General features: G+C 37.1%; 5 protein-coding genes across 6 annotated transcripts; 1 reads left to right on the forward strand and 4 right to left on the reverse strand.

The window, feature by feature from the left end:
* Positions 1 to 11,149: 11,149 nt before the first annotated feature.
* LOC145772058 (palmitoyltransferase ZDHHC17-like) lies at positions 11,150 to 24,223 on the reverse strand. Its single transcript, XM_082583868.1, has 13 exons — positions 24,043 to 24,223; positions 23,216 to 23,365; positions 22,462 to 22,581; positions 21,868 to 22,035; positions 21,304 to 21,466; positions 20,929 to 21,063; positions 20,021 to 20,160; positions 19,187 to 19,415; positions 18,613 to 18,675; positions 14,656 to 14,833; positions 14,176 to 14,330; positions 12,915 to 13,015; positions 11,150 to 12,392 (listed from the first exon to the last, which is right to left on the reverse strand). Exons 1-13 carry the CDS (start codon positions 24,063 to 24,065, stop codon positions 12,245 to 12,247), a joined length of 1,773 nt encoding a protein of 590 aa, XP_082439994.1. The 5' UTR covers positions 24,066 to 24,223; the 3' UTR covers positions 11,150 to 12,244.
* A 4,523-nt stretch (positions 24,224 to 28,746) lies between these two features.
* On the reverse strand, positions 28,747 to 62,683 carry LOC145772347 (small G protein signaling modulator 2-like). 2 transcript variants are annotated; one of them, XM_082584224.1, is made up of 28 exons: positions 62,572 to 62,680; positions 58,768 to 58,811; positions 55,491 to 55,566; positions 51,101 to 51,257; positions 50,330 to 50,476; positions 48,337 to 48,404; positions 47,510 to 47,612; positions 46,741 to 46,912; positions 46,149 to 46,342; positions 45,433 to 45,483; positions 42,995 to 43,062; positions 42,257 to 42,417; positions 41,833 to 41,950; positions 41,397 to 41,630; positions 40,759 to 40,891; positions 39,882 to 40,092; positions 39,063 to 39,257; positions 38,826 to 38,906; positions 38,354 to 38,425; positions 37,946 to 38,047; positions 36,588 to 36,724; positions 36,326 to 36,408; positions 35,915 to 35,988; positions 35,353 to 35,517; positions 34,833 to 34,976; positions 33,538 to 33,634; positions 32,283 to 32,453; positions 28,747 to 29,822 (listed from the first exon to the last, which is right to left on the reverse strand). In XM_082584224.1, the coding sequence occupies exons 1-28, from the start codon at positions 62,600 to 62,602 to the stop codon at positions 29,737 to 29,739; spliced, it is 3,375 nt and encodes a 1,124-aa protein (XP_082440350.1). In that variant the 5' UTR covers positions 62,603 to 62,680; the 3' UTR covers positions 28,747 to 29,736. The 2 variants fall into 2 exon arrangements, with proteins under 2 accessions (XP_082440350.1, XP_082440351.1); XM_082584225.1 differs by lacking the exon at positions 28,747 to 29,822 and adding an exon at positions 30,570 to 31,072 and having other exon boundaries at positions 62,572 to 62,683.
* A 27,954-nt stretch (positions 62,684 to 90,637) lies between these two features.
* LOC145772542 (uncharacterized) lies at positions 90,638 to 91,483 on the reverse strand. The gene has a single exon (XM_082584405.1). It carries the CDS (start codon positions 91,481 to 91,483, stop codon positions 90,638 to 90,640), a length of 846 nt encoding a protein of 281 aa, XP_082440531.1.
* A 7,823-nt stretch (positions 91,484 to 99,306) lies between these two features.
* Positions 99,307 to 102,727, forward strand: LOC145771731 (uncharacterized). Its single transcript, XM_082583460.1, has 2 exons — positions 99,307 to 100,185; positions 101,164 to 102,727. The coding sequence occupies exons 1-2, from the start codon at positions 100,149 to 100,151 to the stop codon at positions 101,508 to 101,510; spliced, it is 384 nt and encodes a 127-aa protein (XP_082439586.1). The 5' UTR covers positions 99,307 to 100,148; the 3' UTR covers positions 101,511 to 102,727.
* An 18,870-nt stretch (positions 102,728 to 121,597) lies between these two features.
* Positions 121,598 to 124,349, reverse strand: LOC145772658 (radical S-adenosyl methionine domain-containing protein 1, mitochondrial-like). Its single transcript, XM_082584527.1, has one exon. It carries the CDS (start codon positions 124,181 to 124,183, stop codon positions 123,071 to 123,073), a length of 1,113 nt encoding a protein of 370 aa, XP_082440653.1. The 5' UTR covers positions 124,184 to 124,349; the 3' UTR covers positions 121,598 to 123,070.
* Between the last annotated feature and the right edge of the window lie 11,696 nt (positions 124,350 to 136,045).

Here is a 136,045-nt window from a genome sequence, read left to right on the forward strand (position 1 = left end):
TACATTGCTCAAGCGAACAACCCGAGGGCCGAACCAGTGCAGCTTGATCGAAATTAATTACAAAAGCGTCTGGTACGCACAATACCACAAAAAAAATATTCCAAAAATATTCTATCAAAAAATTCCTTTGATTTTAGTTCCTGGGCGAAACTAACTTGGGAGCAATAATCTGCATCTTAGTAAAGAATCAACTGTTGATCTCTCATACAGTTTTTTTTATATGGGGGCTCAGGAGCATAAATTGTTTTAAAAATGCCAAAAGATGGAAAGTAAAATGACAGATCAGACAGAACTGATTGTATGAGTTAAAGAGCAAATTTGACATTCTACAATAATCAAAATTGCTTGACTTGGGTCTAGCTTGTTTTTCCTTATGATCTAACAAGGATAATGTTAAGGTCGGCGGCATAGCCGAGTGGTGAGAGCCTTGGAACGGCAATCGAAAGGTCGCCGGTTCGACACCGCTTAAGAGCATGCGGCTGTGTCTTTGGCAGGACATCTAAAAGACATACCTAAAGGTGGACGTGAAGATTGGCTTCCTTGCCTTCCCGTCCACTTAATCTAAATCTTCAACCACCGGATGTAAACCTGGATACGACAAACAAAAATCTAACAAGAAGAGTGGAATAACAAACCCTAACACCATAAAATCAATTCAGTTTTTTGTTGACGAAAATGGTGGCACGAGTGTTCTATAGTCTCTAGAAAGAGCTGGAAATCATCAAAACTGGAGAACCACCTGAATGAGGTTGTTTGTGTCGAATGGCCACGCAATAAAGTCAACCGGATTATAAACTGTGCGTTACTCTTTAAATTCGCTCAACTGAATAACCGTTTTCAGTAGCTGTCTTAACAAATATTTGCAACAAGGTCTTTGAAACAACTTCATTGTTTATGAAGACGCTATAGCAGATAGAACACCAGCATAGAACTGATAGAACAGCGTTGGCACTCGCAATATTGTTTGAAGATTGCTCTTCTCGCTCTGGCAGCCGAGTGGATAAGCATAAAGAAAATAATAATGGAACTAAGAATCCAATTTTTCAGCGCGTTTGAACTTTATTTTTAGTTTCAAAATTATCTAATACAGATTCTTTTGTTTCTCAACAATCTGCAAACTGTGAACTTTGGCATTAGCCAGGATTACAAGACAAACCGGTTGCGCTTGGTTAAGCAGGGTCATGATTTGTTTTTAAATCTTCTTGTAGGCGCTATGCATTTGTGCAACCCAGATTATAATCATAACTTTTATAAGTACAACAGGCGTTTTTTTGCCAACCTCTTATTTGCTCCAAAAATTGAAATACGACCGAAAAAAATGTGGAAGAAACTTAGTGCGGTTTGTTTACGCAAACACACAAAAAAAATTAGGATTCCACAATACTTCAAAATAGCCTACTTGTTTCTCTTACTTATTCCGAAATCTTTATATCAGCAGCAGCAGCAGCAGCAATAGCAGCAAAAAAGTGGCAGTAGACAATTGCAATTAGTACACAAGTACACAATTAACCACCTGCAAAACATAAAAGTTATTAAACTAGAAAGCGATACTCTATATTTGAATAACTTTGTTGACATGATTTATATTTTACCAATTAGAGCTTTTACACACGGTAGCAGTTTTTTAATTAACTTTAAATGCTGGGAGGGTAGTCGTGGCTGGTGGACTTCTTAAAAGAAATATAACTCGCGTCCAAATATGGAATACATCACGGCCGAATACATTATGCGCATGATTATCTTTTTCACATGTAAAGTATTTTTAACGAGTTACACAAGACAATCTTTTACTTTCTCAAGGCCGCTTTTGTGTCAAATTAGGCAATGACACAACCAGAGCACCTAAAAAATAATAATGTGGTAAACCCTAAAATTGTTTGCTTTCTTACAACTTTGTGGCTTGTTATTGTATAATATCATCAAATGTTATGACAAGGGCCGATTAGTGTGCCCTTGCAAAACGACCTGATATAATTGGATACCTCTCATGCAGAGAATTCATGTCTTTGTAAACTTGAAGTAATTGAAAGTCTACGAAAAGTTATGGCTAGGAAAAGCAACACTCTGGCGTGACGCTTGTGAACCTTTACTACGGTTGCTTTCTCAAAAGTAATGACTCGAGCAAATTTAAAATAAAGCTGCTTTGAGAAGTTGTTTTCAAGCTTCAGGGTAACAGTAGAATCATGCATAGCCAATAAAGAGCACTTCACAACTTATTTGTTGAAGGCCGTTATTGTTTCAATGATCACAGACGAAAAAACATAGACAATCCGTCAACAACGAATCATTATTGACCGGTGCCATGGCACGTAGAAAGACACCACACAAATATTCTTCATTTATTGAAGATTGAGGATTATACCAGACGTGGACAACTAGATAATTCTAGTTGTCTAATTCGATGAATTAGAGCGAATGTCGGTAATTCTAATTAAATTTGGTAAAAACTTTACTCCAGTTGTAGTTCTAATGTAATCTTCGTTTTTGCTAAAAATTCCAAGTCGTCTAGCAGTATTTTTTGGCAAATTAGGCTAAAGGAAATTGCGCTCTTATAAACCTCATACAAAAAAAAGTTCAATAAACGATCAAGTTCAAAGTGTTATATTGTCATTCTATCGCTTAAGCATCGAAGTAATGAAAAACTCAATTAATTAACCAATTTAATTACGGCACAAAGTCTGATGCAAGTGGTTTTGGTGCTTTGATGGTGGAATGACACTTTGATCCAGAGTTGCACAAGGCATTTGTTTTTCAACTAGAAAAAGATAGCTTATGTGACAGCTAGTTTAAAATCTACTTTAATTTATGGAAACTTGGGTAGCTCTAATTCTAATTCTCGTCTAATTTGTGAAAACTTAAATAGCTCTAATTATAATTTTACTATAATTCTCAAAAGCTAAAAAATTCTACTTGTCCAAGTTTGGATTATACTGTATAATAAATGTAAAATCATTCTAATTTCTTTATCGTGCAATTTTTTTTTTTTGCAATATAGCCTAGGCTAAAAAATATTTCTCTGTTTACCAATAGATATTGCTTTCCATATGCGCAGATATTTTTCATTTTGGTTTAAGATTTTTATTGCATATTCAAATAAAGGCATATTCCAATAATTTTAGACAATATCGTCATTGGCTTACACATCTCAACTGACTTTAAGAACCTGGGCAGACTAAGTTTGGATTACACTGATCAACAATTCTTTAGTCATTTGGTGGAAGAAAGCAACGTGTGATCGTTTCTGCTATACGGTTATTAAACTGCTAACCTACAAACTAGAAGTATTTTAAGAAAATTGAGCCAAACGACATTGCTCCATTTCATAACTAAAAAAAAATAAAATCGAGGCGAAACCACCAGAAAAAATAATCCGACAAAAACTAAACTATTTTTTGTTGTTTTTCAAATATTTTGCATAGATTATAGAAGACCTCAAGTCTTTGGTAGTAGGTAAATTTTCACTCCGCACGCTTTACTTTAGACTTCCTTCTGCATCGGAAGATGCTCAGTTGCGTTATTGAATGGTCACAATTCAGTGGCAAATCCAGGGGTGGAGTGGCAATTGAAATTACCACCTCTTCTAAAACACAGAAAAGTAACTTTAGTCATAATATTTGCAAGATCGGATTAATGTAGACAAATCGTGCCACCTAAGGCTGCTTGTTGGATCTCTCCCGTCCCAATTGACAGTAGAAATTGTAGGTAACCCGCAAATTAAGTTTGGCACTAATGAATAACAGTGCGGCTGAGAGTTGTTCGATTAGATTAGACAGGCAAATCTGAACACTATCGAATGCAATTTTGCTTCAATCAACCATGCCATCACTAGAACGACAAATTATAAAAGAGTAGAATAACAGCGGTAATTTATTTACAAATTTTGATACTGGATGATGAATTTATCTTTTATATATCAAGTTCAAGGGGTTGACCTACAGTTCTCAATCTCCACTTTTTCATGTGTTTACCGCTGATCATGTGTTTTTATACTTTAAGTTTTTATACCTTCTGTGCCAATTCAGATTTGATTTTTTTATTTGAGTAAATTCATTTAAAATGTAAATTATGCAGCCAGACAAAAATGTTTGTCCAATCTCTGTCACACTTAACCCATAGACTCAAGAAGGTACTTCACCATTTCCTTCAGTTAAAAATAGTGAGCAAGAGCAATAAAAATATGCGTAATTGCTGAAAATAGCACATCTGCTAAATCATGGAGCTCGGTCGAATGGTTCAACCCTTCAAACGGTAGCAAAGCGTAGTCAACCGTGACGCCATGACGAGACTTTTCCTGACAGACCATGCTAAGTTTGCAAGTTAATCCAATTATAGTTTGGCTCATAATACCATTTAATGTTAAGTCATTGCAAAAGATATTAAAAAACTTTGAAAAATAACTACAAAAAAGATAGGACAGTTGTCTGAAAGCTGACATGGTGGCACAAATTAAAAACTAAAGTTTGTTGTGGCAACTGAAACTTTCACTCATGCGAATTGATCTTGAAGATAGCTTACACTGCGCAAACAATGCGCCGGTCAATAGCCTGTAAACAACATCTTACTTAAGCCGATTACTTAAAAAAAAATCTGAGAAAAACGTAACCTTTCTGTCACCGCGGTTAGGAATAATGTCAAAACACTTTTGTCAAATGACAGAATTTGTCAATCAACGCTGTAAAAGTTAGCTTATTTTTATTATAAGTTGTTTACCATCAGATATTGCTATTTATAAACCGCTTCAAGTGTTCGCAGTTGTCTAATATGGTCGCATTTAGGATCATTACCGTCAATTCATTCTTAATTATTTTTTTTATTATTGCTGACATAGGCAGCAATACTGTTTAAAATGATCTTTTTTTTTGTAAAACAAATTGTATCGAAGCTAAAGCAATGAATTTTGCGTTAAAACGAAACGTGCGGCACCTTTGTTGAATTTTTATCTTTATTCTTGCGCAGGTGTAAGCATAAAATAACATAAAAAGTATCACAAAATAGCACACGAATTGAAAAGTTCGTTACAGATATCAGGAGCGGCTACCGCAGGTTTTTGTTGCTTCATCACATTAGTAGCGCTTGTGAATGCAAAGTTTACAAATGATGGCACCACTCTTCCAGGCGATATCTCCTCCTAAATTTTCAAGTTTGGTAAATTGATTCCATGTGACTGTTGAACTCACCGCGTTTCGTTAAATGCTATAATATTGCATAATTATCACACTGATTAATTTTCTATCTCAAGCCAAAGCCAGAGTAGTTCAGTTCTGAAGCTACTTCATTCACTCGCAAGCTCTACTTTCGCCAACCAGCATCATACGATATTGACGAAGCAAAGTCAAACGAATTTAGTGGGCTAATCGTATAGCGCACTCCAGTGGTTACATAAATTCAAAAATGTTGATGCTTTTCAAATCACGTAAGATAATGCATTAAGCTCTTTCAAAATCTTGAGTGACTTATTGATGCAGTGTCTAACTTGTAGTAATGAGGCATTGATTAAAGAAAGCGAAAAATTGTGGATGCATTAGATGTCTTCTCAACCAAAAGTAATATTATATTTTAAATTTACAAGTCCATGTGTTAAGAATAGCATTTTTTCCAACCGGTTTTCTAAAGAAATAATTCAGCAAAACTCTTCTAAAAGAGTAAAGTAATCCAATCGAATGATTTTGACGATGTTTGAATACTTTGCTAATGATTTAAATCAATTTCCAGACAACAGGATTTTTCTTGCGTTAATATGATGTCATTAAGTATTGCATCATTGTAAAGGTGATAGTAATTTTTAGCAAGGCTGAGATAATGGGTCTTATCAAAACACCAGTGAATGGTCCAAATAGTCTTAAAGTGTGGGTGTCACGCAATTACAGCAAGTGACAAAACAAGTGTAACCCTTGATTTATAACAAGTCATATCATTTACGATGATTAAACGAAGATAAACATCTCATAAACGAAAATAAATGATCTTTCTCCCGTCTGAACGTGGCTACGGCTAAAATTCATAAAGTTTTTGTGTCAAATTACGGGAAACCGACATTGCAGGACGAAAAACTACAAAAAAGGATCGGCAAAACGTGTCAAAGAAACAATCAACCCAAACTACAACTTGCCACCAGCAGTGAAGTATGCTTATAATGTAAATAAACAGTTCTTATCTAATCGAGTAGGAAATTACATTTTGTCCGTAACGACTGAGCATGTGCCAGACGACTTGAACAAAGTCTTCACCATTTTGCTCATAGTTTAAGGTCAACAAAGGGCAACAGTATGCTAGTCACCGAGTTATAAAAACAGTTTACTTTAAGCAATTAAAAAAATGCTTTCGCATACTTTGCAAATTATTTTAGAAATATTAAGTATGAAAAAAAAAAAACATCAAAGTTAGCAGATTTGTGAGTAAATGTTTTAAGCCAAAATTAAGGTGAAAATTAAAGTTGTAGTTAGCACTTCAGCACGCGCCACATCCCTGTTTTCAATCTAGTATTTTTTCCTGGTCAGGCTGTATTTTGAAAGCATTTTTCTGATCATAAGGAGAAAATTAAGCAATCAAAAGTGAGCTTATTAACACAAAATTCAAATATATTTTAGAATAAATTTATCAGTTTTGTTGGGACAAAACTTTTTACTTGCTTACTAATAACTCGCTAATGCACGGCTTGTTTAGTGACCTATATTTTGGGAAGCAATCTCCAAAAATGTCGAAAGCAAGAAAAAGTTTACTGAATTATTGCTTTTACGTTGTTTTAACGTCTGCAGCCTTAACACATCATACTGCGTACATTTGGCTACGTACAAATGTAGTCATTGCCTCGGTATTATGTAATATCCAATCCACAGTAGGCTTGTGAGGAACAATGTGCTTTATTGAGTAGGCTACTGTAACACGTTTTGATAAAAGCAATAGCCTACGATACACCACTTTGCGGTCTACGTATGTTCCTTTCGGTTTCCAATGCTTCCGCTCAATAGATTTATCAGCAAACGCAGAAAGGTAGCTGCCAATATGGTTCTCATAGTCATAGTGGCATTTGAAGCTTAATATGGAGTAGGTGGATAGGATCCTTTGCCAGACTTCCAGAAAATAGCGACTTCTTTTCAACGAAACTCAGGAAGCTTGGCAATGATGGTGTCAACCTATTTCTGGACTCAGGGCTGCGGGGCCGGAGTTCGGAAGCACGGAGTCAAGCGTTATTAATGGAGCTGTAGCCGAAGCCTATAACTCCACTTGCTGTGAATTCGGAACTGAAACCACAAAAATGTAACAGCTCCGGCTCAATTTCGCCTCAGAAATTCATGGGTTAGTGCCTCGTCTCCCCATTCGATTTAACAAAACCATGAGAGGCAACCGGCGATGACACATTTTGAAGCATTTTTTGCTTTAGATCTGTTACTTTAGTTTGACTTACTGATCAACTACTTCGACAAATTTCAGGAGTCACGTCTGACAGCACACAAACTCAACACACGCAATCAACGGTGTATCCAGGAGGGGACATCCCCCCTCCTAAAACACAGAAAAGTAACTTTATTTATTGCGTATTGGCAAGGCCGGATTAATGCAGACCAGCACATCATTGTTTTTTGTTGAAGTTGCCGCCCTAAAGCTACTTGCTGGATCCGCCCTGCACGCAATCATGACAGCAGCCGCAAGCCGAAGTGAAAAACAACACTCTGTCTTCACAAGCTCAGTGGCCAACTGGTTATCGTCTTCGTCTCCAGTGCTGGTAGTTCTGAGATCGATTCCAGGTCGTGTCAAACCGAAGACTTTGTAGCCTACTGATTGTATACTTTCTTGCATAACGCAGTGAGGACAACTCAAATAATAAAGTAAGGACACCCAAAAATATGATACAAAAAATTAAACATGCACCCTGTCGCTAAAAGGTCTTAGCAGTTGTAAAGCGACAATAAATAAAAACATAACAATATTATTATTGTTACTCGTCATTTGCTCATATCAGGGAACTGTGTTCCGAAAAACGAGAAATTACTATTTGTCTATTACCACAGCCAACTCGCAGCAATAGACTTAAAGAGAACGTTCAATCTACGCTGGTGCCTTCATTAACAATCATAATGCTAAAAGCGAAACTCCATTTATTACATTTAATTGAATGTTATCACATCCATTGGTAGCCACTTTAACAAGTCGAAATTCTGCCACTGCGAATGACTGCAATGCAACAGCCAACCAATCAGAACATGTTATAAGAGGCTACCGTCCAATTGTGGCCCTTCTAGCACTCATCCAGAGAGTTAATGCTTGTTTTGAACTTTATTTGATAATTGCAGAAGAAAAAGAGCAATAGCAGTGGTGGGAATCGAACCCGCGTCAATGAAACGACTACTTTCTAGCCCTAACCTTAACCCCTAAGCCAACCAGCTTTACCTTCACGATCAATAGCAAGGGTTGCCCGCGGTTGGATGTTAAGGTTGCAAATTGCGAGGGTTCATTTTTTAGTACATCGTCTTCTGGTGACTTGAGCATTTAGGTAGTTTATGCACACCTTTTCGAATAAAATGATTTTAGCAAGTCCATGCTTGACGTTTCTAGACAAGAAACCTAGTCTACTTAACTGCTGCTTGCTTGAAGATTAGGAACGGTCACTTTACAGTTTTCCGTTGCTGTCAATCCAAGCAAATTTTTATTTGCATTAATGTGCTAGTGTAACTGATATTTTTTGCAATTATGTTGTGCTTTGTTTTATTGTCGTATTCTTCTTTGCAGCAACAACTGTAGGCTATGCTTACCACATAGTGTACAACTGTACATGTTGGAAATTAAAACAATTAAGTTTGGTTGGCGTTCGGTTGAAGACTCAGTCATGGGTGACGTAGCCTTTCACAGGCGGTTTAGTAGTGCATCGCTGCATTCAAACCCGGGCAGTGAATTAAGGAGTTGGTCCAAACTGGTGGCTTGTCATTTATGTGAGGACTATTGAGATGTTGTACAAACTTATATGGGCTATGTAAGCAGTGGTTACAAGCTCAACCCAGTGTAGCATTATTGGAGTTCCTTTCAGGCAAGTTAGATGCCACCAAAATGGGTAGGCTATTAGAGTTGAGTCAATCGCACCATAATTTGGGTGATAATTGAGATTAATGTAGCCTAGTCCGTGCGGAGATACGTTACTGTAGCCCAGTGGTTCTCAAACTTTTTTTTGTTGCGACGCCTCTGGAAAAGTTTTCTGGACTTGCGACGCACCAGCAAATAAAAGTTAATGAGGAAACTTATTATTAAAGTTTTGTTTGTTGATACAACAACAAAAAGCAATGCATATTATTTAATGTGACGTGTGGGCTTGTTTGTTTTTACAAAGTTCATTAAATCTTGGGAGAATTTTTGAAATTGCCACCCGCATTTTTCTTTCAGAGTGTATTGGTGATTGAAATTTGCTTTTTATCACCGCCAAGGCAGAAATTCCTGCTTCACATAAATATGACGTGACATATGGGATAATAATTCATAGTGCTTTCTTCACCAAAGCTGGATAATCGCCATTCATTGAAATCCAGAAATTTGCCGGATTTCCTGAATTAAACATCCTTTTCAGGGAATTGTCACAAGAAATGTCAATGTAGGCTTCTTTTTCTTGTGCAGTAAAAGACAGTGGAGTAGGTTGGACGAAAGGATCACGAATCCATTCATAGTTTGATAAATTTTTCGGGAAGTATTTTGCAAATTTCGACTCGAGCTTGGACAAATGTTGCCCAAATATGCTTCACAAATTTGAAGGCAGCGTCATACTTTTCTTTTCAAGCAAATTGGACAAGAAAGTGAAGTATCGAGAGCTTCCAGACAGGTTTGCTATATCTTCCTTCCACAATAGCAGCTTTTTAACGAATGCTGCAATTTTATCTGAAATGTCATTTTTATTCGGCCCTTGCATAGAAATGTTCAGTTTGGCGAAGATATCACACAAGTAAAGTAAGCCAATTTCAATAAGAAATTGTTCTGAGCTAAACAATCTGCAAGTGGATTATTTTCTTGCTGCAAAAAAGCCTGAAGTTCATCCACCAATTCGTAGAAGCGTTCAAAGAATTTTCCAAGCGAAAGCCACTTGGATGAAAATTAAAAGAGCAAACTCCGATGCGCTGCATTGATTTCTCCACAAAGTTTTTTGAAAACTCTTGACTTCAGTGGGCGTGTTTTAATGAAGTTAACAACTTTGATGACAACTGAAACTGCTAATCAAAGGATTAACCTCATTTTTATAAGATAAACTGAATTCAGCTACGAAATGAAACTCTTCTGCGACGCCCTTGGAAAATTGAAACGACGCACCAGGGCGTCGCGACGCACAGTTTGAGAACTACTGCTGTAGCCGATTGGTTAAAGTCATGGTTGACTTTGTTATGTGCAAGAATGTTATATTTGCGCATCAATATACGAAAATCATCAAGTGCGCAATCCAGTTAACAATGATGCTAATCCTTGGTAAGTCTTTAAGCTGTTCCAGTAAAACATTTTGCAGCCCGTCCACTAAAAATAGCTACGAGCCGTCACTGGAGATCGTCAAAAGTTGGATACTCCAATGCGCTCACCACAGTGGTTGTGGACGATGTGTGAGAAACCTTTTCAATGTTGAGCAAGACATGTGGACTATGGAGGAAACGACAAAGGCTTGTCTTCATAGGTCATTTACGTTTTGTCTCCCAGTTGTGGAAATCAAAAGCTGCCGTTGCAGTTTTGCATCCACTGAGCTCCAGTTTCCATTGATAAGGAAGTTAAGACACGGTGATCAGAAAAGACACGGTGATAATTTCTTGTCTAAGTGTTCAATTTAATTTCTCTACTTAAGCCTATCCGGCATTCTGGTCAAGGTACAAATCCGGGTTTCCCGATTATCAATTTACAGACATAGTACATACGGTACGGTAGCCATTTTTCTCTTTGTTGCAGATTTATTTTACCTGTGGCACCTCCTTTTTTGTCACCGTGTATTGCACCATCGACATGAAATCGATAGTTATAGCATATTGAAATACATATTTTATTACTGGATTCTAAAACGTTTTTTAAAAAGCACAAAAACACCGTGCCATGAAACTCGTGTTGAGAGAATTGAGTTGCATTCTATGCAACTCAATGCGTTTTACATTGACTATTTCAAGACTTCAAAAACCACTCCAGTGAGGTGATTCTTTAATCGCACGACATGGCAAAGAGCTTGTATTGGGTCACATAACGCTCATTTAAAATGACTGACAGTAAGCAATAACAACAAGAGTCAATGTACCGGTGACGCAAAGAAGAAGCAATCGAAAACGGGTATGACAGGCCAGAGTACGTTGCTTTACGGTCACAATGACATCTATTCAATGTCAATCACATAAGTCTGCAAGTGAAGAACCAAATAACTAAGCATCATATACAACACTATTGCTCTCATTAAAAAGGTAAATACGAATTGGCGGTGATCACAAATCATATAACAACAAGATTGCATGTGTGAAGGTGACTGTGCCCATTTTATACATGAATCTTATTCTAATCTCGAGCACATCTTAACGTTATTATTGCGCGTGCCGTGCCTGATTCTAGACCTCGTTTTTGTAATTATATTGTTGTCGCTGTGATGGTCAAAAAAAAAGTGTTCCACCATAGAGAAGCAACATAGCATCAAGTCAATTGAGCTATCAGCATGTCTGTGCAATGCACACAGCCTTCTGGTGTTTGTACACAATGTACAGTTAAGATTACAAAATGCAGGCCTGCCAGGTTATTAAATGTTAAAACACATAATTTTCAAAATCAAAGCATTCATACTGATGCTACGTCTCCAATTCTACGTGATACAAGGACGGTAGAAAATAGTTTACAGGATGAGTCAAAATATTGTATTTTGAAGCTAAAATAACGAAACAGGCATTTCATGAGTTCTTTAAAACTGTGAAAGCTCGTTGCTTTGCGCCCAACCCAAATGTCGCTAATCTACTTTGAATACAAAAAGACTTTTGCATTTGTCCCATTAACGATCGTGCTGAGAAAAATTAACTCACGATACAACATTGCGCTGAATAACATTAGACGACGTTTAACACACAAAAATTGAGGTTCTAAGTAAAATAACCTAATCACTGACAATGTTCCTCAATGTGCAACGTACATATAATGCAGTTTAAACTGTAACAGCACACAAAATCTCACCACTTTTTAGGTGACCACGGGAGATTTGGTCATTGGTGACAAGAACAAGCGCTAGTTTTGAATTTTAAGTCAAGAACTCTTGAAGAAGGTGGTTTCATACGGTCTCATAACTTTTTCGAACATCTCCGCTTTGAAATTCAGGTTCAAACGCTATCTTCGTTTTCCAATCGATTGCAAGAGGTCGGAAGACACCAAAGCATGAACATTGGAAAAAATCAGCCAGGTTATTGAAGATTCCGCGGCTGAAATTGTCAATCGAACGTGGTTACCACCGGAGTCAGAATGTCATTCATTGTTAAAACAATCATCCTACAGTCACCATAACGAGAAAATAACGTTTTTGTCCCGAAAAACATTTCATGATAGAGATCATCAAATATTAATGACGTTTGAACACTTGGTTATGAAACGCATTTCTGACTTCACATTCACGAAGAGAATTACTACAAAATGCTGGTATAATAATTCAACCTGATTTGAAGACGCAACGTTTCAGCTTGAAAAATTTGGTAAAGTTGAAACTACTGTATTTCAAACACTCGCAAGCTTTCAGCACATGTAATATGAAGTTATGAACACATGTTCTGTATGTTGTTTTTATGCAAAAAGGTGTCATTTACATTTATTTAACGTCTGAAAACGTTGCATCAATGTGAACAACGACAAAATAGCTTACAGGAAATAACAACGGAAAAATAAAGATAGATTTGCTGCTATCGGGATTTTGGCGAGACGATTATATTTCCACGCCAGCAACAACTCACTTAAATGGACTGTGTTCCAAACTTCCATGATGTGATGTCACAAAATGGCGATATCTCGTCAGGTTGAGGCGTTCGTTAGTTGTGACTCCAAGCCAAGCAATCTGGAAAAAGAATTAAAACAAATTCCTCGTCAATGCACATTTCCTGCACTGGAGCACTTGCTTGATACGATGAACAGGTTGCCATTGTGGCCGTGTTGCACAAGGGATTCAATCGCCTTCACTGCACAAGTTGGTTGTGTGATAAAGAAAAGACATCTTGTCTTCGTCCGATGAAGTTATTTTTACAAAATAAAGATTATGTCAGAATATTGTAGCGAAAACAAATCAATTGTACGTAGCTGTGCCGAAACTGTTGTTACGTCAAGACGGGGTCCACGTCTTTTAGGCGCAGACAGTTAGGCCTTAGGCGCCGGTCAAATAGGCGCGCACACTGTGGCGTCTGGATATTTAGGTGCGGAGCACTGTGGCACCTGGTCATTTAGGTGCTATTCCTAGTAAAGTCTGCAGATTGTATCAGCTTGGCAGGTAGGGCAATGCTTTTCACACAAAATGTTGTATTCACTCATATGTTCGTTGTGTTTTTTAGGTAAGTTATTTTATTAATATTTGCAGTGTTTAATTGTGCATTTTCCGTATTTATTAATTCTTTAATAAAAATCTTCATCCTTACACATCGTGTACCTTTTCAAACGAAAGAGCTTGCTAAGTGGGTTCTTTGCTGTACTTGTATAAATGTATAGTCACTAGTCAGGCACTGCACACCAAAATTTAACCACCCGCTTGAAAATAGGCTACGGTATGTTTTTTACTGATGTTTAATGTAGTTATTGTTTGACTTAACTAAAAGTGAACTCAGAAATGTTCGGAAACTTGAATAATTTATTGATAAAGCTTTCGCCGACGCAAACCTGGACTAAATAAATGCTAAACACGTGCAATAAAACAACAATATATTTTTCTGTTCAATAATGTATAACATTGTGTGAAAAGCATTGCCCTACCTGCCAAGCTGATACAATCTGCAGACTTTACTAGGCATAGCACCTAAATGACAGGGCGACTAGGTGCTCTGCACCTAAATATCCTGACGCCACAGTGTGCGCGCCTATGTGACTGGCGCCCAACTGTCTGCGCCTAAAAGACCTGCTCCCCAAGACGGCTTGGAGCTTAACACATTAACAGAGCGGTGATGCTATACTAGATAGAAAAACATTTTTTTGCAAAGGACGAAAACAAATTAATTCCATTTTCAAACACACCTGATACAGTTGACAAGTGAGAAGGATGAAGACCCACGAGAGATGGAAAAGGCAATTGATGAAGATCCAAACAACCCACGGTGATTGTTGGAGGATGTGCCAACCGTGCTGTAAGGGAGTTGTGTCTTCTCGAGAAGGATGAATTGTAGACCAAACTGAAAAATACACAAAAAGACTATAACCAGCGATTATGTAAATTCCTACATAAACACAGATAATTCTGTTCTCCTAAGACTTATTCGTTGCTTTATCTGCCATTCTCTACTTTCAGCCACTGTAACAAGAAGATTCAAAGCAGCTACGTCTGCAGATGACAATCGACTGATGTGAAATGGATGTTGAGAATGTATTTCCATGCAATACGTTGCAAAAAGTCACAGCTGTAGCCTGTAGTTTTGATCAGGATGCTGGCAGCTTGCAACCACTAAAGTTACGTTTTAATGTGATTATAAATGATAAAAGAATCTGCAGCAAACTTACACATGAACGCTCCATACACATTCCAGGATAGAATTCCGAGAAGGAAACACAGATAAGCTATGAAGTAGTGATGGTTACCCATTCCAACTGCATTGCAAATCCATGGACAGTAATGGTCGAATTTTGCCACACACTTGTTCGTCATTGCACAATGCTTTGATCTCAACGGTTTTACAATCTGCGTTCAACGTTTTTAGACGTTAAAAAGACACAAATCGACACGAATCTCCAAAGTAAACTCGCGTGACCAGTGAAGGGCAATTAGAGCGATCACCCCTTTAAAACACACGTAGGCTAAATTTATAGGCCATGAAATAGCAAAGACTAAAGTATAATTATCATCAAAACAGTCATCTGGACAATGGACATGCACAACCGACAACCGTACATCAGCCATGCTGTCGCCCATTGTTTCATCACAGTAAGATCCTAATGTAACTTTATGTCTCTTACAGGGGCAACAACGTTTTACTATTCAGTTTAATGTGTCACTGGACGTAAATAATAGCTTAGTTCTACAGTAGGGTGCATCATCTCCCCCTTATTTTGGAAATTGAATTTGTTCCATTGATAAATGGTGTCCATTTAAGGTAAAATGACACCAAAAAAATTTTGGTGGTCAGGGGACCCTCCCTACCACCACCTCCTGACCCCCCTAAATCGGCTTTTCAAAAATCGCCATAACTCAAAAACCAAACAAGATAGACATATGTTGTTTGGTACCAAATTTGTTGTAACTACTTGATTTAATTCAAATCTGCAGAAAAAAACTACATTTTAAAAGTCTCACCCATTAGTTTCTTAGGAGGCTACCAGCACAGATGTGTAAATAATTGTAGTGTACAAGAAAACTCACATGCAACAAGCAGTTGATAACTCGTGCTATTTACTTTGAGGTTTGTGCGAATTTACAGCAGACACAGTGACCATAATTACTGACATAATTTCTCCATAATGCAATTTCCATTGATGTGATTAGCTAAGTGATAGGGCAGTGATATCATTTCAGTCCTCCCACATTTCAGTTGGACTTATTTCTTCACTTTGTATTTTGTTCTCCCAGCAGTAAGCCATGTTGTTAACATAAAGTTAAATTCCAGTCAGTTAGATTTTCATGTTAATCAGTGATGTTTAGGTATAATACCAGTACTAGTTATTTAGAAAGTATTATAACAATACAGTATAGTATTACGTTTTTTCATTAACAGAACTAGTTGCTATAAAGTATCTTATTACCTAATTGCTATAAAGTATCCTATTTCTAGTGATTAGTTCAGTACAGACTTGAGTGTTTGCTTAGTTAAGCTGTGCATCATGGCTTCTATGAGAGCATCAGCTGTTGATATGAATGCACTCGGTGGGACTATTGGGAGCTCTTTATAGTCTTCTCTAGGAATGTCATTGTTATCTTTTTTTTGTAAGCAGCTGAGTAGCAAGATCTGTGGCATCTTTTTTTAATACATTTAGAAAATTTATTCAGTCAGGTGAAATGCAGTCAGGTTCATTTAAGCAAGGAGGAAGGCACAAACTGTTCTTGAGACACATGACTAATTGACTAAAGTAAGTTCGAAAATTTTTAAGCATTGTAATTTCTGGAGACCTGGAGGTTTTGATTCACAATACGTCAAACACACTGCCAACAATCAGCTCTCCAATGTGCTTTCTGCAGGCACACCATAGCAGTGGCTTGTCTAATCTGTTTTGCAGCTCCACACAGCCTCCTGACCACAGACCAGTGTTTGTAGATGTGGTATCGAAAACCATACTTACAGCCCCATCTAAAGAACAGTTCCGGTCACTTAGTAAGTCAAAAGTGAAGTCCCCAACAATACTCCCAACTGACTGCTCATCGTCGGGGCTAAACGTTGGCACACCAAGCCGTTTGGTCTCAAGATCTGTTGATATCAAAACTGGCATTATTTCATCCTTCTTATACTTGTCTTGAAATTGTGGAAGCAGCTTGGAATCCCAATGTATGTTATACAACAACAGTGGTGTCCAGTCTTCTTTGATGATTTCCGACATGCTATAATTCTTTTGTATCTATCACATGCCGTGTATGACAATGCAAATTTTGATAACAACTGTGAATCAGTGAGCTCTTCTGTTCCTGCGTATGTGCATTCCATTTATGAAGCTTTGTAGAAAAGCTGATCCAGCTGCTGGTGAAATCCCGCATCTCGCCATAACTTCAACAACTGAATTTTTTGCCAGGATATTATAAGGCACATCCAGAAGTGCACCAGTTTTCAATGTTCTCCTGTGTGCATCTGATTCTGTGCTACAGCTTTGCACATTATCATCCCCTGATGTTGCACTGTCAGACGTTTATGATGACCAGGAAAAAATGTCTGAAGGCACCTTTTCAAACTGACTTCTCAGTGCATTAACTGCAGCATTCCTTCTTTGATTTAGTTAGTCTTTTTGTGCTGTTTTCGCTTACTTTTTACAAAATTTGATCGGTCATAACTTCCAGTAGTTGCTGACCGATCCCCAAACATCGAAATCAAGAAATTTCTATCAGCATCAAATGGAAATGGCTTGGTTAATGCACCAGCTGTTGTAATAATGAAAGTTTTGTTGAAAAAGTGTTCATGCTGTTTCAAATGGCTTGTAAATTTTACGGTTTTTCAGACTGCTGATTTGGGTTTCTTGTTAAGATATCCTTTTTTACATAATAACGAATTATTTTTTTCTTTGCGGATATGTCTGTTATGAGTTTGTCTGACAAGTTTGCTTTGGCATAGAATACTTTAGCTTGCTTCAGTACACCTTATGCACATGTCCCATTGATTTAAACCTTCAATTGTTGGTGATACCTCATACAGCGAATGACTTGTTTATTGTTGGAAGCTTAGCTCCTTTCAAAACTTTGTCATCAAATCCAATCGTCCCACCGAGTGCATTCATATCAACAGCCGATGCTCTCGTAGAAGCCATGATGCACAGCTTAACTAAGCAAACACTCAAGCCTGTACTGAACTAATCACTAGAAATAGGATACTTTATAGCAATTAGGTAATAAGATACTTTATAGCAACTAGTTCTGTTAATGAAAAAACGTAATACTATACTGTATTGTTATAATACTTTCTAAATAACTAGTACTGGTATTATACCTAAACATCACTGATTAACATGAAAATCTAACTGACTGGAATTTAACTTTATGTTAACAACATGGCTTACTGCTGGGAGAACAAAATACAAAGTGAAGAAATAAGTCCAACTGAAATGTGGGAGGACTGAAATGATATCACTGCCCTATCACTTAGCTAATCACATCAATGGAAATTGCATTATGGAGAAATTATGTCAGTAATTATGGTCACTGTGTCTGCTGTAAATTAGCACAAACCTCAAAGTAAATAGCACGAGTTATCAACTGCTTGTTGCATGTGAGTTTTCTTGTACACTACAATTATTTACACATCTGTGCTGGTAGCCTCCTAAGAAACTAATGGGTGAGACTTTTAAAATGTAGTTTTTTTCTGCAGATTTGAATTAAATCAAGTAGTTACAACAAATTTGGTACCAAACAACATATGTCTATCTTGTTTGGTTTTTGAGTTATGGCGATTTTTGAAAAGCCGATTTAGGGGGGTCAGGAGGTGGTGGTAGGGAGGGTCCCCTGACCACCAAAATTTTTTTGGTGTCATTTTACCTTAAATGGACACCATTTATCAATGGAACAAATTCAATTTCCAAAATAAGGGGGAGATGATGCACCCTATTCTACAGTACTGTAAATATTACTAGAATTGTTCCGCTTACGAAACAACCGGGATCCGCTGCTGCTGAAGACACGCATTAAAAAATTGTAAACTAAAAAAATGGTGTGCCTGAAATATACAATAACAATTTATCATTATGCCATATATACTATAGGCTACCTTGTGTCAACGGTAGTGAATGCATTGAGGGTCAAGAAAAAGTAGCAACAAATTTGAAACTTACCAAGCAAGTACTGCAAAAGCTCTCTGTTTTGAACCCATTTGTTTCGGCGAGTTGAATGATCGTCTGCAAGTATTCGAGAGGATCAAGTATTCTGTTCAAACACTTTTTAGAGCATTTTTTAAAAAGATGAACAGTAATGTTGTGTTTTCCGTATCTTAGCAGAGCTTATAGAGCAGATGCATGACGTCAATAACATGCAAAAATGTTGTTTTGCTGCATTCGTTGCCAGGATGTGATCTAACAAAGGTTTATAGTTATTATAACTTGTGATGTTCACTTGAGTTGTGATCTAGTACGTCATAGCCCAGACAGCAAATTAGTCATTTTTACATTGATTCAATAAAACAATAAAAACACGACTGATTCGTTGTTTGAGAAGATCATATCCTGGTAGAAGTTGATCGTACATAGATAGATCACACACTGTACTTCAGCAAATATTCAACACGTTCCACTTTAGATTCAAACGAAACATTAATTTTGTTTTGGTACTCGTTCTTCTATTTACAAAGTAGTTTTAAAATAAATTCAGAAGCTTGAAGCATCACACATATTTTGCTTATGATTTTCTTACCCGTTTTCTCACTTCCTCAGGAGAAGCTATCACACCCGGGTCTGCTTTGAGGGATTTATAAAAGAAATACCACATCCCTGGAGTGAATGTCACGAAAAAAAGTTTGGCAAGAGGAGAATAGACGACGGGCAAAAAATAAATAAAAGATGTAACGTAAACCCAAAATTTGGTCGCCAACGACACTGCGAGAGGTAGAATCAGAGACACTTCGTTGGCTGTGATAAGCACGCTGAAATAGAAATGGATTAAAAATTACGGAGATTCAACATCACCTCAGCCGAGTCTGTCATCCAGATGTAACATAAAAATCGAATGTTTTTATGGAGTTAAAAAAGAATTATTAACAAGATTAAAAAAAAATTAAAAAATAAGTTTAATAATGCGGCGGTATTTCTGTCGCAATCTCCGCTGTGATTATTGACAAAGAACATCTTGAAATTTCTGCTTGAAAAAAATTTTTTTTACAACAAAATACATATGCTAAGGTATAAATCAAATATAGTTATTACTATCTGAAGCCTTTACAAATTGTTTCACCTAACGGATCATCAGAAGGTCTTATTCAAATAGAATCAAATAGTTTAGAAAATATTCAAATAGAATTCAAATAGATTCTATTTGAATAAGACCTTCTGATGATCCGTTAGGTGAAACAATTTGTAAAGGCTTCAGATAGTAATAACTATATTTGATTTAATTCGCTCTGCTTTGTCTTTTTGCTTGGCATTGAGCACTTTTTGTAGTATTAATAGTTTTCATTGCTTTATGCTAAGGTATAAAAACGTACTCTTCAAACAATACGTAGGCGGTAGGCCTATGCAATTTTATACATACGTTGAGAGGCAATAAATAGAGAGATACGATAAGACCATGAGAAGAGCTTTTAAAAGCCAAGATGGCGTGTGCAATTCGAGAATAAAGCCCACACAGAACATTGCAATGAACGTTATTGCAAATGTGGACCGCTGGCGGAACTGAAACAAGAAGATAACATCGTCATGAAGTGGCCTTTTATCAAGCAGAAGTTGCTCTTTTCACGTCATTTCAATGTCGTTAAACGTTGAAAAAATGTAAGCGACGTTGAAATGATGTGAAAAGGACAACTTTTGCTTGCCGGGCTGATGTTGAGAGCACTTTTTTAATGTTCGGTTTGACGTCCACCATGAACATACGGTTTTGCCTGGGCGTGACGTTGAACGATACGCTTTAAGGTCGCTTGAATACGACAAAAAATGAATAAACAAAAAATCAGATTGTCTGCGGATACATGGCTTTTGATACAGCTAGGTTAGATATGGTGCTAATGCTTGTCGAGCAATGCTCTGCTAAATCGCTTTAACGTGTGAACCTGTCAGAACTAAATTAACTTCACACTCAATTGTAATGCGAGTATAAAATAAATTGAACTTAACAGGCATCGCAAAATAAAATTTTAGTATCATATCTTCTACAGTCTACACTGTTCTCATATTTGGCATCATTGGAAAGATAGAGATTGAAAAAAAACACACCATATCAGGAGAAACTCTTGTTCAATAACTTTACTGGACAACGAAACAACTCACACTGAACAAATACTGTTTTTGCTGGTGAGACTACTACGTACTACAACCTATTTTAAATCGCAATAATCGTTTACAGGCAGAAATTCCTTAACCCTACGGCCATACCAGCTCCCCTGAAATGGTGGTGCACCGTGTATGGTGTTAGTGCAAAGCTGTTTAATATGAATCACTGCTAACCGTTGTGCTGGACAGAGTTCGCTTTATAAAACTGTTGTTGTTAATATCGAGACCCTTTTCTTTCCTCATTTGCTGCAACTTGGCAAAAATCCAAACATTTTTCTTCTTTTTAGCAATGTCTAGTGGAGTTTCACCCTGCAAGAATAAATTTTATTTTATTTTTAGAACTTAAAATGTAGAAAGGTTTCATTATTGCATTACTGTGAATTTTCGGTTTTAAAACTGAGTCTTCTAACATTGCACATGAACAAGAAAAAGTTTGATGACGAACAAGAAAGCGATTGAAAGACGCAACTTTTGCGTGGGTCCTGTAGAAATCCTGCATCTCACAAACTGTTCAACACAGCGCAACAATTTCAAAAGACAAAAACAAACCATATCGTTCTTGGCTTCAAGGTCTGCACCGGCCTGTATCAAAAGCATAATGACATTTGTGTTTTGCGAAAGACAAGCCCAGTGCAGAGGTGTGTTGTGCTGGACTAAGTCCTTCATATTGACGCTTGCGTACAAGGATAGCAATGTGCGGGAAGGGTCCACTCTGCAAAACAACAAAAGTAAGTTAATTACTATCTTGTCAAGACAGAACTCTCAAGGCAAGTTTGACATTTAAATTAGATACAACACATTGTGTGACTTAAGAAATTTTAAACGTCTTAACAAATTCTTTTTAAGAAGATTGTACGCTACTTAGGTGTAACTAGGAGCAAGTGAGCATCACAACAATTTAGAAAAACTGATACCAAGTTTAGCCTAACATCGTAAAAATAATGTCAATTCGTTTTATTGTTATGTATTTTTTATATATTTTTTTAATCTCCTGATGACGTTGAGGTGAAAACGACAATTGAGTTTTCAGAAAAATTTTAGGCATATTACATAATTTATGTCATATTGCAGTTAAAAAACTGAAATCCAGTTAAAGAAACCTGAGCAACCCACCCATGTACTCTCCAAGCAGCCCACATGAGGGGGGTCTTCCCGTTTGCGTCATACAGATCTGGATCCACACCTTTTGCAATGAGATAAGCAACAATTCCAGTGTGGCCACATTGCACTGCAACATGGATAGCAGCACATCCCTCGACATCTCTGACACCAGGATCAGCACTGCAGTTGAATTGCAATTGTGAAAGTTATTGCAGATAATGTTTCAAATATTTTTAAAGATCAAAAACATATTTTCTAATATAATACAATAGTACATTGGTTGCCAACTATTTTGAGCCGATTAAATTACATGTGCTGGAAAAGTAGATTCTGTTGAACCTCTAAACCCGGGTTGTTTTCTCTAGGCAAGGGAATGATACCTGTTGTAATCTTTTTCAGATAGACATCAGATTGTATATCAAAGCAAAAAGCTATCCTCTGCTACACATTGCTATGGTACCTTATATATTAATGATACAACAACTACGTACGACTGGAACAATTCACACACTAGAATACTTATCAAGCTAAAAGAACAACAAAAAAGCCCAAATATAATGTATTATAAAAAGTATTAGTATTCATGAAATGATGAAGTCTTCTCACCCATATTGCATTAGCAAAACAACCATGTCATTATGATTCTCTCTTATTGCCCAATGTAGTGGAGTTGCAAGCAAATCCCCTCCTAGGACATCAACCACTGCTCCTAAAGAGATGTAATATCTGAAAAAAGGAAGATTTTGACATATTTTATAAAAAATAAGTAGCAAGTTTGATAGCAACGTTACGGTAGCTTTCATAAAACTGTATTTACCCCATTCCTAATTGGAATTGCTGCATCATAAAAAAAAACAAAAAACATTAGAGTTTTGGATTGACAAAGGATCACACAATTCATCTCGTTGTCACAGTTGTAGTTGTACTACAGTAAGTCTATCACGAGATAACCAATAAACTATGCAATCACAGGTGCCATGATGTTACAGCCTAGATTTGTGATTTCTATGCAAGTATTATATATATGGGATGTGTTGCAAATAAATCTTCGGAAAAAGTGTGTTGTAAGAAATTGGGTTCCACTTCCAACCAATCAAATATTGACTGTCAACCCTCTAGAATATTTCATGTCCACTTTCCTCATTAATATGTTAAGTGATAAAAACCATTTATCATACAAGTAATATTCAGCTATGAAGATAAGTGTGCTCAACAAGAGAGTGAAACAAAAATTACACACATGTTTCAACCATGCAGTTATCCTCACCAGTATTCCACATTACTTCTACCACAGAATTCCTGACTCCCACAAAGTGCTAACAATGTTTAAAAAAATATAACAATCGAACAATAATAAAACCTTGCTATTTCCAGCCGATTGTTGATTGCAGCCCAATGCAAAAGCGTAATATTATCTGCATCTGGTGTTCGTACATCGAACCCAGCCTCAACCACTTCTTTACAGCGTGTCATGTAACCATACTGTGTTGCCTTTGCTATGTCCCAAGTGCTGAATGAAACATAAAAATGAAGTGACTAAATTAGAAAACTATTATACTTTTATAGTTTGACTTGGATCCATGAATTATGACAAATTACTGTGATACCAACTAAATTTAGAACTGTTGAAAGTTTTGCACTAAAACAGTTTATACACAAATTTTGGGCTATTTCCATGCATATTTTTCACTTTTGTATAATAATAATTCCAAAAACATGTTAATATAGCCAAGAAGGTGTCATTCTCACTATTTCTTATGTTTTTATAATATGAATGAACAACACAACAATATTATTAAGAAAACTTATCAAGCAAAACACAAATTGTCATAGTTTGTAGAATACCGTACCGGTAAACTGTATAGGTTTCATTTAGCAAGCATTAGCAAGACAGAAACGAACCTGAAACTCATGCATAAGAATTGAGGACAGTGCTTTTTTAGCACACTTAATACCAAAAGTGGAAAATATTTCATTTGCATTGCTTAATTTAAAGCCTTTAAATTTAAAAAAAATTTGAAAAAGTACTATTACTGAGTATTTTGATGCTCTCTAAAACAGGTACCGGTACCAAGTACAAATTTAGTTTAAATGTCCTCACATTCACTAATGCTGAAACCTTGGGTACAGTTAATTATGTAGGGTGTATTATATAAACAAGAATTAAGTAAAAAAATATAATCAAACCTATAATCTTCTTGAGAAGTCATAATATGCTGTAGGCTCCTTTTTTGACGAATTATAGATTCACAACAGACTGTAGCTGTAACGGTCAAACCACTTACGCTTAATGAGTCTCACAAGCTAAATGTATCAAACATTCTTACTGGTGAGAAGAATTGTTTCTGCAAGCTGATCCCACAATAAATGATTCTGAACACAAAAAGACTTTATCAAAGTAAATTAATTACATATGTTACGGTACTTAAAAATACAGTACACCAATGCAGCTAAGCTTCGCACAGAAGTTCAATGAAATAAATGTAAAAAAATTATGTATATAAAACTAACCCATTCACTCAAGCAAACAGCCCAATCATATTAATAGCCTGCACCATCTCAAGCCTAAATTTACAATGAACTAATGGGCCCAGATCAGGCGCGGATTTATGGGGGGGCCCGGCCTCCCCCAAAATTTTGTGAAAAATTGTATGTTTCCGCATCAAATGGTTTGATATGCTTCTAAACAGCTGATATTAGTCCCTCGGCATTACAATTGATGAAAATGGTTGTTTCAATGTCTATTTTCTAGCATATCGTATATGTCGTAGTATCATTGTTCATATCTGTTTAGCTTTTTCTTTCTTTTTAATTGATTTTCAAATTTTCTGGCCTCCCCCGAAAAAAACTCTTAGATTCGCGCCTGGCCCAGATGTCGGCATACTGGTCTTTTACATTACCGGTATGGTAATGTAAAAAGTAATGGTAATTACCGGTATTTTTTTGTTGCCACACCAGTGTTGCAACAAAAAAACACCTAACTTGAACCTGTTTTCGTCCTGAAAGATTTCTTTCCCTACTATATAATTTTATATTTTTTGCCATTTCTTTGCCGTTCTGTACATGTTTGCGCCAGCAGCAAAAATAAAAATTGATATTTAAGCAATCTCTGGTTTTGCAGTCCCTCTCAGGTCTCAGTTTGATTTCAAATTTTAAAATAGTGTTGCCAGTCCCAAGGTTGCCAACCTTCGAAAATGTTTCCAGCCCAAACTGATCACTAAACCAGCCCAAAATCAGCCCAATTTCCAAAATGCTTCAAACTTTTGAAATACTTTTGCTCTTGCTCTTTTCCTATTACTGTTTTGCAATATTTACAAGCAGCCTTGCTAGTGCCCTCTGTTAGAGGTTGTATCCAGCCTTTAAGTTTATCCAAGGTGTTGCGACCGTGCCAAATTTCTTTCAACTCAATAACTGTTGAACATGAAATTACTTTCAATTCTAAAAAGTCATTTGGTATGTTATTTTCACCAAAAAACTTTTATCTTTCACGTGCTCCTCTGCTACATCTAGGGAAATCTGAAATTGTGTTCACAAACTCTGTAAAATACCTGGGTGTATTTATTGAGAGTTCTCTCTCAGATGAAAAAGATATTTCAAAGCAGGTACGCTCTCAGTACTGTGCTGCAAACAATGCAAAATCTCATTTCGCTAAATGCTCACTCGCTGTAAAAAACAATGTATTTCGCTCTTATTGTATGTCCTTTTACGCATCCCAGTTGTGGAACAAGTTTAGATCTTCTAGTATAAAACGATTACGTGTTGCTTACAATGATTCTTTTAGAATATTGCACAACTTGCCTCGTTATGTCAGTGCCCGTGAATATCAAGTAATGTATAATATAACAACGTTTGATGCTTTATTGAGGAAAAACATGTTTTCGTTTATCAACAGTTGCATTCACTCCTCAAATCGCTTTATATCAGACCTGATGTCATCTGATTGTTTTTATCGTTCTGAATACTTTCAATTCTTCCAACGCTCATTGTATGTAAATTTCTAACAGTAACCTAGATAGCCCATTTAGTGAGCTTTTAAACCGACGGCATCCAAAGTGGCTCTCTGTGACCTTTGTGCATTTGCAGTTTGTGTATTATTTTGTTGTTTTTGTTGTGGATATGGACAACTTTGTCTGACGCAAATAAATAATAATAATAATAACTTATTTCGGTCACAAGCACGTTTTAACGTTCGCGTTTTGTCGCTTCTACCTGTTTCTCGACCTTTGCTATGTTGACGTGTATTGTTTTTGATATGATGGTCAGAAATAAAAACAACTAAACTGAACATTATCTTTTTCCCATTCTTTATAGCAGCGTTCACCAAACTACGGCCTGCGGGCCAGAACCGACTCGCAAACGGATTTCATCCGGCCCGCCACAAGCTGCGGAAATTGCAGCTTCACTACAATTCTGTACATGTGCTTCCCTTGGCATTAGCAACCATCTTTGCCTTTTTGTGTAATAGAGACTTCTTTGTTAAAATTGTTCGTTCTTATAGTTCGTTGTTGTATGTTGAATTTGTACATTTTTTCACCAGGCAGCCTACATGTTGGTGTTTTGTTTTTATCATTAGGCCACCACAAATTGGGACAGCCTAGGCCAAATTTGAAAAGATGTAATGTTTTTTCAAGAGCAAGATGCTCTGTAGAGTATCACAGCAGAGGATAACTTTTCCAGCAACCTTTCGATTTTCATCACAACTTTGCTATTCCACCGCTGACTTTGTTATTTATTGTGCTCAATTCAAGTCAATGGAGATTCTAAATAGTTGCATATTTTTTAGCCATTTGCATCCGGCCCGAAGCTGTTAATCTCGCAGCAATCCGGCCCTCAGAGAAAAAAGTTTGGTGACCCCTGCTTTATAATAACGTTTGCCATATTTTGCCCACTTTTCCATGGTAAACAATGTCTTGCTATGAACACAACAGCGGAAAAGCTTTGTGGGCCTACTGAACTTTCATGTAAACTTTTTTAATGAAAATAGAAAAATAATAAAACATTAATTTATGCATCTCACAACAACAAAATAAACTTGCCTTCTTTATGAAACCAATCTAATGGCTGACATGACAGCACTAGAGCAGCAATTTACAGTATTCTATACAACCTAACTACAGTAGGCTACATTTGAATCTCGACTACATTCTCTTCTTTTAACAAGTTTTTAGCAAGCTCATGTTGTTTTGAGACACATTACTCAAACCAGCCCAAAAAACCGCAACCCGCAACCTTCAAAAAAATTCCGCAACTCAGGACGAAAACCAGCCCAATTGGGGGTGAAAACCGCAAGGTTGGCAACCCTTCCACACTCCCAACAATGAATGTTTTCAACTCAGTTTATGTAAGGACATTGCATTACAGGACGCCCAACTCCGCTGTTTCAGCGAAATCAGAAGGGTCAATTGCCAATTTGACATATTTTTACGCTTTGCTACTGGCTTGCGTTCAACTGAAAACCTTAAATTATGGTACTTCGAAACCAACTTCACTCTTATTATAGGCTAATTCACAAAAAGTACCTACATGAGGCTACAGGCAATTGTAAAGCAGAAAAAAACGCATACCCAATCGTGTGTCGCGGATGTAGTTCCTCATCCCCATGATGTAGGCTACAATTCCTACTTTTAGAGTGCAGGCTGTATAAAAACACATTTTTTTGAGTTATTAATAGAAATCTCCACGTTCAACCGCCTTGGCTACTTCCAGCACAAAACAGCAGTAAACAAGTCAGCGTATTTGTAAACTGCAGCAGATGAGGTTTCTTGACTAATCAGAAGGAAAGATTTAAATCAGCTAATTGCAGTCATGGGATTCATGCACTGAAAGTAAATTAAATGAACGTTTCGCCGTCGCCAGCATGGGCTAGGAAATATTCATTTTGATGTCGTGAGTTGATTGAATCGTTATCCTTGGACTGGGAAAGCTTCTTGCAGAGCTTAATCCTGACAGTTTCGCATACTTGTAGAGGTTTTGGATCACTGAAGCAGGACTGTACACCGAGATTGAAGTATCCGATTGTTGAAGTCTTGTTGCCGGGAATTATTCAATCCATTAGATGACGCTGAATGGAGAGCCGTCCTTTGCTCAAGTGCACAATCCGAAAGTCGAACAAGCAGCGCCGCTTGATCTTGAAGCTTCTTCGTTCTAGAAGTCACGCGCTAACCCACTGAGCTATCGGGGTGGAGTTTTATTTTTACATTTGCCATTACTCTTTTTTCTTCTGTTAGATTTACCAAAATTTAAAGCAAGAATTAACTCTCTGGCTGAGTGCTAGAAGGCTCAAACGTCAGCTGGTTCACAGAAAAAAAAATGTTGTATGTTGATGTGTCTGTACCTCAAACTACCCCATCTGCTGCAGCGACCTGACCTACAGATTACATATAGCCTACGCAATCTGTCACATTCCAAAGAGATGTTGCAGCACTGGATTTGCTATTTTTTCTATGACTTGACAGTGGATCTGAAGTTTTTTTCAAGTGGAAGTTAATAGAATTAAACTTTCTACGTGGGAAAGTAGGCTACATGCCATGTGTGTAATTTTTGTTTTCACTCTCCATGTAGTAGGCCTACATGGTCTTCGCTGTTAATCTTGTCCATAGAAAGTGACTGGTTTTACTGCCTTTTACTGGTATAGAAAGTGACTGGTTTTACTTACAGCTTGTTTAACCGAAGAACCGGTAGGCTACTGTAGATTTAACGAAAAATTGGGTGTGAAGCTAATTTTTCGCCGTAATGATAAAAAGTCAGGGTAGTCTATCGCGGTATAATCCACAATTGTTTGGACTATGGTAGGCTACACCACAAAATTCTACATTCTAGCCTACTGCAGCACACTGACTCAGGCTACTCAAAAATATATAGGCGGTCAACCTAACGGAAATTAAACGGAAAAGTTCTCACGGTTTGCTGCAGCGAATGCAATTCCGCAGGTTTTCCGCAGTAACGTCGTCAAATTGATATATTTGCTGGAAACTTTGCAATAAATTTCTGCACAATCGACAACAGTTGCCTACCAAATAGAAACATTCAATCAGTCACCGTGGCAAGCTCTGCATCTTTTAAGCTTCTGCTCTACAAGTATGCGAAACTGCTACGATAAGCTTCGAATAGACTTTTTCAGTTGATGAAATAAATTCCTGCATATTATTTTCGCTGTCGCATATGATGTCACGAATCGTTACCATAACGCAAAAAAACATATAAGTTATACTAAGTAACATCACAAAATTTTTCAAGTACATCGTCACATTAAATGAAGCAAGGTAATAAAACAATCACTCTGGTTTCTCATTCTTCAGGTGAACAGTGCAACTCTTGCTAGCAAACGAAGTAATTCTGAAGCACATCTCCAAACTTTGCGGGGTTTACCACAACCACAATCAAGACCAATATGCTGAGTTAACACTATCCCAGCGCTATGCGATTATCATACATAAACACTAAACAGTACTTTAAAAGTGTTTGGCTTCAACGAATGAAAAAAAGACCAACAAGTAAAACCTAGACCAGTAGGCTACACGATCCATGACAGTTTTGTAGCAAAATACCTTAATACAACAATCACACTTCTAGCACTGATCGAAGTTGATACAATGGACATTGTGTTAAAGCACTGCTTTTTGGAGTAAAGATAAACGACACGATATAAAAGCAGCATAGGCTTGTGTTGGACAAATAGATAGCTGTTAAAAATTACTGCAAGAAGTAAAAAATAGTGCGTCATTTTTAGAACTGCATGGCAAAATGAAAAAAAGACAACGAATAAACTTAAATAAGATCCGTAAAACTTTAAAAAATAAAACCAAACAACAAGACACGACGGAACAAACGGGATAAAATGGAAGTGAAGTACAAACTACATTTCATCGTATAGTTCTTGATTTACTTTTCAATCATACACTGTACGTCTGCCACAAGCTTCTGAGCCAGCTCGACTAGCTTCTTGACGTCATGTTTTTCCGCCATTTCTGCAACGATATGAAATATGAAGTTTTTTGAAAATATACACACAGAAGCTGTATGAACAAAATAAAGTTTCGATGGTGAACACAAAAAAACTGCGTAGATAGTTTTATATCTGCATTCGAAAAATAAGACAATACAAGAAATCAAGTGGAATTGAGATTGATTTAGTTTGGCAGTTGATTGGATGACTACCGCCAAAAATATCTTTGTAGCTGCTCGGATCGACGATTCAAGATCCATCCATGCTGAAGGTGCGATGCAAAGGATTGGGGAAATGTTTACCCACGGGCTGAAAAAGCTTCATAATCATCACAGTCTGTGCACCCAGAACCTTTGAACAATTTCTGCTGGCTGTCGAAGCGTTGTTTAGTTTGGTTTTGGTTTTTGCATCTTGATTCTCGAACTGACAAAGCCTTGATTGGTTATTCCTGGTAGTTTCGCGTACTTGTAGACCAGAGGTCGGCAACCTTTAGCATTAAAAGAGCCAATGTTCCCAAATTTCTTCAAATTAAGACATATTTGGAGCCATAACATGTAACTGTCGAGTTGGCCATTAAAACCAAAGGTAATTATAGCCTACACTTCATGTAGAATTTCTTTCAATTTTTGCTTTGTACATGCAAATATTCTAGAATTTCAACAAACAAAGCCTGACTATTAAACACAACACTTTTTAGTAGGCTACCTACGGGCACAGTATTGGGTAAAAACATACATTTTCAAATAATCATTTATTTCACCCAGCTAATGCGATATTTGCTCCTGAATTTCACTGCACAGCACATCTACATTAGCTTGATAAGATGACACTTTGAGTTTCATCTGGGACTGCAAGCTCTCTTCTGTTAGGCGTGAGCGTTGTTCATTTTTTAAGTAATTCATGACCGAAAAACTTTGTTCGCATAAATATGTTGATCCAAATATCGACAGAACTCCAAATGCATATTTTTTCATGTTCATGTAAGAGTCAGGTATGGCATTCCACGTATCGAACACGAGCTTGTCTGGTTTTTGAAGCTTTTCAAGGTCACTCCATTTGTGGTTGTGACGAAGCGTGGCCTTCTGGCGAGCAAGATCTTCAAGGTCAGCTCTCAAGCTTCGGAACTTAGATACCCACACATCCTTGTCAGCTATGTCGGCCAGTTCAAGTTCAAGACCAGATTGACTTACAGCTGTGAATGCAGTCATATTCAGCAGTAATGGATCGATTTCCAGAGGGGTAATAGGGAAGGATAACGTGTCTTTTTCCTTCCTAAAATCACAGAATCGTTGTTGAAACACAGTTTGCATATCGATGATAGCTTGCTGAAAGTAAACAAAATTTAATTGGTTGTGTGCTTCTTTGAACTCTTTTAGAAAGGGAAAGTGAAGTAGTGTACATCTTTGTAAATCTCTGGCAAACACTGTCATCTTGCGCTCAAAAGCCAAAACCTCCTCCAGCATCTGCAGGGTTGTGCTACCTTTTCCTTGCAAGCTTTTGTTCAACGTGTTGAGGTGCGATATCATATCCACCATGAAATGCAACTTTTCTACCCAATCTGGCTGATCCAATTCAGGAAAAGAGAGCCCTTTGATTTTTAAAAACGTTTTTACGTGTTCCAAACTCACAGCAAATCTTTTCAGTACCTCCCCTCGGGACAGCCATCGGACATTGTTGTGTAGCCGCAGATCTGGATATGTGCTATCAAGTTCATCTAATAATGAACGAAACTGTCGGTGGTTTAATCCTTGTGCAATTATTTTGTTTAATACTCGAATGACGAGATTCATCATTTCATTGCACTCTCGTGGAAATGTTTGAGCGCACAATGCCTCCTGATGTAACATACAGTGAACGGATTTGTAGGTCATAATTTTCAAAAAAACTAGTTTAAACTACAGCCTAGAGCAGTTATTAATTTACAACAAAATTTTTTTGTATTGCCCAAGCTCGCAGTGTTTAAAGTCACGGGAGCCAGAGCAGAGGGCTGAAAGAGCCGCATGTGGCTCCGGAGCCGCAGGTTGCCGACCTCTGTTGTAGACTGTAGAGGCTCTTGACGCAGGGCCGATTTACCGAGATTGGCAGAGTGAAGTTTTCCGATTGTTGAAGTGTTGTTGCTGGGGAATTATTCCATCCATTAGGTGCCGCTGAATGGAGAGCGGTCTTGAAGTGCGTTGCTCAAGCGCACACCCCGAGAGTCGAACTTGCGCCGCGTGATCTTGAGTCGGGCGCGCAGCCACTGAGCTAACGGAGCTAATGTTGTCAGCAACCATTCTATGTAATACGAGCCCAACAGCAAAAAGCTAAATATCTCCAGATCTTGTCATTTTCTTAGTTTTCCGTTACAGAAGCATTTTTTTATCCATTGCGCCATTCATTTTTATCTTTGAAGCAAAATGAATGATGATGATGATGATGTCGAGGTGAAAACGATTTCTATGTGAAGCAGTGGCGTCACATAGTGGCACGGGCGTTCTCTTACCATTGAAAAACTTGACGATGCTGGAAAAATCCATTTTGTTTTCAAGGATAATATCACGGTATGTTTCAAGCATGGCCAGAGCGTAGAAAATGGAAAAGTCTTTGGTGGAGCATTCCTTCGCTGCCCATGATCGCTCCCACACGGCAAATATATCTTCATCATAAGAGAGCTCTGTAAAATGAAGAAAATAAAATAGTTGCAGATGTCTGCTATATTTGCAAAAAGTGATGGAATCAATCACAAAAAACGATTTTTTTTGTTGGTGACAGAGGCTTAAAGCTTCAAGCAAAAGGCATTGGATTTGTTATAAAATCGCATTCTTATTTTAAAAATACACTTTCAACTGTTGCTCTTTTTTCGTTCAATGCAAATCTAACAACAAATTTCAGAAATTTCAGACAATTTTCGGTTAAAAAAGAACTTTTTCGCCAGTGTTGTACGCGTCAATGAAATAGTCAGCGCGAATTGCTTAAAAACTTCACGCGTGAAGTACTGCGTCAGCTCTTTAAGAAATTGACGGCGTCAGCGCTAATTTCTAGCGCTATTTTAACCAGGGTCTCATAAAACAGAAGTATTTCAACCAAGTTTAGGCTAACAATGGCTATAAATAAAGAGCAGGTATTATGTTTTGAGACTGTATTGTAATTAGCTAAGCCTATTTAGCCTCTTAGTTGTTTCCTTGCAGAAACACAAGCATTTCAAAATGTTTGTCTGACAATCTGCTGCGTTTGGGACGCATAATGTCCTTTCCAAGTGAAAACATGCGTTCCATGGCAGCGCTGGATGGTATTGGTGTGTTGTATTTCAAAAACAAGCCTTGAAAACGTTTACTCGGAAAAGTATCACTGATCCAAGCATGCTGTAATGGTGTAGCATATATGAATCTTTCAACGAGGTCCACTGCACCAACATCGCTCTTTTCAGGGGCATAGAGATCTTGAAATAAAGTATCTTCAACCTCCGCGATGACATTCATTGATTTTTCGCTTTCTCTCTCTAATCCCTCGTTCTCGATACTGCTCACGACATTAGTGATCACTATTTGGCGAACTTCTTCCGCTTGTATTCCAGGTAGCCATTCCAACCAACGCGAAAGCCGGTAATTCGGAGAGTCGCGCTGGCCAGAATACATTGTGAAACTCTCATGGATGAAACGAGATTTTCCATGAAAACAAAAAATGACGCAGTCAAATTGACGACGTCAACGTACAACACTGCTTTTCGCAATCGTGCAATAGATAAGAATTTCACCAACCTCTCTTGAACTCAAGAAGGAACCAACGATAGCAGAAGAAGAAGTATGGGTCATCACTCTCCTTAGATAAATGCGCGTATAATTCACCATCCAGGATCTAAACACATTCGGTAACGGCAACAAGCACACACGAAAAAACGTCAAAAACCAATGAAAATTTTGAGATTTTGACGAACTTCAAAATTACTTTTACTTCACAATGTTAGTTGCCACATATTTGTTTTATTCTGTTCATTGTTTCTTAAAATACACTTTAAAAATGTAAAACAAAACATGTATTTCAAATTATTGTTCTCAGTAAATGTTTAAGTAGCACCATGGCCACCTGGAGATGCGGCCTGATTTGTCACATTTTGCAGATTTTGATTACAGCTACTGCTACTGCTTGACTGACATTTTTTGAGATGTTTTTACTTTTTGCGGTTTCCTAATGACAAAAAACTTTTTTGTTGCCTTGGGGAAGCAGTAGCAAATGAGAAAAAGTAAGCTGAAAAACGCAAAATCAGACTGTTATTGAAAATTAACAGTCTGACTAAAATCTAAAAAATCAAATTTTTTTTGTTTTTTAACATGTGAGGATGTTAAAACCTATTGTGTCATCTGGGGAAAAGAATAAAGAAAGCGTAAAAATCTAATTTTCAGAAAAATTCATTTAAACGTTCGCCCAAAGTTAGAAAAACCTGGAAATTTCTGCAAAATGTGACAAATCAGGCCGTATCTTTAGGTGGCCATGGTAGCACATACTTTTAACTCGAAATAAACAAATAAAACAGTTTTGAGCTAAAGCGTTAGGCCCAACAGTAATTGGTGAGAAGTTAAACAACATGATATATGTTCTTCTGATCCAAGCTAAGCTGAACTATCATAAGATGTATAAGGTGATAATCTGCTTTTATTCCGACGTTCCGTCAATCAGACACGACTGACTTCTTCAGGGGGCTAGGTCAGATAACCATTACCTAGGTCAGGTAGTCACTACCGGAATAAAAGAATTGATCTTGTGATAGTTCAGCTTAGTTTGCACCAGAAGAACGTATATCATGTTGTTTAATTAAATGCCTGGTGAACAGCCTCATTCAATTTTTAGTTGGTGAGAAGTGCATCTCGTTCTATTGGCATAACACTCAAAATTGAGCAAACTTTGAACTCGTACTCCAGTGAAATCTGATCCATGTGGTGCGCGCCACAACTGAAAAGTTGGGGAATTATTTCACGAAAACTAACTTCAAATTTTCGTTACTGTGTCAGAACAAAATAACCAGGTCAACAATAAAGAAGGATCAGTGACAACTCACCTGCATTAGCGACTTCAGGCTAGCCAAGCGAGTGTCCATCGAATTCCGAAACGGTATTCTCTCCATGAGTTTGTTATAACAAGCGAACACGACACCTTCGTCATCAAACAGGATCAGCAAGGGAGCGACAAGATCGCACATGCCCTGGAAGTGAAAGAAAACTTTCATTCGTCGCCATCTTGACAACACGACCAGATTTGTTTGCTCTCATGCGCGGTCGCTTCTACCGAGGCTCGAATGAAAATGCACAAAACTTAAAGTCTTTTTGCATCAACAACAAGGCGTTGGCGTTTGCAGAATATAATTTAATGAAAAGATTGTAAATTAAAAATTTGGAACCGACTTGGCTGCAACAACACTAACACTTTCCTGGTTTATTTTAAACCATTCAAGAAGGTTTTGCAATCTTTTTTCGTTCATTGACGTGCTGGTATATCGTTTGTCGTACTTTTCCGTTTCGGACACGTTAATGACGGAAAAATGAAAGGATATAATATTTCAAATCGACGCCCAGTCCCACCTGTACGTATGCTGTTTCTGGATGCTGCCACACGTAGCAACTCATCATATTACGCAATTTGGTCAGGTTTTCTGCTCGAGTGAAGTAGTCGTGGTTGCGGTCGCATCTGTAGACGTCCTTGTCGATCTGAGAGAGGTTCACGGCAAGAGGATTTTCGTTGGGTATCTGCGATGAATTGACAACTCGTTGGCAGGTAAAAATTTAGTTTAACCTAGTTTGCAAATGGATCCTTTCTACTTTGGCGCTGGTTCGACTCTCAGGGCGTACGCTTGAGCAACGCACGTTAAGGAATGCTCTCCATTCAGCTCTAATGGATGGAATAATTCCCCGGCAACAAGACTTCAACAATCGGATACTTCACTGTGCCACGCTCGGTGACCGGGCCTACGTCAGTCATTCAACGCCTCTACAAGTATGCGAAACTGCCAGGATTAAGCTCTGCAAGAAGCTTTCCCAGTCCGAGGATAAAGATTCAATCAACATCTGTAGACGTTAAATCAATGTAAATAATGACATATATCAAATCTTCTACCAGGAGCAAAAAGAACAGCTGCCAACCTACCCAAGAAGGAACAAATTTTCTAACCAATGATGAAACATTTGTGGAAGTTTCGGTGATTCCGTTGCTCAGCCCGCCTGAAAAACATAACACAGATCAGTGCAGTCCTTAACGTGAGAAAACTTCGAACCGGGTTTCAAAGTTATGACATGAAAACCAACTGGCCGCTGTATGTCGCTAGCCTAGTCGATCCAACCACTAAGACGACGTCTTCACAAAAGTCTGAATCAAATGTAGAAAATACTCAATGTTTTCCCAGACAGCAAATCAATCGTTTTTACATTGATTCAACGTCTGTACACGTTGAACCAATGTAAGAAACGATTGATTTGCTGTCTGGGTTAATACCTTGGTATTTTACCAGCTTGCAATGTAGGCGATGTTGTAGCAGTAGTTATGAAACGGTCAACTTACTGTGTTTCATGTTTTCTTCCGTTTCGTTTGTTTTTTCAACTTTTGTCGTCGCTTCCGCTTCGTCATCACTTGATGACAACATACTGTCATCAAAAATTTTGTTACATTCGCTTAACGTAAATTTTCATTAGCCTACCTCAAATGACAATCCAACAATAAAATTGCAAAATGAACCCATTTGTTGCATAATGCTGAATAAACCGTAACATTTTTTGCCATGTGCTATTAGTCATCGAATTTATGCAAATATAATGAGACTAACCCATCTTCGCGAAGGGACGATGGCAAGAGGTGATCTTCATTTGCTATCAGTTGTTTCATAGAGATCGCGAGTGCAGGGTCAAGGGAAGAATACATCGGTGATCTCGAAAGATCGGCGCTCTTCTGAGACGGAGAATGCTGCAAAAATAGCGTGCTTTTATCAATTCGGTACAGCACGTTGGTATATTTGGACGTCCCAATAACATGTTCAAGTTGATAAATAAGAAATATTCATCCAGTTTACTTCACACTTTATATAAAATTGCTGAACGGGCCTTCGCCTGGTGCTGCGCCCCACTAAAATTTTCCACAATATTAATTGTGGAGTAAAGCAATGTTTGCAACCAGAAAAAATAGCTTTAACAGTAAATCGAAAATGAAAAACAATGTTGAAAAAACACCATCACGTGCTTTAACCTTGAACCAACCACAACCAGCTCCCCTCGACGTCAATATCGGACTTGGTTCAAAGCCTCCGCGTTTTACATTGCGCCAAAACAATATAACGTTGGAAAATGTGGAGACAACGTAAAGACTGTATGGAACTTCGACAAGGAACGCATCAAGATATTCGTTAACCATTGATAAGCGACAGATGCCCATGGTTACACGAACAATCAACGAACGGCCCTCTGTGGACTGACATGTTTAATTAACTCATCAAACATACTGTCCGTTTGCTCTGTCAACCAGCCTCCCAACCACACAATGACCTCAGACATAGAGATGACAAAAAAATTGTTCGGTTGCTATATACCAGTGGGAATGTAAAAGCAAAATGTTCATAGCTCATTTACAACTTCTTTTTGCGTGAAGGTCGAATTACTTCACTCTTAGTCTATCGCTGGTAATTCCTTTACTGATTTTTACATTCTCTGGGTTTGTCTGAATGTATTTTGGTCACGACAAGGGCATCCACTACCCTGGGATACCGGGGGTGACACGGACCAAGCACCCCCTCCATCGGTTTGTCATATAATACGCTCAGGCAGTTAGAAGTATGGTAACTTGTGCAGTAATAACTCCCAATCCGATTTTTTTTGGGGATTGCTTTTTATTTTTACCACGCTGTAAAATTTGCGATTATTGTAGACATTTCTCTTAAGGTCATTGTTAATTTTCACTTTATATTATTTACATGTCTTTGTTCAAGCTTTTATGCAGCGGGAAGAAACAGAGAATTTGTTTTTGAATTTTTCATTAAAGCGAGTGATGTGTTAAATATTGCGCTGTCAAAGGATGGTGATAAATACCCGTTTGCAAATTTTCAAGAAAAAACATAAATGAATGAAAAATAAAAACAATTAAATAAAATCGCTTATCTTTATTGTCAACAGACATAGTTGACGTATACGGTACCTGGGTTGTTTGTGGATTTTCTTGCGACATTGACAAATGATTGTTTTTCCCATTGATCGATAATTCTCCGTCCATCTCATGGTCTATTTGCAGTAACATTTCCTATACCAAATCAATTTTTGTTTTTAGACAATTCTCTGTACCCAACGCCAAATGAATATTTGCAACTGATTTACGAGAATTTGATGAATTTCTTACGTGAAAACCCGGGCTGTGGAGTGGGGCCAAAAATATACGACTTCGCCTCCTCGGTTTATAACCGGACGACTCTGACTCCGGACACGCCAAAACCCCTCCGACTCCACAGCCAGTGTCAATACAACCCACAAAATGCATGTCTCACTCATTTAACAAAACTGCTTCAAAAACGATTACCGTAAAATATATATTTAGTCATATAACACCTGCCTGTAATGTCATTGGGTAGCCATTTGGATATCCTTGAGAAAAAGATGCTCTATCCACAGAGGACTGTGAATTCTGAAAATGCAAGACAAAACATGTCGATTAAAATTAAAAGACTGAGAAAATCCTTTTTCGAGTAAACAGGCTTTTTTTCCCCAAGTAGGTACAAGACAGGTTGACTCCAAAAGACAAACAAATGTTGTTCAGTTCAAGTTCCTGCAGGACTTACCGGTATTTGATGTAAGATCTGGTATTGCAAAATTTTAATAAAATTACAAGAAATTGGTCATTAAACTTCATTAAACGTAAAATTCTCTTCGGTTCTCATTCACAATTGCAACAGGTTATGACGCAAAAATATGATAACAGACGATGAAGTCATGCAAAAAATGGCTGATTTAATAGGTATGGGTTATCGGCCACCAAAGTTCATATTAGCACAGTTAACACATTGAAAGAAAATGGTTGATCTTACCGCCAGTGTTTGAACAGATCGGCTGGATTTAGACACTCCTCCATTTCTGAGAAAATCCTCTGAAGACATTTCTGATACTTTCTGTGGCAATTGTTCAAAAGTTTAGACAAGTCAGAATTTGACTGTCAAAGCACTGACACCTTACGTCACTAAAACATCAAATTAACCCAAAAAACAAACAAGCAATTATATTTATTAATGTTAACGCTAGCAACCAAACAAACATAAATATTGTACCTTTTTTATTCGCTGATCACGCAAACGTATTTCTTTGTATTCCTCTTGCGTTCGTATGTCGATTTCATGACGTTGTTTTTCGCTACAGCCAGGTGGATAGTAGCCAAGCAAATACAACCAAACGGTTTTACGTAAATGCTTCGCCTTAACCCCGCCAAAGTATACATGCCGTGACAACTCGGAAAAGTTGATTAACTACAAAAAAGAGACAACGACTTGACACTTTTATTTACAAGGTACATTTAATTAATAAAGATTTCTTGCGAAGCTCAAAATATGCATTTTTTCAATTACGTATGCTTTACGTAATTGAAACGAAAACACCAATCAAAATGTCTAAAACCGGAGAATTCTAAAACTTTGCTTGGATAGATCACGTGATAAACGAATGGTGACGGTGTTGCATCGGAAACGATATTTCGTTTGACAAGCTATATTTTGTTGGTGCAAGGCAACAGATGCAAATTCCACTGTATTCGTGTATTAGGTATTATAAGGATTATTACAGAGAAAGAAAAAGAGGAGGCGACGGCCACATAATGCTTGAAAGAGTCCAGGTGAACAATCAGTGCTGTTTGGCATTGGTTCAACGTCCACAAGCGTTAATTATTACAATTCAAAGCAGCATTGAATTGCTGATTGCTGGTGGGGAAAGTTTTAGAGGTAAAAGATTTTGTGTTGTTTTGTTGGCTTCGTTATTGTTTGAAAAAAACTATTTTAAATACTATTGTGGTACTTTTCAACCCAAACACTTTGTTGGCAGCCCAACTATGTATAGCTGTATACTCCAAATGTACTGTAGATATTCAGACAAGATACCTTTCCTTCTTTCATGAGGCCATTCCAAACTTCTTCGGTGACACCAACCCTAGCGTCCGTCGGTTCCAATGGCGACACCATTGGGGCGTTTACAAGAGAGGTAAAATGTGTTCTAACGATCGCTAGATGGCGACAGTGAGCCAACCAACCGTAGAAAGCGCGGGAAATAATTTGACGACGCATGGAATCACACACGGTTTTCAAGGCAGATCTGAGAAAGCGACGTATCACTTAAATATCTTTGTACACATGACCAACAGAATGAATATAATACTTTTCTGAATTATAAAAAAATGACTGACAATAACTTAGTACCCGATTGAATAGCATTATTCAAAAAAAATACAATACACTAGTAATAATAACACAATAATGTTTTGAATAATGCTATTCTATTACTGTGAGCCATCTGTTTATGATATGGTAAAATTACTTCTCTCCCAAAGCTATAATATTCCAAAGTAATCGTAGAAAGACGATGTGATATCTAACCGGAAAACCAGAATAAACTTTCTTCTTTTTTATAAATATTTTTCACACTGAATATAAAAAATTATTTGAGTTTTTGCAAAATGTTACTCTGTAAACTATGTCCATTTCATTCCAGCATATTTCTCGATAAGTGTGATACTGATGGTCCATTCATAAGTTTAGGCCTGGCCACAAACATCATTCATTAGTTAAAGGTTGGAAGAATCGACTTTTTCAAACGATATTCTTTAAAATCGAACAGTGACGAAATCTCTCAAATGAACAGTGAAAATTCAAGAACACGAATACACTCAAGACAAAATAACAACAATTGCAGAGCAGGCCTATGGATAATGTCAACCGTAATCGGCTGCGAACAAATCATGACATCAGCATCGATTTGTACCTTGCTTGTTTCGAGCGTTGTTTTCCAGAAGTCACGTTCGAAATTGAAGGTTCATCGTAATGTCGCTGTTTATCATTTTCCCAGGTGTACATGTCGAGGTTCGGGACGAAAGCGTCATTCGACTCAGGTAGGTCTGAGGAAAGAGCACTGAGGTTACAAGTGTCAAAAGCTGCGTCAACTAAAGTTGATTTTACAGCCGCTTTTGTATCGCTTTGACGTTGACGGACGTCTAGTGGGCTAAGCATAACACGCTGTGGGAACGGGATGGGCCAGGATGCGTGAAATGTCTTTGCGAAGCTTGTGGTGATTTGGCCCGACATCTTGCGATAAGGTTTTGCGCACAAAAAAATTAACAACCGAAAACTTTAACTTGCGAATTGCGTTGAGTGGAAACGCGAGCTTTGAAAACAGTGCTTCGCCATTCAGCTTCGCAGCCCAATCTACATTACAAAACAAAGCAATAGCTCTTTACTAAAAAAAAAAATAAACGCATCAACAGTATTTGGAGACTTTTCCAACGGCCAATACCGTAGAATTTTCATTGAGGAAAAGAATCAACCCTTAACCGCACAACTAATTCATCAAAAACCAGAAACATTTATCAACACATTAACAGCACAATCATATTGACTCTGTACCTGCATTCGACTTATCACGACGCCTCGCTCTTGATTTGACGGGAACAGTCGGATATAGGCCAACCTCTCGGTTGATAACCACCGAGCGGGAAATTCCCGTCTTTGAGCCTGCCGATAAGGTTGGTTTTTTGCCGGCTTGCGTGAAGGATTTGCTCCACAAACTTGGAAAAGTGAAAACGGATTGCATGAGATCAAACCCCGCTGGATAAACACGCGCAGGTTTTCCATGACGACCTGATGACGTGCATGTAATGTAAATAAAATGTAAACTAAATCGTTACGTTATCGTATCGTTTACGTTATCATAATGTTTAAATATTGAACCATAAGAACAGCGAAAACTTACCATCGCAAATGACGCTTCGCAAAAAAACTCGGTGATATCACAGATTAACAACTTCAACGGATGTTTATATCACGTTTTCCAACCACTTACCACTGTTGCCATCCAGTGATGAGGACACTCTGAACACAAAATCAGTTGTTTCCTGAGAGTCTTTGGAAGGCTCTGATGGAGAGGAAGACGTCTTTTCAACTTGAGGAAACAATTTACTCTGCGAGCAAAACAAGCAAAGTTAAAAATTCAATCAACATTGCATTAGCTTGTAACTGGTTCATTGAAGGACGTTGAAACGACGTTAAAATATGTTAATTATGTCAAAGTGTAGAAATTGTGAGTAAATGGATCGGCTATGATTACCACTTCAAGTTAATTAATCTGCAAAGCGAAGAAAGCAACAAGAAAGTGTTCAAGGAATCTTGGAAAGAGTTCAAAAGATTAAGTCATTGAAATGCAGTTTGGACAGATTAAACGTCTTCAAAACAAAAAACAATTTCTCCATTCGCTACGAAACACTCACTTTTCCTTTTTGCGACTGCAAGGATGGATCAAGACACCCCTGAGGTAACATGGCTGTTTCTAACGCTTGCAAGAAAGAAAGTAGCTGACCGCCCGGGGGAAAGTGTAACGGGGGCCACTGAACCCCATCTTGGCCAACAAGGACAAGCGTGAAGCTCGCATCTGCAAAATAAACTGAATGAGTCACTTGAGCAATGATATTCGGCCGTGTCAGCATCAGCATAAACTTTAGCGTTCATGCCCCAGTCAGCAATTTAGTGCTTTTTTACATTGATTCAACGTAGGCAGATGTAAGAAAGCAGATAGTAAAAAGCACTGATTTGCTGACTGGGGCGCAGATGCTCAAACAGAGAGATGCTGCACGTGTTGCGTTCAAGCAATTGGTAGGTCGTTTGTCTCTATGTATGAATGGAGTTCAATGAAATAGTTTTACTGTAAATGCACTGATTGTTTGCACTTACCCGAACAGAAAAATTAAAGTTGGACTGACCCAAACAACAAAATCGGTCATTTTTACATTGATTCAACATCTGCACACAATGGATTGTAGAAATGACGGGTTTTGCTGCCTGGGGAAAGTCTAATCAAAAATTTTTGAGGAACTGAATTCCAACCATTCAACAACAACTACAAACGTCTCAAAACTAATTTGTTTGTGCAAAGAGCTGTCTTGAGAGGCGCCATTAATTTATAATAACAGTAAAAGACTGAATGCGAGGTAAACACTGAACAGCCGCACCTCTTTGGTGACAGTGAAGATAGACGATTTCTTTCACGTCGACAAAAATGGCTTGATTCCAATAGGAGCTGAACATGAAGTAATCGTTGTTATTGAAAATATGATGAAATCAAAGTTGTTATAACAAGCAGTTTAATCTTCGAATACAACGTATTTCAACCTATAGCAAAGTAAGCCTGATTACAGCAGACGTAACAAGAGCAGGGCTCTAAGCTCCTTTATTTTTCCTGCGGTTAAGTAATGACCTACCAGAGCTTCGTTCCGGCGGCCAAATTGTCGCGCCCAGCAGCCAACATAAAAAAATTTGTTAAAAAGTCGTGTTTTGAAAAATCTGGTAATTAATAGGCTATTGTGTTTTTTGCGTTCACTCGGGTAAGAACAACGCAAAACAAGACCCTGAAACATAGTTGCAGCAGTTGTAGCCTATTTGAATGCTCTGCTTCCCAAATATGTGTAGGCTACAGCTAGTCTTACACTTTTTATAGGTCGACGATTTTTTACTAAACTTTTATCAGCAATATTTCTCGTCGACGTGTCGAGACTTTGCCTTGTTTGTGAAAAAAAGATTGCGAATGCAAGTGAAGAGAAAAAGTTTCGCGTACAAACGCGATTGGTGATAAAAAGTTCCAACTACCAAAGCAGTGGAGAAGTGTTGGCTTGTAGAAACCGGCGACCAAACATGGCCTACAGGCGCGGTAGTTTCGGAGGCCATTTCACGACATCTCGACGGCCATGGTCGCAGGGAGCTTAAAAGGTCTGCAAACGGCCGTCGAGATTTCAATAAACAATGAAACAATGACAAAACCATTATATCAATCTTAGAGATAAAGTTTCAGTGCAACTTCAAAAGAATGACAAAGAGTGTTTTATGACCATAATCTATGCTTTGATTACAAAACTGCAATAGAAAAATCTCACAACATGGAAACATAGCGCTTCATGGCCTTCAACTCTCCACAAGCGGAGCGAACTTAATCAAAATGATGAATGATGATGATGTATGATTATTGTGCCGTGACTGTTTAGAATCTAAACTTTAGATTAAACGTAAGGTGGTTGGTTTGTTGCATTTCAGGAAAAAAACGTTTGCCAATCAGCGACCGGTAAGAATCGCTAAAGTCACGATGCAGTCTAGCCGAGATTCAAAGTTAAGATTCACAAAGGAACATGATTTCTCATGAAAAATCACGTGAAGTGAATAGCTGCGCACCAAAGCAACCAAAACAATATTCCACAGAAGAAACGACACGTCAAATCACGTTTTGTCGCAAGCAGCTCAGCTGGCAAAATCTGTCACTTAATATTCCTTTCACTTTTGCAGACGTTAAATCAATGTAAAAAAAGGAATTTCGCCAGCTGGAATTAAGTCTTTCCGGCGCAACTGACAAAGCGGTACCAGACGCTCAAATGATGTAAAACTGTAAGGCGATAAAGCATGAAAATGCAAACCAGATGGTAGAAAAACTTTAGAAAATTCAAATGTCGTATGATTAAAAAGAAAGCTTCGCCCTCAAACCCGTAGTCGCGGGCGTAGTCTGATAACTCGTGCCTTGCAGCAAATAACATCGCTTTGGGAGAGACGTAGCTTTACAATACCATAAACAAATGACTGATAATAACTTAGTGGGATTGAATAGCATTACCCAAAACAAATACAATACACTAGCCTAACAAAATAGCATAATCAATCCCAGGGCTGTGGAGTCGGGCGAAAAACATACGACTCCGACTTCTCGGTTTATAACTGGCCGACATCGCCTTCAGTTTTGCCAGATTTTTTGAATTTTTGTCCTTTTACATTTTTTAAAATTAGTTTCACTAATGTTGTAATCAAAATTGAAACGGCGACTTTCACAAAACTGAGAAGAATCAACACTTCCATTTTCTGGTAAACTTTTGAAGCATACCACGGAGAACAAGAAACAATACTTGAAAAAATATATTGTAAGTAAGTTCAAGACTTAAAGTTGTCTGGTATAGAATCGGACTAACCGAATAGTAGCAGACCCACCCATTACCCATGATAGAAAATAGCTTCACAATGTGCAGGACCAAAAACAAAGCAACATTTGCAAGTTCATCGGCATCCTACCCAGACAGCAAATCAACCGTTTTTATATTGATTCAACGTCTGCAGTCTGGTTATGGAGGACAGCGTCATGCAATCCTCACTTAATGCCGTTTAAAAGCAAAAGCAGTTGCAACTCAGCATGCAAAATATATCATTGTAACATTTCTATTAAACGTCACTACTTCAATTTCAAACCATCCTATTGATCCTAGGACAATACATTGAGCAAATTACTGTTTACGAGCCACATAAATACCTTGCTCCGACAGTAGAAAGTGACTAATGTGGAATTCGATTCAGCAATGTTTAAGAAACACGTGCACCAGCGTTCGTAGACATTGCAATTTAATATTCATGGCATATTTACCTCAAGCTTCGCTTGTCTGCGCTGGACGTGCGGGAATGGGACTTTGAATCTCTAGGAAAACATTTACATTGCAGGAAGTAGACTTAATGCTATTACAAATCTACGTAAAACGTCTTGGTTTGTTTAATACCATCAAGCAAAGAAAGCCGATAGCCTCCGTTGTTCTACAGCTTGTGAAAAACTGCTGTTACCACAGCAAACCCACAGCATTAGGCTGAAACAGATGTTTTTAACTACACTTGTGGATAGTGAAATAAACTACCAAGCAGTCTGGCAAAGGAAATACGTCCCTTTGCACCACTTGGTGTTGGTTTGTTGAAACGGTTGAACCGTACACATGACGCACAGTATAACTTACAAAACTGAAAAAGGGATTTTTAAAACGAATGCAGAATGCAGATGTAGAACTAACGTACAAAGAGTTAATTTTGATAGCTAGAAACTTAACATGTTAAATTTAAAGCATGTCATCGTAGCAGGTCATGGTAGATCGCTTTAAGTGGCAAACTAAAGGAGGTAAACAAGACCAGCTGGTCCTTTTCCCAGTCAGCGAATCATTGAGAAAAGATGACAGAAAAGCGATTGATATTCTACACGAAAGATCGTTTATCACGCGGTGAATGTATAAAATGAAATAAAATTGTATGTATTATACAGTGCTGTACAATACAATGTGAAAAACTTACGCATTCTTCAATAAATAACAAGAAAAATACCTATCAATGTCATCATTGGGATTTTGTTCGCCATTTACAAAAAGATCGCCGTTCGGCTGAAGTTGTCCGTCTGTTTGGGGAACTTGAACTTTAGAGTCGGCTCCATTCATGAGCTGATTGGGCGCCCATTTAACCACAAGACGAGTAGGTTCTTGATGCAACGAGAGATATCCCCGAACGATGCCAACATCTTCCTGAAAACCAAGGGGATTGGGATGAAATAAGTGTGTTATTTGTGAGCGTTAATCTTCTTGTAATAGGATGGTCCAGTGAAAAGGGCAGTTGGCTTTTAATCATGCATTCCCGCTCCAGTGCTCATCTCCATCTAAGGTGCAACAAATTGGATGGACGTGGTTGCTGAAGGAAAACAAATTGACCATCCTACTCTCAATAGCATTGTAGGGCTAACGCAATAGAAATCTTGCTTGCTTAACATCAAACGCTCGGTACACAATGCAATGGTGTGATCAATTCCAGCTAACAAATATTTTTAGAACGATTTAAAATCAGCAGAATTTGAATTAATGTCAAAAACTTTGTCAACTGGGCTTTTATTCTCTCGTTGAATCCACAAATCGTTTGAATAACTCACCAGTTCTATGGCAACGTTATTTTTTCCATACAGCAACATGATCTTTGAATTCTGATGAAGAGAGTCCACGTAATCGCGAAACGAAGAGCCGTGTTTTGCGCATTCAGACACAGATCGTGTTTGAGAGGAGGAATATCCTAAAGCCGGACGCTTTTCGGAAGTCGGAGGAGCTCTGGCATGATAAAAGCATAAGACCAATTGTTATGCTCGCGAATATCTGAGTGTCCAAACCCAAAAGATCTGCATCATGGGTAAGTCTGTCGCCATTTCTGTGTCGCAATAGATGCAACTTTAATTTAACTAAAGGAAATGTTTTAAATACTTTTTACAATGTCAAAAACATTCAACAAAGAAGGCGATATGAATGCTTTTCACAATAAAAAGCCAACTAACAGTTTTTAAGAAACCAATTCATGCACGTACAGTCGTACACAGGGTTGGTAATAAGGCTACACAACTCACGTACATAATAACATATACGGTATTATACATTGCGTGACACCGGCAATTGTGTAACAACAGGAAGGCATAAAAAAGTAGGCGTTTTATGACTGCTGTGCAACAATGTGTTGTAATACACAAGAAGTTTTGTCGGTCAGAATAATATAAGTAAGAAACAAAACTTCAGCGATTTTCTTTTTCTATCTTCAAAAACAAACATAAAGATGGTTAGGATATAAAACATAAAACAGTCACCAAGCACACAACGACTTTGCTGAAAACAGTGGTCGACGCAATAGAAAAGGTAGAAATAAGGATTTTTTCTTACCGGCTGTGTAGTTTATGACGCTGTATCAATTCTTCAGCAGGAGGGTCAACCCAATAGTAATTTTGAGACTTCATTTTGGTGTAATCCAATGCGCAAGGTCCGACTGCGCAGAAGTAAGAATAAAATACTGTAGTAAAACCACTTGACATCCTAACCCAGCTAGCAGGATCCTTCCTTTTCACATTGGTTCAACGTTTGCAGACATTGAAGACTTTGAAGTAAGTAAAAAGGACGGATTTTGCTCAAGGCATGCTGATGCAACACAGCCCAGTGAGCCGAAGTTACTATTTTTGCATCGTTCCACAGTTGAAAAACATTGAAACGAAGCAAAGAAAAAATTTTGCAATTTGTATTTCAGCACATTTCACTGCATCAATTCAAGCCACCAATGATATTGTTCCAGTAATAACGCTCCAAACAAGTCAGGATATTAAAACATCATGCTATGTTGCAAGCAACAGTATTTCTGATATTGTATGAAATAGGACACACGTCAAAGCTGTGAAACTGTTTACGTTTTCCGATCGATCAATAACCGATAAACTACGCAACTTATAAAAAGCAGCGTACAAACTTCTAACCACAATGACTTCAAGGTATCACGATATATTCGTATTTCAAAGCATGAGACTCCACTGACAAACCATCGATTGCAAACGGTTCACTGTCTAAACCGAACTTCAAACGGAAATTTGTGTAATTTCCTTTATTTTCATAACATAGCTCAGGTGTTTGGACACCACACTCATGTATTTATACTGTTATTAATTACCATGAAGCAAAATGACGGTTTAATAAATGGCTTTATCATCCGTTGCATGACTCACCGAGTAAGGAAGAGAGGAGTTTTCCTCGGAGAGGATCTGCCATGATGGATGAACTTTTGTAGAAGACGCTGAAAAGTCACGTACTATTTGTACATTTCAAGTTTTCCTTTTGACATAACGCCAAGGCGAATATTCTATCAGCAAAATCTGTTCTTTTTGCATTCTGTGTGTCTGCAGACGTTGAATTAATGAAAAAAGGACGGATTTTGCTGGCTGGGAATTGATCAGACAATGTGATAAATTGTGATAAATTGTGATAAACCATAAATTGTCACTCAGTAACGCGCAAACGCTTAAAAGTAGGTGCTTATTTGTTCACTTTCCAGATATATACCTCACATTATGCAACAAGCTACAAAAAAGAAAATTTTAAGATGGGTGTAGGTTTGATATAAAAAAACATTGTGCTTGATAGATAAAATATAAAACATTTTTGAAGCTGTAAACGTGACACAGAATATAAAAACTGAAAAGCAAAAGGTCTGATAATGTGGTGACTATGAGGCTACTGTGAGAATATAGTTATTCTTATTTACTAGGTTTGTGAAATGAATCAACGCATGATAATCCAAATAACAATATAAGACTAAACGGAATATCGCTTTAAAGTCTAAACTTTAAACACTGAGCAGCATTCTGGACAGGGGTCAAAAAACGGGGAAAAAAACTACATGATTTGACTCAATAAAACTGATGAAAAGTTTAGACTTGTTTGTTTGCACCAATGCACACTGGCGCCATGCAAACTATGGCCAAAATGACACCAAAATGATGCAATGGTCAAACGAACAACCAATGACTGTAAAGTATTAGCAAGTATTCGTTTATAACAAAACGGAATCTATGGCACAAAACAATCGTGAAATCTTCATTCGTCAAGATAGATAGACCAAATGTTCACGGCACCAGCACAAATCAGAGACTGTGAGGTAAGTAAACATTACGAACTAAAATTTATTGAGAAGTTGCACGCACATCCAGCAGACAAAGCATTGCCGAAAAGTAGCTTTGCACAATTGACAGGCGAATGCTCACTTAAAAGCGTCTATTTCTGAAATTAGAACATTTGTTAGATCAGGTGGAAGTTGACACAACGCCGATAAAGGCATAGGAATCAGGAGCCGATGTGGTTGCTTTTGTATTTACTATTAAGTAAACAAAACGCGTCGATGTCACTGAATACAGATGCCAACTGCCTCAATCTGCAACGCCAACAATGGAATTGTGTCAATCAAGGTTGTAAAATAGCGGGTTTTTTTTAATAAAACCCAGTCCGCTCTGATTTTATGGGCGAAAACGAGCTTTTTGATACGTATAAATAACCGAAAATAAAATGGTTTGCTGAATTTGTTTAAGAATAAGTTGCCTATAATTTATGCAAAATGCATTCATGTGAAAAAATCATATTGCTAGGCTAGGCAGTGAGTTGCTGGTTATTAAACACAATAGGTTTTAACATCATCAGGTGTTGAAAAACAAAGACAATTGGATTTCGAAGATTTTATTCACACTGTTAATTTTTCAATAACAGTCTGATTGAGCGTTTTTCAATTTTTTCATCTGCTACTGTCTCCCCAAGGCAACAAAAAGCTTTCATATCATTAAGAGACAGCAAAAAGTAAAAAATTTCAGAAAATGTCAGTTAAACACTAGAAGTAACGGTAACCAAAACCTGCAAAATGTGACAAACGAGACCATCGTTGTTGAAAATAAAAGTTTTGAGAAAAAAACTTTGTTTCGTCACAGGTGTTGCCACAACTTTTTGCTTTAAACAGCTTTGAAGTTTTCTCACATTGAAGCAGAATTCCTCATCTGGCAACACTAGTTTTGTATATCTAACCACGTCCTTTAAAAAAACAACAACCTGGGTTAAAAAAAAAAACAGCCCACCGGGTAGCCGAGCAGCTACCCACTACAGCCATGATGTCAATGCCACCATACGGTTCGAAAAATTAGTACAAAAAATATTTTATGTGCATTTTTCAGTACTAACTTATGATTGGTAACAAGATAATCAATGATTTTATCGATGACTTTCTCGGTGATGGCCATCCGAACCCAAAGATGTCTTGTCCCACTAAAAGAACTGCTTTTGGGGTTAGTTCTTGATGAGGACCGCCGGCCTTGTCCCACTGAAGATCTGAAATCAAAATAGGTAGCATTTTATATGAATCCTTGGGCTAAAAGTACCAACTTTGTCCATCAGATACTCTTTGAGAGATAATTCAAGTGTTATATATTTTAATGCCGCCACAAGTCATTATATATCATTATCGCTTACCTTCTGCTTTTTAAACAATGCAGGAAGTGTGATAAAATACATTTTTGAAATTCAGAAGCTGCGAACATTTACTGTAATATGACAATTTTCAAAGTAGGTTGGTAATTGGTGTCACATGTATTTTATAATACATCGCTTTAGGCTATATGCACATTGCACACGCCTTCCAACGTGCAAACTGGAAGCCGATGTATCATAATTTTGAAAATTACAGAAAAACTACATCTATTAAATACTATTCAAACTATCAATTTGGCTACAGACAGATCGGCATCCATTCAGATTGGAAGCTGGGCGTTAGCATGGCCTGTGTTTAAAGTTCGCCATGGTCGATATATATAGAGTATTGAAAGTACTGTACCAGGAGTTGAACCAAATTAAGATTTATAATTCTACACATTTCTGAAAAGAAATTTTAAAAGATTGCAAATCAACATTCCTTTAAACCCAAAACAATCAAGACATGTTAAATAGCAAACCTACTTTTCTAGGCTCGCTTCAGTTGCTTGTGTCCTAGTTACAACTTTGGCAACTTCTGGGACTGCCTTTCCTACTTTGGTAAAGAGGTAAGCAATCTTGTTGCGATAGAATGGAGAAGGAGGAGTCTTGATACCGTCCAACAGACACCGCTCAACAGTACCTGAAATATTAGGTTTGTTTTGGAAAAAATATAACCTTTTACAACACATTGTGAATTATTAAAATTGTAATGCATATGGCCTATCAATCACAGTTGCAGGTACTTTTGTTTGGAAATTAAATACATTACAAACTTCTAGCCCGAACAGGCGAACAATCTATTACAAGTGTAAAGAGATGGTGACTAGATTGTCGAGGTCTGAAACCGGTGACTTATATTATCATTTTTACAATTTTTTATATTCACCGTATAGGCGTGTACTTACTAACTAAACTATCATTCGTTGCTTATCGTAACAATCAAATGAAGTTTAAAGAGCAAGATTTACGAGCTTAGCATCAAGACTACTTTATCAAAATTCGCATACGACTATACAGTGGTTTCTAAACTTTCATTGCTGACGGCGCCCTTTGAAAACTCACGCGTCTCAGTCAAGTCAAAATTCACAACATTTCAAATCAACAGGAAATCGTGTAAAATTATGTTTAATGCACAAAAAATGATGTAGTTTTCAGGGCGCCACGATATCCAGTTTGGGAGCAGCCCCAAACAACAAAACAATCGTTTTAACATTAATTCATCGCCTGCAGACGTTTAAAAACGGTTGATTTGCTGTCTGGGACGAGATAGGCGACGACAAAGTTTGCAGTTAGTCAACGTCCAATTTCGGATCATCATATGAAGTGCATTGATCTGAAATTAGAGATTGACAAAAGTAAATTTGTTTTCTAAAATACAACCACCAGTAGCGAAACTGTTGAGAACCTAGTGTTCCAAGGAAATGCAAATTTTAATATTTTTACGCTGACAGTTTGTTTCATTTGTTTATTTTTTTCGTATCCAGGCTTACAGCCGGTGGTTGAAGATTTAGATTAAGTGGACAAGAAGGCAATGAAGCCAACCTTCAAGTCCATCTTCAGGCATGCCTTTAAGTGTCCTGCCAAAGACGGGTCTGCTACTATTCGGTGAGTCCGATTCGGTGAGAGCCCTATTCGGTGATTTTTTTGAAATTTTTTTGAAAATTATCGGGTACCGTAGCCTAATTATCATTGCCGCTTTTACATCGTTTTAAGGTCGCTAAACGTTGAAATAAGACTCTAACTCTTAACCCTTACCCCCTAACCCTTAACCCCTAACCCTACAACGGCAATCATAATTAGGCTACGGTACCCAATAATTCAAAAAAAAAATCACCAAATAGGGCTCTCACCGAAAAAGGCTCTCACCGAATAGGGAACTCACCGAATCGGACTCACCGAAACGGGTCATTCCGGCCAAAGACACAGCCAAATTTGTCTATTGTGTTTCACTGTTTCTGTTTGTGTCACTTCATGTCAGAAAAGCAAAAATTTTGATTTATTTCCTTGACAGAGCCAGTCACGTAAACTGATGAAATGTAGCAAATAAAATTCGCTGCCGCTTCTAACATCTTGTAGCATCTTCTCATGCACACGCTTTTCATACAGAACGAAAGGCACATAAAATCAATAGATAAAACGTAAACAGTTCATTCTATTTAACTCAAGATCACTTTGCTGGCCTAACATGAATAATGAAATAGAAAGTAAGATTCATCTAATTCCCTGTGTTGTATCAATAAACACAGTTCAGTGTAAATTATTTATGTGGGGGGGTTGTTATTTTGGTGTGTAACGATCACTCTGGCAAATGGAAGTGACGAAGTAAAGACCTATGAAATACAGTATTGAAATAATCGGATTTTAATCTTTGGTGGACACCACTTAAACATTTTGAGCATTTGGGTGAAGTAAGTGAAATGCAAATGTGGGTGTAATTTGACATTGCTACATGCTACAAATCATAAAAAAAATCTTTTAACCAGATAAACATCAAAAACTCTTCACGAAAACGTGTAACAAGAAAACACAATATGTGGCGGATTAGTGAAACATCTTTAGCACACAAGCATGCAGTGCATGATTGAATGGCACGGAATTACTTTAGTCGATTTAAAGTGAACGGGGTTGTTTCTAGATTGGTGAGATGTTTCCATACTCAGAATTGATTATGTTTTGTTTGTTGGTGCAGATGAAACAAATTTGGTAGTGGGAAAATTATTTTGAAGATGTCGCAGTTTTCCCATTCGTCTGCATCTCCATCGTTGGCTCTAAAAGACACGTGGATCCAAAAAAAATACGCATAAGCCCAGAACCCAGATTGCGTTAGTTGTTTACAAGTTATTTACTTTGGAAGGTTGTGGTAACAGGTGGGTTTAGCTGAGTAAAAGTAATAGTCATCATCATCACCATAATCCATCGTCGGTTTGTTCCCCACTAGTGGGGGTGGCCGATTGTTTCCGCGCAGCAATTGTTTTAATCCCTTTTCTCCATTTCACCCTGTCCCTTGCATCTTCCTCCTTCAGTCCGACTTTTTTAAATTCATCCTTCACTTGTTGTTTCCACGTTCTTCTTGGACGACCGCGTTTCCTCTTCCCATCCACCTTTAGATCTAGTGCCTTTCAAAGAAAACTTCCTTCCTCCCTCCTTATCACATGTCCATACCATTTTACTCCATTTGCCCTTGCCAGTTGGTCTATGGTCTCTCTCATCTCTAGCATATCCAACAATTCTTCAGTCCTTCTTTCCCTTCTCGTTTTCACCCCACACATTGCTCTCACCAGTCACCATTGACCTTTCCGTTCTTCTCAGGATTGCCAGTTCACTCTCTCTCAATAGTAATACCCATGTCTCGCTACCATATAGCATTGCAGGCCGCACACAGCTCCGATATACTTTTCCTTTCATCCTTAGTGAAAATTTTCTGCCATGCAACATTTCCCCACATTCCCTGAACTTTGCCCAGCCCAATCTTGCCCTTGTTGTCACCGCTGCTTCACAAGTAATAGTAACCGCTACTTCACAAGTAATAGTAACCCAACATTCCCATACCGATACTCCGATAGGTCATTTCCCAGACAACAAATTCATCGATTTTTACATTGATTCAACGTCTGTAGTACGTCTGTAGACGTTGAAGCAATGTGAAAAAATCGGTTCGTTTGCTGTCTAGATTAATATGAGAAATCAGTCTACATTCACAATGCAGATGGCTAAGAAAAACAACAAATAAATAAAAAACCAGGACAAAGTGACAATTTTGCTTTTATCCGATTAAGCTTTATGAAATTCAACTTTTACAAGCGTTTTAAAACGCTTGATAGATGAAAATCCACCTAACTAACTTGTGACAAAAACGATTGCAACATTGAAGTGCACACGTCTTTTCAGTGACAAATGCCCGAAAGGAAACAGAAAGACCGTGCGCAAACCATCAGCGCAATTAAAAGTTTCTAAATTCAGCAGTTAAGCTACGTCTTTCGCTTTGCTTAAGGACTAGTGTTTCAACTCTTAACCTATTATATAGCTCGAAATGCGCTAAAATCCCAACTACCTTGAAGATTTTTTTTATTCAAGTTCAGTTCTAAAATGTAGTAGCAACAAAAAACCCAAGAAACATTTTAGAATTCTATCACCATCCATGCGATCAACGCAAGTGTATAGTGTGTTTGTGTTTCCTGAAGGCCAAAGATTGAATAAGCCCATTGAACCCAGAGACTGTGCAATACAAGTGGACAGTGACTTAAGCATAAATAAGTATACCGGTATACATTGTACAAACATGAATGAAAAGGTAAAAACAGAACACAAAAAAACGTGGCGCCTGTGAAGAAACGTGTGTCAAACACACGGTGTACGATCAACAAATTGAAGAGCACAGTGTGTTCTTGTTCCGCTTTATATTCTCATCAAAATGGAAGAAATACTTAAATCCTGCGATTGTAAACTGTTTCCAAACCACCACCACAAGGAGTTTACATAAAACATTGCACTGTATGCAAATAAAACATGGTCATTGCAAATTTCAAACAAATGCAAGATATTATAGTGAAAACTTAAAGTGAAAATACTCCTATTGTTTAAGAAGGATTTCAACGTAACAACTGTTTCGTGTGAATACAAGCAAGTTTTTATATGTCTACTACCGGTCTACCACACTATCCCAGTTAGTAAACAAGTCCTCTTAAAATATAACCGATTAGCTTGTTAAATAGTTATCAATTTACAGTTTACTGTATATCTTAAACTTTTGTAGATTACGGAACAGCACAAGACGAACTGGAAAATGGCAATGACAAACAAACACTACAACGATCCAATCACATCATCTGGCAGAAGTTTTAAATCAAGCAATTTTGCTTTCTAATAAACTTACCGCTCAAGCGCAAAACGTGTGGACTCTCCACGTAGATAAAATTTCTTGTAACTGATTCCTCCATAATTGCTTTCAACTGCCAACGCAATAACATTGAAAACGTTTGTTTTTACACAAGCGTGTGAATGTGAAATAGTGAAGGTTTAAAACCATGATGCAATGCAATAACGTTTACAATTTACACAATTGCGCATATGACATCAATGGAATGGATATTATGTTAAAATGTTAACACAAAAAAGAAAATGTGTTAAATATCCAATTCCATACTTTCTATGAATAGAACAATTATATTTCTACAGTGGTATATCCCATGTAGAATCCATACATACAGTAGTTTAAGTCCAATTTACTTTTCTTTAAATTGTTCAGTTGTAGTAAAAAAATATTGAACATTTCGTTCAGACATGTGCAAATGGGGCCTGGCTCCCTCACCGGGATGCGAGTGTGGCGCCACAGACCAGACAGTAGATCATGTCGTCCATGACTGCCCAATCCATCAACCACCACATGGAGCGCCTGGACTGAAGGCCCTGGATGACGAGACTGTCGAGTGGCTGATGACATCATGCCCAAACATATAGTCCAGAAGAACAGCTCATACGACGAAGAAGAATTGAACAATGCAAGTGTGGTGTATGTAACTTACAGTACAAACATATATATTGCCCACAAATGAAGCATCATCAACAGTGAATACTATAGCACAAGGCTAGTGAGTGCTCAGCCCTGTGCTGACAGCCAGGAAGAACGCTTCCTTCTTCACAATTTACTATAAACTGTTGATGATGCTTTATTCGTGGGGAAGACATTGTGAAGAAGCGATCATTCTTCCTGGCTATCAGCACAAGGTTGAGCATTCATTAGCCTCCTAATGTCCTCTCCTCGCGCTTGCTGATTTTGTTGGCTTTTTTTCCACAAAGATAGGAGCTAAACTGACAGGTAAAAGCGGTAGTCAAATACCCTTGTGGCATCAATTAGCGCTGCAATACTGACGATCCCAGACTCATGGGCAAAACACGGTGTCTATCGCTATCAATTCTTGCTACAATCGGCTGCCGAGAAACATATATATATAGTGGATAGTAAATATCGTCAAAGTTACAATAAATAATTAATTAAACTACCATTCAACGTTTTATAGGCAGAGAAAACTTTTTCTCAAACCGTAGAAAATTTCATTATCAGATCACCGCTTCAATGCGTGATGGAAATCTACAGATAAATCTGCATCAAGCATTGCAGAGTGCAAAAAACAGTGTTGCAGAACGCGTTTTCGAATATTAAATTCTCATCAGTGCAACTACGTTTATGAACGCAATAACAACGGTTAAATTTAAACTCAATACAATACATTACAAACATTATAAGGACATATTCTCAGTGTTCAATTGAATATTAATAAATCCAGAGACATCAGAAAATCACTTCCCGCATGCAATTCCAGACCGACATTACTCGCTTAAGGTGTTTTTTGTTAAAACAAACTTAATGTTCAAAGCAAAAAAGCCATCACAATGAACATCTACCGAAGTATACTAATTTACAGTACTTAGATTACTTAGACTAGCTTTAGAGATTACTTAGATTAGATTACTTAGATTATATTTACTTAGTACTTAGATTCAAATTAATGTGTACTTTAAAAGGTCGTCGCTAATTAATTGGATACGCTACTGTATTACATTGTATTATAATCACTGAAATCATATTGAATTGATATTAATAACAATACCGTCTATTAATTTTCAGTGCTTATCTAAGTACTGTAAATTAGTATACTTCGGTAGATGTTCATTGTGATGGCTTTTTTGCTTTGAACATTAAGTTTGTTTTAACAAAAAACACCTTAAGCGAGTAATGTCGGTCTGGAATTGCATGCGGGAAGTGATTTTCTGATGTCTCTGGATTTATTAATATTCAATTGAACACTGAGAATATGTCCTTATAATGTTTGTAATGTATTGTATTGAGTTTAAATTTAACCGTTGTTATTGCGTTCATAAACGTAGTTGCACTGATGAGTAGGGCCATTTAAAGTCATTAAAGTCATATTTTTTTCTATGCATCAGTAAGTCGTGAAATCAATTTTAACGCAAAAACCGCATCCCTATGAGGTATATTAAGAAAGTTATGAAGTCATATAAAGTCATATTTTCCTGGTTAGGTCATAAATCAGCTTTTTAAGTTATATAGTCATATTTTTTAGTTATAAAGTCATACCGTTGTATACTTTAAATAAAAAGTACCAATTTAAGCGGTGAAGCAATTAAGCAATAAGAATGTAAGGCAATTTCTGATTGAACGAAGGCAAACTGTAGGATTAGCCTACATAACACTTACAGTCACTGAGTCACAGACCTATATTTTATGAGGTCACACATTGCATTTAAAGTGAAAGAAATAGTTAATGCATGGGAAGGTGAAGGAGTTATTGTAAAGAGCGTCAAAAATTCAATCAACGACCCAAAGTTGACCAGTCAGTTAACAGAAATATGCCTTCACTACAACAATATTTCAAACTTAATACTCAAAATGGAAAGTTGTACGTACACCATCAAAGAGGCCCATGCTGATCTAAATGCCCTTGATTTCGGAAAAGATCCGCTTGAGCTCAAAAATTTCATTAAGAAGCGATTGGACGGACAAAAACAATGTGAAACAAATTATGGAGCTACAAAGACAAGACATTTCACCAGCGCTTTATGCAAAACTGCAGAAGTGTCAACCCACGTCAGCGACTCAGCGTCTGTGGAGCGCTCATTTTCCTTACTAAAGTCATTTTACGTCCAAATCGTAACTTCAAAGACTCTAACATTCCACACTACATGAAACTGTACTACAACAGTGGTTTAAAATAAAAATGGATGTGTATTACTGTTATGTTGCGTATGTTTTACTCATGGTTTTACTCTTTAGTTCCGTGAGTGACGTTGTTCGCATGTAAAAATAAACGATTTTCACATAAAGTTATATAAAGTCATATTTTCCAAAAAATAAAGTCATATTATTGATTTTTTAAGGTCATATAAAAATGGCCCTACTGATGAGAATTTAATATTCGAAAACGCGTTCTGCAACACTGTTTTTTGCACTCTGCAATGCTTGATGCAGATTTATCTGTAGATTTCCATCACGCATTGAAGCGGTGATCTGATAATGAAATTTTCTATGGTTTGAAAAAAAGTTTTCTCTGCCTATAAAACGTTGAATGGTAGTTTAATTAATTATTTCTGAAAATTCCTTGGTTTCATATTATCTGAATTATAATAAATACCTGACTCTTTACCAGTCGCAATAGCTCCTCATGAGTTTCTTCACCTAAATGTAATAAAACAAAATCTGTTGTGATCATAATCTCATATCACATTTTACCTAAAATAGAAATACAAATATGACATTGATATGCACGTGCTGAAGTATGTAAAACAGGATACATTAAAGTAGCAAAGAAAAGCAAAAGTAGTTCTATTCTAAGCAGTCAAACAGCGATAGACAAAGAAGTCAGAAAATTATCTTGATTTCAGTAATAGTGCCCACCCAGCTTATTGCACCCTGATCGAAAAAGAGCATCTTCTTGACATGTAGTAGCCTACAGCTACCGCAAAATGACTTCGGACCTTTTTGCGTACAGCAAAATTTACGCCAGGTTTGTAGCCTACCTATGAATTTTACATCAGAGCAACCGACTAACGATAAGCATTATGACTAGGGCAACCAAATTTTTGACCTAAAAACTTAAAATTTTGACTTTATAATTTACAAATTTTGACCTAATTTTGACCAATAACTTTCTGCGTTTGCAACCCAAATGCGAAATACAAAGCATGTTAAATACAAAGCAATCAAACCGTAAGGTAAGGATATCTTCTTTTTCTAATAAAATAAAATAAAAATGTGGAAGACTCAAGGACACCACAGCTAACGAACATGTAGGGCTGTAGGCCAAATGAAAATCACTCGAAAAACTGCAAAAAATAAATATGGACTGTCTTTAAATATTCCGAAATTACTGAGAGGGTTCTGCAGGATTATACTTCAACATCAAGTAATGTTTCACATTATAGCCTTTGAAATTCCTGTCTCTCGCCAAATTTTTTCTAAAATGGAGAAACTTCTCACTACTGATACAGAAGTTGCTAGGAAGTTCCTCAGCAGGCTATATAAATGTGGTGAAATATCATCTCGTCCCATTTTCCAATTTGGCAGGGCAAAACAAGATTATTACCACAGAAATTGTAACAAATGGATTATTACGTCAGAATAGCAACATAAATTGCAACAAAAAATCAGTATCTGTGTAGCTTTAATAAAATATCAATAGAGAGAAGAAAAACTACGTTAAAAGAAAATTTTGACCTAACCAAAAAATTTGACTTTTTTTTTACTTAATAACTTTGAAACCTCTCTTCGTGTCAACCTGAAATTTAGTTTCTGGACGTTTTATAAACTTTAAACAAGGCAGAAAAATTTTGACTTTATTGACTTTTGGTTGCCCTAATTATGACTAACAATGCAAAAATTGTGAAAAATGTGAAGAAGATTTTAATAATGCAATATGACAAAATATTAATAAAAGTCGACTGCTTTAAAAAAACTTACATTGTATTATTGTATACCTACAAAATGTTTGTTTTTTTTTGAAAATTTAGAAAAGTCCGAAGTCATTTCGCGGTAGCTGTAGCTAGGGATGGGCAAAATAGAAGAATAAACTATTCTAGAATTATTCTATAATAATTTTTCGAATTTAGAATACCTATTCTAGAATAATCTTTTTTAATTTCAGAAAATGTTAAAAAGCTTTGTTTTTATTGTGGTTTTATTGAAGACGCATAATTGAAAACAAGGCAACGAAACGAAAAACAACAGTAACTGCCTAGGAGAGCAAGTCTTTGTTGCAATGCAGGAGTGGCTGAATAGTAAATACTTCCTGGCAAGATCAAACCACAGCAGGAACTTTTCTTCATTTTTGTTCCACTATTCACTTGCAGTCTTGCATCGCTGTTTGGCACTTTTGCCGGTATGATCGGATTTCCTCGGCAGCTGAAAGCTGTTCATTGTCGTCGTTACTTGATGCTAAAGTATTTGTTGCTTCAACACAGGAGCTATCATCCATTGCTGCATTGTTGTGGAACTTCCGACACTAGGTGTAGCGGTAGCCTCATCCAGAGTTGAATTGTGCTCCATGCTTCATACGATCAAAATAAATGCAAATCCACAGCACAAGGGTCTTCCGACGTCCACAAACCGCACTGGTAGAGAGCTGGCTAGCCGTTTTCGCTAGAGCGAAGAGCTATCGCTGAGCCGAATGTAATTGATCAGCGAAAAATTGATAAAAAATTTTGGTAGTCGGAAAAGGGGATTTATTAATTTCGATTTGGAAAATTCGATTCAAAATGTCATTTCAATTCGAATAATTAGATATTCAGATTGCAACTATTCGAAATTCTATGTTGCCCATCCCTAGCTGTAGCTTCACCAAGTATTTGATGCATATTCAAATGGTCGGAATCCCATTAGCCAAGTGCTTTATCCAGTTAAAACTCCCACCACTTCAACAATCAACATGGAATGTTGTTTTTTTATTGGCAAACCCAAGTACCCATCACAAGTAACCAAGTAACACACACAAGGTGGTTTGTTGGCAATGAGCCCCAATGTAAAGTTCAACATTAGTTAAGATATAGGTTTCTACATTGAAAATGTCAGTGACAAGTTTAAGGATAGCTGTCTATTAGAATACCAGAATTTCATAGAGTAGTCGTGGTTTAACCTAGTTAAGGCTTAAAGGGTTGAATGTCTCTAAAGTAGAGGTTGAATGTCTCTACCTCTACACCAGTGGTCCTTAACCTGGTTCAATGAAATACCTGGGGTTTGACAACACTGATTTAAGGTTTTTCAATGAACACCAACATACCATAGGCAACTTAACATTGACACAGTTTGATTAGTTATCTACCATGCTGGATGGGATGGTAGCAGGGTTGAGAACAACCCGGGTTTTTTTAAAAAAGCCCAACCGGCATGGGTTTTTTCAAAAAACCTTGGGTTTTTTGGGGTTTTATTTAAAAAAGATGCAAAAAAGGTAGATTCATGCTTATTTCACCTCAAATACTATTTTTTGGGTTTTTTTAAGTGGGTTTTTTGAAAAAAACGGGTCGGGTAAAATACCGACAACCCTGGATGGTAGAGTGACAAGAACAGTTGCAAAAGTGTAGAATGTTTGAAAGAATGTCAGTTCGACACTATTCAAGAACACATAACTAGGCTTTACTGAAACACTTAATGATTCAGAGAGCAGCTTTCTTGATGTCTGCTGTGTACAATTGTGTTATACTGTCTGTATACTTGTCAACTGTTGTATTATATTGTCAAAATGGGGACAAAGTAAAATTATTCATTCTCTTCACATTCTTCTGTATAAACTAGCTAACAAATTCTTTGATTATGGTACTCAATGCATTACAAAATTGTAGGCCTATGTATGTGCATTTTTTAACTACAAAATCAAGAGATTGCAGATGTGCAGCTCCAATAAAAAAAACAGTAAGCTCAAGGAGACATAGAGCAGAAACTTCAGTCTAAAGTAGGCTAATTCTGGAAAGTTGCATAGTTGCAGAAGCAATACCGGTAGTAACTTTTTATAAACATATAGGGTACCGTAACCAATGTTATAATGAAATGGCTATTTTTACCCACTTGTTGCCATGGTTACAATTAGGTGTTGCCAGAGTTAGGATTAAAGTTAGGAAAGATTAAGGTAAGGGTTAGAGTTAGGAATAAGGTTAGGGTTTTGATCTTAGCATAGAACTAAAAAAATTTCCAAAATACAAGTTTTTGTTTTCAACAGCTTTAAACTTTTCTCAAATTAGGGCAGAATTCTTTATCTGGCAACGCTATATGTATAGTGTAAATATAGACACAGCCATGTTATAAATGCAATAAACTTCTTTGCATGAAAACAAATACCGTATTAAGTTAAAATTATATCGATACTGTACCGAGTGCTATTTACAACTTTAACATGGGTACCAGTACTGTAAGTTATATATATAACGCTAACCGTGTAACATTTACATACCTGTACTTTCTTTGCCTTTGGTAATGGCCATTTTAAAATATTAATCTTTAATGTTGATCAAGATGCAACTCAGTTTGTTACTTGTCTCTCAACAAGTGACCAATATTAATGAAGATAAAATTATGAAGCTGTTATATTATAAATATTTGTTACTTTTGCATTTATCTGCAATAATGATATCAGCACTAATTAAACATCTGGAGGCAGTTACAGTAGATTTTAATCACAACTCTAGCAGATTATTTTAAACAATCAGTGTCAATTATGAGACATCTTTAAGTAGTTGCACTCCCAATATCAGTTGTGCACAGCAATGATGAAGAAAAATGCATAAGATTAACACCACTAAAAATAACATGAAAAAAGTTACTTTGCAGTTAAATGGTGAAAATGGTTTGATGGTCAAGCATTTATCATATAGCCTACTACAACGAAAGCAAATATGCTCTCTTCTATACAAATTTGACACTTTGCAAGTTTGCGCCTTACCATTGCAGCATTCACATCACCAGGCCTTCGCGGCACACACTTTGGGAACCTCAGTCTAGCCTAAACATTATCTTACCTACTAGCCTTTACCATGATGAGATCAAACCACACAAAAAACACATCTATCTAAATGTATAGGCATTCATGTAGCTCAAGTAGAGGTGTAGAGCAATGTTGGCAATCGACATTTCAGATTTTTATTAATTCGGTTTCCACAAACGCAATACAGCAGAGTTGCCAGAATTAAGGTTCAACAACTAAATTGTTATTTTATTTATTTATTTGTATCAGACAGACATAATGCCCATACTCGAATCACAAAAGAAACAGCACATTAAAAGCATAAAAATAATAATAATATATATATATATATAAATAAGAGACATACAAGCAGTAGCAACGCAAAAGCATTCAAAATGAAATTACGAGCTCATTTTGATCAGCCAACCAGTAAAATGTAACGTTATCAATACGATGAGTACCCGGTATTGATATCTTCAGCCATGGCAGCCATCAAGACTACGTAACAGCATGCATAGTATTATCACAGTCTCTATATTACTAGTCTGGAAGGCTAACGAAAAAGGCAGTTGTCATCGCTCGTGAAACAGCGCCCCTAGTGGTGGTATAGTACATTATGAAAGCAAAGCACCAAAGTTATGCAAATACAGGCATATTGTCTACTATCAATGGTGAAACTGTGCAAGATATTATGGTTGCAGACTTGTTTTTAACTAATGTAGAATGTTTAGGATGTTAGTTACAGTATTTATCTAGAAAAATTCGTTTGGATTACTTTTCTGAGGCTTGGGTTAGCATGACTACAAGTAGTTAAAAGATGATGTAAGTTCAAATTCTAAGAAATTGAATTTTGGCTTCTTCAGCAGAAGACCAAAGCATAGGTTGTTGAAAGGCTGGTTAGTTGATAAACTTTTCTGCCAGGAATATTAGGCACTGGTTAGTTTAAAGGAAGGCACTTGTTGCCAATGGAAATTGACCTAGACTGAAGATTAAACAGTAGGCTACTTTTGTCTATTCAAAGTCTATAAATATATATGTACACTGTACAGGTTATTTATACTGAAGAACTTTTAAAAGATATTAATTACATTATGTAAATCTAGATAAGGCTTTACTAGACATGTGCAAATTATGATGCACTGGTCAAATCTATACTTGTCACAATCAACAATTTTGCTGTTCATTAAGAATATGTGAATTACAGTCAAAAAATTTCCCATTCTTGTGGCTAGTTTTCTAGGTTAGGCCCAATAAGTTTATTCTAACTTGCCATTGAATATTTATTGTTTGCCAGTTTACACTACAGACTGCAGACATACTGGCAAAAAGCTTGTTTGTTTACTAGCCTACTGATAAAAATATAAAGTTGCATATGTTATCTCCTTTCTTGTTCCACTTAAGATATTTTGCACCAAAATGAAGAAGTGCATTTGACATGACACATTTGTAGCCTATATATTATGGGGTTCTTATTCACTACCGTAACTATGGTTGATTTTGAGCCAATTCCACTAAAAGTATGCTGGTGGTAATTCTCGTAAGCACATACATACGGTAAGCAAAATAACTATGTTTGAATTAAACACCGGTGGGCTAAAATATTGGTTACCGGTAGTACTTACTTTTGAATGCAAACAGCTAGCTTCATACAAAATGAAATACAGTATATACTTCTATATTTCAGATATGTCACATTTAGCATGTTACTCGTGGGCCACTCATGATATACAAAACAATTTATATGCTTACTACAAATAGAGAATGTTCATAAATACAGTATATATATGTTTATTACAAACAGCAATAAGTGTACTAGGGTGGCCAAAAAAAATTGAAATTTTTTATTTTTGTTTGCACACCCTCTCATTTGAGGAGGATTCATGAAAAAATGACACTGTGAAAATTTGAAGTGAATCCGACAAGAGGAAGTGCTCTCCCACCGACTTCACAGTTTGCTTTTATTGGCATAATCCGTCAAAATTCCTTGAATATGTGACGTAATTCTTTTTTGACTTATCTACATTGCAGTTGCAGCATTTTTGTTTTAACCATTGTTTTACTCTGAATTTATGATACAATAAGTGTTTCCACATGCAGAAAACATAAATAATGCACAAAATAGATCACATTAACAAGCGTTTGGTATGAAATTAAATGCACTAAACTTTAGCGTAAACCGCATAAAAGTACGTTCACCAGTCACGATCGCAACGCTTTAGGTGACAACACATTGCCCAGAAATTGCAAGAGAAATGTTTGTAAAGAGTCAAGCCATTGGTTGACTTTATTGCACTTGCTGGAAGCAGCTTTCTGTGGTGTTAGCTAATTTGACTGCCCAGTGCCCGCTCTGCACAATCATTGACGGCTTTGAAATCATCACGATCACGCCATGTGTCGACAGAAGCAGTGACTCGAAAAGGTTAAGTGAATGCTGTGTTACAAACTGTGCCAAAGAGAGACGTTGAAACTTGACAATTTTGTTTGGGGCAACACGACGAACATCTTCGGGAAATGGGTCTTTCTTAAGAGCATTAACGATTGCCTTCTTTTCATCATCTGTGTTATTATCATTGAATAAAGGCAGTGCAGCAAGATCCTCACTGATGTACCACAAGCGCAACCTCAACTTTTTTCTGCCACTTGAGAAATTGCATTGTCAACCTCTTTATAATCCTCTGTGAGCTGTAACATTGCTAGGTCATTTGTAGGGGCAGATATTGATGAAGGTGCTGTAAACCAAAAAGTGGCATAGATGGTAGTAGTTAATATTACTTCATCTGCAACTGTACTGCATGCAAGTGGCAGTGTAATCTTATTGATCTTCATCTCGTAGTAGAGACGACGAAGAACCACACCCCATACAGGCAGCTGACATGGCCCTTCAAGACAGTCAACAAATCGACACCCACTCTCTAGTGTTGACTCTCTTGAGGAGCCATGTCAGCTGCCTGTATGGGGTGTGGTTCTTCACCACCTCTACTACGAGATGAAGATCAATAAGGTTACACTGCCACTTGCTTACAGTACAGTTCTTGTGGGTGAAAGCTAATATCGCTACCACTGCAAAGACTCACGTTGTTACCAAACTAAAACGCATCCATCAAGAGCATATAGGAGAATCAAAGCACAAAAGGAGGCAAAATTCAGCTTCCCAGCTGACCTCAGAAGCTGACTTCACCCAAAGCTTAAGTGCATTATTTGATATTGCCCATGCTAACTGGGAATGCCGCACAACAATACCAGAAGACTGCCAGTTTTTGATAGACCAATGTGGTGCATGACAGATACTGATGACAGCAGAGGACCCAATGCATCGCAAAGCTGCTGCAAAGTATAGAAAGTGTAAAGATGATGAACAGAGATGCAACAGAAATCGCATTGATCCAGTACCATCAAGTGCTGCTGCTTTCTCATCTGAAAATGATTAGCAGATGATGAAGATTCTCCCTGTGACCCACTGTTTGCACCGTAAATCCAAATAACACCAAAACAAAAGAAAACCCAGTAGGAGCAGCCATTACCAAAACGCTGCATTATCAATAATCCACTGTTTAATGCAGCACTGAACAGAACTATAACATCAAGTCGTCAAGCAATGATGATCATCACTCCTGATCTTGCTGCAGCTGGAATTGATATAAATGAATTGACAATGTCACACTCCTCTGTCATGAATGCTCGAAACACCTCACATGAAAGCCTGGCAGCTGCAGTGCGGAAAAAATTTAAACCAACAGTTCCACTTGTTGCTCATTTTCATGGTAAACATTTGACTAATGCCAATGGCACAAAGTGCGACTCTTTGGCCATTGTAGTTTCTGGTATGCATGTTGAGATACTGCTTGGCATTCCGAAGCTGCCTATTGGAACGAGATCACTAATGGGCCAAAAAGTAGTGGAATTCATACACGAGTTGTAGCAGAGCATTTAGCTGCACTTTGTTTTGACACAACATCAAGCAATATGAGAATCCACATTGGAGCTATCACTGTCGTGCAGCAGGCATTTAATCGAAGGCTGCTATTTCTCGCATGCCGTCATCTCAAAGCCGTCAATGATTGTGCAGAGCGGGCGCTGGGCAGGCAAATTAGCTACTGACTTCAATGAACTCCTTACGGAAAATAAACAGCAGCGCCAGCTCCTCTATCAGGTGGTTGAGCACCACAGAAAGCTGCTTCCAACAAGTGCAAGTAAAAGCCAACATGCCAACAGCTCCATTAAATAAAATCAATGGCTTGACTCTTTACAAATGTTTCGTTTGCTTTTTCTGGGCAATGTGTTGTCACCTGAAGCGTTGCGATCGTGACTGGTGAACGTACTTTTATGCGGTTTTCGCTAAAGTTTAGTGCATTTAATTTCATACCAAACACTTGTTAATGTGATCTATTTTGTGCATTATTTATGTTTTCTGCATGTGGAAACACTTATTATATCATAAATTCAGAGTAAAACAATGGTTAAAACAAAAATGCTGCAGCTGCAATGTGTATAAGTCAAAAAAGAATTACGTCACATATTCAAGGAATTTTGACGAACTATGCCAATAAAAGCAAACTTTGAGGTCGGTGGGAGAGCACTTCCTCTTGTCGGATTCACTTCAAATTTTCACAGTGTCATTTTTTCATGAATCCTCCTCAAATGAGAGGGTGTGCAAACAAAAATAAAAAATTTCGATTTTTTTTGGCCACCCTAAAGTGTACAGAAAGGTTTTTTATTATATTGTTTTAAAAAGTCATTAAAATGTTGTCACAATGTTTGGAGGCTCTTCAAGACATGAGTGAAGAAGAACTTATCGTACAATATTTTTTGATAAGGTATGTTAAACTACACTTAATATTTTTGCAGTTTACTCGTTAAAATTCTCCGCAACAGTATTATCTGTTAACCGGGTTATTGTGATTATTCTTGTATTTTTTGTTTTTGTCTTTTTGCATGTATGGTAATTAATATGGACTGATTGGTCTGATGCAAATAAATAGTAATAATAATATTATCAATATCAAATTTGGAAATATAGCCAATGAAATACATAATTGCAGGTTGAAAAAGTTAGCTTTCAAAAGCATAATATGCAATATATATACACCATTATGATGACAGTGCTACTTTAGAAGTGCATTAATTCAATAATTCCGTAGCTATATTTACATTTTGAGGTACCGGTAATGAACGTTCTTCTTTGGGTACCAATTTTGCATACTATATATAGCAATTGAACGTGACTTATTTTACACAAAACATATGCATTACATTACTGGTATGCTAAAGAACTATGGCATCAAATGGTCACCCAAGTTCGGAGAGATTAATGGCACTTCATGAAGATGATGCATTACTGAATTTATTTGTATTTTACAGTTGAATGAAGATTTGGAAGGTGGAAATTCGCATATGACGGGGATATTCCCTTCGAAAAGTGGGGTATTACACCGACATATTGCGCGCAATGAAATTAACAACCTTAATCTGCCTAATGCATATCATGACTATTGTGAAGAAAGCTTATTGCCGAACTTGGACTGTGCAAGGTATACAGCAATCCATACAGAAACCCTCTACGAAGGCGCTTTTAAAGAACTTTTCTAGAACCTTACTATGTTGACGTGTATTGTTTTCGCTGTGATGGTCAGAAATAAAAAAAAACTGAACTTAAGTGCTGTATACGTATGAGGAGTCATATTTTTTGTCACTACAAAAGCTGTGGCGACATTTACACTATGTAGTGTAATAATTACCTCAATAGTGTTGCCAGATAAGGAATTCTGGTCTAATTTGAGAAAAGTTTAAAGCTGTTGAAAACAAAAGCCTGAATTTTGTAATTTTTTTTAGTCTTGGGCAAAGATGAAAACGCTAATCTTATTCCCGACTCTAACCCTTACCTTGACCCTTCTTAACTTTAATCCTAACTCTGGCAACACCTGCTTGTAACCACGGCGTTAAGTGTGGAAAAATAGCCACTTCCAATTGAGTATATGGTGAGGAAAAATATGCAAACACTAATAAAACGTAACTTTAGTATTATAAACATTTCACTATAACATTTAAAATCATAAAACTACATGGAATCGCCAATAATATAAGACTGTATATATTTATTTTTTTGGAAAATTAAACAAAGATAATGAATACCGCTGCAACGCCGACATTGTTAGGCCTATGTGTTTCCGGTGGCTCCAGGTCCCCTGCTGCCATGGGCAAGCATATTAACCCTTGAAAGGGGGGTATCACGACTGCCACGTCGCTCATTGTTGCCTGGTTTCGGAGGATGTTTGAAGTTCCTTGATTGGGGTAGGATCTCTACATAAACATATAGAAAATCATGTAGTGCAGTCAAGCATCTGTAGGAGCAGACAAACCTACACGATCAGCTAACTCAAACAACTGGGCATATTCCTCTGGTACACAGTCTTGGGTTTTATGTACATTTATAATCTTGCACAAGCAATTCTTTGCAAGCCAAGCACTTTCTTCGGTGAGATACACTACGTCTAATGTGTCCACTAACAAAGCACGTAACATTAGCATCAACAGTTTAACATCAGATAAATCATCTATGCTAACTACAACAAAGAAATCATCAAGCTAATTAAAAGAGAAATTCACATTCAAATGACCGTCGCGACCCCCAGGTTGAGAAACGCTGCTATACCGGTATATGCTATATATACAAGTTAAATCTCAGAACTTTTAACCTTTGTGACTTTGTCGCTTTAAATTACTGAACCTGCATACTTACCAGTACCGTACTTTAAATTGTCTTGCTAATGCTCTTTGTTTACAAATTATTTTTGGGAGTGACTATTTTCAGTGCCACAGATTGAAACATATCAACTTTTTGTTGTAGGCCTATCACTAAATAAAACAATTTTATGCACTTTTTTAAAATAAGTGTCAACTGAATTAGTTGATCAATCAATGTTTTTGGAAATGATGCTGGCTATGTAGCATCTGCCAATTACGGTACTAATTTCAAGCCTACTTCAGCTTAAAGCTTCCACAAATATTCAGTAATTATAAACCCTTCAATTATTAAGCTGCTGTATCTACTTGGTACATTGAAACTTATGAACTTTAAAGACCACTACTTCAAACTATAAAGTAATCAATTCCTTAGCAATTTGAAAACTCACATCATATTTTAACTACTTGTAGTCATGCTAGATATTAACTGTAACTAACATCCTAAACATTCTACATTAGTTAAAAACAATCTGCAACCACAATATCATGCAGTTTCACCGTTGATAGTTGGCAAAATGCCTGCATTTGCATAGCCTACCTTCCAAGCAGATTCTGTAATTTGACCACAGTCTCCATATTAAAAACTTAAGACTAACTTAGAAGGATAATCTGGTAATAAGAAAAAATAGCCTAGGCCTATTTAGCGGTAATCTGCAAATAAGAATTTAGCCTACTAAAAGTTAAAACAACCTGCAGTTGACATTACTCGGCTAAGCCTGCCTAGTGCCTAGACTTTTGCCTACGACTTGCAAAAGTACCCTACCAACACTTGAGGCGCTGTCTCAAATGCAAAGACACAGCCTTGCCTAGCAACGCCATTGAGTTTCCAGACTAGTATTATAGAGACTGTGGTATTATTGCAATGAGAATTGAGACGGTAATTAGATTTATGATGGCAGTCCGACCTCATCAGAGAGGCAGCGATAGAGTTAGACGATAATTCGCATCTTCCAACAAAAGAAAAATCATATTTCCAAAGTAGTGCATCAAATGTTATAATGTTGCACAAGACTTGATGTTCACGTACGCTACAATGTTTAGGCAAATTCAGTTCAGTTGTTTTTTTATTTCTGACCATCATATCAAAAACAATACACGTCAATATACAAAGGTTGAGAGCAGTGGCGCCGCCAGACCTTCAACATTGGGGGGGCAAAATATTGACAGTGCAAGACAGTAGCATAGTCAAAAATTTTGAAAAGGGGGGTGTTGACAGCCGGCGGGCGAAGCCCGATGGCGTGTTCGCCGAAGGCGACACTTAGCGGCGGGGGGTCTGTGGGGCCTCCCCCAGAAAATTTTGAAAAATTACTTTCAGTTTGGTGCATTCTGAGAGCATTTTCAACAAAATTGTGGGTATGAGTATTTCTGTAAAATGGTGCTGTCCGGTGGCATAGCAAAATGATAAGATCATGTTTTCTTCGGCATTTTTCGTAAATAAAGCTAAGTCTCTATGTTTTCTTGTTGCTAATTCCAGACTGAGATATTTGAATGTTTGGTATTGGCAAAACTCGCTCTTTTAATGCAGTTTCGTTTAAAATTAGGCAAACTTTGTTTTAGAGACATAGGTTGATTGCTTTTTTTTGCGAGATTATTACAGTTTTATTATTTATCAACTTTCTCCTTCAAAAAACGATCTTATTCCGGTAAGTCACTTACTTTTATGCTCTTAAGTCAACCCAAAGTTTAGAAAATGTAACGTCATAGAGGTCATACATCTTGATGAGTGTCAAACAAAAAGCTTTGAGACAATGAAGTTACTTTAGGCTATTTCTGATATATTCAAGTTTTGTATAACGAATAGCTGTTTAGATGTTAATCTAGATCGAACAAGCGATCTCAGCAGTTGCAGATGGCTTGCATCCTTGCACAGTTTGACGAGAAACTACATCATAGGCTACAACTTTTCTTGTAAACAATGTATTAACATCCGTAAATTCAATTTGAAAGGTTGAAACCCCCGAACCCCCCTCCCTTGGCTACGCCACTAGTGCAAGACAGTGGTATATTATTTAATTTCTCTTGTTTTCTACCAGGGCTGGAAAAAATGTTTAGCTTCCCGGGAATCTGTTTTTTAGAGAAAAAATTTCCCGCGGCTTACAATCACGATAATGAGAACCTTATATTTTACTGATCTCTGGAGCTAACGTAAACCTTAAAAGTCATGTCGACATATTCTTGATGCCCCCCTTATCGAAAATTGTTCTTTGTAATACCGCTTTGAAGGAGGATTACGACTATGAACAAAAGAATAAATTTTAAACTTCATTTTGAATTGAAAAGACATGACGTAATGTCTTCCAACCTTAGTTATATATTTTTTCATTACGTAACGTCTTACAGGAATAAATTGAAAATCAGTATGATCACTCAAAATGAAAGCAATGGGACTACGAATCCTCACTAAACCAATCAATCAATGGTCTTGTTGCACTGAAGATGACAACCTTATATTTCACTGATCCCTGGAGCTAACGTAAACCAGGCATAGATCTGTTGACTCAATGCAAACCCTTTGAAGGTTGGGGGGGGGCTGTCAATTCAACTTTTTTGTATCAACAGTTGTATCTCTAAAACCACTGAGGCTGCGACTACGAGATTTCTTGACTTTTCCTAACTTTTATTCACCTCTATTGAGCTGAAATTTTGAGCGAATAAAGGTTATAAATTGAAAGACATAAGGCATTTCTCAGCACATCCTCTGAAATATTTCATATTTTATTGTTCAAAATTTTCCCACCAGCTGGATGAAAGTAGCCTAATTAATTTGGCCCATGTCTCGTTAATCCTAACTGTTTCACAGCGTGAAGGGCATTGGCTGTATGTAAAATAATGTAAAAAAAAATAATCACAACATTACTATGCACGTTCTTCATTACTCTACCAAAAAAATAATGTGTAAACTCACGATACAAATTACACTCATAAGTGACCTCAACATTTCAACGTATATGAGCAGTTCTAAAATTCACATAGTTTTAATTTTCGGATATGCTCAGCGTGAATAATTTTACAAAGTGAATCCCAAATTTTGAAACCGTGCCAAAATAACATAAATATCACTCCTAAAGCATAAGAAGAATTGACAGCCCCCCCCCCCCCCAAACTGAGCAAGACCCCAGGAGCCCAATACTCTACCAAAAAAAATAATGTGTAAACTCACGATACAAATTACACTCATAAGTGACCTCAACATTTCAACGTATATGAGCAGTTCTAGTTCTAGAGCAGTTCTAAAATTCACATAGTTTTAATTTTCGGATATGCTCAGCGTGAATAATTTTACAAAGTGAATCCCAAATTTTGAAACCGTGCCAAAATAACATAAATATCACTCCTAAAGCATAAGAAGAATTGACAGCCTCCCCCCCCAAACTGAGCAAGACCCCAGGAGCCCAACCTTCTAAGGTTCTAAAATTCACATAGTTTTAATTTTCGGATATGCTCAGCGTGAATAATTTTACAAAGTGAATCCCAAATTTTGAAACCGTGCCAAAATAACATAAATATCACTCCTAAAGCATAAGAAGAATTGACAGCCTCCCCCCCCAAACTGAGCAAAACCCCAGGAGCCCAACCTTCTAAGGGTTAAAAGTCATGTCGACTTATTCTTGATGCCCCCCTTATCGAAAATTGTTCTTTGTAGTACCGATTTGAAGATGGATTACGACTATGAAAAAAAGAATAAATTTTAAACTTCATATTTGTAAAATTGAAAATACAAATTGAAATTGAATTGAAATTGAAAAAAAAATTGAAATTGAAAATACATGACGTAATGTCTTCCAACCTTATCAAATTTTTTTCATTACGTAATATTTACCACCACCAAACCACTTTTGACGATCGAATTTGTTAATTTATTATTCGGTAATATGTTTAGATGATGTCACGTCATTACGCTGATTTGAGATATAATTTCATTCATGACGTCGTATGGATGAAAAACTTTTACAAGTTTTATACTCTGCTGAGATTAAAGAAGAAACATAAATGATAAATATTGGAGAAATTGAGTCTCCTTTACAACTTAAGAATCGAACAACTCAAAACTGCTGAAACAAACGTTTTGTTTAAGTGAAAGAATCACTGCAAGCAACCAATGCCAAAATGCGCGCCGAAGAAGTCATGGGAGTGTGAGGTGTCAAAATTTTAACAGGTTGTTATTTTTTTACATCAATGTGACGTTAGTTAAAACTTTAAAAAGTCTATATCTTTGCTTCTGTAGAAAATCTTTTCATCTACTGTACAATTTAGTCATCAAGGTTTTCCATACTTTTTTTAAAGAGAGAGCTTTTACCTCCTCCCCCCCCCCCCCCCCCCCCCCCCCTTGCAACTTGAGTTGACTTACTTACTTACTTAGGTTGGGATCCAAATATTAAAAAAAAAATAATATGTATTAATAAAAAAATTAAAAAAAAAGATGATGCCCAAAACATTGGGGGGGCAGCTGCCCCGTCTGCCCCCCCTCTGCCGGCGCCACTGGTTGAGAGGCAAAATTGTGTACAATTGTAAATGCGTTATTGAAGGCAACATGCAGGCGAATGGCGATTAAAGGCAAATAAAAGTCAAATCATTGGTTGGTATTGAAAGTTTATCCTCGGGCTGACAAAGCCTTGATAAGTTATTCTGTTTTTTTTTCGCATACTTGTAGAGGCTTTTGACGCAGAGCCGTTTACCGAGATTGACAAAGTGAAGTTTTTGATTTTTGAAATGCTGTTGCCGGAGAATTAATCCATCCACTAGATGCCGCTGATTTGAGAGCAGTCTTGAAATGCGTTGCTCAAGTGCACACCCCGAGAGCCGAACCAGCGCCGCGTTATCTTGAGCAGGGTGCGTAACCACTTAGCAATCAATTCTGTGCAATCAGTTCAATGGATCCTTCTCGCAGCTCTGTGCAATGAAGCGTGATATTCCAGACATTATGTCTGGAGAATAGTTAGTTGATTCAACGGCTACAGACGTTAAATCACTGTAAAAAACGTCTAATTTGCTTTGTGGGTCCTGCTCTACCTATAGGCCTTATAGTGTTGTAGATTTTGAGTAAAATTTCGAAAGTTTGTCCGACGTGTCAGTATCACCATACCACACCACCTCCAACATAGTGAGCCCACACATGACATATTTCAGCTCAAGCGTCTTGCGCCTTCGATTACTGGAATAGGTTGTTGCTAAAATAAAATAAAAATTTGCCCCTTAATTTAATCCACTGCTAAAACCACGCACACCCAATAGCCTGCCGGTTTGGTGAGTAAAATCTGAATCTGAATCGGGAAGCAGCTGACTCGATGACTAATATAGTCTTTCGCTGCTTCCTGTCTGTTGTAGATTCTAGTTATGGTGCTATTTTATTTGCATTGTCTATATTTTGTACCGTATACTTTTCTCGCAACAGACAAAATAAAAGGTTTCTCTCTCTCTCTCTCTCTCTCTCTAGCAAGAGAGAAAAACCTGCCAAACTGGAAAACATGAGGTGCTTTTCTCGTATTTTTTAAGGGGCGAGCATGCAACCAAGTGCCCTCCCTCCTTGAATCTGTTACTCCATGTTATAATGTATTTCAATTCAATATTTCTTCAACAAAGCAAAGTGTTCAGTAAAGTAGCTGTTTGTAGCCTATAGCCCAATATATTGCAATAAGGTAAATTCCTAAAAGTGAAACTGCGCTTATCGATCGTTCTTGTTTTGTTACAGTAAGCTATCTTACCTCTTTTCATTCTTACTTCATGTTGCCTTCGGCAGACCTGAAGCGCTAAGAACGCGTAATTTAAGATTTCCATCATTGTTTTTTCTGGTTGCGTTTAAAGTAAGAGATCACTTTATGCTTGGGTCGCAAAATTTCCTAAACTTCATTTTTTAGAAAATTTGAGTAGCTTTGAAAAAGTGCTGGAAATTAGGGTTGTAGGCTACCATATTACACATTTCATTCATTAACATTCTAATCAATCAAACATTCCATTATTTATTACTGTTTGCTTTTACTTCAGTTCAGTGGCGTAGCCAAGGGGGGGTTTTGGGGGTTACAACCCCCCCCCCCCCCTTTGGCACGCGTGCGACGTCACGATATTGAGAATGATGCTTTCAGTCTAAAAAAAAATTGCCTAATTTTAAACAAAATTGCATTAAAAGAGCGAGTTTTGCCAATACCAAACATTCAAACATCTCAGCCAGAAATTAGCAACAAGAAAACACAGAGACTTAGCTTTTTTTTCCGAAAAATGCCGAAGAAAACATGATCTTATCCTTTTGCTATGCTACCGGACAGCACCATTTTACAGGAATATTCGTACCCACATTTTTGTTGAAAATGCTCTCAGAATGCACCAAATTCAAAGTAATTTTTCAAAATTTTCTGGGGGAGGCCCCCCAGACCCCCCGCCGTTGGGTGGTCAAAACTCCCCCTTTCAAAATTCTTGGCTACGCTACTGCTTCAGTTGCACATCTGTCGACTGTAGCCTAAGTAACTATGAAATAGACAAATAGTATACCGGTAGTGTCATTGTGTCAGCTGTAATGTGTGGGCAGTAACGTTGACAAGGAGGTCCAGGGGATACTTTTAGACCCGGGCCTGGTAAAATTTTAGGGCCCCGGAACCTTTTTAAGATGCCCGAAAACATGGAGCGTTTTCTTATAAATGTCTTGATTTGGGGCCCAAAGATCTTATTGGTACGGGCAGGGATATCTATAGGCTAACTACGGGATTGGAAACTCTATTCAGTGCTATACATCAGTAGGGTGATCACATTACTACGACTACAGAAAGATTAACCAAATAAAATACAGACTAAAAATATACAAAATTCGATTTTACAATAGTACGGTAATACAAAATGTACACTGATACCAAAACTTAATTGATGGATAAAAGTATATTTACGAATAGGCTATAGAAAAAAACAATGAATCCAAAAAATGAATGAATGCAACGAGTCCAAAAACCGCCTACTGTTGTTCTTTAGCATTTGCGTACTGCAAATCGAATCAGAAGTAAATGAGGAGTGTTCAGCAATCAGTGTAATATGCTTTTGTATCATCAACTTGTTCACAGACTAATCCTGTAAGAAACCGATACGTTTAAGATGTCATCAGAACCAAAATCAATGGTCATTCTGGAATTTTTTTGAGCACCAAACAAAATACAACATGACTGCACTTATGGAATACAAACAAATAAACAAACCGGGCAAGCGTAGACCTTACAGTTTACAGAAAATAAATTGATTGTTACACTTTTAGTTGTTCGTTTAGCCTACTACTTGCTTCCCTTTGAGGTCAATTTATGTGAATATTCATCACAGCAGCGCACAAACAACAGTGACCCTATTGGTGTATAAAATGGTTTTCAGTTCCACAGAGTTTCCAATCCCGTAGTTATAGACAGTAGCGTAGCCAGGAATTTTGAAAGGGGGGGTTTTGACCACCCAGCGGCGGGTGGTCTGGGGGGCCTCCCCCAGAAATTTTTGAAAAATTACTTTGAATTTAGTGCATTCTGAGAGCATTTTCAACAAAAATCTGGGTATAATTATTCCTGTAAAATGGTGTTGTCCGGTGGCATGGCAAAAGGATAAGATCATGTTTTCTTGGGCATTTTTCGGAAATAAAGCTAAGTTTCTATGTTTTCTTGTTGCTAATTCTTGGCTGAGTTATTTGAATGTTTGGTATTGGCAAAACTCGCTCTTTTAATGCAGTTTCGTTTAAAATTAGGCAAACTTTGTTTTAGAGACATAGAGACTGAAAGCATCATTCTCAATATCATGACGTCACATGCGTGCCAAAGGGGGGGTTGTAACCCCCAAAACCCCCCCTTAGCTACGCCACTGGTTATAGATATCCCTGGGTACGGGACCCAATTATCCTCTCAACAGCCATAAGGCTATGTGTGGGGTTTGTGGCCGTACTAGTCAACTGTAGCCTAGCCTACTACATGAAACACTATTCAGGCACGCCATAAATCTTTCAAGGTTTCGCCACCTTTTTTCCATTCGTTAACGTCCTGGTACCGTATATTGATTATTGTCGCTAGCAGACTTGGATTATGTTGATTACAATTGTAAATGAACGTCATTAGTTACACATTTTCATGTAACCACTTGTTATGTAATTATTTCATGTAATTGTCACTGTAGCCTAATTGAGACTTTTGTTGTTGTGTAATTGTAATTTAAATTTTTTTTAGCCCAGTTACAGTAGGCCTACGATTACATTCGGTTAGTTGCACGCATGACATCAGTAGGCTACTTTTATTCAACCGCTAGTTTGGGTTCAAAAGGGACTTCTACATTGCAACCTAATCTTTATGAAATGCAATTCTTGGCCTACTTATCTTTCAAAAAATCAAACTGTAAAAAAGCATGATGAATGGGGGTTATTGAAACATTCAATTTTTTTGCAATTAAAACGTGTAAGTACAATAATTCATCACATTTGGAAGTAGGTTAATTGTAATTTGGAAAATTTAGAACAATGTAGGCCTAATTGCAATGAAATTGAAATTGTGATAGCGATTGATTGTTGATCCTCTCTGGTAGCTGCTAGGCTAGTATCTTTTTTGTAGCAGACACATCAATGATAAAAAATGATATGTTATTGTTAATAGAAAAGCATACAAATGAAAAAAGGAACCGTTTTCTGCTGTGTTTCTAAATGTTGAGGATATTTGTAAAATGCACGAAGTAACCTGTTGGTGGATAAATCCTTTCTTTTTTAAAGCAAAGTCAAAACCCTTGGTGGCAGGCTATTGTTCTGTGATAAATTTAACAACCACCAATGTAAAAATACGGTTTTGCCTCATGTTGCGTTATTTGTATATTACAATGAAATTTTATTGATCCAAAGCGACACGTTCAGTCTTGTAGTTCTAGGATTTTGTTCATATATTGTTTACAGAATAGATTCAAAAATTAAACTAACTTTCAATATTACGACCGGTGTAGCATACAACCTTTTAAGATAATAAAGTTTTATGCTTTCATCAGCTGCTAGGTTTGACGCCAATAAAGGAACTTGAATAAATAAGATATAGCTTTCTTTAAGTTCAAAGCAACGCTTGAAATTTAAGCTTGCCTAAAAACGTGGCAATGTTATGACTTTTGAAAGCAAAACCAAAGTAAACATTAGAAGCTCATTCTTATTATGTATGCTGTTGTCACTCAAACAATCTGGTAAAAAAAATTATCTCTGCACAAAATTTGAACAAGTGCAAGTTACATAAAATAGTGTAATTTTCCTAATAGCAATCTAATTTTGTAGCAACTGCAAAATATCTTCCTCATGTAGCCTAATCTGTGCAGTCTCAGTCCAAAAACAAATTTTGTCGCAAATATAAATAAATAACTGAAACCTAGTCTTAGACTACACTTTGCCAAACAGTAAGATTTTTATACTAGCCTAAGTAAACCATTAATAGTACGGTAGTTTATTTATCTTTTTGTAAAGCCACAACCATAGAGCAAATTAAGGCGAGATTCACACCGAACATACAAAGCTGTCTTCAGCATACAGAAACGTCGCTCGAAAAATGGCGTATGTTTGTTTCCTTTTACCATTCACACCAGGAATACAATTTCTGGTGTGAATAGTAAAAGAAAACAAACATGCGCCATTTTTGGTGCGACGTGCTGAAGACGGTTTTGTATGTTCGGTGTGGATCTCGCCTACTTCTTCTAGAGCTAGACCTGGACGTCAAACATGGCAATGACGAAAAAATAATTCGTGTAAAAATCCATTCACTGTGGGTCGGATTTTGTCGTTGTCTGCTTCCTAAACTTTACAGTGTGTTGTGCAAGTAGACGAAAAAAATTAGCAACCAACGACAAAAAATGGGGGTAACACGTAGCAGCAGTTCCATATTGCGTCTTGCGAAACAAGTGAAGTTTTGAAAGACTCCTAGTCCAGTATGAAAAACATGAAGCAAACCATGCAAATTCTGTGCGTGCAAACGAGTTTTGATATTAACAGTGATCTGTGAGTGGTGTACAAGAAAAAACTTATAGCTAGCTTACCTGCTGGGTATCTTGTCAATGTCATCAACTGCATGAACTACTCGCCCCCACCGAGGTAAGCTAAGTGATATGCATAAATTAGATGAACAAAATAAGGATGGCTGGCAGTTTCCTTTAGCCTACTGTTCGGTCCACTGCTGCCGCAAAGATTGTAAAAGAGAAAGCAATTTCATAGTTAGATTGATCAAAATGAAGGAAATTTCCAACGAAAAAGAACAAATATTTGCTATATAGGCTAAACCCAAATCAGTTTATTTGTTTACACAATTTATCATAGAGTTAAGAGTACATGACTTCTCTTCAGCAATAGCATTTTCATGCAATGAACTACTGTAAAGTAACAGTAAACGATAAATTTTCATGGACTCAATAACAAGGCTTGTTACTACAGCCTTAACGTATTATCATACTGTGCAGCATCATTGAGTCAATGCTATAAGAATAGATAAACTATTTTAAGTGGAGATTGCGTTGAGATTTGATGTCAACCGACGTTCCAAAATGAGAACTGTCAAAAGATCTGTCTACTGCCTTGTTTGGCAAACAGCCCGTTATCATGTAAAGCAGGAGTAGCCTACGAAATGTTTGTCTTTAGCAGACGATTTCACAATAGTGTTGACAAAAAAAAAAGTGTTAAAGAGAAAGGCGCAACAGTGCAGTTATAGAAAAATCCACATGGTAAACTTTAATGACTTTAAATATAGCCTAGGGAGCCAGAAAATCCCTAACTTTGAATTGTGGTCACTATAACCAATTTGCTACCACATTGCAAAATAACTTGTTCTTTTTTTGATGTGGAGTTTTAAAATAACTGACGACTACTGCTTGTTTGATAACCTGAGCAAATGGAATTCCAGTACCCAAAGACAACAGAAAATAAAAACCTGAGTTTAAAAACTGCATGAGACACATTTTGTGAAAATTCAGTTTTGCTATCACCAAAAATATGTTGCGTAATAGTCAATGCCTGTCCTTGCGCAAAATTTGGTTGAAAAACGACTTCACAAGTTTGAAAAAACTTCAACTTTCTTTATTTCATAAGTCGTATTTTGTTGCTTAATTCATTTATGTTAAATGCCGTCTGGTTGTTAGAGTTTATTTGTATATGGTTTAAAAAAATCACCTCTTCACCAAAATTACATTGTGATTAGAAGACCGTTTTTGTTTTGGTGGTCTTTTCCTTTACTAACGAATTTGTTTTCACACGAGTCAGTTCAATCATAAACAGCTAAAAATCGATTTCGATCAGCTAGCAGCTAGATTATCTTCAGTTAAGCTTATTTTTGTTTGTGGTATCCAAGTTTACACCTGGTGGTTGAAGATTTAGATTAAGTGAACGGAAAAGCGAGGAAGCCAATCTTCGTGTCCACCTTCAGGCATGCCTTTAAGTGTCAAAGATACAGCCACGTGCTCTTGAGCGGTGTCGAACCGGCGCCCTTTCGATTGCCGCTCAAGGGCTCTCACCACTCGGCTATGCACTATGCAGCCGACAGTTAAGCTTATTCAAATAGAATAACAGATAGAACCAAATAAACCTGATTCCGCACAGTTAAAGTTCAAGTTTACCCATCATGGATTTAATGTTTCATTTGTTGTAGCCTACTGTTTTAGACTTTACATATTTGAAAAATGTTTATCTCTGCAGTAGCCTAATCTAATAAGAAAATGTTGATAAAAGTTAGAATATGATTTCAATTAAAATTAGTTTCCCTACGGCAACAGAAACAATTTTTACCAAAAGTAACCTAAGTATTTATAGGAATTGTTGTCAATTTGATTTTCTTATCATAAGCCTACTTTCGTTACAAGGGGAAAGAAAAATCATGCATCTTGAAGTCAACAATTTTGATATGATAAAGGCTGTAATGTTGCTGCATCATAAGTTTAGAAACTAACCAACCAACAAGAAAATCCTTTGCATTTTTCAGAATGCCCACATTTCAAACCCATTTATTCTTTTATTAATTGGTTTGGTAATTGTCCAGGCAGTGCCGGTCTTAGGGTATTTTGGGCCCTGTGCGGAATATGCTTTGCGGGCCCCAATGACAATGTCCAATTCAGTAGCGTTGCTAGGTATTTTGAAAGGGGAGGAAGTGGTTTGACGGTAGGCGGGCGAACCTAGCGGCGGGGGTCTGGGGGGCCTCCCCCAGAAAATTTTGAAAAATTACTTTGAATTTGGGGCATTCTGAGAGCATGTTCAAAATTTGGATATGAATATTACTGTAAAATGGTGCTGTCCGCTGGCATAGCAAAAAAAATAAGATCGTGCATTCTTTGGCATTTTTCAGAAATAGAGCCATGTTGAGTCTGGATGCAACTTATTTCGTCCCCTGAAAAATTCGTACCCCGATTTCGTACCCTGAAATCGGAGTAACAAAATCAAATTTCGACCTATTTCGTCCCCTGAAAAGATCGAGAGAAATTTGAAATGTTTGCGGCAACTCCGATCAGCGACTTCGGCTATGTTGTTTCTTTTTCTCGATCTTTTCAGGGGACGAATTAGGTTGCACCGTTGAGTCTCTATGTTTTCTTGTTGCTAATTCCTTTGTTGAATTCACTTGTTGAATTTTTCCATCGGAAATGACAAAGTTAGCCTACTGCATTTTCTGAGTAAATTGCGTGTCCCCTAATTTGCGGGCCCTGTGCGATCGCACGGTTTGCACACCCCAAAGACCGACACTGGTCCAGGTTTCTGAAAGCTAAAGTAGGCTAAGTTGATTTATCTGTAAACGGTAACTTACTGTACAACTGTAAATAAGATTTTTTGAATAATTTGTCATTTTAACCTATTGAAGCAATACGTTAGTAGCTTTCAGCTATCTAGTCTAGGACTGACATGTTCTATCCCACCCAACCAAATTAGCAATGACTGGGCAAACCTTAATGTCCAATAAACAGTAAATAATTTTCAAAAAAAAAATGGTAAACTAAATACTTTTGCAACGTGGTACAGTATAACAATATTGTAAATCTTTTAAAATAGAAAGTTTTGGTTTTGTTAAAAATTTTGTTACTATAATGCTCAGGTTAATCTTAGCATAAAAACACTAGTCAAAAAAATGAGCGTTAAATATTACTTCACTTGAAGTTTTAAAGCGTAGATCCACACAATAAGTAAAAAATTTGCAATTCTGGTTGCTATTGTCGCATCATATGCGTAATTAATCAAATATCTTGGTGTGCTTATTGATAACATGTTGTGTGACGATAGTGATGCAAAAAGACAAAGCAGAGCTTTGTATTGTGTCGCTAATATAACGTGCCTTCGTTTGTCAAACAGGGTAGTGTGTATAGGCCTATGTGTATGTTAAACAAGCTGAGCTGTGTTTCGAGCTGAGCTTCTGCTTCGAGCTTATTGTATTATTATTGTATCCTCTTTATAATTCACATATGTGAACCAATGTCTCTGCTAAATGGAAAAAGAAGTTTAAAGTTGCCTACAACAAGGCATATAGACGTGTGTTTGGCGATGTACTAACTATCGATGCTTTATTGAGTGTAAATATGTATAACTTTCTGTTACGCTGTTTAAACTCCGAAAATAATCTAATCTGCGCCCTGCTAAATCCTGATGTATATCTAAGATCAAAATTTTATGATGTTGCTTGTAAATTGTTAAACAAGGAAGATTGAGACGTTTGTAGTCTTTCCCGTGTACATGTACTTTTTCTCACCTTTTTTTACATGTAATTCCATAATAATGAATGTGTAACATGTACTGTATGTATTATTATGTGTTAACCGGTTTTACATTGAACTACCCTACCTGTTTTTGAGCCAAGTTCTTCGAAGGTATATTAATAAGCAAACATACAGTATAGGCTAAAAAGCCGGATTTGGGGAACTTGTTTATTTATTGATAAATGTTTCGCAATCGCAAAGGCGGCTTTCCAGAGCTTATACGTAATAGTTTTCATTCCAAAGTAATCGTTCCTAAAACCACAACTATCTCTTCCCTTAATTTTTCCATTTCTAAAAAAAAAAAGTTTTACTTGAGGAGACCCCATTTTAAGCAGTTTTATGAGATCTTTTGCTGTAAATCTTATGTAGTTTTTCAACTCTTAATAATTTCTCATATTGAATGCTTTTAGTTGATTTCACGGTTAATTGTTTTTTTTTTTTTTTCTTTTTATTTAAATTCTTCCAGATACTGAAGAAGCTGCCTTAACGCGAAAGTATTATATCAATAAATTGAACAAGCTTTCGAACCAGGCTAATTTTATTTACTTGTTCTGTTTAATCGTCAGGCTGTATCCTGGATAAAGAATCTTTGTGTTACATGAAATTCTCAATACATCGAGAAGCCGAAATGGGTTAAGACATAGGCCATGGGAGACATCAGCATCTGCTTACAGTATAATTATTTAATAATAATAAATTAATAAGTAGTCTATTATTCTCGTTTGCGATTGCTCCAAGAACGAACGTTGTGTGTCAAACTATCTTCCTTACAACAAAACTTTATTTGATCAACGAAAACTCGTTTCAAAGACTTTCAAAGACACCTAGTCTCTAAACAGCATGGTTATCGAACTCATAAAGTTTGCCAATATTGTATAACAGGTCAAAAGAAGAAGGATTAGATTATACGATTTTATAGATGTCACGGTAGCTAGTTTGATAAAACGTAAGATTAATTGGTTCTTTAATTAAAAATCATGTTGCTTCCATTATCTTTAAATCTTATGCTTGGTTTGACTGAGTTTTGACGTGTTCGTAATAATATTGACCTTTGCTGTTGTTGGCCTTGGTCAAAATCAAATATCTTTCCCTGTTATTCTCTAAGTAAAACTTTTCTTCGGTGATTTAGCTCGATACTTTTAATATTCTTGTATAGCCAAACTGTTGAGTGTTTGCATAAATAGTTAATGTACAATCTCAAAATAGAAGTCAGAAAGAGGTTAAATATATTCAACTTTATCTAACTTAAATAATATTTCCATTATCCAACCCAGCTAACCTTTTAGCTAACACATCCTACCTAAAAAAAACCAACAGTTCATAAAATGTGCTTATCTTACACTTTGTCAATATGTTATCACTTGGTTCTCACATTTTTTTCTGTAATAAACTACTTCTGCTTCATACGAACGATAACTATGAGTCAGAGGCAATTTGTATCAGCTGCTTCGTGTTTCTATTGTAAGTGAGCATTTCTTCTCCATAAGTTAATACGGAGAACGCTAATATTCTTTTTTTCATATAGAGAAATGCAAATAACTTATCATAGTGAACGAGCAAAATATTTGAGCAGGTCTCTTCATTTTCGAAATAAAAAATTTGAAATTTATCTTTATCTGAAAGAGGATGCAAGCTGCCGTAGTTGGATTGACTGACAATGATCGTTATGGCAAGTAATTTGCAACGTACCTCTCCCAAGATGTCATCTCCAATTTAGGCATATTGAAGCAAGATCAACATTTCTTCTTTAGTAATTATATTGACATTGGTGTATCCAACGGCAACAGACGACGTCTAGATAATGGATAGAGCAATCGAATAGGAATCTGATTTGTCTGTTCAACCACCTAAGGTCACCAAGTTTGATAAATCTCTTCACTATCTTTGTCAGAATCGCACTTTGTATTCTTGATGCACTAGCGCAGGGGTCACAAAACTACGGCCCGCGGGCCGGAACCGACCCGCAAACTGAATTCATTCAGCCCGCCACGTGCTGCGAAAATTACAGCTGCACTACAATTCTGTAGGCAACATGTGCTTCCCTTGGCATTAGCCATCTTCTTTGGATTTGCCTTTTTGTGTAATAGAGACTTCTTTGTTAAAATTGTTCGTTCTTGTAGTTCGTTGTTGTATGTCGAATTTGTACATTTTTCTACCAGGCAGCCTGCATGTTGGTGTTTTGTTTTTATCATTAGGCCACCACAAATGGGGACAGCCTAGGCCAAATTTGGAAAGATGTAAGGTTTTTTCAAGAGCACAATGCCCTGAATTGTAGTGCATCACAGCAAGGGATAACTTTTCCAGCAACCTTTCGATTTTCATCACAACTTTGCTATTCTACCCCTGACTTTGTTATTTATTGTGCTCAATTCAAGTCAATGGAGATTCTAAAATCTAAATAGTTGTATATCTTTTTCGCAATTTGCATCCGGCCGCAGCTGTTAATCTCGCAGCAATCCGGCCCTCAGAGAAAAAAGTTTGGTGACTCCTGCACTTCTAACGGATTGAGCAGGCTTGCTTTTAGCATTGAAAATAAAAGCGGGCTACTATTTTATGTGCTCAAAAAAAAGGACTGATTTGTTGGCTATGTGAACAATTAAATAGTAGGGGAAACGGAAACTCTTAGATGAATTTTCGAAATTTTCACTGAAAGAATATATGTATGTACAATGTACTATGCACTATGCAGGTCATTGTTAACTAACAAATTATTAAAAATCTTCCGTAAAAGTGAAAAAATATTTGAAAGCTATAACTTCAATTTTGAACAAACCGTGTGAGATGAAACATTTAATAACCAATTGAGGCTTTTATTCACTGAAATATAGAAATACAAAACAATAAGAACTAAAGACAAACTGATAGCAGTAGGTAACGTAGTAGGCATACAACACAAACTTCTATTGTAACATATAGTTTCAAACATAAGACTGCGACGCTCTGGCAAAGCAGTTGAAAGAAAAAGTTGCTTGTGGTGCCATAGGCATCGCGCTTCTTAATCAAGCAGCAGATAGCATAACTACCAAACACAAATTGCAGACGTTGTCAAGACGTAAATACCACATTCTTCCCTCCTTCATCTTCGGAACACCATCTTGGAATAATACAATAACAAATTGACAAAACGATATAATAACAAACAGATACATTTCATACATGATAAATAAATGCATTACCTACAGGCACCTCAAACATCGTATATATTGTGACCATATCTTTCAGGTGGTCTAGTTACTCTAGAACAGTGGTTCCCAACCTGGGGGTCGGAGAGCATTTTATAGGGGGTCGCAAAGCTGTTGCTCATGCAACAACAAAAGTGAATGTAAGTAGGACGAGGTACCGGTCCGCTAGCCATTTCATTCGGATTGCTTGTAGCACAACATTATTGCATCAGTATGCGTCCACTGTAGGACCTACAGTCACGCTTATTACACCACAGTGGACGCATACTGTGTAGGACGATTCGCTGTAAAAGTGTAAATTGAAACTCTATTAACGAAGTAGCCTTGTATATGAGACAACAGAGATCAGTCAATACTCGAGATTGCTAAAAAATAGTTAAAGGGAGCATCGTTCCATGGAGAAAAAACGAAAATACGTTGAAGAGTACATTAATCTTCGCTTTACTTCTTTATTGACCGATGGTGTTGAGAAGCCACAATGTGTTCTCTGCAACGTTGTTCTTAGCGCAGAATCATTGAAACCATCAAAATTGAAACGCCATTTAGAAACCAAACACCCTCAACATGCTAAAAAGGACTAAGGAGGCAGCATTCTTTAAACGCCATAAAGCTGTCTCAAGTGGCAACGGCTTGACGCTACTGGAAACTTTCATCAGGCAAATGTGGCTGTAATTCAGTCGTCCTATGAAGTATCGCCACGACGTATCTAAGTGAGAGTGGTTTTTCAGCTCTTGTGCATATGAAATCGAAGGAAAGAAATAGAATGGATGTGGAAGACGACATGAGACTGGCTCTGTCTAGCACGCAACCTCGAATTTCACGGTTAGCTGCAGACCTACAAGGTCAATTATCGCATTGATTTGTCAATAAATGCAAGAAAAACATTTTTAGTGCTGCCTTTTGTTGTATTATTTGTCAATAGTAAGTTATACTTGCATTTAGGAAAGAATATAAGTGGGGGTCGCGGTATCTACGAAAATTTTTAAAGGGGGTCACCAAGACAAAAAGGTTGGGAACCACTGCTCTAGAAGAACGTCTCGGGTGTGTAGAAATGGTTAAGGTAGATTTAGTCATTTCATGATTAGATTCCGAAGAAGTATGAGCATCTGCATCAATATCTGGTGTAAGATTTTGCTGTGTACCTGCGGTTTCTGGTGAAGGGTTTTGTTGTGTACATGGAGGTTCTGATGTAAGATTTTGTGGTGTGAATGAAGTTTGAGAGGGAGATTCAGAAGGAGTAGAAATCATGTTATCATTGTTTGATCCTTTTCTAGGTGTTGGGGCAAGATCATTGGATGAGACGGAAGATTCCCGACCATTGGGAAATCGCACATGGGCGAAACTTGGGTTTGCGTCCAATAGCTCGACCTCTTCCACAAGCGGATCGCTTTTATTTCGGACAAAACGTCGGAGTAGGACTGGTCCTGGCTGGATAAGCCAGCTAGGAAGAGATTGACCGAACATACTTCGACGACTAAACCCCAGAAATCGTTCGTGTGGAGTGGTGTTGGTTGCAGTGCATAAGAGAGATCGTACTGAGTGCAGAGCTTCGGGTAGAACTGCCTCCCAGCAGCTCTCAGGCTGTTCATACGTTCTTAACAAGAGTTTGACAGTTCTCCAAACAGTTTGGTTAATTATTTCACATTGAGAGTTGCCGGTAGGGTGGTATGGTGTACTCCGACTACTCGCAATTCCTCTGTCTAAAAGATATTGCTTAAGATCTTGAGACATGAATGAAGAGCCTCGGTCGCTGTGGATATACAGTGGATGACCAAATAAAGAAAAGAGTTGACCAAGGCATCGAATAACAATGGGCGAAGTCATGTCTTTACATGCAAATGCGAAAGGATAGCGACTATATTCATCAACAACAATCAACATATACTTATTCCTGCCATAGAGGGGTCCTTTAAAGTCAGTGCTAAGTCTTTCCCATGGTCTCATCGATTTAATCAACAATTCGGCTGGTTTACGATAAAATCGAGGTTTTAATTCAGCGCAGACTTTGCAGTGCAAACAAACATATTTGACATCTTCCATAAAAAAAAAGCAGATTTTTAGTGCGAATGAAATGGGACAAACGTGTAATGCCAGGGTGCCCAAGTTTTTCATGGATTTTGGTAAGATCGGGCGAGTTAGAAGATAGTGTACACGCTCTGGATAACGCATCTGGAACTAGATTGCTTTTATCGGGTCGATGCAAGATGTCGTAATCGAAATTTCTCAATTCGGCACGCCAGAGCTGGATTTTGTTGTTTTTAATTTTACCTAGTCGTTTTGGGTCAAACATGAAGGAAACGGCCCTTTGATCCGTCAGAAGTGTAAACTTGCGGCCATGTAATAAATGGCTCCACTTTCTAACCGCATCCATGATAGCCGAAGCTTCTTTTTCTACAGTTGAATAGTTTGCTTCGCAACGAGAAAATGTTCTAGAGTGAAAGACGACAGGTTACTCTCCCTGATTTAAAGTGGCAGCTAAGGTATGCTCCGAAGCGTCGCACTCCCCTACAAATGGAATTCCTTCTTTGACACTCGTGAGGCAAGCAGATGCAAGACCCTCACGTAAAGTTTTGAAGCTTTTAATAGCGTCAGAGGGTAGAGGAAAAGAAGATGATAGATTGGATTGTACTAAAGGTCTAACCTTTTCAGAGAAATCGGGTACCCATTTGGCATAGTAAGAAAACATTACCAAAACCCTTTGTAATTCTGGTTTAGATTTCGGCAAGGTAAGTTCGAGCAAGGGTTTAAGGCGTTCGGGGTCAGGTTTGATTTTACGGTGTGAAAGTCTACAACCCAGTAAGTCAATCTCATTACGAGCAAAAACACATTTCGATTCATTAAAAGTTAAGCCCTCGACTTTAGCTGCAGCAAACAAGGCGTTTAATTTCGCGTCATGATCTGCTCGATCATTGCCACACACAGTTATATTATCAAGATAGGCATAGGTGTCAGTCGAATTATGATTTTCGATCAGTTTGTTAACAATTCGTTGAAAAAACGACACACCGTTACTAACACCAAATGGTAAACGCGTGAATTGAAATAATTTTCCTTCGGCTTCAAAAGCCGTAAATGGGCGGTCAGCAGGACAAAGCGAAATTTGATAATATGCGGATTTTAAGTCTAAAGTGCTAAACACAGATCCTTCTGCGATTTTCGCAATTTGATCACTTATTTTAGGAAGCGGATAAGCATCAAGTAACGTAAATCTATTTATAGTTTGTGAATAGTCAACAACCATTCTTGGTTTATGTCGTCCATCTCTTGCAACCAGCACTTGTGCTCGCCAAGGTGAATAAGAAGGTTCGATAATTTTCTCGGACAAAAGTTGCTTACCTCCTCCCGGATGAATTTACGATCTTCTTGATTGAAATTCCGAGACTTAGTAGCGATGGGCTTGGAGTTAGGTTCCAAACTTTGGAATAAACGAGGAGATTCCATGGTTGAGGCAGATACTCCGCAGTAAGAGTCTCCGATCACTAACTTTGTTTGTGATCCATCAAGCTTGAACACAACTTCTTCATGCTGGTTCAGAAAACCTTGGCCTAGTATGATGTCCACAGACATATACAACCAAGCAACCACACGGCATTTAACATAATCCATTAAAATTGAACATAAACTATAAGCTACAAACGTTTTCGGCCATACACACGTTAGCCCTTATCAAGTAACAAAAAAAAAATAACTGCTTATCATATCTACACTGAAAATGAATTCAGTGTTCAGATCAGTTATTCATTTTCAGTGTAGATATGATAAGCAGTTATTTTTTTTTTGTTACTTGATAAGGGCTAACGTGTGTATGGCCGAAAACGTTTGTAGCTTATAGTTTATGTTCAATTTTAATGGATTATGTTAAATGCCGTGTGGTTGCTTGGTTGTATATGTCTGTGGTTGAAGAAAGTGACCTCTTTACCAAAATTGTAGTATAATGTCGGCACAAAGTTTTGGTACTACTCCAAAGACGACGTTGGCATACTTTTTCTCTCTTGAAGTTTGACGTCAGTACACACTTTCCCCAGCACTTGTGCAGTGAGTTGGTCCGAAGCCATTGAAACTTTAGATGGCTTGCCTTGAGGTTGCAGTTTAATAAATTTTGCAGCTTTGGCACTCATGAAATTGTCGGATGCACCTGTGTCCAGCAAGCAATCGAAATCCACCCCTTTAATTTGTGTACGTAGTGTGGTTTTGTTTAAGCATTCTGGGACTGTACCAAGAACAGAATACAAGTGAGATTTTTCAACATCATCATGGGCTGTTTTGTCATCGTCAAGTGGGGACTTCTGGCTTGCAAATGGTATTGCAGCTGCTTTCCGAAGGTTGTTTTGGCAAACACGTTGAAAATGACCGATCTTGCCACAAGCATTGCAAAGCTTGTCTTTCGCTGGACAGAAGTATCTGCCACCGGCATGGAGATTACCTCCACAAAAAAAACACTTGCGCTTTGTGCATCGGTTAGAAACTATAGGTTTCATTGTTGCCGTTTTCACATCGCTGCTGGATTGCTTGGAAATGGATGAAGCACGCTGGGGTGAATTAGTTAAATAAGAATCTGAGTGTTTTTTGGCTTGGTCCAGCAATTGAGCTTTTCTAATGGCAGTTGGTAAATCCAATTTTTGCTCTTCAAGTAATCTCTGTCGAATTGTATTGGAGTTGATGCCATTAATAAAAGCATCTCTGGTAATTTCGTCTTTGTAGGTCTCGGCGTCTACGTTTTCGAATTCGCATTCTCTTGCTAGTTGACGTAATGCGTGAATGTATTCATCGATGGTCTCTTCAGGATTTTGAACTCTGGTCATTAATAAATGTCTAGCAAACACAACATTTTTTTTTTGATGATAAGCATTGTCGAGCGCTGTCCTTGCTGCGGCGTAGGTTCCTGCATCTGCGATGAAGGCGTAGGTTCTGTGTGAGAGTGAGTTTGCTAGTAACCCCAGCTTGTTGATGTTTTCTTGATTTCCTTCGTTTCTTTCAACCGCAGTTGGAAAAGTTTCAAAAGTTTTTTTTCCAGTGATCGTATAATATTTTCTTTGCTTCGGGATCCTCTGGAAGGATCTCCAGCCTGTTGGGTCGCAGCAATTTGTCCATTAATACAAGTGAATAAAATTGAGATGAAACATTTAATAACCAATTGAGGCTTTTATTCACTGAAATATAGAAATACAAAACAATAAGAACTAAAGACAAACTGATAGCAATAGGTAACGTAGTAGGCATACAACACAAACTTCTATTGTAACATATAGTTTCAAACATAAGACTGCGACGCTCTGGCAAAGCAGTTGAAAGGAAAGGTTACTTGTGGTGCCATAGGCATCGTGCTTCTTAATCAAGCAGCAGGTGGCATAACTACCAAACACAAATTGCAGACGTTGTCAAGACGTAAATACCACACCGTGCAAGTCAAACTTCTACATAAATGTAGGTTTTAATGGGAATTTAATCAAATACAAACCGTGATTCTTAAACAAAGCGCAAACATTGGGAAAATATACTCAAAAAACGATTTAAACCAGCAGGTAAAAATTACAAAAAATTTCCGAGGTTCATGTAAAAGTTTTAGGTCGAAAATCTTTTGGATCCGTTGTTGTAGTGGTGTGAACCTGACGTAATAGTCGAGCTGCATCAATCCCTGCTACATTAAAAAAAAAACAAACAAACAATCAAATCCGTCATTTTTACATTGATCTAATGCAGCGGTTCTCAACCGGTGGGCCATGGCTCACTAGTGGGCCATGGAAAGATTTTGAGGTGGGCTACAGACCTATTTAAATGTTTGCCAGAGTTGGTGAAAAATTTAGTTTCATTTGTGTTACTATAGTTAATTTTACACTTGTGTGTTTTGTTAAACTTTTTTGATTGTAGCAACAATGAATGGTGCTGCTGTAATTTGCTGCAAAATGGTAATTTCCATTCTAATCATTGAAATAATAATTTTGGTGGTGTGATGTAGGTGTAGGCTAGCCTAATCATTAATCAATGCCGTCTGTTGCATAATATACGAACGTTGATTTTAAGCAACTACAACAGTGTGGCTCTTATAGGGAGCCACTTTGGCTCGGTTAGGAGAAATATTTAACTTAAGAGGAGGAATAATCGTGTTGAAAGGAATTGGGAAGAAGTGTAAATCAAATGTAAATTTATCTAAATAATCTATTTAAACTGAAACATAATCAACTGCCAAAAACTTTAACTCACTATTTCAACTTAACAGCAACTTGCATCACATATCAACCAGAAACAGCAATCGATTTTTTTCTTCCCTATTACTCCAAAAAGTTAACCCAACAATCCATCCAATTCAGTGGAGTTAAAGTGTGGAACGATCTCCCCAAAAACATTACTAAAATCGAAACATTTTCATTATTCTGCAGCAAACTGAAAACCCATCTGCAAACTGAAATTCAAGCTGATTAGCATATTTAATCTTTCAAGTACTACTGTTTGACACCAAGTATCTGCTTAGCTTATTTCAGCAGTCACTGTCGTGCGTCTGCCACCACCGCCTAAAATTATTCAATTTCAATAGACTGCTGCTATTAGATGCTAATATGTTACAACGATTTAATATGTTACTAACGCAATAACGCAATACGCCCTTAATTAGCCGAACTGCGTATAGTATTGTACTTGTTCAAAGAACCTTTTGACTCTCTGTTACTTTGTTGTGTAGATTTGTTTGTCAAGAGCACGGTACTTCAACAATGAAGCTGCATCACTCTCCAGCAGTTGGGTTGGAAATTCATTTGAAAACGCCAAGAAACTCCATTCCTCTCCGATACCGAAGTCACCCGCATGCCATCAAGACCATTTTCACATCCTCTTCACTACATTTTTCATCATTTATGATCATCACTTTAATGTCATGTTCAAACAATAATTAACTTAATGTGTATTCCTGAACACATCAGTTATCGATTCCCATTTTAAAACTGCACCACTGTCGTTGCTGCGAACACTTCACTTCATTTTATTTAAAAGCGAAACGCTGTACGTAGTTTTTTTTGTATAATAAGCTCTCCGTACGTTTATTCTTAAATGCTTGTGTTTTGATTTTTCTTTTTTTATATTGGTTGTAAGGTTCAGTCGTCCCCGCATGGCTTCATCAACTGTCAGACCTCCAGTTGCTTTAGGTATGTGGAGCCAACTGATTCTTTCAACTAATTCATCTATTTTAAACTGTTAGGTTTGGTGGCCGTGCTTAAATTTACTTTCATCGACGTATCCTTTAAATTTACATCGCATGCACGTTTTAAACTTCTTTGGTTTTGCCGCCGTTTCCTTTTGTTGGTTTTATTCCCATAAACTGTTGGTAACTTTATCATTGCTGTTGTTTTCCGACAAAGAAAAATTAATTGAATTGAATTGAATATTGAAATGGTTGATTTGTTTATGACTGAGCACATAGTTTTAGAATTTAGATCAACGTCGAGTTTTTACAACACTTTATGATGTAATAGACCACCTTGTGATTACCATCAAGTCATAGCCTAACTGAAAGCGTAGCCTACTGAAATTTGTGCAGATCTGTTTTTAGCATCTTTTTGTGAATTATTGTGGGGAGAAATTGTCAAATTGACAATAGTTGTGTCTTTCAAAGAAGAAATACGGCATTAATGTTGAGAACCACTGTAACTACAAGTTGGTCAATAACGTTCAGGAGCACGCATCTCATTGATGCAGGGTATAATATGTTTTGAAACATTTTCTGCTGTTTTTTTGTGTTTAAATTTATTTTGCATTTTTTTTCTTGCATAAACAATTAATAGGCCATAAGAATTTTTGTGCAAAGAAAATGGGCCACGAAAGAAAAAGGGTTGAGAACCACTGATCCAATGTCTGCAGACGTTGAATCAATTTAAAAATAATGGATTTTCCTGTCTGGAAAATAATGTTTAAGTCAAATTCGAATTGGGTCAATCGAAAAACTGATTGTTTGATAAAGTTTGCCCCAGCAATCACCGACTCCTGGATAATTGTCTACGTGCGTACTCCTGGCTAAGTGCCTGTTGTAAGAATGCTGTAACAGCATTTTCAGGAAACTTACAATTAACAAAATTGTTTTAAAAAGTACTCAAAGATTGCTAAAATAAACCAGCTCAAGTACACGAATAATAAATCTATGTACGTTGACTTTTCCGTCAAGCAGAGACCGAATTAAGTAATTATTGGCAATGTGTTCAGATTAACGGTGTCAGTGATGGCTAATCAGCAGTCAGCACTGTCAGCAGGGCCTGCTAAAGTCAATAAAATATAAGTTCTACACTGCATTGTTACGTCATCAATACATTTTTTTTTTCTTTCGCGCAACGCTCAGAGTTCAAGATGGATACCACTACATCTTGCAGATTTACAAACTTTCCATATAGAATGGATTTGTTTCCTGTCTCATCATTAGTGCGTCCGCTCCGGGAGCCGTCCACACACCCAAACACTCAGCAGGCACACCATACTTACATGGAAGATACCTACCAGGGAGGCGAGGGACTTCCTCCGACCGAAGGGACCCACCGCGGTAGATGGTAATCTGTGGATGTAAATGTTTGGTTAGTGGCTGCCTCAAGCTGATCTGCCTGTCTCGACTTTTCTCTTGCTGATCTTGGAGCAGACTAGGAGATGGCGGGTCAAGCATGAGAACTAGCGCGTTTTGATAGAGAGTTAATTTTTATTTTATTTGAGTTTGTTTGTGTGTGTGTGTGTATCTTCTTTTTGCCCGCTTGAAGAAGGGCACCTGTTTGTAGAAAACGGGCCACTGCAGTCTGACATCTCATTTGGCGGAGATGCCAGAGAGGAGCGGCCAGAGGGAGGGTAGCTTTCGCTGACCCCAGAGTCATCTTGGATCAATACATTTAAAATTTAAAATTCATTCGGTTGCCCAAGATTTTTTGAATAAGTTTAGTAGGTTCAAATAAATCTAAAATTTGTCATAATTAGGCTTAGCCTATATGAAAACATCTAATTGCTTGTTTGCTTTTGTCTTGTCCTGGCAAACAGCAATTTCTTACAGTTTAGGTATTCACAATTTGTATTGCTGAAACCGTGCATATAATTGCTTAATTTTCAGCTACTGAAAATGTGTCTTTTTACATTGATTTGTGTTTGCAGGCGTTGAATCAATGTAAAAAATTGCTCACCATCTCGTTGAGCTGTAGCCTATCGTTATGAATCATCTTTGTGATACAGGTAAGCCTGCAGCGGATGTTTCAGCACAGTGCGGAAACTAGTTACATTTGATAGATAGATTTTGCAGCTCTTTACCTCTTGGTCCGTATGGTTTCAAACAACGACCGACAAGTTAGAGCAAACGATAGTTTGGATTCAAAAACTGAAAGATCAAAAATTAAAATACAGTTCAAGCTTAAAAGGATAAAAACATGACATTTGAAAAATAAAAACATAAAAAAAAATATTTTTCAATGTTGCATGATTTTGTTTTTCAAATTCCCTCCGTTTAACAAAATCAGGAAAACGATGTTAAAAAAACAAAACAGTACAATGACTTTCAAAGTTGTTTTTGACAAAAATTATTGCTTCTCTGAGTTTAGTCAAGAAAAGGACAAAAATTTATCTAAAAAAGTTTATTTTTGTAGAAATCGTAGGAATATGGGTAACAGAGATCCAATTGTGTTTTAGTAGCAGAGTGTTGTAAGAATTGACAGCAACAGACACTTGTGTCCATTATTCCAGTTCTTTTAAGTTGATCAGTGTTTTTAACTCTGCAAAAGGAGAAAACTCAAAGATATTCAGTTCCAAACAAAGGTAGCCTAGTAGTCAAACCGATCCGATACCTTGGAAGACTTGGTCAGATAACTGGTTGTGGTTTACGAGACCTAACAAAGTCATGAGGCTTGCTGCTGTTGGATTATTATTTTGACTTGTTTGCTCCAACGCTGTTTTTCACAGACAAAGAGAAACTAATTGGCTTTGAAAAATTTTTACTGGGCAACCAAGGGATTACTTCATACATTCGCAAACAGTGGATCTTTGATACGTCATGCTTTTTATGACTGTGTGGAAATCAATCGATTTTGTCGTTCGAAGAAGGAATCTGTAACAGCAACGCGAAGGAATTGAAAATTAAAACAGTCTAAAATTTTGGCAGGTGTTCAAGAGTTTTTGCATGAACATGAAAAAAAAACGTCTCATTATGTTTGAATTATAAGTTTTTTCATTGGTTGCGGTATGCAAATTTCTGTACGATATCAGTTTGCCTCACTACAGACCAAGTTGGCTCTTTTTTTACTTCCAGACAATCAGTAGCCTACATCCAGCAGTTTCGGTTTTGAGCATAGTTAATATTACGTTAGAACTTTCAGATATGTACGTACTTAAAATCATTAGAATACAAACAATCTATAAAAACAATTTCTACACAGAATGCATTTCATAAGTCTTCAAACATTCAATGACAATTATCTTGTGCTGAGACATTTTTGTTAACTTGTCATCATGTGACAATGACGCCACTGTCATGTGCATGTATGTGGCCTCAAAAACGTAACTTGTATGATTGAAACTAGTGCGCACTTGTCACGCCAATGTGTTATTCTTTGTCACATGTATGTTTTGAACAAGTATCTAAACAACCATCCTCTATATATAGCTCTCGGATATTTACCAACGGTTTTACGTACACGCTATAACATCGTCCCATATTGGTCGGCAAGCATAACCAACATCAATTTGAATGCTTGCCAACCATATTCTCCTTTCTGTTCTTCTTGACAACCTTCTGAATGACGATAACCAGAAGTCAGAACCAAAGTTATTTTTACTTTGTTAGCTACTGTAGCCTTTTAGCTCACTTTGCATTGAGTTAGAAAGAGCTAAGCTACGTGCAATTTTAATGCCAGAGCAATTACGAGCAATGTTACAAACAACATGTTGATGTTGGAGACTTTGTTATAGAAACTTGTGTATCAAAGATTTATTGTCAGCTCAACCAATCTAAAATAGGGAACTTCAACTTTTACAACAGGATGGAATGTTATAAACCTATTGTTCAGCTGATTACAACTTATTGACAGCAATTGAAAGAAAAACAAACTTTGTGCAAGCGTCACGACTATTCGTGTTGACAGCAAAGTTGCAGTCAAACAAGACAAGAGAATGGTTCAGTGTGAAAGCTGTTAGTCAATTCATTTTTTGAATTACTGTACATTTATTTTTTTCTTTGAATATTCTTTCTTTGAAAGGTTTGTAAAACTTTTACGATTAATCAACTTATCCGACTCATCCTTGACAACGGACCGCCATGCCAACCAAACAATGATAAGCTTGGTAGAGCGTGATTGCGAAATTAGTATTTGCCAAACTTTCTCGTCAATATTTATTTTTCCAGATAAAAATACTGGAAAAGCACTTGAAAAAAATGAATTAAATTTTACTGGACGAGGTCTGTCATGTGACCATTGACGTTCGTTTTTTTTTTGTGACAAATCTTCGTATTAATAGCCTAAGGAAAAAAGGGACACGTTTATATACATAGAGAGAGAAAGTGCAGGCCATTCGATGCAGTGATATTGAGAGGATTTGCCGAGATACAGTTTAGCTTTTGAATGTCAAGCACCAGGTCGTTTTTAATACCTTTATTACAAGAGAGTGTTCGGTATAAAATTTTCGGTTCCGGTTAAAGCACGCAGTGTACTAAAAATCAACTAGAAAAATAGGTGATACGCTTAAAAAGATTCAAATTTGCATTTTAACACTTCCGGAAAATTTTATATCATGCATGGCATGGTGGATGACAATTTTAAACTACAACAAAATAAATAAAAAAAAAGTTGCTGATGACTGCTCTTTGCAGAGTCATTAGTTACAAAATTGTATTAATGCTGAAAAAAAAAAGTAATAGAAAAAAATATAGACATTCACTGTTTTAAATATTAACTTAATTGTGATTGGAAAAACGTTGATGTACCTTTTTTGTAACACAGCTTTTCAGACACCAGTAAAGAAATGTTACCTTGTTACGTACTCAATATTACTAGAAGCTTCATTTTTAAGCATTTGAAGCGCAATCAAGTGTTTAAAAAAATGTAAGCTCGAAAGATTAATTAGCCGAGCGTTTTCTTGAATACTTAGACGCATACGAATATAAAAACGCAATAAGGTTGGAAATGACTTTACGAAATAAATGTGACATGCAAACACAGGTTATCAATTAATAATTCTTGTGTATGTGTAAAATTGATAATCTGGAAATCAAAACAGGTTTTCAAAGTTTGAAAAGACAAATATCCTAAGGGGAAAGCATTGCCATAGAATAGAGCTTGTTTTTGTACCTCATAAATTAAAGCCAAGAAATAGGCTACAACAGGATTTGACATCAACTTTTATTTAGGCACAAAGTAATAGATACAAAAAAGTCAATTTTACATTTTTGGCTATTATTGCATAAGTTATATAGATTTCCTAACAAAACTTCCATGAAATCTGAAATGGTTCAATTTATTTGTTTATATTTATTATTTTTGTACCTGAATAAAAGATGCTAAATACAATCCTATGCTGTTGCCTGCTGTTGTAAGCCAGAAAAGTTTGCAAATCACTAAGTCTATGTTTGTGAACTTTTGTAACAGCATTTTTAAACATCGATTATTATTGACTTTTGAAACTTTTACTGAAAGGTATTGCTTTATTGAAGCAATACTTTTATGTAGAAATAGCGGTAATAGCGTAGAATAACTGTGAAATTTGCAACGGCAACAAAATTAAAAATCTAAAAAAAAATATTGGACCTAAACACGAAACCTTGGACACGAGCTTCATTTGCTCATAATACATAGAGTTGTAAATTCTCATATGGGTTTCATTTGTCGGCCCGTATAAATCAGTCTTGTCGACCAGTATAGACACGCTTTTATCTTGTCTACTTTCACCATAGTAACCGACCACGCCTAAAAAATTCATTAAAGAAATATCTACGCTCAAAGCAAACAGTGATATGAAAAGACACCTTGAATTTTTGATGCATTTGGATATCTTATTAGGTACATATTGGTTTAGGTTTGGTTCCAGGTTAGAATGACAATGAAGAGCAAATCTTCTCAAGAAAGGCAGACAATATCATATTAAAATCTTAATTTTTGCCTCATAACGTTAACTTGACATATTCTTGAATCAATTTAACTTCAGAAGAAAAAAAAGAAGCAATTATTTTATTCAAAAGAAATTTTTTTAGTTTTTAACACGAGGATAGAATTGTTTCTTTTTGAGTTGCCAGGCTTGATCCTAAACATAAGATATGACTTGTGTTGTTTGTAACGACGTCATCAGTACAGGCGCAGTTTGTTTCTCTAAAATAGCTAGCATTGAGATACGCGTTAAAAGATAATAAGTTCCCCTCTGTAATTTAGCGGACCTATCAAAATACAAATTTGAATTCACAGAAAAAGAAGCATACCAACTTTGTTACTATTTTTGTAAAATTTTATATTTAACCTTTTTTTGACAAACCTCAGAATGCACTCCAAAGTCATCATCGGTTTCTGTGTGATTGGTAAGTTTCAAAGTGTTCACTGTGTTTAATAGTAGGGTGGGACTTAAACCAAAAGTTTTGCACTAACCCCCTCAAAATATGGGAGACGTGCTTAGCTTTCCGTAAACGCAAAAAGGTCAGCTCACGACGGGCCGGGCGGCCGTCGTATGAGGCGACTGGTACCGGTAGAAGTTTTAAAGCCGGGCAGCGCCCACGTCTCCCCCACGTCTCCTCTTAGCCCTAAAAATAATGTTTACCCTCTTGAACACGGGGTTGAAAATTCTGGATATTTCAAAAAATGTGGTACCTAAACAGACCACTTTTCTGATATAATAAAAAAAAGTCTTTTATTTCGTTGAAGTTTTTTAGTGTCACATTAGTTTTTGATGCAATTTTTTCAAGGCAGACCTGCAAATTTATTGTGTAGATGTGAAATTGGGGGTTGCTGTGTCTTTTTTTAGCCTATTAGAGCATAATTTTTCTCCAAAAAATCTTCTAAGTCCCCCCCCCCCCCCTCTTAGTAGGCCCATTTTAAGTTTGCATCATTTTGCGACAAATTCTTTAGTTTGTTTTTTCACAATCTTATGAATGTTTTTTCACAATCTTATCTTCTTACTGCTTCTTCTGAAGAATGCTTTAATTAAAAAAAAGTTATTTCAACCCTACTAGAAATTTTCAGATTTATCTTAAAAATTTTGTCAATGCCAAAAACAGCTTTATCTGGAGAGTTGGGTTCGCCAAGTTTTCAAACGAAACACATCATAACCTGAAAACTCATCAACCCGCATGACGTACAAGCTTTGGTTTTTGTTATGTGCTTTGAAAGTTATGTATTATTTAGTTTACCCATTATTTGTTTGAAATCTCATCTGAGCCGTTTGGCTATATGGATTACAAGTATGATTGAAAGCTGATTTAATAATATGCTTTAACTATTGATTTAAGACAAATAGTCACAACATGGCAACGTATTGTAAATACTACATTATATTTTTACAGTTCTAGTTGCCAGTGTTTACAGTGTAGACACAACTTCCGGTCCAGATACAAATCCAACCACAGCAACCACAGATACAAATCCAACCACAAATCCAACCACCACAACATCTCCAAGCGCTCCACAGATGCCTGATACCACTACGTCTGGTACGATGGAAACTGGAACTAATGTCACCGAGGGAACAACCGGAAGTGACATGACAACGGAAACTTCAACGACCACCATGAAAACACCTGAAGCAACCGAAACAATGGATACCACCACAGATGGAGCGTCTGTGCCGTTTGTCACCACATTGGCAGTGCTTCTTCCTTTGGTTGCTGGAATTTTCACTCAGTACTTGTGAATATTACAATGTTCAACGTATTGAACTTTAAACTTCAAAACTTTTAGATGGTTTAACGATTGTATTATTAATTAAGCTGCATCCAAATGAAAAAGTATCAGCGTTTCAATTTAGAAGAGAACTCTGCATATTGCACCTGCCAGCATGCCTCCTCAATTATGGTAGTTTTGATAAACTTTAGCTCCACATCTAACAAACCGCTAGGAACAAAGAAACCAACAATTACGTTTGCAAAAAATATGGCAAATTTCTTTTAATTAATGTCCACATGCTCAAAGCAACGAATGCACTTCTTAGGCTAGGCTACTATGCTTATATGTCGCACAAAACCATCACAAGTTGTTGTGTTATTTCATTTGCCGTGGAATTACTATGTTGGACAAGGAATTAACTGCGCAATGACATTCACTATCGTATCCTATTGCATTTATTATTTTGAGCAAAAAATAATAGCTGCAAAGAAGCGAATCTTATTTCGTTGTCATGATAAAAAATGAACTAGGCGGTAGATAAAATAGTAGAGAATGACCAATAGGCCTAAATCTCTATCATAGTCTACCTGTTAAAATGGAAGTTTGTGACATTGCAGCTATAGTGCTCAATGTAAAAAGGAAAAAAAATGAAGTTTAGAAACAATATGTTTGGAACGTCTGGTAAACAACTTTGTTTGTTTTAATAACGCTGAACGTGAAGACAGTTTAGTTTTCGAAACGTTTATTGAACATGAATTTAGTATCTAGGCTACGTTTTGGACTCTAATTTTTTTATCAGAATGAACCTGTTTTGTGATTTCAGAAAACTAGATTTCAAAATTCGTAAAATATTTTATCTGTTTTATTGCTTAAAAATTTTTTAGGCAAGAATAACTTATGTCAACTTGATTTTTCGGCGGTTTCATGTTTTAATAGTTGGAGTATTGACAAATATTACCCTTAAAATTTATATTTTACTTGCAAGACCATGACTTTCTTGAAAAGGTGCGTCGACAGTGATTAGAGCGTATTCTACTTGTTTGTCAACAATATTTTTAAAGAGTTTGACAAAACTATTGCTGTTTGCTCAACGTGGTCATCAGTAGGACGAATATATTTAGGTGTACAACGTATAGACAGAATAACTTATGACTCTTTGAGTTTGTTTCTTTTTTGTATTTTCTGCTTAAATGTTTTGCGTATTAAATCAATCTAAAACACACATTAAAATTTACATCAAAGATAGTTATTACTTTCTAAGACCTTTACAGCCTGTTTCACCCTAAAAGGTGATCATCAAAAGGTCCTCATTTAAATGGAATTTAAACTGCTTTTTTATAACGACCAAAAAATGGTGAAAACTGTAGGCCTACTTTCAACTTTCAAGCATATTCAGAATAGGTGCTGACAAATCGCCAACACGAAAGTAAAGAAATGTGAACAGGGCGTAGGCTGCACTGAAATACAAGTAACAAAACTACAGTTTTGTGTTTACTGTTTACCTACCTTTTTTTTTTATAAAAGCTTTTGAAAAACATTGATACTATTTATACAGCATAAATCAAGTATAGTTATTACTATCTAAACCCTTGACAGACTGTTTCACCTAAAAGGAGGAATATCAGAAGGTCCATAGTCAAATAGAATATTAATAATAATAATTTTCATAGCTTTCATTGTTTGATACTACAGTAGGTTATATATAATGTATATTTTTACTGCAGTATAAAAATGCTTTGCGATTGTCAAGTCAAGGAGCACCCGTCAACTAAGTTATTGTAGAAGTCTTAATGACATGCGCTGTTGTGGTCTGACATGAATGATACTGTGGCACGAAACAGCTTAATCCGCGTTCGTGATTTTGGTCCATTTCGGTACTACAAACCGGTTTCTCACTGAACTTCCACCAGTGCAGGTGAGGACTAGTCTCCCTACGCCGCACTGGTGACTCACGACATTCAAAAAAACGCAGGGCACTCGACCTTTGCGTGTCTCGGGAAAACCTAGCCCTCTGGTGCTGGTGGGGTGTTATGTGGCAAGAAACAGCTTAAACCGCTTTCGAGATTTTAGTCTATTTCGGTAACACAAACTTAAATTGTTTCTGACAGAACGCAAGGGTCTACGTGACTTTTCTAAGTAACCCAACTTCGCGAGCTTCCACGGTCGCATGCAAGACAACGTCGACCAACGGGTGTGAAGACTAGTCACCCTCCCTCGCAATGTCGTAGTAGACAGTTTAATATAAAATTTTAACAGCCCCTCAAACACTAAAAACAATATTCAGTCAGGTAAGTGAGTCCCAGACTTGATCCAAGCATCCAGGGATAAGATGAGGTGTTGTCATCATACTAAGCCATCGTCACCAACGAGAGTTGTAATTTCAATTTAGGCTATGTAGAACAGTGGTTCTTAACCTTTTCTTAGACACACTCCCTTTTAACAATAATTACATGCTTTGCGCCCCCTCCCAATTTTGAACAAATGTAACACTAAAAGCAATTCTGTTTTTGTCTACTTATTGACCACGTACTCTACATGTCAGTAAGATACCGTTCTTAAAATTGCTTCTCAGTTACTAGATTTTTAATGCGAGGTTTAACTCCAGAAATTGCGCAACGTAGCTGAAGTCTTCAACTTTTAGCATGCCCTTGGTCTTAACACTAATTGCAGCAGAAAATTAAGTTTCAGATAGATGAGTAGACCTGTAGCGCACCCAGCATGGGGCTAAGGGGGCTCAAGCCCCCCCCAAACCCACCACCAAAAATCAAGTTTTTGTATGTTCCCCAAATAAATGTTGAGGAAAATAAACACGCCTCCAGCAATTAAGTTAATTTTTTGTTTAAATTTGGGTTGTAGCTTTGATTAACACTGCTTCCAGAATTTTGATGTCAAATTGGGATTTGCCTTTGCGTAAAATTTTAAAGGAGTCAGCAGAGAATTTTCGATCGGTACAAAAAAAAAACACTCCATGATATGGTCTTTGATGGCACTTTTAAAGTTCAGATGCTCTCGTCGTCAAATGTCTGGTGGACATACCGATGTAGCCTACCGTACGTCAATGCTGAAGCACACGGACATGTAAAACTGTATACCAAATTTGAGCAGAAAGACGAAGGCGTCTAGGACTTCAGTTGAAAATACGAACTAATTTTGAATGTTTTGTAAGTAGGAAAAATGTTCGCATCAAATTTAATGTTTACAAAATTAGTGTTTTGTTTCAAACTGTTTTCGTGCTAGTTGTTGTTTTCGCACTTATTTGTAATGGCAAACAGGAAGCTAATTCTATTTTGTCATACATGAGGAAAAAGTCAAGATCTATAGAAGATTGCGAGATTAGACGTAAGAATGAGGAAGCTGATGGTGCTAGTAGCATGGGGTTCACTAGGCTAACATGTAATCTGATTGAGAGAACAAATCCTGATGTATCGGCAACCGGTGGGTTGTGGGCCGTGAGTGCCTTAAATATTAATCAAAGAGATGGGTATTGGCCTATTGTCACTGTCACTCAGGGGCGTATCCTTAATGGAAGCAAGGGATCGAAGCATTGCTTCCTCTACAAAAATTGGAAAAAAAAGATAATATTTTTCAGTAAAACGATTTCGTAATTTCTTTATCTGAATACGAATTAGAACAGTTTCTATAACTCGTCTCCCGTCTAGGTTTTAATTTTAAAAAAGTTCGAAGCTTACGGAAGCAGAGATTCGTGCCGCATCCATTGCTCTCGTTTTTGCTACACGAAGAAACAAGGTGAGAAACAAAGGAAAAAAGCAGAGGAAAGTTTACGCGATTTACGTTTCTTTCAACTAATCTGTGTATTTCGGTGCTAGGTATTATTCCGGTGCGTAATGAGAAAATCTAAGGCTTTGGGGTTATATCTGCCTTGCAAGAAAAAGTTTGAGCCTACTGTTAGATTTACACTGTTATCCTGGCTACTAGCCTACAGCAGTAGGTAGCTGTAACTGAGCAGTTAAGCCGAATTTTTGGTGTTCTCTAATTTGAGCCGCAGTTTTTGCCCGTTTGTGTAAGAGCTATACCTTTCATTTTAAGTTAATAGCTGTTTATCTGCTAATAAATTTCATACAAATATTACCCTAAAAGTGTTTCCAGAAAGCACTATAATCCATTATTCAAGTGTAATTTTGCAAAAATTTTTCGGGGGGCATGCCCCCGGACCCCCCTAGGATACGCGTGCCTTCGGCACGCTTTTACCCCCACGACTTTCATTGCTTTCCTTGCTCAACCCACCAGTATACGCCACTGCTGTCAGTATTGTCACAAATCACTCAGCCGACATTTCTGAAATAGCCCCCCCCCCCTAAACTTTTTTCTGGGTGCGCTACTGGAGTAGACTAAATAGAAATATAATTTCTAGTTTCAGCTCTTCGAAGTCTCAGCCGTCTTAGCAGTGGGGTTGAACTTTAAGACAAATGGGATTTCCAGGTTTTCCTCTATATCTGGAAACTGTTTCACGATTTCTGCTTTCAAGACATTTAAATGAGTTGTTGCTTGATTTACCAGCTCGAACTTACCATCTACGAGTGCAGCATCCAAGTTACTGAAGCTCATTGCATTTTTTGTTTACTTTGACTCTTCCAGAGGTAGAACTTGAATATCAGTTTCAATTAGCACATTTCTTTAAACAACCATCGAACATTCGTGTGGAAAAGCCATGTAGATTATTACAATCATATTATGTCTTTACACTGACATAGACGGTTGAATAGACGACTGCAAAGAGTTCCACCTATATAACTCCCTAGCTTTGGTAAAGTTATGCACTTTGATAACTAAGTTTAGGTCACTTTTGTCGGTTAACTAAGGGCACAGGTTTGAAAGCCAAGCATCACGATAAATGCAATGAATAGGCTGCTTGCACTAAATGGACTTTATTCTTTTGCACATACAGTAGGCTATAACGAAGCCAGATTGCAGAATTGATAGCGCAACAAAAGCTCCGTCTGCATATCACCCTGCCAGTGTAAGCTAATTCCCTGTTTACAAAAAATGTAAATTGCAAGAAATAGTACAGAACATTGCACATTGCAAAAAATGCAAACCAGTGCACACTGCAAAAAGAGTAAATATCGTTGTAGAGCTCGTGCTCCCACGAAAAGTGGTTGACGTTTCTCTAGGGGGCGTGCTTTCCTGGTTAAGAACCACCAGCAGTCAGTTGGTTACTTGATAAGGGTCAACATGAGTAAGCCGAAAACGTTTGTAATTTTTAGTTTACCTTTATGTTAGCCTATTATTTTATGTTAACTGCCGTGTGGTTGTTAGGTTTTATTTGCCCATGCTTCAAGAAAATCACTTCTTTACTAAAATTATAAAAGAAAACCTGTTAGGCTCAACTCTATTCTTGGATCTGTGGTGCAGTCGGAGATCATAATTTACGTTGACTGAACACGTCATATATTCCTGCATTGGACGTTATACCGTATGTGAAAAAAGTGTAAAAGTTGGGTCATTTTATACTCAAATAGCTCCTTGCTCAATCGGTATAGTGAGGTCATTGTGGCCTGAGTACTTTGTAGGCCTATAGGCTAGTTCTTTTTCGTTAGTTTTCATAGACGTGAAATTTTTTGCAGAAACTTTAAAACTGCAGCTGATGGCACTTCATATCTAAATCTTCAATAGTAGGCTATTCAAGATCCTTGTCCAGCCTTCAAAAAGTATTGTCAATTTGTTTGCCAAGCTATCTATTTCTTGTCTCTGTGAGCCTCACCCTTGACGTCAAACCATATAAAGTATGTTGCTTTTTGTCGCCGATGTTAACTTCGATACAGGCCGACAATATGTTGACAAATTGATATCATTGTTTGAACCATAGAACGCCATTTAATCTGCAAATATTAGTTTCATTAATAATTTGAGTCAACCTTTTGCGGCCTATAATGCAAAAGTTGTGTAACCACTCAACTTTGACCATAAATAATACAAAAGTTTCGGTTAAACAGGGGTGTTCAAATTTTTCCTTAGGCGGACCAAATTTGATAATGCGGAAGTGCCCGTGGGCCAAGAATTGGTAGTCTTGTTTTGCTCTAAAAAAGGTGGATGACACTGTAGGCTATAGAAGGCCTAATATTCTTTTATTTAACCCTATTTTGATGCAACAAAACAGGATGGTTCAATTATTTTATTATATAGCCTATAAGTCACATATCAGGTAAGTTAGGTTGTTGGTTAAGTTATCTGCTTTCTCATAATAAATTGAAACGCCCAAAAATTTTGTAAAACCAAGCTGTGTTGATGGAAACTGACGTCTTAATTTTCATATCCATGTCAAATTTGGTTCGAGGTTAGTGTATGACAAATAAAACATCCCGTATGCAGGAGTCGCTCAGTTTTGTTCTCAAGCGGTTCTTGTTTAAGTTCATAATCGAACAAGTCTGCACCCACAAATATGTTGAGCCAAACATGCTCAACGTTCTCTTTGCAAAATGTTTGCATTTCTGGAATTATTTTTTATCCAGCTGCTGGTAAAATACACAAGGGAAAGATGTTGCTATCGACTTTGGCGTCTCAGTGAAGCTCAATTAGCTGCAGGGCCGCCCCTATAGCTCAATTGGTTAGCGCGTCACTTCTGGAACGAAGAAACTTCAAGACCAAGCGGCGCTGGTTCGACTCTCGGGGTGTGCGCTTGAGCAACGCACGTTAAGAACTGCTCTCCATTCAGCGGCATCTAATGGATGGAATAGTTCCCCGGCAACAAGACTTCAACAATCGGAAACTTCACTCTGTCAATCTCGGTGACCGGGCCTGCGTCAGTGATTCAAAGCCTCTACAAGTATGCGAAACTGCCAGGATTAAGCTCTGCAAGAAGCTTTCCCAGTCCGAGGATAAAGATTCAATCAATCAATCAGGTAAGCTGTAGTCTTATCAGGGTTCACGCAGAAAGAAGTGAATAGCAATACGGTACGTCCTTTTCAATTGCATCAAAATCCCGAATGGAGTCGTTAAATTCGCTGCAAGGAAATGTATGAATGCTCGCTTATCACTAGGGCCCGCAAAAGTAAATACAGTCAAAAAATTTTAAGGACCTCGTTTATCCACGAATCAAAAAATAAAGTTGTTTTCAGCACCTAGGAGACTGTTTCTAAGAAGTTTATAGGTCAAAATAAAGTCAAAATTGACAACAAAGTCAAAATTTTCTATAAAGTGAAAGTTTGTCAAATTATGGCCTTTGACAAACTTTTTGTGTTTTTTTAGAGTAAATTCTGCGTGTCTGCAGACCAAAAAGACTATATGTCACACACTATATGTCGACTATATGTCACTGTATGTCAAAGACTATATGTCACTTCGCCGCTTCCTGTCGTCTGTTGTATCGCATCTGTGATCGCAGTGTACTGTATGTTATCGCAATGGGCGCAAATAAAAGCATGATTATTATTATTAAAAATAAAACATTGTGAAACAACAGGCGCGGGCCATACAACAACGTATCGTGGCCTGGATTCGGACCGCGGGCCGGACTTCGGACACCCGTGGAATAAATGAAAGGTTTCAATACGCACTATGATCTTAGTCGTGATTTTAAAAACAGCCACATTCTTTTTTAATAGGCTACGGTACCTACGGTACCTTTACCGTACCTACAGTTTGCAGTCATGTGAAAACAAGCATTCTTGAAAGATAAACATGTCGAATCTGAAGTAGCGATAAGACAAAAAGTGTGTCTTGGGCATATGTAATGTTGGTCCGGTAGGGAAAAAAACATACACATCTTGCTTCATCAACATAGGCCTATTTGGCATGGAGCTAATACCTTATGTGAATACACGTTCAATTACAACTCCTAAACAGTTTCATTAGTGCGTCATGTCAAATTACAATTGAAGGTTTGTAATTATGGAGGCCGACTGCTCACCTGGAGAACAAGATTGTGACAGATCCCCAGCGACACCAGCTGGAATAGCAATACTATTGAGGTCGCCCACGAAAAGACGTAAATATATTTACGCAATTCGCCAACAAACTGGATAAATTGTAAAGACAGAGAGAAATGGTTTTATTTGCTATCGTAATTAGATTTTATAATACAATAAGCTAACATCACAATGACATAGCCTACAATTTCAAGGTTTTTCTTTTATTTCCCTTTCAATCTTAAATTTTTCTGAAGGTGTTGCGACAGTGCCAAATCCTTTCAACTCATTAACTTACTTCGGTCACAAGCACGTTTTAACGTTCGCGTTTTGTCGCTTCTACCTTTTTCTCGACATTTGTTATGTTGACGTGTATTGCTTTTGCTGTGATGGTCCGAAATAAAAACAACTGAACTGAAGCAGAGAGAAACGCTCAAGTATGCTCAGTATTGAACAATTCTTCAATCTGATTAGCCTGGAGCAGTGAAAGACCATTTAGTCATCCAGGTCACACGCCAACCAAGGTCGGCTGTCATTTAAATACTAAAATATAAATAAAATATTACAATATTATAAAATGTTTTTTTTAGTAGACCATTGAATTTATCACACTTTTATCAGCACCCCCAGACTTCCTTGTCTTGCATTCTCTTGTGCACATTTCAACTCATCATCCCTATCACAGTTGCGGATCTAGAAAAAATCTGGAGATGCAAATTTTGACAAGCTTTACCTTGTTTAGGTAGCTTTTTAAGCCCAATAATGTTAATGCAGGCTACATTTTGCATTTAACAAAGTTTATCAAATTAGATTTCTGTAGGATCTTGTGCTGGTAGGCCTATGGCTTAAAACTAAAGTTATATTTATTAATTCGTTGACGCTGGTTTGTTAGGTGGTGTGTTGTCTGTCAGGTGACTGAAAGTGGTGGCCTACTTTTCACGTCACGCCTCTTAACTCTGAAATAGATTGCTTTAATTGTCAACTAGCTGCGTAAGCAATGCGCTTACACCAGAAAATTATTTACCTTTTAAGGGGAAGCCTCATAAATAGGGCGATTTTTTGTCACTAAAGCTATTTTCTTTTCAGTTGTACCAATTAACAAAAGAAATGTAGAACCAAAATTTTATGGTTGTGGGGTCAATATTTAAGAAGTTATAAAATTACCAAAAGTCATTTTTTGTGTTTTTAGGTTAGGCCAGAGCCCAGAGGTCACTAAACTACGGTCCGCGAACTGATTTCATCCGGCCCCGCCACGTGCTGCGGAAATAACAGCTGCACTACAACTGTTAAAGAAAAAAGTGAAAAAGTTTTTTGTTAAAATTGTTCGTTCTCATAGTTCGTTGTTGTATGTTGAATTTGTACATTTTTCCACCAGGCAGCCTACATGTTGGTGTTCTGTTTTTATCATTAGGCCACCACAAATGGGGACAGCCTAGGCCAAATTTGGAAAGATGTAGGCCTACCGGAAATGTTTTTTCAAGAGCACGATGCCTTGTAGTGTATCACAGCAAGGGATAACTTTTCCAGCAACCTGTCGATTTTCATCACAACTTTGCTATTCCACCGCTGACTTTGTTATTTATTGTGCTCAATTCAAGTCAATGGAGATTCTAAATCAGGGGTGCACAACCTTTTTGCTATTGCCGGCCGCATTCCGATTAATTCTATAAAGCACGGCCGCCAGTGAGTTTTAGCCTAAATGATTTTTTTTTCAATTTGCGTTATCTAAGAGAAGAATGTATTCGTTAATATTTACTAAACTTATCATACTTAGGCTATACCTAATAGTACCATGAAATATCAAACATTTTGAAATGAATTTATTCAATAAAAGTCTGCGACATTGCAACTCCCTTGATTTTGCATACGAGCACCGGTTAAGACACCAGTCTCAGTTAGCCTGATTTGTTCGGTACTCGTTTTTGTAGGTACTTCATTCGTGAAAAGGCAGACCCACACTTTTCTTCAAATTTTCGACACAGATTTTCCTCGACTCGCCTTCCAATTTTGCATAATGGTGTGACATATGACGACAAAAATGCTGTTTTGCATTATTTCCTTTAACAGTTTTAACCACTTGACTGCATATTAGACACATCATAGTATGCGCTGCCGTCTCCATCATGAAATAACCCAACTCCCATTTGGAATTGAATACCCTTTTCTCCTCTGCTAGTGTTCTTTTTCTTTTTAAGGACATAATGCAATGTAGGCAGTGCCGGTCTTAGGGCATTTCGGGCCCTGTGCGGAATATGCTTTGCGGGCCCTAATGACAATGATCCAATTCAGTAGCGTAGCTAGGTATTTGAAAGGGGAAGGGGTTTTGACGGCGTGTTCGCCGAAGGCGACACCCAGCATCTGGACTGGAATGCCTCAGAAATTTTTGAAAAATTACTTTGAATTTAGTGCATTCTGAGAGCATGTTCAACAAAAATTTGGGTATGAATATTACTGTAAAATGGTGCTTGCCTCACCCTCACCCTCAGCACTTGCCTCACCCTAAAGTCGCAACTATGACTTCAAGGAATGGGCTACCGGTACTTGCTTGTGAATCGAATTGAATTTTTTTCTATTGGAAGTGACAAAAATTACTGCATTTTTTGAGTAGCCTAATCTGCGGGGCCCCCTAATTTTCGGGCACTGTGCGATCGCACGATTTGCACACCCCAAAAACCGGCACTGAATGTAGGTTACCGTTACAATGAAATTAGGTTGAGGAAAAAGTTTTGTCTCAAAACGATTTTAACAATATAGCCTAGCCTACAAAAACTTATGATGAGAATGTTTTTCAAGTTTTAAAATTTGAAATATTATATATAATTACAAGCTACAAGGGTATCCAGTGGTTCTAGATATCCCTGTATAATATTTAAAATACATTTCATTTTTATTAATGAAATAATTTTTTTATTTCAAAAACAGGGCACGGCCGCCAACACATGCTTATTAAATTACCTGTTAACGGCCGCATAATTATTCATCGACGGCCGCATGCGGCCGTACGGCCGCAGGTTGAACACCGTTGTTCTAAATAGTTGTATATCTTTTCACAATTTGCATCCGGCCGCAGCTGTTAATCTCCCAGCAATCCGGCCCTCAGTGAAAAAAGTTTGGTGACCCCTGGGTTAGGCTATAGGTATAGCCTACTTTTCATTTGGTAGGTCACTTTATTTTGCATACTTTTTTTGCCTATTTCCCCTATTTATTTATCTTTCATTGCTACAGGAGAGATAAATTTACAAGACTTTTAATATATCTTCTACTATAATGACTGAAAAAAATGAAAAGAATTTAAAAAGAAGAATCGGTCAAGCAAAAGCGTCATTTTGGAAATGCAAGGAATTTTTAAGAGGAGAAATAAATTTACAATTAAATTTAAAACTGAGACTTCTATCTTGTTACATCAAACCAGTCATGTCATATGGAAGTGAAAGTTGAACCTACAGCAAAGAAGTTCGCAAACAAATTAGTGCTTTTTAACTCTGGTGTTACAGAAGAATATTAAAAATATCATACAAAAACACATCACAAACGAAGTAGCCTAATTAGGAAAAGAATTGGAGTGCAAGATAGATGGACAAACGACTTAGCAAAACAAAAGATGAAATTCGCGGGACATATTTTGAGAGGATCAACAGGACAGCTTCATCAATTGGTTATTGAAGGTATGGTGGAAGGAAAGAAGTGCGGGGGAAGAAGGAGACGAACATGGGGAGATGACGTAATACAGTGGGCTGATTTGTCAAGCATTGGAGAAACAAAAAGAGTAGCGGAAGAACGTGTTTTGTGGAAGAAAACGACAGCCAACCTTCGGATCGGAGATGGCACGTGATGATGATGATAGTACGGATTTTAGGTTTGCACGAGCCCATGCTTGTTCGTATCGCGTATATTCCCGAAAACTCGTAAAGTAATCTTTTCGATGAAACAATTTGTGTTAACTATTTTAACCACTTGTTTTCCCTGCAACAGCTAAAGTGTTTGATTGACAGAAACTTCCTGCCAGAGAATGTAAAACACCTACATATGTGTTGTGTTATGTGTAATTACAACTTGAGCACAAATTGAAACTAATTTAGATGCTTTTTTGTGTTGAATTGCTGCCATTTCTTTCGCTTTCTTGTTTTTGTTGAATAAAATTACTTTTTAGCAAATTTAATATTTTTAGGTCACCTTTTTGAGTTTTATAGGTTACAAAAAATCGCCCTACTCTGCTGAAAACATGAGTGGCGAGTACCCAACGCCATCGATTACAACAGCAAAGTATTAGGCTACTGAGCAAAATTTTCTTTAAAAGCGTTAGTACGGTAGCCTATTAAGTCGAATACTGAAAAGTTTGGGTGTTCATCAGGACAATCAGGCCCGGATTTAGGGGGGGGGCAGAGGGAGCAGGTGCCCCGGGCTCCCCGACTTTTGAAGGGCCCCTCTACGTGGAAAAAATGTGATTTTGTGTTATTTTTTCTTCCTTTCAGCCTTTGAAGTTTCTGCAAAATGCTGTGCGGTGCTGGATTGATGCTACTGTAGACGCAGAGGTGGATTTTCGCGCCGTAGGCGCGAAAAATTTTTTTGCACGGGGGCCCCCGATCTAAAAGTGCCCCGGGCCCCCCATCAGCTAAATCCGGCCCTGAGGACAATTATCGTTTCTAGCACTAGTTGCAACGTTCATCTGATGAAATTGAAACTAAAAGCAATAATAAACAGGATGGTTTATTGTTTCACTGACGTTTCGTGCACCATGACAATGCGCATCCTCAGAGCGAATAACATACAAAATAAAATTTCACAAGGTTATATACTGCAGTGCGATTGAAGGCAAGAAAAAATAAAACACACAATATTTTAAAGATTGGCCAATGATGTGTGAGCGGTTAGTTTCCACGTTAAATTACGTAAAAACTTCCAACAATAAACATAAATTCGAAGCAGTGAAAACCAACAGAAAAAATGCGATTGAAGGCAAGAAAAAATAGAACACAATATTTTATAATGTCGTCAGTTTTTTTTTTTCTTTATCAGTTTAATTACATTAACTGGGTGAGCTATAGGCAGTCGCCTAGGGCACAGAACTTTCTTTTTCTTGTAGTTGTGAAACTTTTTTGAAATTATTTTTATTTGAATAAGCCCATTTGCGTGTTTCGAATCTTGTCGAACGAACTGCAGACTTATGTTTTAAGAGACATCAAAATAAGAGTCACACTGATAATTATTTTGAACCCGCAAGTTTGGTTGGCTCATCTGGAAATACAAACTTTACAAATTCAGATTAGTAGTGTTCTAACCAGGGCTTTGGAGCCGGAGCCGTGCATTTTCAACGGAGCTGGAGTACTACGTAAAATTCAAGTGGAGCTGGAGCCAGTTGTTTGAAAAATAGCTCCGACTCCGATGTATTTCATAAGATGCCAATACTATTGGCAGAATTCACATAATTTAACAGCAACCTTCACAAAATTAAGTAATTATTTGCGTATTCAGACGTCAAATTAACGAATATATTTTGAAACACAACTCCGCGTGACATTTTGATGAAAGTAGGCTACCTTAACTTTCATAAAGTTGTGCCATTTTTTTAGCAACAGTTGACTGCAGGGAATTTTAAGCTTTAGAAATAAAATTGATATGTCGTCATTATTTTAATGAAAGCACGTCTTGGAGCCTGGAGCCGTGGTATCAATAATAGTCCAGTCAAATTAGGTTTTGACCCAGAAAAAAATAGTACAAAGCTAAAATTTTGCCACGAGCATCAGTGCATGGTCTGAAACAAAATATTAAAAATCCACCTTGGGCAAAAAAAATTATGGCAATTTCGAAAAAACAAGGAAATTTATAAAAAAAATTATCAAAAATGACCGAATGGCCACATAGGCATGTGACATATTCATTATTTGTTACTGCTAATCCTGTTTTATTGATTCTAGGTTTCTCTTTCAATAAGATTGTTTTGAATAAGAGTAAGTTGAGTAATATTCTATTTGAGGTTTGATCTGTTAAATGTATACTGGAACTGATTATTAGTCGCAAGATTACGTCGCTAGAAGCTAAAGGATCATCGTCTTGTCTTAGAATCACTGCAGTTACTGCTTCACTTGTCGCAACAAGGTTCATCTTTAGACCAAAGCCACTTCACCTACAGTATAAAAACTTATTGTAAAGCACACGTCTTGAAATTGTGCTTGTGTTTTTAAACCAGTTAAAACTTGTAAGTAGGCCTATCCTACCGTAATTTATAGAGAGTGCTCAAAAAATGTTACTACACTATATTAACTACACTACTCGAAATCTGTTCTTTTTTGCAGGCTGTGATATGGCAGGCGCAATAAAGCAGAATGAGAAATGCATCATCTGTTTTCAAGGATTTGAGGAAGAGTGTCAAGAATATGGAAAACGACAGCAAGTTGGAGATAAGGGTAAAAGGAACATGTTACATTTCGCTCATCTCCGCTGTGATGACAGAATGGTCGAAGAATTAGAGACAGAAATCGGTGTTCTTGTGCATGATAAATGCCGTCGAAACTACACTGACAGGAAAAGGATTAGAAGAATCACTGCATCCGATGAAGGAGAAACTTCCAAGAAATGGAGACGATCGCATACGTCTGATTTTGATTGGAAGCGTGATTGCTTCTGTGGAAAAAGTGCTAACTACGATCGGAAGCATCCAGATCGTAACACTCAAGTTCATGAGGTAACAACTATTCCTTTTCGAAAGAGAATCCTTGAAGCATGTGAAAAGCGATCTGACCCATGGGCAGCAGAAGTTCAAATTCGCCTACATGATTGTTTAGATTTGGTTGCAGTAGAAGCCATTTACCATAATAATGGTCAGTTGAAGTTTTCTTGTGGAAAATCACCAGATGCAGCTTTTCAGTCACCTTCAGGCCGTCCAACTGATGTTGTAATGGTTGAGCACTTCAACGCTTTGTGTAACTGGCTTGAAAATTATGGGGATTCAGAACTATACACATCGGCAGAATTACGTGACAAAATGATTGAACTGGCGGGAAGCTCCAATGTGTATTCGGTTAAAAGACTAAAACAAAAATTTGAAGTACATTTCGGTAATCACATTTATTTTGCTGAGCTGGATGGAAAGGAAAATGTTGTTTGTTTTCGCAACATGGCCAATTACATCTTGCACCGTTCCTGGTATTCCGAGCAAAAGGAGAGTATTGAAGATGATGCAAGAAGAATAGTTAAAGCAGCTGCCAAATTAATTCTGGCACAACTTCAGAATACCATATATTATGCAGACATGTATCCAAGTGATGATGACATTCAGAACACTGAAAAGGGCTTGAAGCTACTACCACTTCTGCTATTACTTATGCTGCATGCCCTGGTTCCTAATGTCAAACAACAGATCAGTATAGGTCAGTGTATCATAAAAGCTGCAAAACCACGGTCATTTTTACCTCCTGTACTGTTTGGACTTGGTGTGGAGGCGGATCATATGTTTGGCTCCAGGTGGCTCATTGACGAACTCTTCAGACTGGGATTCTCCGTATCGTACAGTGAAGTTAACCGTTTCAGACAAGCAGTTGTTCAAAGTGAGAACATTGAGCAGCTATTACCTGAGGCATTTCCAGGAAGCTTCTCTCAGTGGGTGGCAGATAATGTTGACCATAATTTTGCTACGATTGATGGCTGCGGTTCCTTCCATGGAATGGGAGTCATGGTCATTTCAACTCCCACAAAAAATAGCACCGGCAGTGTGACCAGCCAAATATCCATTAAAAGATTAACGACTGTCGGATCTAAGGACCTTACTGTAAATAAAGGAATTCCTATTAAATTTCACCAAGCCGGCTTGAAACCTGCTCTTCCCAGTTGTGTCATAAAACCAGCAGTGGAGCTTCAGATACCGTATACACTGACTGGGAAAGTGATCTCTGAAGATATTTGGCACTCCATTGCTGTGTTCGATGATTTGTCCCCCAGAAGACCATGTTGGTCTGGACTCATGCAGAGTTTGTCAGCCGGGAGTGACTTTTATAAATCTGAACCACTCTTCCTACCTCTCATTGACCTTAACTCAACCGATAAAACGTGTATATATTTCACATTATCATTTGTCGAGGATCAAGCAAAGAAGTTGAATGTAATAACACCATGTATCACGTTTGACCAACCATTGTGGGTAAAGGCAGTTGAAATTATCCTTTTGAAAAAAATGAATATAGTTTGCCGTCTTGGAGGTTTCCACACAGTAGCCTAATGAGTTTTTTGGGTAGCGTTGGCGACCTGATGTCTGGATCAGGTTTGTCTGAACTTTTGGAAATATGCTACGGCACTAATTCAGTCATTCAAATGATGATTGGAAGAGCAGTTGCAAGAGCTCTTCGAGGGTACATACTTCTTGAATCTGCTTTAATGACTCAACTTCTACAAGCGATTGTTCCACAGAGCGTCAAGGATACTGAAAATAATTTACAAACGACATATTTATATGAAGACCCCGCTGCTCGGTGTTTGAAACAAGAAAATACTTCTCAATTTTTTAAATATGAGGACATTGAAATCATACACGAATATTTGCAAAAACTCATAGACGGTACAATCAGCATTGATGACGCTATTATGTGCACGTCATTCGACCGCTTGCAAAATGGAATTGAACTTCACAAGCAATATTTGTCAAATGTTTCGCGCACAGCTAAACTGTGGTTGCAATATTTGCAGTACATTTCTGTTTTGAAATTGTTTATTACAGCAGAAAGAACTGGCGACTGGAACATGCACCTTGTAGCTACTACACAAATGATAAATCTGTTTGCACGATTTTCCTAAAAGTCATCCATGGCTATACAATCAATTCATAGCTCATGGACATCGTACTGTTAGAAAGTCTGACAAAAGTTGAAAGGAGTGACAATATTAAGTCCCTTTTTGCTTATGAGTTAGCTCCTATACCAACTTCTCTGTTCAAGGATAACATGATGAGAAAAGGAAAGAAATCATCACTTGCCTCCGTTCTAAAAGAGGGTGTGCCACCAGTAGAGCTTTCCGAGTTAACAGATGCCAAATTTGTTGTAGATGGAGGCGCATTATTGCATCGTGTCTATTGGAAAGTAGCTTCTTCATACAAGGAAGTTGTAAGTCAGTAGGCTATGTGGGATATATGAAAAATAATTATGGAGGTGGTTCTACTGTTGTCTTTGATGGATACGCAGCTTCAACGAAGGATCACGAGCACAGCCGTAGAGAAGACGGACAAACAGCTGCTTACACAAAGATTGCAGAACATCTCATCGTCCCAGATAACCAGCAGGCTTTTCTAAAAAATGACTCAAACAAGACTCAGTTCATAGCAATGTTGATGAAAGGTCTGGAACAAGACGGTCATGATGTGTACCAAAGTGACAATGATGCAGACACCATGATAGCGAAACAAGCATTAACACTCTCTACTGCCGGACATAACACAGTGGTTGTTTCAGATGACACTGACATTCTTGTATTGCTCATTCACCACTGGGATGTGCAGGATATACTACATGATAGATATTTTTTCTCACACGCAACAAAAAAGTCGAAGGTTGGTTTGGAGATGTTCCGAATTCGTGACATTGCGGAAAGCATAGGTCAACAAATAGTAAAAAACATCTTATATCTGCATGCATGGAGTGGTTGTGACACCACCTCGGCTACATTTGGACATGGCAAAGTGGCACTCCTAAAACATCTAAAAAGTAAAGAGGAGATCAGATCAATAAGCCAGCTTTTCTATTCAACAAACGCTAACGTAGAAGAAATCTCAACTGCAGGTCAGTAGTTGTTTGTCTTAATGTATGGTGGTAAGGACGAGAAACTCTGTGAGCTACGATACAATCGCTACATGTCTGCAGTCGCATCTTCAACTGTTGGTGTTCGTCCAGAGAAGTTACCGCCAACAGAATGTGCTGCCAAGTATCATGCACAGCGGGTGCATCTACAGGTCTTGCAATGGAAGCATCCTATCCCTGCTACGGTCATCAATCCTGAAAACTGGTGATGGAAGATTGTATGTGGAAAATACTTTCCTATCATGACGGACATGGAACCAGCACCTCCAGAGTTGTTGAACATTATTAGGTGTAAATGCAAGAAAGGGTGCAATGCAGCATGTTCCTGCAAGAGGAATGGACTGAAGTGTGTTTCAGCCTGTACCTTTTGCACAGGAATGTGTAAAAATATTGAGCCTCTTTCACTTGAATCAGAAGAATGCGAAAACACTGGTGACCCTTGCATTAAACTAATAGGACAGCAAATATTTTCGTCTTACACATTAAAGATATCAAATATATTTCTGTGTATTTCAACAGGAGTAGTAGTGTTAGTCAGGGGTCACCAAACTACGGCCTGCGGGCCCGAACCGGCCCGCGAACTGATTTCATCTGGCCCGCCACGTGCTGCGGAAATAACAGCTGCACTACAACTGTTAAGGAAAAAAGTTACCAAATTTTTTGTGAAGGACTGACGTTGCTGTTTATCATTAGGCCACCACAAATGGGGACAGCCTAGGCCAAATGTGGAAAGATGTAATGTTTTTTCAAGAGCACGATGCCCTGTAGTGTATCGCAGCAGGGGATAACTTTTCCAGCAACCTTTCGATTTTCATCACAACTTTGCTATTCCACCGCTGACTTTGTTATTTATTGAGCTCAATTCAAGTCAATGGAGATTCGAAATAGTTGTGTATCTTTTCGCAATTTGCATCCGGCCCGCAGTTGTTAATCTTGCAGCAATCCGGCCCTCAGAGAAAAAAGTTTGGTAACCCCTGGTTTAATGTATAGGCTTTTTATGTTGAAAGGACCATACCTCGTTGAAATAACTTCATTTTGACCTAAGTTTATCCTTATTGTATTGGCCTCATCATTAGCTTCAATTTCATATATCACTTGCCTGTATTGCCATTCAGTCATTTTTGATAATTTTTTTTATAAATTTTGTTTTTTCAAAAATCCCATAATTTTTTTTGCCCAAGGTGGATTTTTGCGGATTTTTGATATTTTGTTTCAGACCATGCACTGATGCTTGTGGCAAAATTTTAGCTTTGTACTATTTTTTTCCGGGTTTTCCAGTTTTTTTGGTTAATTTGACTGGACTATAAGCTTCGGAGCAGGAGCAACTTAACATATATTTGTTTGTTTATCTTTATCCTGCATTGCGGGAAAGCGAACTTGAGCGCTATGCATCGGTGTACGCCTTCCGACGTACACCTGACCCACGCTGCAGCCGACTGCAATGTCTGTTTCCGGTTGTCTACTCTACTTATGACTTAAATTTGGTACTACCTATTACTCGAAATCGATCACTAGGTAGAGGCAATTATCGTAAAGTTTCTTGCCCAGAGAAACAACAGCAAGTGCGGGTGGCTGGAGTCGAACATGCAGGCTCTCGACTGCGAGCCCAACGCGCTAACCACTCGGCCACGCCTGCTCCAAAGCCCTGGTTCTAACTGCTTATTGGTAAAATGTTCGTTTTAAAGTAAACTTCACAAATAGCCTAAAATGCACCGGAAAGATGATGTTGATTTAATAAAGGTATGTAGACTCACAGCGCAGTTAGCCTACAGGCTACGAAGGGGTCTCGTTTGCATACACGACGGGCACAAGATGCACACTTTGTACGTACAGTCGTAGGAGAATTAGTAACAAACTTGCAAGTAATAAAATCAGTACAAAAATTAGATTTTAACGTAAGCTGCATGCGCACCAGTATTGTAATAAATTTTTGACTAGCATTTTAGTTTGAACTGCTACTTATCACAGTTAAGTAATTCATCCAACAGCAATTTGTGTTACCAAAGCCGAAAAAAATCACAGCGTTTATTGTTCAGTTATTACAGTAAAATGTTGAGCAATGGGGAGCAGAAACAAAAGCTTGCCTAGGGTGCAAAATGGCCTTGAACCGGCCATGATTACATTAAGTTGTCTTGAAATTTTTAAAATACAAATAACCTACTTCCAAATTGAAATGTAATAAATTACATGTTTCAATTACAAAAATTAAATGTTTATGTTTTTTAATGATGTTTTACAGTTTGATTTTATCAAAGACAAGTAGAATTGCATTTAATAAAAATTATGTTGCGATGTAAAAGTCTATTTTAACTCCAATTAGTGGCTTAGTCAAGGTACGGTATTCTAGTGATACCATAACAACGTACCAAATTTACTTTGGATTAAATTCTTTAAAAATTATAATTATCATATATATAGCCTACAAAAGTCTCAATTATACGAAAATGGGTAATTATTAAGTTCAATTACAATTGTACTTTATCCAACTCTGGGGTATATAATCATGTTTCACTCAAATGGGTGCAACATAAGTTTAAAAAACACAAACAAGTCTTCTTTCTTACAAGGCACTTGTGCATACCAAAATGAAAGCAGCCAGCTCTAGTAGCCAATTGACCTTGACTTAAATGAAGCGAAGAACATCCAATCCTGCAGGCTACATTTCTGGTTGGTTGATGCAATAGCTCACACCACTCCGCATTCCATGCATATTTTATCTTCTGTTTGTTTTAGCACTGTCCCAGCATTGTGACCAATAGACGACTGCATCAGTCTGATAATTTCAATCACTGAGAAGACTCTAACAGACTCAGTAACAAATGCAGTTTGGTAAAAACCAATTGGTTGAGATCCTTTGTTTAGAAAGCCAGATATATCATGACTTCTTTTCAGTGAACCTTAACAGTTCAGTTCAGTTTATTTTTTGTTTTGTTGGCGAAAACGAAAGACACAAAAAGCAAAAAGACAATAAACACAAATAATTCGCACAACAAGTATATATGGCAGCGAAAGACCAAAAGGTCACCAAAGTCAGCTGCCACCCAAACATTTAAACAAAGACCCAAAATTAAGAACATTAACACATATATACGGTATATAATATATAGCACAATACCAACACTTTAATTTGTAAAAATCAACAATGGAATTAACAATACATTAACAATGGAATAACACCGGGCAACATAAAAAAAACATTGTGTAGAGAAATAAGCGGATGATACGTTTCAGGAGTGATCATTGTACAAATTCTTTAATAAACATTTATATTTAAATTTAAAAACATTGTAAGACTTTTCTTTTATTTCTTTCGGTACTTGATTCCATAGTTTCACTCCATTAAAACATGGCATCTTCTTACCAGAGTTTGACGTTGTAGAAGGCAAATATAAATCATATTTTTGGTTCTGACGGGTTTTATGATGGTGAATTTCATTTACAAAAATAAAGGACTGAAGAATTGTTGGATATGCTAGAGATGAGAGAGACCATAGACCAACTGGCAAGGGCAAATGGAGTAAGATGGTATGGACATGTGATAAGGAGGGAGGAAGGAAGTTTTCTTAGAAAGGCACTAGATCTAAAGGTGGATGGGAAGAGAAAACGCGGTCGTCCAAGAAGAACGTGGAAACAACAAGTGAAGGATGAGTTTAAAAAAGTCGGAATGAAGGAGGAAGATGCAAGGGACAGGGTGAAATGGAGAAAGGGGATTAAGACAATTGCTGCGCGGAAACAATCGGCCACCCCCACTAGTGGGGAACAAACCGACGATGGATTATGATGAAAGCAGCCAGCAAAAATTGTCAAATCAAGTTGACAAGTTAACAAGTTGACTTGCAGGGATTGGAAAGCAGCCTGTTTGAGTAAACCTTGATGCAGGTCAACTAAAACCATCCAGGTTATAAATACAGTAAAATCAATATTTGCTTAATCCTTATTCAACTTCAAATATTTGTACATTTATGCAGAGCTTGAAATAAAACTAGTAAGATAGAATCAAGAACTATTAGTTTATCAACATCAACAGAAAGGTTATATTTTGAAAGTTTCAGAATACCACTGTTGACAAGTTTTATAGTCTCTCTGTCATTTTCAAACACATTTAGTAGCGATAAGCCATTTGTGGCTATTTCCCACAGATCATTAGATAAACCTTTGGTAGTCCTCAATGATAAAAATAACAATTCTTCAAGAACTTCAATCTTGGATAACTTTGTTAAGAACACGTTGAAAGAATTATTTTGGTATTTGCACAAAGTGGCATAACGTTCTGCAATAGTGCCGCTGTTTTTAGATATCCTGCCATGTGCATTTGGACCAATTCCAATAAACTGAGTTCCTTCCCACAAACTAATGTTGTGGCAACTTTGATGTTTGTTTTGAAAAGAAAAGTTACACAACTCATATTGTTGAAAGTCAAAAGATTCCAAGCAACTTCTGATTTGACAATATTCAGTATAACCAAAATCAGTATCTAATGAAGTCTTTGTGCTACAATTCAAAGATTTCTGTTCATTTATAATCACAGATATATGACAGACACCAATATTCGCCAGGTGAGAAACCCTTTGAAAAATATCGTTTGAATATTTGTAATGAGCATTAAATATTAAGTCGACAGCAATGTTGCTATAAATCCCTGTTAGTTTTTCACAAAGTTTTAGCACATTACTATACTGTTTTTCTTGAGGTAATGGAATTGGAGCAATACATACACGATTAACACCAAAATTCTTACAATCTCTCAAATGTTCAACAGGAATGTCATTGTCAGATAGTTCAATAGTAATTTCAGCATCATGTGTTAAAAGATTCTGAATATGGAGATTTTCAAGAACATTTTCTATTATAGCTTTAGAAGACATCAAACATTTTGTAGAGAAGTATACAGATGAAAATATTTTTGCAGAACTTGTTGCCAGTTGCTTAAGTATGGCATTGTGATACAACTTCAACAGTTTTGGAATATTCTGATGTTTGCTATTCCAAGGACAACTGGCAAACAAAGTAGCAATATCAAAATATTTTAATTTTATTCTTTCCATAGAGCAGGTCATGGCAATTCTATGAGGCCAACAGCCCAACACATGCAGTGAAAAACCTCGTTGCTTGATGTGAACGCTGAAGTTGGTTACATTCAGAAGCTTCTGGATCAAAGCAAGCTAGACCAGTCTGATGAGATAAAAGTCTTGACTCACAGTATTTGTTAATCGTTATTTGGTTTTACTTTCTCGAACTAGGTTGACTGATAATATAGTTGATATGATACATGATAGACATATGATACTTTGTTTTATTGTTTGTCTTACGTGCGATCCGTAAGTGGTCACTGTTGATTTGTTTTTTTGGTTTTGTTGGGGACAAAGTTGAGGTAATTCTTATTCATCTTTGGTCAATATTACCCTTTTAGATGTTTTCAAAATTTTCTGAAGATCTCACAAAAGAGTAAACAGGCTGGTAAATTATTAGTTCAATTTGTAAACGTAAATGCATTCTAACCACAAAACTTTTCAGGGACATTATATTCATTATCGGTGATAAATTTTTATCGCTTATCGTTATCGCTCAATTATTTTTTCAGTTATCGTTATCGCAATATTGCAATTTTATTTCGGATCAACACACGTGGAAAGACCATGAAAAGTAATACTTTTACTAGCCACTTAGTTAATGAAACTAAAATTGAAACCAGTTCTTCTTCAGTGCCTGAAATGTGTGTGCACAGGTCGTTGTCAGGGGAGGGGCACGCCTTTCTTGTGTTTTCTTCTTCTCGTTGGAAGTGTTAGTTTTTGGTAATTGTCGTAAAAAAATAAAACTCTCTCGTTAAAACACGAAACTTACTGTTTTAAGTGCATTAAATCTTTAGATGAGTAGATTAACTAAAATTGCAAGAACTTGCCTTGAGACGTGCGGTTACGCCACAAACTCAGTTTAAAAGACAAAATTCACACACAAATAACACAAGATCGGTTATAGACTGTAAGATCGATTTTTTTCTAGCTTGGTGATATAACTTTAATCCAAAAATAATAACCGAATGCATAAGTGCCATTTACCTTAAAAAGTTAACCCATTTGTGCCGGAAGTGAAGGTACTTAAAAAAAATTTCTGATAATTTAAATATTGCATAATTATGACCTAAAAAACATATCAAAATTATGTTTTTCCTAATTGTGTTTGTACTTTTTGAGAAAAAAGCCGTCCTATACATAGGACGCTAGGCAAATCCGTTATCAAATTTCACAAGTTTCTTGTGCGTAATGCTTAAGCGTTATTACATTTTACTTATCGCTCAAAGTGACAAATGGGAAATGTCTTGTTCATGTTTTGTCATGTCATTATTGTCATCGAGCATTTTGTTGAAATGAAAGTTCAAAAAATATAAAGATGAAAATTAGCAAAGAAACACAACATCACTGAAACAAGTCATTGCGGAATATGATATTGCTTGAAGCATTTGACATGCAGACCGACATCACATTTTTGTATCTTGTAGTAGTTTTTGCATGACATTGGACGCATCGAGTTGCGTGGTAAGATTATGCTAAAAACAGTATAACCTTTCTTATTTACCTATGCGACTTAGCCTACCTCAATGAAATATTTTTATTCCCACTAATACAGTGCCTATATTGTAATTCTTATCTCAACAACTCAGCGTTCTGCCATTGATTTAATGATAGTGTTCACAAAGAAAACAAAAAAAAAATATCTGAAATTATCAGTAAATTACGATAATTATGTTATTGTTCTAAAATAAACACGATTAATTTGACAAGCTTGATGGATTTCACAGTATGCACATTTTTACTACCAATAACGCTTAAGATTACTGATAAATTTTCAAGCACTTTGCGTTTTTTGGAATGTTTTCAATTATTGCTGACTTTGCTGTAAACACTAAACAGCCCTTTAAGCAGAAAGCAAAATATAAAGTTTGGAATTTTTTATGGTATTTTCATATGATTTAATTATTTTGCCTACTGCACGTAAGCGGCAGTGTAACTCAATTGATAAAAGCATCCAATTGGTATCTGAAGGTATAACTATAAGCACGGCGGTTACCTCAATGATTTGATTCTGGATCAAGAGGTTGAAGATTTGATACCCACTGCCGCTGTTGCGATTCTATTCATGCATAACTTACAAAAAGTTTTGTCCCTTTACAGTATATTATGTTCGATTTTTCGTCATGTTGATGAAAACAGTTCGTGCTGCATGGGATGGGGCAGCGCTAATCAAGACAAACAAATTTATCATTATCGGACATTATCGGCGATAATTTTATCGTTTATCGTTATCGCTTAACTTTTTTTTTGATTTATCGTTTATCGTTATCGCTTTAGGCATTTTTCGTTTATGGATTATCGTTATCGCTTAACTGAAAAATGAGTTATTGCGCCCAACATTGGATACAGCCGCAAACTTTAGAGCGGTGTCGAACCGACATCATTTGCGAACGTTGCGTAAACATTCTTACTACTCAACTATGCAACCGCTACATTGATATAAATTGTAATTAATTATAGCTTTATAATGTCTCGTAAACGTCTTCACCACTTAACTATGCAGCCGCTACATTATTATAAATTGCAGTTAATTGGAGTTTTATAATGTTATGGTGCTGTGGTCAATTGTTTGTTTCTATTTCGACAGAAAGTAATAATTGCAAAAAATACAAATTCTGTTTGATTCTGTATCAATACATTTGTTCCATAAGAGCAAAAGAAGTCGAACCAAACACAAACATTAAGTGGCTAGAAACCTGGAGTGACCCTAAGCATAGGGCAAGCTTGGACAAAAACATCAAGGAGCCTAATAAATGAAAATGCTGCTTAAAAAGATTATAAGTTTAGATTCCAAATGAAACAATAAAAACTTTAGGCTACTGTAGGCTACCTACTTTATAGTTGTTAGCTAAAATATTTTAAAATAAAATTTTATCAATGCGAGGTCCTTTTGTTTAGTAGCCCTGTGCAGTAGGCTATACTATAGCACTGTTCCGTCGGTAGTTATGGGCTACTGCCCTGTAGTAAATTCTTTTTTGTTTTGTGAAAACAGAAAACTTAATTGAAGGCGTAATACCCAATCAATAAAGTACTTTTAGCACAAAATGTACGACTAAAATGAGCAATTTAATCGATCAAAATAACAACTAAAATGTTTAAAAACTGTGTTTCACCACTAAACTCAGCTTGTGAAGTGCTTTGTTTTCCACGTCACGCTTCATTGGTTGGCTGCGAGGAAAGTTCTATTGACGCATTTTTGAAAAATACCTCTCTAACGTTTTGTTTGTACTCCTATTGTAGGCTACTGTTAACACTGCATCGGCATGTATTTACAGTTGCTTTTTTCCACTTTTGTTTCTGTTTTCAAAATCACTTTGTTTTTGTGTATTCTTGTGTTTTGGTTTTACCTGCAAAGCCAGCTGCTGATTGGATGACTATTTGATGTCTTTTCAATGTCTCTTTTTTATTTGATATTTTGTTTTATAAATTCTTGTACCCCCTGTTCTTATATAGTCAGTATTTTCGTTTTTTCTCTTGGGTTAAAAAATAAACTCGATAGATTGAGTAGATTCAAACCATGTACTTGATTCAAACTATCCCTAATTCAAACTAACAATCATTTTTTTAAATTAAAATACGGCAACACAAAACATTTGTTTATGATTTTTCGCGGAAAGTCTGAATTCTGAATGAATTGTATCAGGGTGGCCAGATTGGCCTTTTTAAGGCCAAATTTCTCGAGTTTGGCCTTTTCTAAAGTATATTGGCCTTAGAAATTATACGTTTGGCCTTTTTCTAGATTTGACCTTAAATTTGGCCTTTTTTAAAATTTACTCTTCAAAATGCATAATAATCAATATTTCTCAATTCTCATATACGGTATCGTAACCTTACCAGATGAAACCATATTCACCATTGTTCAATACATGTTCTATGCTTGTTTAATAGTCGTAATGTGACGCCGGCGCCGAGTCAGACCATAGGTCAGACTGCGCTCACCGGCTAAGGCAGCCAGTGGTGCCAGATGTCACCACTGTAGCGGATTAAAACTTATCCGCTACAATCCTTTTATACCTTTTGGGCTACTTTCAGAATTATTTTTGCTACAATTCATTAAAATTAAGTAAAAACATTAAAAACAAGTCATAAAATATCGATAAATATGAATAATATAGATATTATTTTGGAATTATAATGTCAACGCTCAAAAGTAGGTAGCCTAGCCTACACAGAAACGTAATGTGTTCACGTTTCAATCGATCGTTAGTCTAACACAAGTGCACAACCGCCGGCTTGCCAGCCGAGTACTGTGTAATGTGCAAGGTGAATATATTGCCAAAGCTAAGCAACATTTTTACAGATGAAAAAACCAAGAAACACCTAAATAAAATACCAAACTCCACTTTTAAAGTTCTCTCACTAAATTTGTCCATGAAGTCACTGATTCAGAAAAAATAGCAGGAATTGATCTAAGTTTAACCATAGCGTGCCGTGCATCTATTCGCTCAATTGATCACATTGGTGATGTGGTGAAGTATCATTATCATGGTAATATTTTCACTAGTTAGGCCTACTGCTACAAAAACAAAGCCTAGAAACAGAACACAAATTCAACTATTGGAAGTTGTCAGAAGAATTCATTCTCACCTGTTGGACCACAAAATGTGTTGCAAAGACTTCAAGTGCACCCCAAATATGCTTGAATTGCACAACAGTTCAGGGCCGTAGCCAGACCGCAGAGCAAGGGGGCCAACTTTTCTTTAGGGGGGCCAAAAAAAGAAAAAAAAACGGAAAAGATGGGCAAAATCATTATAAATGTTGCTGTTGCTCGAAAACGTTGTGATTTTGCCAGGGGGGGCAAATTTTTTTTCAGGGGGGTCGAGGCCCCCTCGCCCCCGGCTGGCTACGGGCCTGCAACAATGAGAATTTGTATATTTCATCAGAAAATAAATAAACCAACTATTTAGAAGAAATTCTTCAATAATCCAATAAAATATATATAAGCAAATTTGTTGTATAATTATGTATATTTCATTATTTTTAATATAAACAGGTAAATAGCCTATCCATTTGGCCTTTTTTATCTAATATGTTTTTTGTTTTAGGCGCCTGCGGCAAACAGCTGCCAATTGAGGCAAGGATTGCAAGATTTTAAAAGCAAAGCCTAGATTTTAGTATCAAATTCGGTAAACCATTTACGTGCAATTCTAATAGACTCTAGGGATGGTTTATTGTTTGAACAAGTTTGATAATCGAGTATTGTCTATGATTACAAAACAATTAACAAACCATCTGGTGATATAGACAGAATTTTAGCAACAAAAAATGGTAAAACCTCATGATTTTTGCATAAATTTCTAAAGATTTTTGCATGATAACCATACACTAAATTTGCTTATCTAGACGTTAAAGCGATATATACACTACAGCATGAAGTGATCAATGAGACTGCATGAAATGCACATGTGCAACAAGAGAGCCATAGGTATAAAGAAGAAAATGGATTGCTGTCTGTGGCATCAGTGAGCAGCACAGCACTGACCATTGTTTCACAGCAGGGTTAAGGTTTTGGCTGTGGCTATATTTACACTATATAGTGTAAGAATAGCCTCACCAGTGTTGCCAGATAAGGAATTCTGCCCTAATTTGAGAAAAGTTTAAAGCTGTTGAAAACAAAAACTTGTATTTGGGAAATTTTTTAGTCCTGGGCAAAGATCAAAACCCTAAACTTATTCCTAACTTTAACCCTTACCTTAACCCTTCCTAATTTTAATCCTGACTCTGGCAACACCTCATTGTGTAAAAATAGCCACTTCCTAAGGTTAGTCTTCACACAAGACCTCAAAATGTCCAAGTTTTTATCTTCAATGGCTTTAAAGTGTTCTCAAAGTAAGACATAGTTTTATATTTGGCATTACTAGTGCTGTTAGATGTGGAGAATCTTTTGAAATTTGGAAATTTTTTCAAATTTGAAACAAATTTTTTTATCTGGCAACAAAGCCATAAATCAAACTTAATTGGTTGCACACCATCATAAAAAGGTCCATAATTATAGCGGAATGGGTCGTTTTGGTAAATTCAACTTGTAGACGATTTAGAGAAATTCCGTTTCGGAGACAACCTTTTTTTTGGAGAAAACCGATTCGGAGAATTTTTGAGAAGTTGTAGAGATTATTTAGGTAGACGGTTTTTGTGTTATACCTTTCCATACCCATGCAAAAGGTTAGGCAATTGACTTAATCTATTACACTGGTCAACGAGAAATTTTTACAAGACAAACTAACAATCATTTCCGAGTAATTTTGGTGCCCAAGTAAGTAGTTCAATACTAATACGTAGCCAGTGCTATGATTGGTCCAAATTAGTATTGTATTTGGATGCTTAAACTATAAGGTAGCTTTCAAGTTGCTGTATTTTTGTTATTAGCATAGCTGGCAATTGAGCGACTGCAACAAATATAAGTTCAAGATCAAGTGGATGCAACCTATTTCATCCCCTAAACACTTCGTTCCCCGATTTCAGTTCCTGAAAAGATCGAGAGAAAAAATAGAACAAAGCCAAAGTTGCTGATCAGAGTTCCCATCCCACAAACATATTAAATAAATTTTCTTGAATTAATCATTGAATTTTTATGAGCCACCACCAAATAAATGTGACTTTTTCTCTGTAATTTTGTCTAGAAAGGTTGGTTGGAAGTGAATAGATCATTCCAGTGTGGCAGCTCGTGATCATTTGTAATGGAGGGGCTACAATCTTAATTTGATAACCCTAACCTGAAAGTGAGGTTTGGTTTATCAAAATAACCCGAAATGCGGTTTATCAACTATTATTTTAAAATACTTCTAAGCGTGGTCAATAGGGTGATGACTAAAAAAAAATTTTTTTGCCTGCTATGGGAATCGATGAACTTTTTTATGTGTACCAAGAATGTGAAATTTTTTTTTGAAAATTTTTCAAAAACCTCCCCCACCAATTGATATTTCTGACGTCACTTGGGTACATTTTTCTCCTTTTTTATTCCTCATGCATTGTTTAAACTTGTTACAGATTCCTTACCATACTAAAAAAGTGGCCCACAGTATGGTGAAGATTTTGAAAAAAAAATTGTCGAAAAAAGTCAAGGGGGTTCTGAGATTTTACCCTTTTTGTCAATATTTTTTGCAACAGCGCCTCTAGCGGAAAATTTTTAATTAGTGCAACTTCAAGAATTCTTAAGCGATTTCGGTAAATTTTTTTGTCAATAAGCTCATTTTGAATGCTGAGGAGGTTTATTGTTACTTTATTTTGATATATTTTGTCACTAGAGGGCACTAGTGCTTTATATCTGAACTGATAGCCTATAAAGCTAGACCAGACAAGAGTTTTTAATAGCATTGGAAGTTGCTAATAATTAAAAAAATAATTGAAATCATTTGATTTATTAATTATTACCAGCTTGTTGTATTGTACATAAAATCTTGAAAGCGTAGCCTAGTCTATTTAATGGGCCTATATCATGCAATTGAATTCAAGTAAGCCTAGTTATCAAGTTAGTTTTTTAGTTACCGGTATTGGGTTTTGGAGTTGGGGGTGCTTAATTGGTTGTTTTGGATTGCATATCATGAGTCCAGCAAAGAAAGCGATTCTAAAAGTGACAGGGCCTCCAGTTATTCCGAGAGCACAATATCAGAAGAAGCAGAAGATGGGTTTGAAAGGAAGATGAGATCGTCTTGGAATACTAAGTGCAAAAGTGGATCTGCTCAAGATATTTACAATGAATTGGAACGAATTTTGAATGAATATGAAGCCTGGTCCAGTATCAAAATGATTATTTGTGACACAGCCGCTGTGAATATTGGTCGACTAAATGGCATAGTGGTGAAATTACAAACAAAAATGGTTGAGATGGGACTGGATCGACCACAATATATTGGTTGTCAACACCATATACTGGACAGAATTCTGAAGCATGTCTTGGATTTCTTTGTCAGCAAACATTCCACCAAACCAACTCTGAGTTACAAGTTTATTGATGATATCTCCGAAAGATATGAAGAATTGCAGAGATATTACAGTGGAGAAGTTTGTGTCAACATCAATGAAAATCCTGGTTGGAAAGATGACTTCAAATTCTTATATGAGCTGTGTCGTTCTTTTCAATTTTATAAGGTGAGCTAAAATTTGAACATGCTGTGCTGTAAGATTACTAAAGGTACATCTTCTAATAAATCAATTTAAAATTCATAATTTTACAGTTGCATCATGTTTTTCCTCAAATAAAATGGAGAAAACTACCTTCTTTGCACAATGCTAGATGGAATTCACGAGCAATTTATACTTTAATTGCATACTTCTTGATCCCGCAATGGAGAGGAAAATTAGAAATCCTATGTCACTTTATTGCTAATGGATGGCAAGAGCAATGGTTTTCTGACCAAAGATACTCAGAGGAGGCATACCCAAAATTGTTATTGGCTGTTGAAGGAATCAAAGTAAGTGAAACTAGTGTTTAACCATAGTGAACCGTGATATTTTGAAGTAACTTTATGGTACCGGTACTATTTATATCATAAAAGCATCATCCTCATCAAATTTGTACTCTTGAATAGCCTAAACAATGTTTATGAAATAGTTCAAGGTTATACCGGACTACCAATACCAACAGTAAATTAGGCTTTATTAAATATGTTTTATGTTAAGTGTGACGGTGCACTGAAATGCTTGAAAACACATTGGAACCAGGATTGCTCTGTTCTCTACATCCCTAACTCGAATATGATTGCTGAAAGAGCTGTTAAGCTGATGGAAGAACTCCATAAGTGCACCAAAGAAAAATATTTTGAGTGTGAAATTTGTTGCATGCAACAAATTGTGAAGCTGTTAAGGACAAAGTATTGTGTATTAATACTTTGTGTACCTGTACTGCATTTAAAAATGATTTTGTCACAATAATACAATTTGCCATTCATATTACGAAGAAACTGATTGTGAGTCATGTGTAGTACATTAAGAAAATATGTAGAGTAATTTTTACTGATTATATATTGAAACATTGCAAAAGAACATGGAAATATACGATAAATTTGGGTAGGCCTATCATGCAGTCGATTTGAGGACTTTGCAAGTTTTACACAAAAAAAAAACAAATTACTGCCATCTAGTGGTAAAAATGTAACAACTAACAAACTACCAAGTCACCCAGTATCAAAAATAAACCATCTGACAAAAAAAATTGCCGAAATCGCTTAAGAATTCATGAAGTTACACTAATTAAAAATTTTCCGCTAGAGGCGCTGTTGCAAAAAATATTGACAAAAAGGGTAAAATCTCTGGACCTCCTTGACTTTTTTCGACAATTTTTTTTTTTTAATCTGCACCATACTGTGGGCCACCTTTTTAGTATGGTAAAGAGTCTGTAACAAGTTTGAACAATGTATGAGGAATAAAAAAGGAGATAAATGTACCCAAGTGACGTCAGAAATATCAATTGGTGGGGGAGGTTTTTGAAAAATTTTCAAAAAAAAATTTCACATTCTTGGTACACATAAAAAAGTTCATTGTTTCCCATAGCAGGCGTTTTCGATTTCCTCAAAAAAAAATTTAGTCATCGCCCTAGTGGTCAACTGTTTCAGCAACTCCGATCAGCGACTTTGGTGCTTCTGTATTTTTCTCTCGATCTTTTCAAGGAAAAATTTTGAAATATTTGCAGCAACTCTGATTAGCAATTTTGGCTATGTTGTATACTTTTTTCTATCTTTTCAGGAGACGAAGTGTTCAGGAGACAAAATAGGTTGCACCTAGACCAAGTAAACTCAAGATGAAGATGATTGAACATCAAAACAATGTTTTGGTTCATATGCGGAGAGTAGGTACACGTTAAACGTCTGATTCTGTAAAGCTGTCCACCGGCCACAAGCTTGCCTGGGCTAATAGTAATAATGTTAATTTATTATGTTTTAAGGAAGCGATTGCCAGATTCGCCACTGATATGTCGACCGTGGTAATGATTCATGCGTAACAAGTATGGATGGGCATTGGGCAATTTCGAATTGGATCTTTGCAGCATGCATGTCTTAAACCATTATAGCTTTGCCACCATTTTTCTTTTGCTTCTTTTGTCACTGTATTTTATTTTCACAATATTGTTTCTTCTGCATTCTGACAAAAAAATATATATATACACTACACAGTAGGGTGTACCATTTTGCAAAAAGTTTTTAGAAATTAGTGCGGCTATGTATTACGGGTTTCCACTTTTGTTAAAAAGTATTTTGGTGGAGTTTCAGAATTTTCCCGCCAAAACTGTGGTTCTGCCGCCATTTTGAAAAAATGGCGGCCAGATAAGATATCATGAAAATATACAGCCTTAAACTGGGGTAATGTGATCATATAATATGTCGGTTACGGGGTTTTTGGGGTCGAAGAACACGAATCTGAAGTTAAAAACGCTCTACGACAACAAGTTTGCAAAGTGAAATTTTACCACTTGAACTTTATGGTGAAATTTTATAGACATGGACTCAACGTGACCAAGAATATCTCACCCCAGAATGAATATTCCTGAAATATTGTCAAACTTTTGAAATAACAACACGATTCATTTACAAATAAATTGAGTTAATCACTCTCAAACATGATCCCTCCCTGTTTCTTCTGCATGCTATTCCTTATGCTTCAGTCCTGATTTCCCAGTATTTTATCAACATAATACCAGAGTTGTGCAAACATTCAATTCACTAAATTCTTGACGAATTTCTTTAACAATTGAGTTTGGCTAAGGTAGCTTTTTTGTAATCTGAGAACTGTTCTCTGTGCCTTTGCACAACAAGCAAGAGAGCTTGCCGGTGGCTCTCGTCAGAACACCTGTCAATAAAATCAGTGATTAGCTTAATCCCACGTTCTGCAATATCGTTGACCACCCTTACGTTCAAAACGAATTTGTTTAGCTTTTTATAATCACTGAAATTTTTCCATTCTGATACTGGCATTTGTAACCACTCTTGATCAGTAAGTTCCAAAAGATTGAATACCAGCCAAGATTCAGAGGTCACCAGGTCTTTCATTTCACCAGCTTCTTTGACAGTAGAATCGAATTTTGGAAACAAGGGCTTTCCTGTTGAAATTTCAGATGGTCGCGAGGTGGCAAAGATCGATTTAGCAACCTTCTCTCTGGTGTCGGCATCGAGCCCCTCATCGCACAACGCAAACACTATAAGTTGAGGAGTGAGGTACCAAAGATGGCGATAGCAAGATTATAAACAAGCTTCGGCCACTTCAGGCTGCAGTTTTGAATATTTGTACATCGCAGTGATAAAAGTCATGTCGTTTCTTGCAGCGGCGATAGTGATTGACGACTTCAGGAAGGCTTGTGCATAGAATAGTCCAATGAACTCAGACATCCGTTCAACCCAGTTTTTCTCATCACTGTCCATTTGGAACTGATGTGTTAGCAAGGTTAACTTCATAAAATAGATGCTCTTGCTCATCCATCTCGCGTGATGGTCCGGGCCAGGTAATTTAAATGTGAACTTGTCCACGTAGCCTCCTAACCACACTACGACGAGCTGAACTAACTCTTTATAATCATCTCGTGGGAAAGTCTTCAGCTTCAACATTTCTAAGCTCCAGACCAAAACATCTTCGCCTCTCTGTCTCAGATATTCATCATTATTGTACCAATCAAATTTACACAAATTCTTATAGTCTATTTTCAGATCATTCCATTCTCGTTTCAACCTCCTAAACAACTTAATACCTGGGTCTTTAGTAACACCAATCACAACTTCAGTTGCATGTTTTATGTGCAGTTCATATATATGATGTCTGCAGGCAAGCCACAGAATTGCTTTCCCAATTGTTGCCTCCAGCAATGTACAAGCACCTTGCCACTTCCCTGAATTGGCTGCAGTCGTATCAAACACCATACCACAA

The sequence above is a fragment of the Aplidium turbinatum genome, chromosome 6 (assembly GCF_918807975.1).
Source record: "Aplidium turbinatum chromosome 6, kaAplTurb1.1, whole genome shotgun sequence".
Classification (NCBI taxonomy): Eukaryota; Metazoa; Chordata; class Ascidiacea; order Aplousobranchia; family Polyclinidae; genus Aplidium; species Aplidium turbinatum.

Coding starts and splice junctions, on each gene's coding strand:
- LOC145772058 (XM_082583868.1), bottom strand. CDS start 24,065: ATGACTTCTCAAGAAGATTATAG. Junction 21,467..21,867: donor GCTGCTTGGAGAGTACATGG/GTGGGTTGCTCA, acceptor GTTGTTTTGCAG/AGTGGACCCTTCCCGCACAT. Junction 14,331..14,655: donor TGTGTATGGAGCGTTCATGT/GTAAGTTTGCTG, acceptor TGTATTTTTCAG/TTTGGTCTACAATTCATCCT.
- LOC145772347 (XM_082584224.1), bottom strand. CDS start 62,602: ATGGCCATTACCAAAGGCAAAGAAAGTACAG. Junction 58,812..62,571: donor CAAAGGCAAAGAAAGTACAG/GTATGTAAATGT, acceptor TATTACATTTAG/GTGAAGAAACTCATGAGGAG. Junction 39,258..39,881: donor GCCTCATGAAAGAAGGAAAG/GTATCTTGTCTG, acceptor TCTTTTTTGTAG/TTAATCAACTTTTCCGAGTT.
- LOC145772542 (XM_082584405.1), bottom strand. CDS start 91,483: ATGACCAGAGTTCAAAATCCTGAAGAGACCATCGATGAATACATTCAC.
- LOC145771731 (XM_082583460.1), top strand. CDS start 100,149: ATGCACTCCAAAGTCATCATCGGTTTCTGTGTGATTG. Junction 100,186..101,163: donor CATCGGTTTCTGTGTGATTG/GTAAGTTTCAAA, acceptor ATATTTTTACAG/TTCTAGTTGCCAGTGTTTAC.
- LOC145772658 (XM_082584527.1), bottom strand. CDS start 124,183: ATGACCTGCTCTATGGAAAGAATAAAATTAAAATATTTTGATATTGCT.